Below are 138,523 nucleotides of genomic sequence, written 5' to 3' on the forward strand. Positions count from 1 at the left end.
CGGTCCACGAGAAGTGTACAAGGGTTCAGGCACAAGTCCTGAACTAAAGAAATGGAAATGGAAGGAGGAAAGGGCGGCTAAAGAGGGACTCATCCTTATAGGATCGCTTGATTATTGTGTATAAAGTTAGAGAAACTGGCGAGGCACCCACCCCAGGTGGTGCGCTGGCGCTCTGCCTCGGCGTCCTCGTTGCCCGTGGCAACCGGCAGTCCATACCTCTGGCCCAGTAGGCGCTGCGCAGGGGCAGCAAGATGGCTGTGAGCTCCTGGTCCTCAAAGCTGGGGTTCGGCTGCGAGAAGGTGCTGCAGGCCGCCGCTGTCTCCACTGGCCCCTCTCTGGAATTATGCACCTTCCCCTCCACCCTGGGCTCCTCGGTCGCGGCTGCCGCCCTGGAGCAGCTCTTTGTTGTCGGTGAGAGGCCCGTGGGCTCCCGGAGGGACGTCATCTCGGAGGTGGCGCCTAGGCGGCATTAAGCGGGAACCTTCGTGGGGACGCTCCTCCCAAAACTCAGGGCATCCCTGGTAGGGCAGAACCTTCTTCAGCTCCTTGGGGGAGAGGGGGGCGAAAGAGTGGGACCCAGGGCTCAGCTCTGTGGCTTGGCCCAACTCACACTAGTAGCTGGTGACAAATTGCGGACAAATCCCTGGACTCCCAGGCCACTGCTATTTGCCTGTGATTGGAGTGCCCACCTGCATTTAGATTATGTATTTAATTTCATCTTGTCCCTTCTTGCCTTTTCTTTGCAAGTTAATTTCCTCCAACACTTTGGCATGGCAAACTGGAGGATTTAACAGGTAAATAAGAAAGGAAGAAACACCTGTTGCATTCGGCAAGGAATTGTGCATTAGGCACAAATACCTTTTCTGCTAATAATTTCTTGACGCTCAGAAGGTTTGTCATAGGAAAAAAATTCATTATGCTTTCTTGCCCTGAGCGTGAGTTATAAAGTGTGTAGCTCTCCAGCCCATTTGCAAGTGGGAGTACACGTGTGCTTATTCATTCCATAGAAAAAAGGAAAAGAGACAGCAGGCAATACCTGTCCCTCCCTAACACACACTTGCTTGGAAACTCAGTAACTGCTTTTTCACTTGGTTTGAGAGCTTAGTTCATTAAGAGAATCCAAGTTTTCAGGAACTGAGGGCAGAAATTGCTATTTACTCTTCTGAGCGTCGAGGATGGCCACTCAGGGCATGGACTCTGGGGTCACACCATTTGTGTCTGAATCCAGACCTCTTATAAGTGATGGGCTCTGTGACCTTGCGCACATGACATGACCTCAAAAGTCTTAGATTTCTCACCTCTGAGATGGGAATCATCGTGAAGTTATAAGAATCAACTTAGATTATACATACATGTGAAACATTAAACACATCAAACTCATCCCACACATGTGGATACGGGCCTAGACAGACTCTGTATAATGGAATGGTGACAGAGCCAAGGTGAGTAGAGCTTCCTCTGTTCTCTCTCCTCTTCCTTTTATATTTTATTTTTCCTTCCTTCTTCCCATTCTGCATGTATCTTGTCTTCCTTTGCCTGCCAACATTTTCCAAGCCTCTCTTCCCATGTGATTTCAACTTACAGTGTGTGAGAGAAAAGGCACTTTCATATGTCAATGAATGAAAAGGGTTAGAAACTCTATCTACCTCACACCTACCAGTTTTACAAATACTCTCATCCCATGATTAAAATATTGGCATGGAAGTGAAAATGACATAATGAATTTTTAAAGAATTAAGTAAGTGTTGTTTTGTAAAATATTACGTTTAGGATATACGTATACAAATTTATATGAAGACATTCTTAAACCTACACTATGGGCGTGTTATATTTATCCCTTCTATAAATATATATGGAATTTTTTGGTCTTGTCCTATACAGATTCCTTCTTTCTACCATGAGTGATACAAAAATAGAATCTTAAGAGGAGTTTGTCCTCAAGAAACATAAAGTATATACCTAAATTAGTACACTGTAAAATAAGAAATAACAAGTACAAAAGAGATTCATATGATGTACTATAGAAACTCAAAGATAGAAGATGTAATTTTCAGCTGAGTAAGCATTTGAGTTGGATCTTAAAGGTTAAACAGGATTTGGATAGATAAATAAGAGATCTTAATTTTCTACTTTTTTTTTAGAACAATCACTGCAGAGTGACTACTTTAAATGCAATGAAGAAGCTAAGACCTTTCTTAAGGACGTTGCTATTGCTGTTAAGAAATTGGTATTGTATTATCTATAAGAGCTACTTTTTCAATCTTTCACTTATTTCTTCATCAAACTTTAATTTAGCACCAGCTCTGTTCAACATACTTCAATAGATGAATAGGGAAAATATTTGCCCTGAATGAAAATTTCTCTCAGTTTCCTAAGCATTTGCACCAGTATGGATCAGTAGTGGATTGGTGCCCGATTTCCCATGCAGAGCACTGAATTAAGGACCAGTGCTATGGATGAGGGCAAGACAGCTCAAAAGAAGAGACCCTGCTGATAACAGAGCTCAGTTAAGGGGTGGACCACATGGGCAAATGCTTGTGACATCAATATGTGAGCATTGCTTAAAACCAGCAAACAACCTCTGGGATAGACTGCATGCATAGTGCCAATTTTCTCAGGTCTCTATAAGCAATTCCTCACAAAACTGGTGAAAGATTATTTGGCACCTACTCCACTGACACACAGTGATTTTCAGTGAAAATAAATAGGTTCTCTTTCAGTTATACTAACTTGGCCCCATCAAAGAAATATTTAAAGAATTGCCTCTTGAAGTGTCACAAGTGTCTCTGTTTGGCCCTGGTCCTGAGTGATGTTTCAGAATGGCAATGTCTCCTCATTTGATTTAAAAATATTGAATAAGAATCTACTACCTATCAAATATCTAAAAATGTAGAAATATGGCTATAAAGTTAATGAGCTTGAGTCTACAGACTGCTGAGAAAAGTTAATCTTATTACTTTATAATTATATTTTTATGTAATTATATATATTTCTGTAGGTATACTACAGAATTATAGTTTATAATCCCAGTTAAGTACATATATGTAAACACTGAGAGTTTGTGTGTGTTGTACTGCACTGTGGCCCTGTGGAAACCCTTTCCTCTATTTCGTTCTTTTAGTTATGTCTTTCTCCAGGATTTGAAGTGTTCAAAATAATTATTGTGGCTTATTAAAGTATCTAGTATGTCTCCATTTAATATCTGAGCTGTGAAATCTCTTAAATAGAGATAAATCCTCCCATTTTTTAAAGTAACACATTTTCACTATTATAGAAGCATTGCGTGTTTATTCTGGAAAATTTAGAAAAAAATAGACAAGCAAAAGGAAGAATGTAAAAACCAACGTGATCCCACCCTAAAACAATCACGATTGACTCTTTGTTGAATGTCCTGACTACTTTCAGGATATAGATGATTCCTGTATTGAATTTTATTTTTTACAGAAAAGTGGTCTTACTAAATATACAATTATGCAACCTGCTTTTTTATTATTCATAAAATACAATGGCAGTTTCTCAGGTCATAAAGTAACTATAGCCATTATGACCGTTTATTTAAGAGGTGATTTATCTGTTCTTTCCACTAGCAGATTTTTGAATGTTTTTCCCTTTTTGAAACTAGCCCCATATATATATATATATATATATATATATATATATATATATATATATATATATATATATATATCTCCAAACAAATAGGCAGGGAGATATTTTTAGGTAGGTATAAGAAAACCACTGTTCTTTTTATACCTAAACATAGTTTTATAGGCATTTTCCATTTTTAAATTAAGTAGCTTCCTTTCCTTCTCTTTTTTTTTTTTTTTTTTTTTTTTTTTTTGCCTCTTGGCATGTGGGATTTTAGTTCCCTGACCGGGGATCAAACCCGCACCCCTGCAGTGGAAGCACAGTATCTTAACCACTGGATCACCAGGGAAGTCCCAAGAAGCTTCCTTTCTCAATGTCACCCTTTTGTTGGAGTCTTTCCTTTTAAATTTATTGAAACTGCATACAAGGGACACACATATAGCGAAAGATAATTTCTGAGTAGAAGAAAATCAGCAGAAATTAAAAGATAAATTAACAATGACACATTAAAAACTCATTGAAGAACAGTTATTTTTCCCACTTACTATTCCAAATAAAAATAATGGCAAAAGGTACTTACTGAAAAGTAAATTTTGATCTCTGAAAACATTTACAGGGCCTTGTTTAGGAAATCAATCTTATTATTTTAATGTCTTAACTTTTTAACTATGTAATTTACATTTTCAGGAAGAAATGAGAAAATCCACAATTGATCTTCTGGAAATTGAAAGCATGGAACTCAGCAGACTATATTTTCTACTGGAAACTCTTCCCGCTAGTGTTAGCAGAGAATTCGAAGGTACTGTGAGGTTATCAACTATAGAAATTTAGTTTATCTTATAAGAAAATAGAGCCTAGTACTTGTAACAAGATGAGTTTAATAGTTATTTCATATCAAAAAATAGCCAGAAAGAGTATACAACACAAATATAGTGAGATCCATAATAAGTTTCCCTTACTTTTTAAGTGGAAATAATATATATGACTTGAATTTATATAATTATTGTAAATAGACTAAAGACAATATTGGTCCTTTTGTGACTGGCTTATTTCACCTGGCATGTCTTTGGGGTTAATCCATGTTGTAGCATGTGCCAGAATTTCCTTTCCTTTTAAGGCTGAACAATATTCCATTGTATGTATATACCATGTTTTGTTTATCCATTCATCCATCAATGGACCCTTGCATTGTTTCCACCTTTTGGCTGTTGTAAATAATGCTGTTACAAAATAATAATAGTAACAATGAAATAGTAAATAATAATGCTATTACAAACATGGGTGTGGAAATATCTATTCAAGGCTCTGCTTCCAATTCTTTTGGGTATAAATGCAGAAGAGAATTGCTGGATTGTATGGTAATATAGTAATTTTATGTTTAATTTTTTGAGAAGCTCCCATACTGTTTTCCACAGTGGCTTCACCATTTTACCGTCCCTTGCACAATGCACAAGCATTCCAATTTCTCTACATTCTTGCCAGCACTTGATATTTTCTGTTTTTGTTTTGTTTTAAATAACAGCCATCCTAATGGATAAGAATTGGTATCTCATTGTGGTTTGCACTTCCCTAATAATTAGTGATGTTGAGCGTTTTTCATGTGCTTATTGGCCATTGGTATATCTTCTTTGGATGAATGTCTGTTCAGACCATTTGCCCATCTTTTAATCAGGTTGTTTGTTTCATTGTGGGAATTCTTTATATATTCTGGATGTTAACCCCTTATCAGATATATGATTTGCAAGTATTTTTTCCCATTCCATGGGTTACCTTATCACTCTTGTTAATAATGACTTTTGTTGCACAGAAGTTTTTAATTTTGACATAGTCCAGTTTATCTATATTTTCATTTGTTGTCTGTGCTTTTTGTGTCATATCCAAGAAATTATGGCTAAATCCAACATTATGAAGGTTTCCCGTATGTTTTCTTCTAAGAGTTTTATAGTTTTAGCTCTGACATTTAGGTCTTTGATCCATTTTGAGTTAAATTTTGTATTTGGTGTAAGGTCAGGCTCCAACTTTATTTTTCCAGCTGCCAGGAGTGTTGGCTGAGGCTCACAGCTCAGTTCCTCTACAGGAATTGCCCTAGACAAAAGAGAAAAGCTTCACTTCAAGTTAGACTCCCTCCCCAACTGCTGCTCACATTCAGTGATTGGTCACCAAGAGAGTACAAGGGTCTGCCTCCCTCGTTCCATGTGGAATAACTCTGAAGTGTCATCACAGCTCCAGCTCATCATCATTTAAACGCTCCACCCTTGCCCAACCCTTATGTCCTCAGAGGAGATGTTCCTCAGAGCTTTACACACAAATTTTAAGATTTGTTTTCCAGGGAGCCCAACCTAAAACAGTTGTCTAAATTTAAAAAAAAAAAAAAAAAAGATTTTTAAAGTAGATGTTCCCTTGCAGCCCCAAGTCTACGTTCATTGTCTGCTCTGTCATAAGGGAGCTGGGGCGCTGTAAATTTCCCCTTTTGCCAGCTGGCGCAATGTTAAGCTTTGTCAGTACAGAGCACTGAAGGGTTACTGGAGGAAAAAGGGGTTGTCTTCCTGTTCTAGTGTGCTCAGCTTGGCCGACTCTTGCAGTGCAGATGGCTTCTGCCAGTGGCGTGCAACAGCCCTTGGTGCCCAGAAGCTCCCTCCAGTATCCCCTGAGTGGCTTCATGGTAGATTGCTCCCTGTGAGGCAGGTACCCTGGCACCGTTTAGGTGGTTTTGCAGTGAGTTCTGAAGTACAGCAATTCCCTGTGGACCAGTCCCCCCAGTGCCCCCAGAAGCCATATTTCTAGTAAGTTCTGCCAGCGGAACATTTCACGAACTTCTTTGCCATCCAATGAGCCACAGACCTCTTCAATGAGGTCTAGATCTCAGGTCTGGAGGTGCTGCTTCCTACAGCCCCTGTAGGGCTGCTCCTTGTACCTAGTATTCCTAAAGTCTTCAGAGTTCTCTTTACTTTCTTAGTATTCGTTCCCTCATTACTCTACTTCTCTGCTACAGTTAATAATTCTTTATATTAAAATTTCCCTATTCAATATAAGATTTCTATCTCCCGATTAGACCCTGAGTGACATAGTTAGTTATAAAAGAATTTGCACAGTGTTAGTCTAGTTTGGCAGGGAAAATACAACAAACTCCTACATGCAGATAAACAATAAGACTTAATCTGTGCTCAAGGCAGAATTAAGAATGTTTTCGTTTTATTTTCTTTGGTTGCCTTTTTTTTTTTTTTTTTTACTGTCCAGATTGGGTTACTTTTATAAGCAGGAAAAATATTTTAGAAGGAAAAAGAAATACCATGCTAGCTTGTAAGCTCCTTGATACACACTGAATACTTAGCCAAGTAAATTTAATTGACCTTGTGTTTTAAAGCTTCTCAGCTTGAAGTATGGTCCTTGGGTCAGTAGCATCAGCATCACCTGGGAGCTTGTTACAAAATGCAGAATCTCTAGGTCCACCTCTGACCTGCTACATCAAAATCTGTATTTCAACAGTATCCCCAGGTGATACACATGCATATTCATGACATAAAGTTTGAAAAGCCCTGCTGCAATGAGCAATTTAACTGTAGCCTCCAAAAAAAGGATCCAACTCTCTCAGGGGAGCTACCAGCCAGTTTCTAGGGAATTCGTTGCATAGAAATGGATGGCCCAGTATCCATTTCTAAACAGCAGTGTTCAAAAATTCATGCATTTTAACCATATATCTATCAAGCGCTGAGGTAATCCTTTGAAGTCTTATGTGATTACACTGATTTGTTATTTATTAATGAGTAATTAGTTCTTTAACACACTGGGTTCCCTTGAAAGCACAGCCAGAAGCAATGGCTTTTGCACTATTATTTTATTAGGACATACAATCCAAAGAGGAGGAGGGTGGGATAAGGAACCAAAGCAGGGAGAATGGAGAGCTAATATGGCGTGCAGTATGATGTTGACTGCCGCTGACGGCAGGTAGTTGAGTATGAGAATACACCCTCAAGACACAGTGTTACCTCTTCTCAGGAACACCTAAGCAGTGACTCCTGTCTGCGACTGGTCCAATGCTTGCCACACCTCCCAAACTTTCAGTTACACATGCATGGGGGGTGTGAGTGTCTAAAGAAGTCCCATGGTAGAGGTGACAAGGACGTCCTAGACAGGTAAGAAGTGGATAGGACAGGCAGGAATCAGGTGCTATCAGACTGTACCGCCTGAAATTGTGCAGAGCTCATAGAAAGCTGGTCACCGACCATAGCAGCAGCTGAAATAAGGGAAATAATTGACAGGTAAGATTGAGAGGGTCCAAAGGGATGATTAAGAGGTGTCTGATCCAGGAACATAATTAGAAGAATATTTCAAAGAAAGACATAATTTGTTTATTATTTGAAAAGTCAGTATCTACAATTGTGCAGTTTCTCAAGTAACTGAATAACATTTCTTCCACTTACTTTTAAGAATGTGTCAGGGATGCCCGAAGATTAAATCTTGTTGAGATAAATCAATTACACATGAAAATTACGAAGATAAATGATGAAATAGAGTTTCTGAAGAAGAAAATACTTGATCTGAAAAAAATTAATAAAGCTCTGGGGTAGGTTTTTTCAGGGGTTTTTTTGTTGGGTTTTTTTTTTTTTTTTAGTATTTGAGGGAGTCAGGGGCTGGGGCTAAAGTGGGAAATCTTTCCTAAGGGATTGTCTTCTGGTCCGAACTGGTGCAGGGCAAGTTAAGAGGTGGAGATCACTTATAGAAGATGACTGGGCTGATGAGGGGTGTGCGGTGGCTGCAGAGAGCTGGGAAGAGAGCAGAAACTCTTCTACCACCACAGCCAGGAGACCTGTAAAATTTAAGAGGGAGCTCAGCTTCCCAGCAGCAACTACTCTGTGTCAATCACACAGTGCCTCGCACCCCACCTCCAAAGGTAGAAACACACAGTGGTTTTCATTTCATTTTTAGTAAAATTAAGTTTACAAACCTCAACCACCAAAGCAAGAAATTTTTCTGGGTATTGTGTTGCAAATATAATATCAAACCTGATATATTGTAGCTAGCTTAGTTCCTTAAAGACATTCAGTTATAATCTACTGGAGGGTTGAAAATGGGATTGGCCCTAGATTTTATCTTCAATTAAATGAGAGCTGACACCTGTTAGTTTCTTTTCTTTATTCCTCAGCTGTGTTGTTAGCACTTCCCCCTCTGTGGAAGAAGTGCTTTTCTCCATCTATAAAATGGAGATTACAAATCTTGTCTTAGCCCACGGAAGAAGAGATACTCTGAAAGAAAAAAAACAATAAAACCCTGAAGAATAACTCAGCACTACAAGTAAATTCTCAAAAGTAATGTATAAATGTCAGACTTTCAGTTTGTTGGAGTAAGAAATACTCAAAGAGCCCTCATCATAGTGAAAAAATCTTCTTGGGAAGCTAAAAGAATCAGAAGGTTGCTTGGTGTACAAGGTATCAAAGCATCAGGAGTTAGGTGGGGACCTCAAGGCCCAGGGACAGGTTCCCAAAGTAGGTCCTCAGAACACCTATTCTGGGAGATGCTCCATGAAAAAGAAAGTTCATGACCACGTAAGTTTGAGAAAGACTGCGTACTCTAACTCCTCTTAGGGATTCACGTGCAGATTTGTGCATGGTGCATGCTAGCCACGATCACAACTAGACTATCAATTTCTAAACTAATAACAAGGAAGATAACATCCAGGCTGGAATACTCATATCAACTGACCAGCACCATCACACCCCTGTAGACCAGTGATTCTTAAACTTGAGTGTACATCAGAATCACCTGGAACTCTTGTTAAATTACTGGGACCTCCACCCCAGATTTCTGATTTAGTAGGTCTGGGGAATGGGGGTAAGAATTTGAATTTCTAACAAGTTCCTAGATGCTGCTGTTGCTGCTGGTCCTGACCACACTTTGAGAATCACTGCTCTAGAGAAATCTTTATGGAAAGTCAAATTACAAATGAACATAATGTGGGTTGCCTGATGAGCTAGTATCATCAAGCTACAATCACTTATTGCATCCATTTTTCAAAGAAAGATGTATATCAAGGTGCCCACACTCTCTGACAAGTGATCCTCTCCTGGACACTCTTCAAAAACTGGACACAGTCCTTAGAAACTGGGGATGGGGATTTCCTTGGGTCCTACATTCCGTTTCTGAGAGCTTTCCCAACCCAGCACAATACACCTAGTCAGGTGTATTGATTTGACTTGTTTTGTTTTGCTTTGCTTCATTAAGGCCACTCAATCCTTAGTTTGCTTCATTCTTAGAAGCCTTCCTCTACTAAACCTACAAGGCACCCATTATCTGGCCCCATGTAGCCTGAGCTTCTCTTAATTGCCTTTCTGTGGTAGAGTTGACTTCTGGAAAATAAACTTACCAACAACCTGTTTCCACTTTCCTGAGCCTTTCACACAGTCCGCCTGAACTGTGTTTAGCCTTGGAGATTAGAAAAAGAAAAAAGTCATTACATTGCAGGAGCTTTGAAAAAAGGAAAATAGAGAAATGTCACCAATTGTCCTTCCTCCAAATCTTTTATTGTTAGCCCTGGGGTAGATGTTTCTCACAGTCTTAAGGTGGGTGTGGCCAGCAATGGATATGTGAGGTTAATGTCTCCTCTTGAACTCAGATTTGGCTACAGCTATGAGAAGATAAGTGGGTTCAAATTAGATTTCAAACACCCTCTGAGCAGTGAAGACAGACTCAGATCCCTCCTCGCCAACTCCTTTCCATCAGAGGAGGGTTAGCTTTCTTCTCCTGGGCCTTCTCTGCAGGGCAATGGCATCAGAAGGTGGCTAGAAGAGTGGTGGGATGTTTAGCTTTCCTTGGCTTAAACTGCATATCTCAGGATGATAAGGTAGCTATGGCAATGCTACGTATCAAACCAGTTGTCCGGCCAGATTCCATTCACCTGTTCAAAACTGGTTTTGAATCATTGTATGTTTTCAACTAAAATATCCCATAGTTACTACCTGGTGTGTGAGAATGGGTGGGGTGAGGCAGGACCACAAGACACTTTTGCAGTGATAAAGAGTTACAAGGTTGACACTTGTGTTTCCTTCTGTCCTTCATCGCAACCAACTTTAGACAATCACAAATTCAACTCTAAAATAAGTATTCGTTAAATTTCCCTCTTTATGGTGGTTCATCTCATCAAGCCGACTTTAAATTTCTTCCTGGAAAGCCATCCTTTTCATGCCAAGAACGATTCTTTTTCTCCTAGTGAACAGCAAGAGGAACTAGCGAGGCGTTATGAAAATTTTGTCCTGTCACTCAACCATGCGATGAAAGAAAAAGCCACTATCACTGTTTACATCAATGAGATTTATACCAAAGTTAACTCAGAGAAGAAAGAACTAGAATTGCAAAAACGATATATTCAAGAAGTAGAGGAGCAAATGGAAAGAGAAAAAGCAGAATATTTGGGAAAAAAACAAAAATTGAGTCAAGAGGTAAGTGGCATGATTTATTTTTTAAAAAAATACAGAATTGAGGGCAGGAAATGAGAAATAACTTATTTGTCCTTGAAGCTAGCAAGCATTCCCGTGGTATCTTCTGCAGGAATAGAGCAGAGGCTCAAGGACACTGGAGCCCGTGGGGAAGATGTTTGATTGTGTAGCGGCATCTGAGTTCATGGGAAAGAATATGAATGACAGGAGTGGTAACACTGGGGTGGCCCCTTGCTTATATGCAGCACTGTAGGTACTAGGAATTTGCTTCTGTGTCACTTGGTTGTCTCTGCAGACAGGATGAGCCAGTTCAGCTCTGCCGGAACTGATGCCAAAATCCGAACTCTGTGCACCGTCACCACATTGAGTCTCAGAGTTTTGGGTGAAGTAGAAAAGAATAGCTTTATTGCTTTGCCGAGAAAGGGGGGCCACAGCGGGTTAATGCTCTCAAAACTGTGTGTCCCCAGCCTGGGTGGGTGGGTGGGTTGGTTGTGAGGGGAAGGGTTGCTGATAAGGATCAGGGCGCGTGTGGGGCCTGCATCCCTTCAACCCAGAGATCATCTGGAGTCTGGTGGTCTGGTGATGGCTTCTGCGGTTCTCAAGGTTATCGAACTGTGACCTTCTCTCTGGAATGAAGAGCGCTTCGACAGGTAGTTAGCATCTTCCGTTTGGTGTGGGTTTTAATGCTGTAGAAGAGCTCAGAGATATGTTATGTGTGTCCCTTGAGGAGGAACCAGGACCCTGCCCCTAGGCTACACTATTGTTTCCTCACTGCTCCTCCCTTGTCTCTGGATCCCCTCCCTTCCCTGATTAGCAACTGTTTAAACCTGCTCTTTGGAACTCAGGGAAGGTCATGGAGGCTGACTAAAGTGTATTTCCTACAAACAAGAAACAGGGGACAGGGAAAGACTTTTGTGCCCGGGAGCCCCAGAGTGTACTGCTTGGTTTCAGAACTTGTGCCTCTTACTGAATGAATCCAAGAGGAGAGGCCTGCAGAGGGTCTAGGCAGAGCCAAGGGCCCTGTCGACTGAAAAAAAAAAAAAGTGCAACCTAGAAGTTGTGAATTATGTTGTATTTTAGGACCTTACTGAGGACTGTAGCCTGGGAAGGCAGCCTCTCAGATAGTTCTGAGGAATTGTTCCAAAGAGGTAATGGAGGAGCCAGGATATGTAGAAGTTTTTGCCGGGGGGAAAAAACAGATAGTCCAACATCAAAAGATTATTGCTAATCACAAAAAGACAGGCATCTCAAGGTAATGATTTTAGTGCTTTTCTCTGTATGGGAAGATGCAAGAGTCTGGGCTCATTGAAATCATTCCTTTGATACCATCTTAACTACCTAGGGTCAGTATCCTGTTTTTCTCCATCCTGAAGCCCCTCAGGGCACACCATCAGGCTGAGGCTGCGCAGTGGCTGATGGCTTGATGGTGAGTAACATTCGTTGTTTACTGAAATGGCAGGCCACATTTTTTTGTCCACAGCCCCAACAGAGAAGGGTATTTTGAGACCAGCAATTTTGTGAGGGTCAGTGGAGATAGCTACTGCATCCTGAATTCTAAATAATTCACCCTCAGAATGGCTTCTGATTGATTCCTCTTTGTTCTGCTTCCGGTTGCCCCAGGGGAAGCAGGGCTATCTCCGTGCTAGGTGTTCCTAGCAGCAGCCTTCTTTTCCTCCATGCAGTGAGGGCCTAGCCCAGGATGGAAATTGCTGTTGAGCTCCTGGTGCTGCCCTCTGCATCATGGGAACTGGCATAACTATAATGCAGGAAATTGGACCTGGGCTTGCAACCCTGCCATATTAAATATGCATAAAGATATATATATATGTATAAAGAAAGAAAGAAAAGAACATTTATTAAATTGCACTTCTTGAGTCTTAAGTAAAATTTAGTAGAATACAATCTGGCAGTGATCAACATTTTGATGCAAGAGAGAGAAATATCACTCCCTGGGAAGTGCAGGCCCCTGGGACAGACTGCCAAGTGAGGGTGCTTGGCTTCGCAAAGAAAAGAATTCAAGAGTGAGACAAAGTAAAGGGAAAGCACGTTTATTTAGCGAGATACACATTCCTTAGGCAGAATGCGACCTGTCTCAGAAAGCGAGAGTGGCCTCAGGGTGTGCGGGTGGTTAGTTTTTATGGGCTGAGTAATTTTATACGATCACACGTGGGAGGAATATTCTATTGCAATATTTTGGGGAAGGGGGTGAGGATTTCCAGGAATTGGGCCACTTCCCTCTTTCTGGCCTTTTATGGTCAGCCTGGGAACTGTCACGGTGCCTGTGGGTATCTCATTTAGCATATGCTAATGTATTACAATGAGTGTATAATGAGGCTTAAGGTCTACTGGAAGTCTTCCACCATCCTGGGCCTATTGATTCTAACAAGTTTTTTTTTTTTTTTTTTTTTTGGCTGCACTGGGTCTTCGTTGCTACGCTCGGGGCTTTCTCTAGTTGTGGTGAGCAGGGGCTACTCTTCATTGCAGCGTGTGTGCTTCTCATTGCCGTGGTTTCTCTTGTTGTGGAGCACGGGCTCTAAGCGCTCGGGTTTCAGTAGTTGTGGCATGTGGGCTCAGTAGTTCTGGTGCACGGATTTAGTTGCTCCGCGGCATGTGGGATCTTCCCGGACCAGGGCTCGAACCGGTGTCCCCTGCGTTGGCAGGGGAAGCCCCTAACCAGTTTTTAGAGTATCCTGTTTTTCTCCAACAGCTTTGTCCCCTTCCTCATTCTTTTAATGGTTTTGCCCTGCCCTCTCCCTTCGTCTCAATTTGGTTCTTGGGATGATTGGTTTCATGATAAGACTATTCATAAGTTCCAGTCAGGTCTGAGAGTCTCTATCCTTTAAAGTGCCCCTGGCTTCAGAAACAGTTTTACACTAAAACCATGGATTATTTTTCTTAAGTATAGACAGTTCAGCCCTAGTCATCCTCAGAACAGGCACTTTGTGAAGCCGCTGGCAAAGAGTCCCTTGGGCAGTCTGCAGCCACTAAACAGAATTTGTAAAAGTTGAGTTCCCTGGACCTTTTCCGGGGATGAAGGCAGCTGTTAGCCTGCATTGCAGTAGTGGAGTCAACTGAAATTCCTGACTCTTATCATTGGACTAGACCTTGCTTGGATTTTTTGTTATTGCAATGAAATAGAGTCAGGACAACAAGGACCTAAAGGGGTTTTCCTGTTTTCATTCTCTACCCACAACAATGATGAGAGGACTTCATTTCACCCACTGTTTCCAGCCCTCTGCTGGACTTTCTCTATGAGCAGTCTGGAAGCCCCACACTGGAGGGGTTCACTGAAGTTATCGGGGCAGAAAGTGGGATGTGTCTGCATGGACACAGGGGAGGGACGATGTGCAGGGCAGTATAGGTTAGGAGTGGGGAGAGCCTTGTCCCTTTTCTTTACTTCCCCAGGGGCTGAAACAATGGTCAGTAGTGGCATGGGATCTGAGCTTTGCCCACCAAAAGGAAGGCTCCACCAGGCAGGGATTTTGTCTGGCTTTTTTCATTGCTAAATTCTAGCATCAGGATCAGTGCCTCTCGCATGTTGTAGGCACTCTATAATATCACTGTATTGAATGATTGAGTTTCTAACTTCATTTTAAGCTCTAAAGGGAAGTTTCTACCCTCCCCAGCCCCTTCCTATTCTTTAATATAAATGTTAAAAGGAAGGAAGCCCAGAGGGGCTTCAAATTGAGAATTTGAGAACATGATATGTTCTCCTTCCTTTTGTGAATAGTGTTTCTCAGGGATCCAGAAACTTTTTCTGAAAGGGGCCAGAGAGTAATAGGGCTTTGTGGACCATATACAGTCTCTGTCACAACTACTCAACTCTGCCGTTTTAGCACAGAGAAGCCAAGAGCACTACCTAAATCAATGAATGTGGCTCCACAAAAACAGGTGGAGGCTGGATTTGGCCTACAGGTAGTAGTTTGCCTACCCCTGGTCTATCTCCCTGGAAAAGGGTTAGGATACTTTCAGATGCAAATAGCAGAAGCCCTGACTCAAACTGACTTAAATAGTAAGGACGTTTATTATCTTACACAGTAGGAATTCCCAAGGTTGGGCAGACTGCAGGACTAGCTAATTCAGTAGCTCATCCCTCCTCCATCTTTCATCTTAAGGCTGGTTTCCCTCTTCATCACAAGACGGCTGCCAGTGACAACTGGACTATGTTTCCTTTCTCAAGTAGAAAGAAGAAAACCTTTCCCAACCAAGGACATAAGTTTCTTGCTATGTCTGATCCGGCCAGGTTAAGACAGTGCCCACCCCAGAACAATAGTGGATCCTAAGGGAAAACGTGTACTAGTGGGCTAGACCAACTGGGAGTGGATATTAAGGACTCAACCACTAATGCTCACTAAATGCACATCCTATGCCATAGTAACAGCCTGTTAATTCCCTTTGTTTCCAATGAGAAAGGAAAAGCTGTTTACAGCTGTCAGAGTCTTCAAACCGTAAGTTCTCTTCTAACACAAAAGAGTTTTTGCTAATATTCTATAATTGCAAGACCCAAGACCTTGGGAGAAGGCTTAGGCCAAAGTATGAGCACAGAATTTCAATTTTCAACAAAATTTATTATCACCAAGTTTCATTTTAATGCACCTGTGCCCTAGTGCAGAGATAACTGATAATGATCACATTCATTCAGAGTAACCACTTTGGGTGAATTGGCTGGTGGCTTTGATGGAAAGCCACACAAACATGTTTTCATAACTCTTTAATACAGAGTTAAATATACTTTCTGTGGCCTTACTATTCAGTTACCTTTTTCTTCATAATTCATTTTGCCAGACAAATCCATGATGTGTCTGATTTTGATAAGGTGACTCATTTCAATAGGATCTGACAGGTAATCACAATATGTTTAATCATAGGAAAACTGTTATTTAATCTGTTAGTGAAAATAATCAATAATCAATCTGTAACAAGAATAGAAGAGTTTTTTATTTGAGCCAAACTAAGGACTAGCTCAGAAGCCATCTTCCCAGATTACTCTGAGAAGCTGCTCCAGAGAAGCATGGTTTTCAGTATAGTTTTTTTTTTTTTTGCGGTACACGGGCCTCTCACTGTTGTGGCCTCTCCCGTTGCAGAGCACAGGCTCTGGACACAAAGGCTCAGCGGCCATGGCTCACGGGCCTAGTCGCTCCGCGTTCCTATATCTCAATATGTGAAAATTTCTTTTATCAATCCCCAACAGATCAGTGACCCCCTCAATGGGTCCTTTGCCCAGTGTTGCAAATGCCAATCAAACGAGACCGGGTTCAAGATCAGAAACTCGAATCATTGATCAAGGAGTGGAGAAGGGAGAGCTTGTGCTCTAAAAGCACCATCTCCCTGAAGGGAGGGGAATAAGGGAATTTTAAGGATTAGGAGGCGGTGGTCATCAGGGCTCTAGGAAGGGGGCAGAGATTTACAGAGGCAGCCAGAGCAGCTAGGGCATGCACAGTCTTCCATGCTTCCTCGCACAGGGCATGAACTGTGCCTAACAGAGTATAAATGCCCCCTTTGGGCAGAGATCTTAACATGGTAATGAAGCAAAGGTAACTTTCTGACACCTCTAGGCCTCATCTGTGCAGGCAGAGCACTCCTGTGGTCAAGTCACAGTCAGTTCAGGGCATTTGACCACTGAATATCTCTTAAGACACAGCTGCAAAACATTTCTACCAAATACTGGGCGCTTTTGAAACAAGCCCAGGTAAATGGAGATAAGGATCCTTTAGCTCTCAGGGGCTGGTATGGATGACAAAATGGTAAGTTGTTTAGGATTGTGAGCTGCCCTATCTTCAGTGATTTTGTTTTTGGTCTGTTTTACTTCTCATGAAATAACGTGAATTTAGATTTCCAAACAATTCTTAATTCCTTCCTTTGACTCTTCTGATGTGCTTAGCCCACAGTAAATCTGGTAACAATTGCTATGATGTTTTACTAGTAAATTTTACAATGGCAGTTGCCTTTATAATTTGCTGTTAATGATCATTGTTTCATTGTTCCTCTAAATTTACTAGTTCAACATTTTATAATTACAGTTTGATCCTTGTGATTTATTATTTTTCCTCTGATGCTTCAAACTAAGCAAACCTGTTTTTTTTAATTTGATAATATACTTAGATTGAATATGGTATACTTAAATATGAATTAGGTTGACAAAATTTAAAAAAAGATTTCCTAAACTGTGTTGTCCTCTTAAGCTTTTTGATTTGTTTATTATGTTTGTCACTACAGATTGATGAATATAAAAAACTCTGTGAACTAAAGAGAAAGGAGACTTACAAAAAGAAGAAAGAATTGGATACATTAAGGCTTAAAATGACAAAAATGAGAGAAACCCTTGCTGCCAGCAGAGTGGTAAGAAAGAATAAACTGTGTTTCTTCAAGCCCAACCCCAAGCACCTCAATATACACTGCCTTGAATACAACTAATAGCAGGTGGTTTAAAAAAGGAGCTGATATTAATTAATCTTCATGCCATTCGGGGGAGAATGTTTTCGGCATGTTAATCTTTTCTGACATTTAAAGTGTTATAGGGCAATTGTGTTTTCTTCTTTAGGAATATGATGGAAAGAAGGAAGTTTGGAATGCTTAGGTACACATTGCATTTGATGGGCCAAAATACTGTAAAAATGTTTTTTAAAAAATACATACAGAACCGACCAAATGGATATAGAATCATATATAATGTTTGTGTGAGATTGCTTTATTTTACATAACAAAGTGAATAAACATGGGCAGATTCCTTAATTCTGAATGTGTGATAATAAAACAGAATTTAGGCTCTCCATTTATATTGAGTACACTAATATGGAAAGGAGACTATTTGTCTCTTTGAGTTAGAAAATACTTCAGAGCTCTGTACTTCTATTTTTCTTTTGTTGTTGTTGTTGCTAATTTTTATTTTATTTTCTTTTTCTTTTTCTCCCTCCCTCCCACCCTCCCTATCGCACCCCTCCAGGCGGTCACAAAGCACCGAGCTGATCTCCCTGTGCTATGCGGCTGCTTCCCACTAGCTATCTACCTTACGTTTGGTAGTGTATATATGTCCATGCCTCTCTCTCGCTTTGTCACAGTTTACCCTTCCCCCTCCCCATATCCTCAAGTCCATTCTCTAGTAAGTCTGTGTCTTTATTCCTGTTTCACCCCTAGGTTTTTCATGACATTTTTTTTTCTTAAATTCCATATATATGTGTTAGCATACGGTATTTGTCTCTCTCTTTCTGATTTACTTCACTCTGTATGACAGACTCTAGGTCTATCCATCTCATTACAAATAGCTCAATTTCGTTTTGTTTTATGGCTGAGTAATATTCCATTGTATATATGTGCCACATCTTCTTTATCCATTCCTACGATGATGGACACTTAGGTTGTTTCCATCTCCGGGCTATTGTAAATAGTGCTGCAATGAACATTTTGGTACATGACTCTTTTTGAATTATGGTTTTCTCAGGGTATATGCCCAGTAGTGGGATTGCTGGGTCATATGGTAGTTCTATTTGTAGTTTTTTAAGGAACCTCCATACTGTTCTCCACAGTGGCTGTATCAATTTACATTCCCACCAACAGTGTAAGAGGGTTCCCTTTTCTCCACACCCTCTCCAGCATTTATTGTTTCTAGATTTTTTGATGATGGCCATTCTGACTGGTGTGAGATGATATCTCATTGTAGTTTTGATTTGCATTTCTCTAATGATTAGTGATGTTGAGCATTCTTTCATGTGTTTGTTGGCAGTCTGTATATCTTCTTTGGAGAAATGTCTACTTAGGTCTTCTGCCCATTTTTGGATTGGGTTGTTTGTTTTTTTGTTATTAAGCTGCATGAGCTGCTTATAAATTTTGGAGATTAATCCTTTGTCAGTTGCTTCATTTGCAAATATTTTCTCCCATTCTGAGGGTTGTCTTTTGATCTTGTTTATGGTTTCCTTTGCTGCGCAAAAGCTTTTAAGTTTCATGAGGTCCCATTTGTTTATGTTTGTTTTTATTTCCATTTCTCTAGGAGGTGGGTCAAAAAGGACCTTGCTGTGTATTATGTCATAGAGTGTCCTGCCTGCCTATGTTTTTCTCTAAGAGTTTGATAGTTTCTGGCCTTACATTTAGGTCTTTAATCCATTTTGAGCTTATTTTTGTGTATGGTGTTAGGGAGTGATCTAATCTCATACTTTTACATGTAGCTGTCCAGTTTTCCCAGCACCACTTATTGAAGAGGCTGTCCTTTCTCCACTGTACATTCCTGCCACCTTTATCAAAGATAAGGTGACCATATGTGCGTGGGTTTATCTCTGGGCTTTCTATCCTGTTCCATTGATCTATATTTCTGTTTTAGTGCCAGTACCATACTGTCTTTATTACTGTAGCTTTGTAGTATAGTCTGAAGTCAGGAAGCCTGATTCCTCCAGCTCCGTTTTTCGTTCTCAAGACTGCTTTGGCTATTCGGGCTCTTTTGTGTTTCCATAAAAATTGTGAAATTTTTTGTTCTAGTTCTGTGAAAAATGCCAGTGGTAGTTTGATAGGGATTGCATTGAATCTATAGATTGCTTTGGGTAGTAGAATCATTTTCACAATGCTGATTCTCCCAATCCAAGAACATGGTATATCTCTCCATCTATGTATCATCTTTAATTTCTTTCATCAGTGTTTTATAATTTTCTGCATACAGGTCTTTTGTCTCCTTAGGTAGGTTTATTTCTAGATATTTTATTCTTTTTGTTGCAATGGTTAATGGGAGTGTTTTCTTGATTTCACTTTCAGATTTTTCATCCTTAGTGTATAGGAATGCCAGAGATTTCTGTGCATTAATTTTGTATCCTGCTACTTTACCAAATTCATTGATTAGCTCTAGTAGTTTTCTGGTAGCATCTTTAGGATTCTCTATGTATAGTATCATGTCATCCGCAAATAGTGACAGCTTTACTTCTTCTTTTCCGATTCGGATTCCTTTTATTTCCTTTTCTTCTCTGATTGCTGTGGCTAAAACTTCCAGAACTATGTTGAATAAGAGTGGTGAGAGTGGGCAACCTTGTCTTGTTCCTGATCTTAGTGGAAATGCTTTCAGTTTTTCACCATTGAGGACGATGTTGGCTGTGGGTTTGTCATATATGGCCTTTGTTATGTTGAGGAAAGTTCCCTCTATGCCTACTTTCTGCAGGGTTTTTATCATAAATGGGTGTTGAATTTTGTCAGAAGCTTTCTCTGCATCTATTGAGATGATCATACGGTTTTTCTCCTTCAGTTTGTTAATATGGTGTATCACGTTGATTGATTTACGTATATTGAAGAATCCTTGCATTCCTGGAATAAACCCCACTTGATCATGGTGTATGATCCTTTTACTGTGCTGTTGGATTCTGTTTGCTAGTATTTTGTTGAGGATTTTTGCATCTGTGTTCATCAGTGATATTGGCCTGTAGTTTTCTTTCTTTGTGACATCCTTGTCTGGTTTTGGTATCAGGGTGATGGTGGCCTCGCAGAATGAGTTTGGGAGTGTTCCTCCCTCTGCTGTATTTTGGAAGAGTTTGGGAAGGATAGGTGATAGCTCTTCTGTAAATATTTGATAGAATTCGCCTGTGAAGCCATCTGGTCCTGGGCTTTTGCTTGTTGGAAGATTTTTAATCACAGTTTCAATTTCAGTGCTTGTGATTGGTCTGTTCATATTTTCTATTTCTTCCTGATTCAGTCTTGGCAGGTTGTGCCTTTCTAAGAATTTGTCCATTTCTTCCACGTTGTCCATTTTATTGGCATAGAGTTGCTTGTAGTAATCTCTCATGATCTTTTGTATTTCTGCAGTGTCAGTTGTTACTTCTCCTTTTTCATTTCTAATTCTATTGATTTCAGTCTTCTCCCTTTTTTTCTTGATGAGTCTGGCTAATGGTTTATCAATTTTGTTTATCCTTTCAAAGAACCAGCTTTTAGTTTTACTGATCTTTTTTTTTTTTTTTTTTTTGCTGTACGCGGGCCTCTCACTGTTGTGGCCTCTCCCGTTGCGGAGCACAGGCTCCAGATGAGCAGGCTCAGCAGCCATGGCTCACGGGCCCAGCCACTCCGCGGCATGTGGGATCTTCCCGGACCGGGGCACAAACCCGTGTCCCCTGTATCGGCAGGCGGACTCTCAACCACTGCGCCACCAGGGAAGCCCTAGTTTTACTGATCTTTGCTATTGTTTCCTTCATTTCTTTTTCATTTATTTCTGATCTGATTTTTATGATTTCTTTCCTTTTGCTAACTTTGGGGTTTTTTTGTTCTTCTTTCTCTAATTGCTTTAGGTGCAAGGTTAGGTTCTTTATTTGAGATGTTTCCTGTTTCTTAAGGTAGGATTGTATTGCTATAAACTTCCCTCTTAGAACTGCTTTTGCTGCACCCCATTTATTTTGAGGTGTCATGTCTCCATTGTCATTTGTCTCTAGGTATTTTTTGATTTTCTCTTTGATTTCTTCAGTGATCACTTCATTATTAAGTAGTGTATTGTTTAGCCTCCATGTGTTTGTATTTTTTACAGATCTTTTCATGTAATTGACATCTAGTCTCATAGCGTTGTGGTCGGAAAAGATACTTGATACAATTTCAATTTTCTTAAATATACCAAGGCTTGATTTGTGACCGGAGGTATGATCTATTGTGGAGAATGTTCCATGAGCACTTGAGAAAAATGTGTATTCTGTTGTTTTTGGATGGAATGTCCTATAAATATCAATTAAGTCCATCTTGTTTAATGTATCATTTAAAGCTTGTGTTTCCTTATTTATTTTCATTTTGGATGATCTGTCCGTTGGTGAAAGTGGGGTGTTAAAGTCCCCTACTATGAATGTGTTACTGTCTATTTCCCCTTTTATGGCTGTTAGTATTTGCCTTATGTATTGAGGTGCTCCTATGTTGGGTGCATAAATATTTACAATTGTTATATCTTCTTCTTGGATCGATCCCTTGATCATTATGTAGTGTCCTTCTTTGTCTCTTCTAATAGTCTTTATTTTAAAGTCTATTTTGTCTGATATGAGAATTGCTACTCCAGCTTTCTTTTGGTTTCCATTTGCATGAAATACCTTTTTCTATCCCCTTACTTTCAGTCTGTATGTGTCTCTAGGTCTGAAGTGGGTCTCTTGTAGACAGCAACTATATGCGTCTTGTTTTTGTATCCATTCAGCCAATCTGTGTCTTTTGGTGGGAGCATTTAGTCCATTTTCATTTAAGGTAATTATCGATATATATGTTTCCATTCCCATTTTCTTAATTGTTTTGGGTTCGTTATTGTAGGTCTTTTCCTTCTCTTGTGTTTCTTGCCTAGAGAAGTTCCTTTAGCAGTTGTTGTAGAGCTGGTTTGGTGGTGCTGAACTCTCTCAGCTTTTGCTTTTCTGTAAAGGTTTTCATTTCTCCATCAAATCTGAATGAGATCCTTGCTGGGTAGAGTAATCTTGGTTGCAGGTTTTTCTCCTTCAACACTTTCAATATGTCCTGCCACTCCCTTCTGGCTTGCAGAGTTTCTGCTGAAAGATCAGCTGTTAACCTTATGGGGATTCCCTTGTGTGTTATTTGTTGTTTTTCCCTTGCTGCTTTTAATATGCTTTGTTTGTATTTATTTTTTGACAGTTTGATTAATATGTGTCTTGGCATATTTCTCCTTGGATTTATCCTGTATGGGACTCTCTGTGCTTCCTGGACTTGATTAACTATTTCCTTTCCCATATTAGGGAAGTTTTCTACTATAATCTCTTCAAATATTTTCTCAGTCCCTTTCTTTTTCTCTTCTTCTTCTGGAACCCCTATAATTCGAATGTTGGTGCATTTAATGTTGTTCCAGAGGTCTCTGAGACTGCCCTCAGTTCTTTTCATTCTTTTTTCTTTATTCTGCTCTGCATTAGTTATTTCCCCTATTTTATCTTCCAGGTCACTTATCCGTTCTTCTGCCTCAGTTATTCTGCTATTGATCCCATCTAGAGTATTTTTCATTTCATTTATTGTGTTGTTCATCATTGTTTGTTTCATCTTTAGTTCTTCTAGGTCCTTGTTAAATGTTTCTTGCATTTTGTCTATTCTGTTTCCAAGATTTTGGATCATCTTTACTATCATTATTCTGAATTCTTTTTCAGGTAGACTGCTTATTTCCTCTTCATTTGTTAGGTCTGGTGGGTTTTTATCTTGCTCCTTCATCTGCTGTGTGTTTTTCTGTCTTTTCATTTTGCTTATCTTACTGTGTTTGGGGTCTCCTTTTTGCAGGCTGAAGGTTCGTAGTTCCTGTTGTTTTTAGTGTCTGTCCCCAGTGGCTAAGGTTGGTTCAGTGGGTTGTGTAGGCTTCCTGGTGGATGGTACTAGTGCCTGTGTTTTGGTGGATGAGGCTGGATCTTATCTTTCTGGTGGGCAGGTCCACGTCTGGTGGTGTGTTTTGGGGTGTCTGTAGACTTATTATTATTTTGGGCAGCCTCCCTGCTAATGGGTGGGGTCGTGTTCCTGTCTTGCTAGTTGTTTGGCATAGGATGTCCAGCACTGTAGCTTGCTGGTCGTTGAGTGAAGCTGGGTGCTGGCGTTGAGATGGAGATCTCTGGGAGATTTTAGCCGTTTGCTATTATGTGCAGCTGGGAGGCCTCTTGTGGACCAGTGTCCTGAAGTTGGCTCTCCCACCTCAGAGGCACAGCACTAAGTCCTGGCTGCAGCACCAAGAGCCTTTCATCCACACGGCTCCTTAATTTGGGATGATTCGTTGTCTATTCATGTATTCCACAGATGCAGGGTACATCAAGTTGATTGTGGAGCTTTAATCCGCTGCTTCTGAGGCTGCCGGGAGAGATTTCCCTTTCTCTTCTTTGTTCTCACAGCTTCCAGGGGCTTAGCTTTGGATTTGGCCCCGCCTGTGCGTGTAGGTCGCCGGAGTGCGTCTGTTCTTTGCTCAGACAGGACGGGGTTAAAGGAGCCGCTGATTCGGAGGCTCTGGCTCACTCAGGCCGGGGGGGTAGGGAGGGTCACGGAGTGCAGGACGTTGCACCAGCCTGAGGCGCGCCGTGCGTTCTCCCCGGGGGAGTTGTCCCTGGATCCCGGGACCCTGGCAGTGGCGGGCTGCACAGGCTCCCCGGAAGGGGGGTGTGGATAGTGACCTGTCTTCGCACACAGGCTTCTTGCTGGCGGCAGCAGCGGCCTTAGCGTCTCATGTCTGTCTCTGGGGTCCGCACTTTTAGCCGCGGCTCCCGCCCGTCTCTGGAGCTCCTTTAAGCAGCGTTCTTAATCCCCTCTCCTCGTGCACCAGGAAATAAAGAGGGAAGAAAAAGTCTCTTGCCTCTTCGGCAGGTCCAGACTTTTCCCCGGACTCCCTCCCGGCTAGCCGCGCGGTGCACTAACGCCCTGCAGGCTATGTTCACGCTGCCAACCCCAGTCCTCTCCCTGCGCTCCGACTGAAGTCGGAGCCTCAGCTGCCAGCCCCGCCCGCCCCGGCGGGTGAGCAGACAAGCCTCTTGGCTGGTGAGTGGCGGTTGGCCCTGATCCTCTGTGCTGGAATCTCACCGCTTTGCCCTCTGCACCCCTGTTGCTGTGCTCTCCTCCGCGGCCCTGAAGCTCCCCGCCTCCGCGGCCCTGAAGCTCCCCGCCTCCGCCACACGCTGTCTTCGTCCGCGAAGGGGCTTCCTAGTGTGTGGACACTTTTCTTCCTTCACAGCTCCCTCCCACTGGTGCAGGACCCGTCCCTATCCTTTTGTCTCTATTTTTTTCTTTTGCCCTACCCAGGTACGTGGGGGGTTTCTTGCCTTTTGGGAGGTCTGAGGTCTTCTGCCAGAGTTCAGTAGGTGTTCTGTAGGAGTTGTTCCACGTGTAGATGTGTGTACTTCTATTTTTAAAAATTAACAACATCGAGTGAAAGCCAGTATTGTGATAAATATTTTGTGAGGATTACCCTGATTTTAAAGATAAGAAAACTGAAGCTTATGCAGTGACTATAATTGAAGAGGTTAATGTTAATACTACTTCTACGTTAATTAAAACAGAAACACCTGTTAATCTCTCACAGTTGAATTAATGAGTCTAGCGTATTTCTTCTATTTGTGTTGAGAATTACATGTAAAACTATGTGGGGCAACAGTAATACTAAAACATCGCATTGCTTATCAGAGTCTTCAGTTAATTCCATTATATCAATACTATTTATAGTGTGATTTTGACCATTATAGTTACAATATATCTATTATGACATCCAATTACAAAACATTAGTAAAATCAAAAACTTCCCCCAGATATGTGCGTTTAAAAAGGTGATTATCTGTTTCTTCATATATCAACATAGTAAGGAAGCATGAGTCAGGCTAGGCTCAAAGGAGAACACGGGGATTGTATAAAACAGATCTTATCGGCACGCCTAAGCTCATATCCCCAGTTGGGGCCTCATAAATTATGCCAAGCACACCACCTGGTTTGGAAAAATGAAGTATATGTTCCTTAACCTGTTCTTCAAAGATCTCTAAAGACAAATAAGTCAAGGCTTGAGGTGGCAGGGGTAAACTCAGCTCCAGTGTCATTCTCTTCCTCCCCCCAATCCAGCGCCCCACCCCACCTTACCAGTGGAGAATTGTGTTTAAAGCACGAACTTCAGTATCACAGAGACCTGGGTTCAAGTCTTGGCTTTACCAACCCGAAGTTTCCTCACCTATAATATGGTGGTAATAATATTACCTATTTCAAAGGGCTTTTGTGGAGATAGAATGAGGTCATGCCTATAAGGCTTTTAGCTGAGTGTTTTGTATTTAGTAAAGTTTGTTGTTGTTATTGCCTGAGATTAGAAAACAACATTTTGGCTATGGACTTGAGACTACAGGGAATTTCAGGTTCATCTTCATGTGGTGCTTTTAGTTTAGAAAAACTCTGCAGCCAGGTCAAACTGGTGTGATGCTGGCAGAAAAGAATAATGATGTGTGATTCTCAAGGTGCCCTACATGTCCAGGGCGGGGAGGATCGAGGGCTAGAGGTTATGGATGTCAGGCAGGACGGGCCTTCAGTGTATAGTCACTAATCCTGATTATTGGTCAGAGTTCTTTGGACATTCTGCTAATTTTTGATGGCATATCTAGGATTTCAGACTCCTGTTAACTCTGGAACTACTTATAGCCCACAAGTTCAGTCATATGAGTGCTTTAGAGGAAAAAAAAATAGTTTGGGGAGCTTTCACCCACCTGTCTCACCTGGCATGACTGAAAGAACCTCTATACCCCCAACAGGTGTTTTTCTGACCCCACACTGATGTGCAGGGTTAGGTGGCTCTAAATAATCTGTCCATGGTAGCTCTATGCCAGAGAGCAAAGGAATTTGTTTGATCAGCTTTTCTCTCAGCTCCACTTTCCCTCACAAGCTGAAATGCAGACCCAAGCTCTGATAAGTTTGCTTTCCCTTTTCTTTATTCCAAAACTGTGTTGTAAAAATATGTTCACTATGAATTTTCTCCATCCGTATTTCCTTTTTAATCATGCTAACATTTTTTCATAGTACCCAATTTTTCCATTTCTAAATTACTGATTAAATATTAAGAAAAAAATCTTTGCAACATGGACATAGCTATCAACTAAGGTGAAAGACCCAATTTGTTTTGACTTTTCTTTTTATAATACTCATTCTAGTATCCTGGAATAACATGTTGAAAATAATTATGAAAATGTATATTTAATTTTTTTAAATGTTAGTCAAGATGAATTCATGTCTTGAAAACTGTTTTTATAGTTTTCACATTGCTATAATTGGTTTCTCTCCCTCCCAAATTTTGTTTTCTTTTCTGATGAATTCAGGATTATTTCTGTCTCAGTTTGTTTTATAAAGAAACAAGCAGTATAATGATTGCTTTATATATATATTTTTTTTAATTAATTAATTTACTTTTGGCTGCGTTGGGTCCTCGTTTCTGTGCGAGGGCTTTCTCCAGTTGCGGTGAGCGGGGGCCACTCTTCATCGTGGTGCACGGGCCTCTGACTATCGCGGCCTCTTGTTGCGGAACACAGGCTCCAGACGCGCAGGCTCAGTAGTTGTGGCTCACGGGCCCAGCCGCTCCGCGGCACGTGGGATCTTCCCAGACCAGGGCTCAAACCCATGTCCCTTGCATCAGCAGGCAGATTCTCAACCACTGCGCCACCAGTGAAGCCCCTGATTGCTTTTTATTTTAACTAAAGGACACCCCCAGTGTAAAAGTTGAATGGATGATACATGAATATTTAGTGAATTGGACTTCTGTCATGAATCATTTGATGATGATTGAATGCCCCAATTTTACTGAATTTTCAACAGGTTCTTAGTGATCACAATTTAGAGATATCAAAACTACAAGAATCAATAAGACATTGGGAACAACAGGTTGAAGACATGAAGAAATCCTGTAAGATCCTGGAGGATAAAATGTAAGTATAATACTTTATCTTTACAGAAGCACTTCTAGATGTTATGTTCCTTTCATTAAAAAAAAATTTATTTAATAGTAGATGAAAATTATTCTCTTATTTTACTAAAAGTTGTGTGATTGTCAGCTTTATAGAATCACCTCTTCATTTTGAAATTAAACAGTCTTTCAGATGATCAAGAGAAAAAAATTGAGGATGATGTGGTTAGTTTAGGAAAAGGGAGGGAATTTGGGGTGTGTACTATCCTTATTTCAGTTCCTTACTCCCTACAAATACGCGCCTGGAGGAAGGCACTGCCATAGGGCTACAACTCACCTAACCATGCTGCTACAGTTGTTGTTCTTAGTCAAGGGGGACTTGCAGCACTTATTGAGAAAATACAGGGAAGCCTCAAGGCAAAAACTTTTACCATGGAACTGAAACCAGAAACATAAGGAAATATTCCATCTGTCTCAAGGCCTAGTGTTTGCTTCCTTCTGCGATTCTCTCTTTATCTACATGCTGTGTTCTCTTCCTGGTGAGTCCGTGGCTAAGCATGGCCATTCCAAACCCTCTGAGTTTACCTGTCACAGATCCATCTATCTTTAGAGACTGACCAACAGATTCTCTCCCAGGAGAATTCCCAGATTTCCCATCAAAAGCTGTTTGGCTCAGCTCTGGATAGGAAGGTGGGGTCTTTTAATATAAACATGGCTTCTGGGCTTACCCCCAGGGTTTACTGACAGTTTAAAAGACAAATTATGGTCTGAGCAGATTCCGCAAAAGATAAGTAATTCCACATGTGGGATCCTGTTACAATATGGCTCATTTCTACATAGATTTGAATGTATTGGGATTAAAATTATGTCTTCTAAAATAACAACTGCACAGTACTATTCTACTCTATCATCAACAGTCCATAAAATATGCAATAATCCTTACACTCAGTACCAGATTTAAAATTGGAAAGCTCAAGTAATACAACAATTAAAAATCAGAATAAAAAATCTTTTTCTTTGAAAGTGATTCGATAATTTTAGTTGATATCTATTTCTTAAAAACTAGGCAAAGAATCATAGTGGAAAATATAGATTAGCTCTTAACTTATTTCTAGGAATTATGATTAAAAGCCTTGAAACACTGATAAAGTTTTATTTATAAGCAGACTTCATGTTAGCTAACTGGTTTTAAATGTATGTTCAAGATAAAAATGGGGATTCATTGATCTTTCATTTTGAATGGCTCATCTTTTTGTTTTCAGTCCCAGCCTTTCAAGGGTTTTCATGTGGAATCTCACTGAGGAAAAGTGCTTTTGATTAATTTGGTGATTGAGGATATAAGTTTCCCCCCCTTTTATTAATAAAACTTTACTTTTTCTTCTTTATAACTTGGCAAATTAAAAGAAAATTCTCTGTATTTTTATTTTCTCACTTAGTTCCTTTTCTCTATCTTTGGAGGTAGGGAGAGGCAGCTCAGTTCTTGTTTGGTGGATTTGAAGAATCAAACAGTGTTGTTTTATAATATTCTATAAGATTCTTTAAGAATAAATTATACAAGAAACAAATAATTTATATAACTCAACTTCCTATTAATCTATTAGTCTTAATTTCCCCCATCCCACCCACCATGAAATCGTTAACTTGCAAGCTCATTATCTATTTTGAGGTCAAAATATTGAGGGAAAGCAAAAATTACTCAACTCCAAGTTTAAATTCTATATGTGGACAGTTAAGGGTACCTCAAATTCTTCACAGATCCACAGGAGGCATTGCTAGTTTAATCCTTCTTCTTTGCTATTATTGATATCCAGCATGATGTATTTGCATAATAAAGGCAAATCAGTGCCTATCTTTCTAAATTGCTATGACATTTTTCGTCATTCAGCTGGTTATCAACATGTGGGAAGTGGGGAATTGGAAGCTAAATATTGTGTATAAATGACATCCAATTTGTGACCCAAAGTATATACTTACCATTATAGTGCAAGAGGCTATAAAAATTATAGATGCTTTTTAAAAAGGACTGACATGGTTTCAAAATTGTCAAGGTTACCAAAGATTTTCATCCTGCCAAATTTTAGTAATCTGATCTATTCCTCAAAGTTTTAAAATTCTTTATAGAATTTGACACAGATGTTCACTTCCATCTTCTTGATATACTTTCTTCACTTGGCTTCCCAAACTGCACATTCTCTTATTTCATTTACTACACTGCTTCTTCTCAGGACCCTTTACTTGTTCCAGTTCTTCTTTTTGTCTCTAAATTTAGGAGTTATCAGCCCTTCACTGTTCTCTATTCTCTACTCATACTCTCCATATGTGATTTCATTCAGTCTCATACTTTCTGTACCCCAGTGACTTCCATATCTATATATCCAACCCTGACCTCTAACTGCATATAGTCTACAGCTTATTTGACCTTTCCACTTGGAGGATATCTCAAATATACATGTCCTAAACAGAATTCTTAATTTCCCATCTCCTTGAAATAGCTCTTTCTTTAGTCTTCCATATCACTATTTACCTAGTTACTCCAGCCAAAAAACTAGGAGTCATCCACCATTCCTGTTTTCCTTGCTACCTAACCCTAACCCAGCTAACCAACTAACCTAACCCTAACCCAACTCTAACTCCAGCCAAATCCAAAGCATGTCCTGTTGCCTTCATCTTTAAAATATATCCTGAGTCCAGCTGTTTCTCACCAGCTTCACCACTACAACCTTAATCTGAGCCACCATTATCTCTTCTGGACCACTGCCATAGACTTCTACGTAGTCTATCTTCCTATACTACTGTCTTTCTCTACTAAGTAGCCAGAGTCATTTTTACAAGATGTGAATCAGTTCATGTCACTCCTTTCCTTAAAAAATCCTCCCCTGGTTCCCTTCAAAATAAAATCTGAACTTCTACCTTGTCCTCAAGACCCTATATGATCTGGGCTGTGTCTAACTCTCCAGCCTTCTCACACTCCTGTCTTCATCAAATATTCAATACACCAAGCTTGTTCCTATCTCAGGATATTATCACCTGCTGTTCCTTCTATATGAAAAGCTGTTCCTTAAGATCTTCAAATATCTGGCTCCTTCTCATCCTTCAGGTCTTTCACAAGTTATCCCAAGAGATGTTCCCTAATCACCTGTCTACAGTACCATCCTCACTCTCAGGATTTCTCTATCCTTTACCCTACTTTGTGATCTTTGGAGCATTTAACACTATCTGAAATATATATATATATTTTGATAACTTTCTTATAGTCTGTCTACTCCACTAGAGTGTAATTTCCATGAGGGTAGAGACTTTGTGCTGTATCTCCCAGAGTGTAGGTGTTCAAAAATTGCTTCTTAAATTAATATATAAATAAATGAAATATTAATACATCAATTCAAAAGAGTAAAAATTTTGTTTATTTTAATGAATTGTAAATAAATATATTGTATAGGGAGATGGAGACTGGAAGTTTCTGATGTCATAAGTAAATGTGGCTTTGCTGGAAAACATGTCCTAATAGGAATTTATTTGGCTTCCTTTGTTCATAGGCTTTTCTTTAGGAATAACAAGGAAAAACTGGATGATGAATCTAATTTTGAAAAAAAAGAATTATTGCTGAAGATAAAACAGGTAGGAAGACAGAAATGATGGCTTTAAGATTATAATTAATTTTTAGTTAACATTTTAAGTATATGTGAAAAATGTGAAATTTTCCAAAAGTAGCATTTTCATTAACTAATAATAATCATGATCATTCACAGTAATTGATTTAAAGATTTGATCAGAAAACTGGAAGAGAATAGTGAAAATCACCTAAGCTGAGCAGAAAAAAGAATTTTTAAAAAATGAGGATAGTTTAAGAGACCTCTGGGACAACATCAGTGTATTAATATTCACATTATAGGGGTCCCAGAAAGAAGAGAGAGAGAAAGGGGCAGAGAACATAATTGAAGAAATAGTAGCTGAAAACTTCCCTAACCTGAGAAAGAAAACAGATCTAAGTCCAAGAAGCATAGAGATTCCCAAACAAGATGAACCCAAAGAGGACCACACCAAGACACATTGTAATTAAAATGGAAAAAATTAAAGATAAAGAATCTTAAAAGCAGCAAAGGAAAGGTGACTGGCTGTGTACAAGGGAACTCCAATAAAACTATCAGCTGACTTTTTAGCAGAAACTTTTTAGGTCAGAAAAAAGTGGCATGATATATTTAAAGTGATGAAAAGAAAAAAACCTACAACAAATACTCTACCTGGCAAGGCTATCATTCAGATTTCAATGAGAGATAAAGAGTTTTACAGACAAACAAAAGCTAAAAGAGTTCAGTAGTACTAAACCTACTTTACAAGAAACATAAAAGGGACTTCTCTAAATGGAAAAGAAAAGACCACAGCTAGAAATATGAAAATTATGAAAGGAAAAATCTCATTGGTAAAGGCAAACATAGAGTAAAGGTCAACTACTTATAAAAGCTAGTGGGAATGTCAAAAGACAAAAGTAGTAAAATCATCTATATCCACAATAAGTAGTTAAGGGATACAAAAAACAAAAAGATGGACAATGTGATATCAAAAACATTAAATGTGGTGGGGGCGCATAAAAATGCAGGGTTGTTAGAATGTGTTCAAACTTAAGATCATCAACTTAATCACATATAAAAAAAAGTTGTTATATATATACTTCATGGTAACTACAAACCAAAAATTTATAATAGGTGCACACAAATAAGAGAGAAATGAATCCAAACATAACAGTAAAGACAGTAATCAAATCACAAAGGAAGAGAACAAAAGAAGAAGAAATGAACAAAAAAGAACTACCAAAACAACCAGAAAACAGCCAACAAAATGTTAATAAGTACATATCTATTAATAATTGCTTTAAATGTAAATGGACTAAATACTCCAATCAAAAGACATAGAGTGGCTGACAGATTTAAAAAAAGAAAAACTCTCTATATTTGCTGTCTATAAGGGACTAGCTTCAGGTCTAAGACACACACAGACTGAAAGGGCATGAAACAGGTGTTCAGTGCAAATGGAAACAAAAAGAAAGCTGGGATAGCAATGCTTATATCAGACAAATAGACTTTAGAGCAAAGACTGTAATGAGAGACAAAGAAGGATATTATAGACTGAGAAATGGATCAATCCAACAAGAAATAACAATTGTAAACATATATGCACCCAACATAGAAGCACCTAAATACATAAAGCAAATATTAACAAATATAAAGGGTGAAATTGATGGTAACATAATAATAGTAGAGGATTTTAACACCTCACTTACATCAATGGACAGATCATCCAGACAGAATACCGATAAGGAAACAATGGCTTTAAGTGACACATTAGACCAATGGAATCAACAGATATATATAGAGAGAGCTTTCCTTTCAAAAGCAGCAGAATACACATTATTTTCAAGTGCACATGGAACATTCTGTAAGGTAGATCATATGCTAGGACACAAACAAGAGTCTACAAGTTTAAGAAATTGAAATCATATCAAGCATCTTTTCTGACCACAGTGTATAAGACTAGAAATCAACTACCAAAATCAAACCAAAACAAAACCCTGCAAAAAACACAAACACATGGAAGCTAAACAATATGCTACTAAACAACCAATGGGTCACTGAAGAAATCAGAGAGGAAATTTAAAAATACCTGGAGACAAATGAAAATGGAAACACAATGATTCAAAATATATGGGACACAGCAAAAACAGTTCTAAGAGGGAAGTTTATAGTGATACAGGCCTACTTCAGAAAGAAGGAAGATCTCAAACAAACAACCTAACCTTACATCTAAAGGAACTAGAAAAATAAGAACAAACAAAACAAAGTAAGAGGAAAAAAATAATAAGGACCAGAGCAGAAATAAATGAAATAGAGACTTAAAAATAAAACAATAGAAAAGATCAATGAAACTAAGAGATTGTTCTTTGAAAAGATAAGCAAAATTGATAAACTTTTATTTAGACTAATCAAGAAGAAAAGAGAGAGGGCCCAAATCAATAAAATCAGAAGTGAAATTCCAACCTACACCACAGGAATACAAAGGATCATAAAAGATTACTACAAACAATAATATGTCAATAAAATGGAAAACCTAGAAGAAATGAATAAATTCCTAGAAATGTACAATTTCCCAAGACTGAATCAGGAAGAAATATAAAATATGAACAGACCAATTACCAGTAATGAAAATGAATCAGAAAAAAAAAAAAAACTCAATGAAGAAAGTCCAGGATTGGACAGGTTCACAGGTAAATTCTACCAAACATTTAAAGAAGAGTTAATGCCTATCCTTCTTAAACTCTTCCCCCAAAATTTAAGAACCCGTTTTATGAGTCCAGCATCACCCTGATACCAAAACCGGACAAAGACACCACAAAAAAGAGAATATTACAGGCCAAAATTACTGATGAGCATAGTTGCAAAAATCCTCAACAAATATTAACATACTGGGGCTTCCCTGGTAGCACAGTGGTTGAGAGTCTGCCTGCCGATGCAGGGGGCAGGGGTTCGTGCCCTGGTCCGGGAGGATCCAACATGCCGCGGAGCGGCTGGGCCCATGCGCCATGGCCACTGAGCCTGCGCATCCGGAGCCTGTGCTTCATAACGGGAGAGGCCGCCACAGTGAGAGGCCCACGTACCGCAAAAAATATATATATATATTAGCACACTGAATTCAATAATACACTAACAGGATCATACACTATGCTCAAGCAAGATTTATCCCAGGGATGCAAGGATAGTTCAGTATCTGCAAATCAATCAGTGTGATATACCACTTTAATAAATTGAAAATAAAAATCATATGATTGGGACTTCCCGGGTGGTGCAGTGGTTAAGAATCCGCCTGCCAGTGCAGGGGACATGGGTGCAAGGCCTGGTCTGGGAAAATCCCACATGGCATAGAGCAACTAAGCCAATGTGCCACAATTACTGAGCCTGCGCTCTAGAGCCCACGAGCCACAACTACTGAGGCCATGTGCCACAACTACTGAAGCCTGAGTGCCTAGAGCCTGTGCTCCACAACAAGAGAAGCCAGTGCAGTGAGAAGCCTGTGCACTGCAATGAAGAGTAGCCCCTGCTTGCCACAACCAGAGAAAGTTGCTGTGCTCCACACACAGCAACCCAGTGCAGCCAAAAATAAATAAACAATAAATAAATAAATAAAAATTTTAAAAAATCATATGATTATTTTGATAGATCAGAAAAAGCTTTTGACAAAATTCAGCACCCATTTATGAAAAAAAACTCAATAAAGTGGGTGTAGAGGGAACATACCTCAACATAATAGAGGCCATATACAATAAGCTTATAGCTAAAATCATACTCAAAGGTCAAAAGTTGAAAGTATTTCTTCTACAATCAAGAACAGGATAAGGCTGCCCACTGTCACCCCTTTTATTCAACATAGTATTAGAAATCCTAGCCACAGTCTTTTTCAGACAAGAAAAAGAATCCAAGTGGAAAAGGAAGAAGTAAAACTGTCAATGTTTACAGATGACATGATACTATACATAGAAAATCCCAGAGCCACCACCAAAACAAAAAACCACTAGAGCTCAGCAGTGAATTCAGTAAAGTTGCAGCATACAAAATTAATATACAGAAATCTGTTGCATTTCTATACACTAATGACAAACTATCAGAAAGAGGAATTAAGGAAACAATTCCATTTATAATTGATTCAAAAGAATAAAATATCTAAGAGTAAATCTAACTAAGGAGGTAAAAGACCTGTACTTGGAAAACTATAAGACAGTAATGAAAAAATTGAATATGACACAAATGGAAAGATATATATTTTACCATCGGGAGAATTAAAATTGTTAAAATAACCATATTCCCCAAGACAATCTACAGATTCAATCCAATCCCTATTAAAATTCCAGTGATATTTTTCACAAAATTGGAACAAATAATTCTAAAATTTTTACCAAAACACAAAATACCCTGAATAGCCAAAACAATCTTGAGGAAGAAGAACAAAGCTGGAGGTATTACACGTTCTGATTTCAAACTATACTACAAAGCTACAGTAATGAAAATGGTATGGTACTGGCACAGAAACAGACAAATAGATCATGAAACAGAATAGAGAGCACAGAACTAAACCTGCATATATAGTTTATTAATCTATGACAAAGAAGGCAAGAATATACAATGGGGAAAAGATAGCCTTTCTAATAAATAATGTTGGGAAAACTGGATAGCAACATGCAAAAGAATCAAATTGGACTACTTCCTCACATCATATACAAAAACCAACTCAAAATGGGTTAAAGACTTAGATGTAAAACCTGAAATCATAAAACTCATAGAAGAAAACATAGGCAGTACACTCTTTGACAACAGTCTTAGTTATTTTTATTGAGTATGTCTCCTCAGGCAATAGCAACAAAAGCAAAAATAAACAAATGGGACTACATCAAACTAAAAGGCTTTTGCACAGGAAAGAAAACTATTAACAAAACGAAAAGACAGCCTACTGAATGGGAGAAAATATTGGCAAACAATATATCTGACATGGGGTTAATATTCAAAATATACAAAGAACTCATACAACTCAACATCTAAAAAACAACCTGATTAAACAATGGGCAGAGGATCTGAATACACATATTTCCAAAGACATACAGATGGCAAACAAGCACATGAAAAGATTCTCAACATCACCAATCATCAAGGAAATGCAAATCAAATCCACAATGAGATATCACCTCACACCTGTCAGAATGGCTATCGTCAAAAAGACCACAAATAAGTGTTGGATAAAAACTGAACTCTTCCTGACATCCAATCTTAATTCTCGTGAGTTATAGGAGGCAAGTTCAATAATGACACAAAATTCTATTCTAACTTTAACTTTTATTATGAAATATTACACATATACAGAACAGAATATTTACTGTAAGTGTACAGTCTTCGTGTACATATCTATCTTTTGATAAATGTAGTTTATTAATTTTAATGAAGTATAGTTTATCAATCTTTTCCTTTTTGGCTTATGCTTTTCATGTCCTGTGTCTTGAGGATATTCTCCTACGTGATCTTGTAGAAGCTTTAGTGTTTGCTTTTTCACGTTAAGTACTGCAAGCTGTCTGGAATGTGTGTGTGTGTGTGTGTGTGTGTGTGTGTGTGTGTGTGTGTGTGTTCTGTGAAACGGTAGTCCAGATTCATACTTTCACATAAGATTGTCCAATTAACTAGCACTGTTAAATGGAAAGATAGTACTTTCCTCCACTATATTTTAGTGGCACTTTTGTCATAAATCAACTGTGGATCATAAATATATTATAAGTATATGTGTGAATCTGTAGCATCTATTTTATTCATTTGGACTTAATCTCTTCTCACATTAAAACCATGCACTCTTAATTAGTAGCTTTACTTTATAGTTAGTAGTAAAAATCCTTTAACTTTGTTCTTCTACAAGATTGCTTCCATTATTCTTGGCCCTTTGAATTTCAGTCTGTCAAGTCCTGCCCAAAAGCCTGTTTGGATTTTGATTGGGGTTGAATTAAATCTATAGATCAATTTGGGGAGGATTTTATGTTTTAACAATATTGAAGTTTCCAATCCATGAACACAGCATGTCTTTCATTTATCTTAGGTCTTTTTTGTTCCCTTTGACCTAGTTATTCAATTTCACTATGATATGTCCAAGTTTTTCTTTTTATTTATCCTGCTTGGGATTTATTGGGCATCTTAAATCCGTGAGTTGCTGTATTTTGTAAGTTCTGCAAAATTCTTAGCCATTATCTGTTCACATATTTCTTTTGTCCCATGCTTTTTCTTGTTTTTCTGAGACTCCAGTTATATGAACACACTTATTTGTACTAATAAAATATCCTGTCTGTATCTTACTCGCTCTTCTCTATTTTCTACTTTTTGTCTACCCCTGCTGCATTCTGGGCAGAATGGTCTTATTTCAATTCTTAATTTTGGTTGTTGTATTTTTCAACTGGTAATTTTCAAATCTGCTTTGTTGCTCTTTATTTTTTTCAATTCCTTGCCATATTTTTCAAGCATGTCTAGTATTCTTTGATCATAATAAATACAGTATTTTTATATTTCAGTGTCTATTTCCAATACCTGGTATTTTTGTAGGACTGGTTCTGTCATCTATTGTTTCTGCCAATTTTTGTTCATGCTGTCTTGTTTCCTTCTGTTGGAAAACTGTACACTGGACATTGTATTTCAAAAAAGGTGTTTGTAGAAACAATTTGAGGTCTAGGATGACAGTGTATTTCTCAGGAACAGATTTCATTCACTTCTGTCAGATACCTGGGATGTTAACAGTCCCAAACCTCCTTAATCCACCTTTAGGTTCCCTGGTGATCTAAGTCAGGCTGGACCATAGCTTGTTAGCTTCTAATTCACTCTTCTTCAGAGGGTGAAGCTCTCTGGAATCCCAGACTAATGTGGCAGGAGGTTTATCAGGCGTAACACCTGGATAAGCTCTAAGTGTTGACTTTTGTCCCCCTTGTCATGTAAGAGAACCAAATCTCAGATTCCAAGTGGCTTCTTCTATATCAGTAAATGTCCTCAGAGTAAAAGGAGTTTTCAGTGCTAGGTTTACCAGTCTGGATTCTTACTTTCTTGTAGAATTAGGCTTACTAATTCCTCATTATCTTGTTAGTTCTGCAACAATTTTTTTTAAATAAATTTATTTATTTTATTTATTTTTGGCTATGTTGGGTCTTTGTTGCTATGCGCGGGCTTTCTCTAGTTGTGGCGAGTGAGGGCTACTCTTCATTGTGGTGCGCAGGCTTCTCATTGCAGTGGCTTCTCTTGTTGCGGAGCACGGGCTTTAGGCGCACGGGCTTCAGTAGTTGTAGAAGTTGTGGAAGTAGTTGTGGAAGTAGTTGTGGCTTGTGGGCTCTAGAGTGCAGGCTCAGTAGTTGTGGCGCAAGGGCTTGGTTGCTCTGCGGCGTGTGGGATCTTCCCGGACCAGGGCTCAAACCCATGTTCCCTGCATTGGCAAGCAGATTCTTAACCATTGCGCCACCAGGGAAGCCCCTCTGCAACACTTTTAAGAACTCTTTTCATCCATCTATTTTAGTGATCCTTAGCCCACCATTCCTACCTAACCTAATTTTCTTACCTCATTTGAAGCAATTCAGTAGAGACATCCAAGCACAAAGTTCTCACCTCATTCAGAACACTAATGGGTACTATCTTTTGTCCTTGAATAGAAATATTTAACAAAAGTTAAGCATGATATCCAGTCAAAGAGGTTTTGAACAAGAGTTCCTATGGATGTTACATTTTCTTTTCCCTGGTGTAGTTTATTTTCTGGGAAAAGGACATGCAGATCTTGTTGAATGATCCCAGTTTATTAATCCCAATTCTTATTTTAATATCAATTATTACTTTATGGTTTACTACTTTACTATGGTTTATTACTTTACTTTATGGCATCAGTGTTTACTACCTTTCTACACATTTGTCATAATTTATAGAAGAGGCCCCAAAATGTACAGTTACATATTTGATATAGAATTAGATCACTCAACATTTAAGGCATAGTCATTGTATGTTAAATAATATACCCAGTGCTCTAGAGAGTTGCCCACCGAAAGAGCTGTGAAACAAATCCTCTACTTCAATTCCTTTTTTTTCTAGATGGCTGAAAAGCTACACAAATGTCATTTCAAGAACAAAGATCTACGAGAGAAACTGCATACTGTTTCGAGACAATATAAGATTGTCCTAAATGAGGAGGATAAAGTTTTTATGCAGAAACAGAAAATTTATTCTGAGTATGTTTCTATCCATAATCCATACATGACTCAACATGCTTTAGTTATGGGTTACTTCTCCACTTAAGCTTATCCTAGTTTAAAATCTATTGATAACAATGAAATGTTCTTTACCCAATTGTAAATACACTCCTAATGCGCCTCTATATATACTGAATAATGCTTTCCTCATATGGGTCAGATCAAATCCATAAACGCCAAATCTATTATTTTTACTTCTAAATCAGACTCTTGAAAGAATAATCATGCTTTTACCCCATGAGACTGCCTAGAGACACTATGAGATCTACCTTCATCAGAAACTGGCTTTGCACCTACATTTCCTTTCTCAGAAAAAGGTTTTGTCATTGACACAATCCCCTAACCCAGAGACTGGGAAATTATTCAAGGAAACCCCTATCTTTTACTAGGACTCCATTCAAGCACCAAGGCTTGTCAATTTCACCTCCCAAATATTTCTCAAAAATATCCTATCCTCCTCTCCAACTCCACTCTTTTCACCCCTTTTAGCTTCTTTGGTTTGGCTTGCCTCTCATAAGTTCTTCCCACTTTCTGTTTTACCACTCCTAACTTATCCACCTCCCTCTCACCACAATGATCCTCTAGAACGTCCCTCTGAGGTCATTCCTTTTTATCAGTCACTGCATTGTTGTCAGCTGGGTACAAATCCCTTTGTCCCACTGAACTATGAACAGATCAGAGCAGTTGCTCTGTCTTACTCAGCACTGTATCTTCAGGATCTTGTCCATTGCTTAGCAGGTAGTGGGCTTTCACCAGTGTTTTCCTGATGAGTATTACAGAATAACATCTTGCAAGTATGAGTTATGTAAGTAGTAATACATTACTACACTCAAAGTTAAATCACATGGAAGTGTAATTATGGTGTCCAGGCCCACTTATGTGAAGCTGAATTTATGGTCACTGTTGCAGCATTTAGGATGCAGAGAGTTATTGCAATCATTTTGTATCATCCAATTGAATAGCCTACTAATAGTATTCTTCAGGCAAAAACTTTCCTCAGATCCATACTAAGTTATCAGTTTGAATCACAAAATGTGCTGATGACAAATAATTGTAACAATAAAACATTTACTACTGTTGTTGGTTTGTGTCTTCTTCAGCTTGGGCTACCATAACAAATTACCATAGACCAGGAGGCTTAAACAACAGAAATTGATTTCTCATAGTTCTGGAGGCTGGACATCTGAAATCAGGGTGCCAGCATGGTCAGGTTCTGGTGAGAGCTCTCTTCCTGACTTGCAGATGGCCAACCACCTTCTTGCTATGTCCTCATAGAGGGGAAAGAGAGAGAGAGAGAGCGAGAGAGAGCGCAAAAGAGAGAGAGCTGTCTGGTGTCTCTGCTTATGAGGGCACTAATCTCACCATGAGGACTCCATCCTCATGACCTCATATAAATCTAATCACCTCCCAAAGGCCCCATCTTCAAATACTATCTTACTGGGGCCTAGGGCTTCAGCATATGAATTTGTGGGGGGACACAATTCAGTCCATAGCAGTTTTGAAGAAGATGAGACACTTAGATAAAGTACTTCCTGTTACAAGCACATTCCTATCAATGTCTAGAAATTTGAACAAAATCATAAACTTCCCATTATTTTCTCTGTAAGTTAGAGATGAAAAATAACCACTCTTTACAAAATGCCTCATGAGTGCCACCCACTGGCGTTGTCACTTCACATCTCGGTTAATCCTTAAAACCAGTGAGATAGGTATTGTGATCCCCACTTTATGGATGGGGAAACTGAGACTCATCCATAGGTGAAGTCTCTTTTCAAGGTCACACTACTAGGAAGAGGTAGACCACTATCCAAAGTCGGTCTGATTGATTCCTTCACCTTTTACAAAATAACATAACAGAACTGATAAATTCATTAAAAGAGACACACCCACTCAGCATGATAAAATACTATAGAATTGTTCTTGTGCTTTTATGGTTACTATTGCAGTTAATGTTCCTTTCATGGCTTAGAGATTTTCATAAATTTAGCCACCACTAGCAAAAAGACTTTGTTTCTATTTTTACTAATTTATTTGATAAACAGTTCATGAACTAAACTTTCCAAACTACTTTTTAAATTCTTGTTTGTGGTTGCATATTTTCTTATGCTGAGGAGTTAAAAATGATTATTTCAACCTTAAATATATGATTACTCTGTTTTTTCATGGTAGAAATCAGAAACAACTGGCATTTATATCTCAGAAAGAAAACTTCCTATCAAAAAGAAAAGTAGACATCAGAAATATGGAAGAAGGACTTATCAGACTCAATGAGCTTCATCGGTATGTTTGTTGCCTTTGAAAATTTTAATCTTCATTCCTCTACATTTATCTTTTTAATAAATGGTAGCAACAAATCTATGCCAATTTCTAATATACTATAGAAAAGGAGGTTCATAATTGACTCTCTTTTACAGTCCAGAAAAGTCATTATCATCGAATCTTTCACTGAAAGGATAGACAGGCACTGAGTTGTACATAAGCTGTGTCTAATACCTCTGTTACAGCCTTCACATTCCCCTTCATCCCAGATTCACAAGCACATCTTCTATCCTTAGTTACCACTTATCCCTAATTCAAGAATATTTATTGGCTTTCTAAATTATACATGGCAGTAAATCAGAACTCAGTCTAGAACCCAGAGTTCCTCACCAATTTGTTGACCTTAACCCTTCCTATGTCAGTGTTATTTCCCTTCATGTCCTCTGTATGCAGCAAGTTTGCCTTAGTCACAAGAGTCCTGACTTGCTGCTCCTTTCCTCTGTTTCTTTGCATAGGATGATGTCCTTTCCTTGGTGAGATTGCACCTCCATTCTGGCAATCCATGTTCCTCCCTCTATTAAACATTATCCTCTAATAACCTTTCCTCAACTGCCTCGCCAAAATCCGTTCTTCTCTATCCTTGGCTGGAATACTTGCAAAATCAGTTTACACTTGCAAAAATTGTAATTGTCTTTCCATTAGTCTGCCAATAAAATCTGTTGTTTCACAAGGTTTGTTTTATCTCCCAATTAGATGGTAGCCTTATTGTGCATGTGAATTATACATACAGTCTACTATACATTTTAACAGCTCCCACAAATGCAAAATCCAATATATTTTTCTTGTTTTTAGAGCAACAAAGGAAGCATATCGGAAACAAATAAAAGTCCTGAACGATAACCTGGAAAGAAAACTTCAGAGATGGTAAAAAAAGAAAACTCATTTATATTATAAGTAGTATATGTTATCTTTTTAAAATTTAATTTTATTTATTTATATTTTTATACAGCAGGTCCTTATTAGTTATGTATTTTATACATATTACTGTATTTATTTCAATCCCAATCTCCAAATTCATCCCACCCCCCGCACACCCCCTCAGCTTTCCCCCCTTGGTGTCCATACGTTTATTCTTTACATTTGTGTCTCTATTTCTGCCTTGCAAACCAGTTCATCTGTACTGTTTTTCTAGATTTCACATATATATGTTAATATTCAATATTTGTTTTTCTCTTTCTGACTTACTTCACTCTGTATGACAGTCTCTAGGTCCATCCACATCTCTACAAATGACCCAGTTTCATTCCTTTTTATGACTAAGTAATATTCCACTGTGTATATGTTCCATATCTTCTTTATCCATTTGTCTGTCCATTGTACATATGTACCACATCTTCTTTATCCATTCGTCTGTTGATGGGCATTTAGGTTGCTTCCATGACCTGGCTATTGTAAATAGTGCTGCAATGAACATTGGGGTGCATGTGTCTTTTTGAATTATGGTTTTCTGTCGGTATATGCCCAGTAGTGGGATTACTGGGTCATATGGTAATTCTATTTTCAGTTTTTTAAGGAACCTCCATACTGTTCTCCATAGTGGCTGTATCAATTTACATTCCCACCAACAGACCAAGAGGGTTCCCTTTTCTCCACACCCTCTCCAGCATTTGTTGTTTGTAGATTTTCTGATGATGCCCATTCTAACTGGTGTGAGGTGATACCTCATTGTAGTTTTGATTTGCATTTCTCTAATAAATAGTGACGTTGAGCAGCTTTTCATGTGCTTCTTGGCCATCTGTATGTCTTCTTGGGAGAAATGTCTATTTAGGTCTTCTGCCCATTTTTGGATTGGGTTGTGTGTTTCTTTAATATTGAGCTGCATGAGCTGTTTATATAGTTTGGAGATTAATCTTTTGTCCATTGATTCATTTGCAAATATTTTCTCCCATTCTGAGAGTTGCCTTCTTTTCTTGTTTATAGTTTCCTTTGCTGTGCAAAAGCTTTGAAGTTTCATTAGGTCCCATTTGTTTATTCTTGTTTTTATTTCCATTACTCTAGGAGGTGGATCAAAAAAGATCTTGCTGTGATTTATGTCAAAGAGTGTTCTTCCTGGGGCTTCCCTGGTGGTGCAGTGGTTGAGAGTCTGCCTGCCGATGCAGGGGACACGGGTTCGTGCCCCGGTCCGGGAAGATCCCACATGCCATGGAGCGGCTAGGCCCGTGAGCCATGGCCGCTGAACCTGCGCGCCTGGAGCCTGTGCTCTACAACGGGAGAGGCTGCAACAGTGAGAGGCCCGCGTACCGCAAAAAAAAAAAAAAGAGTGTTCTTCCTGTTTTCCTCTAAGAGTTTTATAGTGTCCAGTCTTCCATTTAGGTCTTTAAGCCATTTTGAGTTTATTATTGTGTATGGTGTTAGGGAGTGTTATAATTTCATTCTTTCACATGTAGCTGTCCAGTTTTCCCAGCACCACTTATTTAAGAGACTGTCTTTTCTCCATTGTATATCCTTGCCTCCTTTGTCATAGATTAGCTGACCAGGTATTTGGATTTATCTCTGGGTTTTCTATCCGGTTCCATTGATCTGTATTTCTGTTTTTGTGCCAGTACAATATTGTCTTGATTACTGTAGCTTTGTAGTATAGTCTGAAGACAGGGAGTCTGGTTCCTCCAGCTCCGTTTTTTTCCCTCAGGATCGCTTTGGCTATTCAGGGTCTTTTGTGTCGCCATACAAATTTTAAGATTTTTTATTCTAGTTCTGTAAAAAAATGCCATTGCTAGTTTGCTAGGGATTGCATTGAATCTGTAGATTGCTTTGGGTAGTATAGTCATTTTCACAATATTGATTCTTCCAATCCAAGAACATGGTATATCTCTCCATCTGTTTGTGTCATCTTTGATTTCTTTCATCAGTATCTTATAGTTTTCTGAGTACAGGTATTTTACTTCCTTAGGTAGGTTCATTCCTAAGTATTTTATTCTTTTTGTTGCAATGGTGAATGGTATTGTTTCCTTACTTTCTCTTTCTGATACCTTGTTGTTAGCATATAGGAATGCAAGAGATTTCTGTGCATTAATTCTGCGTCCTGCAACTTTACCAAATCCATTGATTAGCTCTAGTAGTTTTCTCGTGACATCTTTAGGATTCTCTATGTATAGTACCATGGCATCTGCAAACAGTGACAATTTTACTTCTTCTTTTCCAATTTGTATTCCTTTTATTTCTTTTTCTTCTCTGATTGCTGTGGCTAGGACTTCCAAAACTATGTTGAATAATAGTGATGACAGTGGACATCCTTGTCTTGTCCCTGATCTTAGAGGAAATGCTTTCAGTTTTTCACCAATGAGAATGATGTTTGCTGTGGGTTTGTTGTATATGGCCTTTATTATGTTGAGGTAGGTTCCCTCTATGCCCACTCTCTGGGGAGTTCTTATCATAAATGGGTGATGCATTTTGTCAAAAGCTTTTTCTGCATCTTTTGAGATGGTCATATGGTTTTTCTTCAATTTGCTAATATGGTGTATCACATTGATTGATTTGCCTATATTGAAGAATCCTTGCATCCCTGGGATAATTCCCACTTGATCATGGTGTATGATCCTTTTAATGTGTTGTTGGATTCTGTTTGCTAGTATTTTCTTGAGGATTTTTGCATCTATATTCATCAGTGATACTGGTCTGTAATTTTCTCTTTTTGTAGTATCTTTGTCTGGTTTTGGTATCAGGGTGATAGTGGCCTTGTAGAATGAATTTGAGAGTGTTCCTTCCTCTGCAGTTTTTTGGAAGAGTTTGAGACAGATGGGTGTTAGCTCTTGTCTAAATGCTTTATAGAATTCACCTGTGAAGCCATCTGGTCCTGGGCTTTTGTTTGTTGTAAGATTTTTAATCACAGTTTCAATTTCATTACTTGGTCTGTTCATATTTTCTATCTCTTCCTGGTTCAGTCTTGGAAGGTTATACCTTTCTAAGAATTTCTTCCAGGTCATCCATTTTATTGGCATAGAGTTGCTTGTAGTAGTCTCTTAGGATGCTTTGTATTTCTGCGATATCCATTGTAACTTCTCCTTTTTCATTTCTAATTTTATTGATTTGAGTCCTCTCCTTCTTTTTCTTGATGAGTCTGGCTAAAGGTTTATCAATTTTGTGTATCTTCTCAAAGAACCAGCTTTTAGTTTTATTGATCTTTGCTATTGTTTTCTTTGTCTCTATTTCATTTATTTCTGCTCTCATCTTTATGATTTCTTTCCTTCTACTAACTTTGGGTTTTGTTTGTTCTGCGTTCTCTAGTTCCTTTAGGTGTAAGGTTAGTTTGTTTATTTGAGATGTTTCTTGTTTCTTGAGGTAGGATTGTGTTGCTATAAACTTCCCTCTTAGAACTGATTTTTCTGCATCCCATAGGTTTTGGATCATTGTGTTTTTGTTGTCATTTATCTCTAGGTATTTTTTGATTTCCTCTTTGATTTCTTCAGTGATCCCTTGGTTATTTAGTAACATATTATTTAGCCTCCATGTGTTTGTGTTCTTTATGTTTTTTTCCCTGTAATTGATTTTAATCTCATAACATTGTGGTCAGAAAAGATGCTTGATATGATTTCAATTTTCTTATGTTTACTGAGGCTTGATTTGTGATCCAAGATGTGATCTATCCTGGAGAATGTTCTTTGTGCACTTGAAAAGAAAGTGTAATCTGCTGTTTTTGGATGGAATGTCCTATAAATATCAATGAAATCTCTCTGGTCTGTTGTGTCATTTAAAGCTTCTGTTTCCTTATTAATTTTCTGTCTGGATGATGTGTCCATGTTGTGTCCATTGGTGTAAGTGAGGTGTTAAAGTCCCCCACTATTACTGTGTTATTGTCAATTTCCTCTTTTATAGCTCTTAGCATGGCCTTATGTATTGAGGTGCTTCTGTGTTGGTGCATATATATTTATAATGATTATGTTTTCTTGGATGGATCACTTGATCATTATGTAGTGTCCTTCCTTGTCTCTTGTAACATTCTTTATTTTAAAGTCTGTTTTATCTGATATGAGTATTGTTTCTCCAGCTTTCTTTTGATTTCCATTTGCATGGAATATCTTTTTCTATCCCCTCACTTTCAGTCTGTATGTGTCCCTAGGTCTGAAGTGGGCCTCTTGTAGACAGCATATATATGGGTCTTGTTTTTGTGTCCATTCAGTGAGCCTGTGTCTTTTGATTGGAGCATTTAATCCATTCACATTTAAGGTAATTATTGATATGTATGTTCCTATTACCATTTTCTTAATTGTTTTGGGTTTATTTTTGTAGGTCTTTTTCTTCTCCCACTTAGAGAAGTTCCTTTAGCATTTGTTGTAGAGCTGGTTTGGTGGTGCTGAATTCTCTTAGCTTTTGCTTGTCTGTAAAGCTTTTGATATCTCTATTGAATCTGAATGTGATCCTTGCCAGGTAGATTAATCTTGGTTGTACGTTCTTCCCTTTCATCACTTTAAGTATATCATGCCACTCCCTTCTGGCTTGTAGTTTCTTCTGAGAAATCAGCTGTTAACCTTATGGGACTTCCCTTATATGTTATTTGTCCTTTTTCCCTTGTTGCTTTTAATAGTTTTTCTTTGTCTTTAATTTCTGTCAATTTGATTACTATGTGTCTCAGTGTGTTTCACTTGGGTTTATCCTGCCTGGGACTCTGTGCTTCCTGTACTTGGGTGGCTATTTCCTTTCCCATGTTAGGGAAGTTTTCAACTATAATCTCTTCAAATATTTTCTCAGGTCCTTTCTCTCTCTCTTCTCGTTCTGGGACCCCTGTAATGTGAATGTTGCATTTAATGTTGTCCCAGAGGTCTCTTAGGCTGTCTTTATTTCTTTTCATTCTTCTTTCTCTATTCTGTTCCGTGGCAGTGAATTCCACCATTCTGTCGTCCAGGTCACTTGTCTGTTCTTCTGTCTCAGTTATTCTGCTATTGATTCCTTTTAGTGTATTTTTCATTTCAGTTATTGTATTGTTCATCTCTGTTTGTTTGTTCTTTAATTCTTCTAGGTGTTTTTTGTTTAATTCTTCTAAGTCTTTGTTAAACATTTCTTGCATCTTCTCGATCTTTGCCTCCATTCTTTTTCCAAGGTTCTGGATCATCTTCACTATCATTATTCTGAATTCTTTTTTGGAAGGTTGCCTATCTCCACTTTGTTTAGTTGTTTTTCTGGGGTTTTATCTTGTTCCTTCATCTGGTGCATAGTCCTCTGCCTTTTCTTTTTTTTTTTTTTTTTGCGGTACGTGGGCCTCTCACTGTTGTGGCCTCTCCCATTGCAGAGCACAGGCTCTGGACGCGCAGGCTCAGTGGCCATGGCTCTCGGGCCCAGCCATTCCGCAGCATATGGGATCCTCCCAGACCGGGGCATGAACCCATGTACCCTGCATCGGCAGGTGGACTCTCAACCACGGCGCCACCAGGGAAGCCCTGCCTTTTCATTTTGTCTGTCTTTCTGTGAATATGGTTTTCTTTCCACAGGCTTCAGGATTGTAGTTCTTCTTGTTTCTGCTGTCTGTCCTCTGGTGGAGAGGCTATCTAAGAGGCTTGTGCAAACTTCCTGATGGGAGGGACTGGTGGTGGGTAGAGCTGGCTGTTGCTCTGGTGGGCAGAGCTCAGTAAAACTTTAATCCCCTTGTCTGCTGATGGTGGGGCTGAGTTCCCTCCCTGTTGGTTGTTTGGCCTGAGGTGACCCAGCACCTGAGCCTGCAGGCTCTTTGGTTGGGCTAATGGTGGACTCTGGGAGGGCTCACACCAAGGAGTACTTCCTAGAACTTCTGCTGCCATTGTCCTTGTCCCTGCAGTGAGCCACATCCCTCCCCCACCTCTGGAGGAGACCCTCCAACACTAGCAGGTGGGTCTGATTCAGTCTCCTATGGGGTCACTGCTTCTTTCCCCTGAGTCCTGATGTGCACACTTGTTTGTGTGTGCCCTTCAACAGTGCAGTCTCTGTTTCCTCCAGTCCTGTTGAAGTCCTGTAATCAAATCCCACTCGCCTTCAAAGTTGGATTCTCTAGGAATTCCTCCTCCCATTGCCATATCCCCAGGTTGGGAAGCCTGACGTGGGGCTCAGAACCTTCACTCCAGTGGGTGGACTTCTGTAGTGTAATTGTTCTCCAGTTTGTGAGTCACCCACCCAATGGTTATGGGATTTGATTTTATTTGATTGTGCCCCTCCTACTGTCTCATTGTGGCTTCTCCTTCATCTTTGATGTGGGGTATCTTTTTTGGTGAGTTCCAGTGTCTTCCTGCTGATGATTGTTCAGCAGTTAATTGTGATTCCGGTGCTCTCACAAGAGGGAGTGAGTGCATGTCCTTCTACTCTGCCATCTTGAACCAATCTCAGTATATGTTATCTTAATTAACAGTGCCCCAAAGTTGGAAGGATGTCAGAGTGCTTGCTAGAGTCCAAGGAAATTATTTTCCCAAATTAAATTGTGAGTTTTCTTGGATCTAGATGTGTTTGTTAGTTTTATTTTTTTGGCATTAAACAGAAACAGAGTTTTTCATTCTAATCATGGCAAGTCACCAAAGAGTAAAATTGCCAAGATGTGCAATGCCTCTTTGCACCAGTAAGGAAGGTGATGTGCAGGGACAGAGGAGAGTGGTTAAGTACACAGGCTCTACAGATGGACTACTTTGTTTGCTCTGCCTCTTATTGGCTCTGTGACCGGGGCTAAGTTATTTAATAATCTCTCTGCTCCCATCCCTATACAGTGAGGAATGATAGTAGCACCCGCCTTGTAAGGTTGTTGTGAATGGTAAATGAGATGATCGATGTACAGTATGTAGCTCAGTGCCTGACACCTAGAAAGCACTTGCAGAAACATAGCTATATTTTATTATTGTTGTCATTATTATAATATTATTTTTAAGACTCCAGTTGCACATTTTTACTCTTCTCTGGTTATATAGCTTTTTTATGTTAGAGTGGAGAGAAAAATTTGAGAACCTAGAAGCTTGAAATTTCTTACTAGCACTTTGAGTAGTTTAGGTAATTCTTTTACTATTTCTGTCTGGGACTCTTCTTTTTCCAACACCCCTGAGCCTTCCCCATTTCTATCCTTTACCTAGAGGAGGCAAGCTCTAGGTAAAGTGTGGTTTGTCCACTGTCCTGTTAGATGTACTGACACAACTTAATGTGAAGCAACTTGCAGAGATGGCATTGAGGCAGTTAATGTTTTGTCTTATTTTTTCAGCTAATATGTCTAGTCTACAACATCAATAGCACGAACAATTTTATATAATCATAGTAGGATTTGTTTTGTTTTGAATTCCTTCATCTTTTCAGTAAACTGTGATGTCAGTCTGATGATAATTCTTTTTGTTCTAATCTCTAGTATTATAACTCAGTGGAAAATAGCTTGTTTGCTAAAAAAACATGCACGTTGGACCAACAAGATATGGGCTGAAATACAAGAAATTTTAGAGAAAATTCAGGATGCTGAACTTAGACGCAGTAAATTATTACAAGAGGTAAAGGAACTTAGTATTTACTCCCTATATTGCATGTCAGTAATTCTTCAATATTTCATTAAACCTTACCTTATTAAAAGGTATTTTGCTTTCTGCTGATTTCATGTTTAGAGTGAATTATGTAACTTCCTTGAGAAATGTAGACAATTGCTCTGTATTAACTATAGGAATTTAGCAAAGTAGCAGTTCTGTCCAGAATATGCTTTTGAAGCATGTAACTGAAACTTGAAGATAGTGTTTAGGGAAACTATCTAAAAATAAGGAGACTAAACATCATTTATTTAGCTCCTATATTCATCCTGTGCCTACCCTCCATCCCCTACTATTCCCATTCCCCATTTCCTCAAGTCATTTATAGCTATTGTTTGGTGAAGAAATTAATCTCTGGAGGGAAAAAAAGATCCTCCTCAGTGGTTACTGAGAAATAATATAACCTGAAATCAGAGCCAAGTCTCATGCACAGAAATATTAATTTACCTGGCTGTTTGAAAATTTAATGCTGACTGCTACAAAACAAATGATAAATCCTCATTTATTTCCCCTAATTAGACCAGTTTTAGAGAAAATGAGGTCAATGAGTTTTTGGCACAGATCGAACAACTTACATTAGAATTAAAACAAGAGGAAGAGGAATTTGTTGCCAAAGAAAAAGAGTTAATTCAAGAGTTGAGTGAGTATGAGGTAAATTTTATTTTACTTCTAAGAATAATTTTAGATGGTGATATGCAGGGGAGGGTGTATTTCATGCTATTTTAATCAGTTAGAAGTAAAGTAAATCTTCTAGTATAAACAAGGCTACAATTAAATTATGAATCTTTCTTCTTTTTCTAAAAAAGAAATAGAACAACAAGAAATATGTTTTCAGTTAAAAAAAATCACACACTCCAAGTTTTGTGGAAGTGCTGGCAAAATCCATGGAGACAGGTAGAGTGTTGGATAAAACCATGAAGAGCTGGAACAGGAGAGGCTGGAGAGAGTAATGAAGGGTGAGGGAGACCAAGGAGGCCAATCTCAGAAGTCCTCCTTAAAGACAGGGCATGGCACTGACCTGGGAACTGCCAAGGGCTGACCTGAGGTAGAATAGAGCATGGATGATGGGGGAAGTGGAGAGAAAAGTCACTGCAAGGACCCAAGGGGCCCAGAGTGGCTAGGTCTCTGGAAACACAGCAGAAAACAAACCTTTTCAAGGTGATGGTGTTACCTTGATAGACAAGGCCATGTTTCTTGGAGACCACCATTGGAAGAGTAGCTGAGGAGAAAAGAGATGGTAGCAGAAGACTTCCTCAACTTGATTCAGTTTGAAGAGGGAAAAGAAGGCCTGACTACCCCGAAGAGAAGCTTTATTTGAAGGCAAGGGAGTAGGGAGTCCTTACACTTCAAAGTTTAGATCTTACCCTGGTCCAAGCCCACTCTTCCTCCCACCACACACACACCCTGCCACATCCTGCAGAAACCCTCTGCAGATAACTGGTCCCAGAAAAAGCCAATTCTTTCTGATGTAACTAGCAAAAAAGAAGCAGATATGTCTTCCACACAAAAATACTATGAGAAAAACAAGTGAAGGGGCAATGAAACTTTCCATCAAATGAAGAGCACTCAGAAAAATGGTGCTGGAAATGGTGTTGAAAACTGTGACTCAACATCCCTCCATGAGTTCAGAAAAAAATAATTTCATAGAAGTGCCAAGGAAGATTAGCAATATGGAAATACAGGAACTCAGGGAAGAGACGTCAGAAAGGGATGGCCAGAAATAGGAAGAGGGGAAATGGGAACTGGCACAACTCAGGGAACAAACCAGGGAAAGAAAGCATTGCACAAACCTATACAAAATTAGAAGGAACAGAAGGAAGAAGCAAGGCGGAAAGCATTTCTCCATTGGTTGTAGCATGTGTGGGTACCCAGTATTTTTCTAGATGCTGAAAAACAGAAATTTTTAAAAAGGGGGAAAGAAGCAGAAGCCTTATGAAGCTTACATTCTAGTGGGGTGGGGGAGATTGAAAATAACAAGATAAACAGTAGAACATGTAATATATTCAGTGGTGATGAATGCTCTAGAGAAAATAAAACAGGGAAGTGGGATAGGGTGAGTGTGTGTGATGCGGTCTGTGCACCATTTTAAACAGGGAATCAGGGAAGGGTATAGCCCCAAAGGCTATGAGGAAGTGTGATGTGCAGATATCTGGCGAAGGTGGCTGCAAGCAGAGGACATGCTGAGCATGCAGGTTCTGACACAGGACTGTCCTATTTGCGGACTGACAAGGAGGCAGTGTGGCCGCAGCAGAGATGGGGGAGAGTGCTGGAGGTTCTAGGGACTCATCTTCCAGAAGCAGATGCTGACATGGAATTAGGAGTGCAAAGGTTTATTAGGGTGTAATGCCTATGAAAGGACTGGGCAGGGACCATTATGTAAACTGCAAACTCTCTGGGGAACTCCAGAGCAAGGATCGTCCATTAGAAGAGGCCTGCCTTGGGCAGAAATGGCTATACCCTTGTACCATCTCTTCGCTCACACAGTTAGTTGGAAGCCACCCCTCAAAGAACATGGTCTTGGCTAGATAGCCAAGGCCACTCTGAAGGAGCCAACCACACTGGAGGCTGTCAGCTAACCACACTCCTTGCCACAGGACAGTGAATTCTTCCTTGAGGGTAGATCTAAAAGGGGCATCCCCAGGCTTGCCACACCTTGTGAGAACTTTGTCTTTCACTCTGCATGGGCTGGGAAGCCAGTAGTAGGTTCTGAGTGAAGATTATTTATTCTGAAATAATCTGATTTTCATTTAAATAGGATCACTCTAGCTGCTATGTTGAGCAGAATTTAGGAAAGCACTGGTGGATGCAGGAAGACCAATTAGCAAGCTAGAGCAATACACCAGGTGGTTCAAGTAGCTTGAACCAGAATGATAACTGAGGAGGTGGTTGGAAGTAGTCAGCATCTCAGACGTTTTTTGAAATAGAGCTGACGGAGGTTACCAGTCGTACTTAATGGTAAACGAATGAAGGCAATCCTCTTAGAGTCAGGAATAAGACAAGGACACCATTTAACATTGCATTCAAGCTTATACAATGAAATTAGGCAAAATAAGTAAATTAAAAGTATAAGGCTGCAGATGAGAAAATTTCTGCAGACAGTCTGCTTGCCAGGCTGTGTGCTCCCTGCAGGACTCTGTCCACCTCTGCCTCATTTACACAAAGTCATAGACAGATGGCAGCTTGTGCGCCATTATTATAAATCCCTTTTCCCCTTGAAAATCATCATCAGCAACCCTGGGCACATTGGAATCCCATTTCTGCCTTTAGTTCAGTGGCATGAGGAGCCCAAATTGGAGAGGAACCACCCTCAGATTTTGGTTTATGGAACCATTATTGTACCCTTGATAGAATCATTCTTCTCACCAGTAGTAAGATCTCTGGACTGACAGAGCCAAATTCACGGGGAGGGGGAGCAAAATCATTAGGTTTAATAGTGAGAAGGCCCACTGCATTCCCAAGGAAAAGAGCCCTGAATATTAGTCACTGGTTCAGAATGTAAACTTCCAAATCTTGAGAGGTGTTTTCTTCTAGGCGGTGCTGTGACTAATTCTTCTGTAGACTTGGCTCCGATACCCAGGGGCCTCCACTACAATGTTCCTGTCAGAGCTTGCAAAGCCTTCTGCATCACTCTGATCTAGCACTGACACATTGATCACGGTTGGATCTGCTGGGTCCTTCAGCCCTGTGTCTGGCAAGGTTCAGTCAGAGAAACAGAGCTACCAGGAAAGGGGTTTATTAGAGGATTTGACCTTCTGCCATTGTGGGAGCTCCTTATGTAGTCTAGTGAGTCTTTTAGCTTTACATCTGGAGCCGGGGTCCAAAGGCAGCAGGGTAGGCAGTTCGGAAGGAAAGATGGACAGGAAGTGGAGAAAGCAAGGTCAAACTGGAAGTCGCAGGATGAGTGGAACTCATGAGCTTGGACTGGTACCTGCATTGGCCACTCTCCTTTCCAAGGCTTCAACGCCCCAAAATTGCAGCAGAAGCCAGAGCCTTTCATCACTGGGCTACGTATGCACGTGGCTCAGGACTCAGGGAAGCTGAGGGGAGATTTGAATGATCGGAAGAAGCTGTGGGCCTGACAGGTCACCCAACTCCAAGAAGCTGAGCCAGCAAACACCACCTTGCCTGAGCTGCAGCAGCAGCTGATACCCAAACCCTCACTCCTAGCATAAAGAAGAGCGTGGTTTCTTGTCAGGGTGCTGCTGGCAGCTTCAGCCTTGTGCAGGCAATGGGAATGAATTAATGCATTCACATGCCTCCTTATCCCCCCAGGCCATTCTTTTTTTACAGACTATAGTATAGATATGCGTTTCTTAATACTGCAGTCTGGAGAATTTACTCCTGATTCTGCATAGTAATATTTTTATATTACGGTGTTTTATGTATGTTTTTGTCTTTCTGTATTATTCATAAGGATTCTAATGGTAATTTGGAATGGGACAGCATATCACTGTATTAATTAGGGTGCGAGCAAGGTGCTCTATCAAAGAGATGCCAGAATGCGGTGAACATAAGCAAGATGTGTACTAAAGGGTTAACAATCCTTTACCTTTACTAGGAAATCGACCTTGGCTTAACTTTCTGGCTCTTCCCCTCGTAGCCTGATAAAGGTGGATTATCAGTTGTATTATCAGGCAACATTGCTTATATAGAACAACCCCTTATTAGTATGCTGCATCTTGACCAGGAGAATAACTAGCGGGAAACCAGAGCATTGGGCTTTCCTGGATTTGGTGCCTCTTTTAAATGGGCATGTCCCTTGTATAGACCTAGAAGGTATGCCCAAGAGATGTTGGTTCCAATTTAAACATGGGGCTTCTAGGCCAGGAGTCCTTCACATCTACCCCTGTGGATCTCCTTCTCTTGCACTAACTTACCACTTTGGTGGGGTCAATGGAAACTAGCCTCTGGTAGGCTATGTTGTGAGGGCATCTCCCACTGGGGAAGCATGTCTGGCATTGCTCTGCTGGTCCTCAGGGTTTCCTTTAAATTATGTGTGTATGCAACTTAGATAAAAATAAAAATAAAAAAAGTTTTTAAGAGTAAACTGGGTCAATTATGGCCAGTTTAAATCTTTGAGTCTGAGTATCTATTTAAGACAGATACTCAGATACTTCTGACATGGTCATTACAGAAGAGAGATATTTATTTCTCTTTCCCGGTATAGGCTGAAGGGAAGGGGTGGCGGGCTGGAAGGGTAGCTCTGCCACCCTCGGCATGAGACTAACATCTGTGGGTCCAAGTGGCAGCTTCCATTCTCATCCTCTTCCAGCCAGGGGAAGGAGGAAGGACCCAGGGGGCATATACCCCTTCCTGTTGAGGGGCAGGACCCAGAAATGGCACACTCCACTTCCGCTCACAAACTCATTGGTCACACCCACCTGCAAGGGAAGCTGAGAACTCACTCTAGTTGGCAGCCATATGCTCAGCTAAAACTCAAAGAGTCCTGATATCGAAGGGCAGGAGAGTGGATAGTAAATGTCAGTTGGCTGTCTTTGCCTTAGTCGCTATTTTAAATCCACCCTGACTTTCTAAGAGAGATTCAACCATATTCCACTTGAAACTAAATAAAACCTGAGTTTGAATAAATACGCAGGCATTTTCATGTTTTACTTTCGGCACTTTTAACCCATTTATTGTAGTATCATATCCATTTATTTCTACTCCCTTCCCTTTCTTACTAACATCCACATTTCTTAGAGCTGGTATATACTTTGTTTTTCTGCCTGGTTTTGTTTTGTTCTTTTTCATAAAATATGATCAATCAAGAGAAAGTTTCTCAAATACGTTTTTGAGGTACACATTAGGTAGCAGTAATAGAACCATAGCAGTACAGCTATAGAACTGAAAGGATCTTTGGAGAGCCCAGTGAATTTAATCTCCTAACAGTATAGATTGCCAGAGAGTCAGTGAGTCAGCCAACAAATATTTATTAAATATCTAGTATGTGCCAGATACCTTTCTATGCACCTTAGGATAAGAGGAGTCCAGGACAGACAGAACTTTCCCCGCCAAAGAACTTACCTTCTACTCTAGAATACTGTGTGAATTCTCCAAAATCATACTCACAATCAGCTTTACTGTCTTTAAAGCAAAGATTCGCTGAGGAAACACAAATTAACAAAGAAAAGGAAAGTGAACTAGTCGAGTGTCTTCCACAGCTTCAGGTGGCAGAAGAAGAATACATGGACAAAAACAGACAGTTTGAAAATCTCATTGATACTCTTACAGGTACATATGAAGCACTTAGTAATTGAACTCAAGCCCAGGTAAGGATTTCACTGTTGTCTGCTAACACAAAGTGGATCATTCATCACAAGCCAGTGGTGAAATTCTCCCAACTTCTCCCATCACCTTTAACTCTCTGTTCTCTAGTTTTTGCCTCTTCTATTAATTTCCTCTTCTCTGCACCACAATCTTACTGTTAACTCTCGTCAAATTCCTCCTTTTCTCTTTTAAAACTGTTTAAAATTAAGAATTAGTAGCAACTGTATTATATGGTTTCTCTCTGTACTTGCTAAAGGTAGAACCAACTCCTTTATCTCCTGCCATGTGGAAAATTTTTTGTTTCTTAACATGAATTTACAGCTTGACTTTAATCATTTTCTAGCTATGACTTTAATCATTTATAAGGTATGTACTCCTTACACTTTTTTCACTAATCTGCCCCTAAGGCAGAGATAGATAAGAGCTTGTCTCAGATCTGGGGGCTTCATAGAGAAGATGAAATGTGTCTGAAAGTATGCATATTTTGCATTTTATTACATGGCACACCATGTGTGTGTTTAATATAGAAGATAATTATTTTCTCCACAAAAATTGGATGTGGTCAGCTAACCCTGAACCCCAAATTTCACAGATCCAGAACCATCCCTAGAGTCTTGTTTTGAATTTGGGGAGTAAAGGATCATTATCCAAGGATTTAGGTTATTAAGAAGGACAACTTCTAGAACTTCTATCTTCTAGATGATGGAAGGAGTGCCATTGGAATCAGGCCAGGACCAAAATTACAGAAAATTTGCACATTTTTTACTGGAATGGGAGTAAAAAATGTGCATTGTGGTGGGACTGACCAGCTGGCAAAGATGAATATGGGGATAGGAATTAAAGCAGTGTGTCAAAACAGGGTAGTCATGTGGGAACCCAATATGGTCAAGTGTGAAATAAACAGATATTCAAAGTGAATAGTGGTAATTTTCAAGGAAGGTGGATTTTTAAGAATATAAGAATATTATAAGAAAAAGTACCTGGGTCTGGTTCCCATTCCTCAGTTGATTTTCCACTTTTGCCACATTTTCATTTAGTCAACTCAGTTAGGTTTTCTTGTTTTTTTACCACTTTTACCAAGACTTGCATCATATATGTACTCCGTTCCCAATTTTCTACTCCCCCACCCTTCCTTCATCCCTTCTTGCACTGGCTGGAGGATATAAGAAACACAATGAGTATAAAAATAGGCAATATATTGCAGTATATTGCAAGAACTGATTCTCTTAATTCAAAGAAAAGGGATAAAATACTGAAGAAAGTAGAGAAAAGAGAGGAAGGCAGGAGAAAAGAAGGAAAGGGGACATAAGAGCAATGTGCTTCAGAGAGTAGGAAAGTATACTTCACCTGCCAGGAGTGAGACTTATAGAGGGTAGAATATAAAGGCTCAGTACACATAAAGAATAATGTTGTGACTTGTGATTAAATATGATGGATAAAACACATGCATCTATCTTTGCTCCCTAATAAAACTTCATAAAATATGTGCAAAAGATTTATTTAAAGACATAAACCCACAAGTACAAAGAGACTGGCAGAGAAGACATCAACAGATAATAACTAACAGCAAATTGTTGGAAGGTGTAATTGGATAGAGGTATTAGCAGAAAAAGAAGTTTAACTAGCAAATGCTCACAGAGAAGCATATCATGAGGACAAGAAGTTCTCTCCTCAGGACCAGGGAAGTCTTGGACATTGGAGGACAGGGATACTGTGAAGCCTGAGATGAGTCATGGGGCTGAAGATTTGCTGGAAGTCTTTATAGCAAGCAGTTAGACCCCCAGGTCAAGTGTCCTCTTCTGTGCCACTGACTGACTATTCCTCCACAATGCCAGCAGAGAAATTGGGCAAGAGTGTTCTAAACTTCAGGATATCAGATATGGCTGAGCGCAGAAAACAGGTGCTGTTCTGAGACCCCCTTCCACTGCTCAGCTTGATGAAGGCTGCCAGCCAGTTGTGTTATAACTCTTCTGTGATCCCTTCCCCACCCTGAAGATGGTTGGATTCTTCCCCAAGGACACTGAACAGTTTCAAAGAGCTCCACAGAATCTAACATTAGAGAGCCCCCCAACAAAATGGGTGATCACTTCCTGATCACTGTACAGTGAAGTCCACCCAGGAACCAAACCTTTTAGTCCCTCACCCTTAAGTAGGATTAGATAGTCAAAGATCACCAGACATCTCAGGAAAAACTCCAGCATGAATGACATAAACTAAAGCAGATAGAAAAACAGAACTTGGTGGAAACATAAACACAAATAACATAAGAATACTTTTAAAGATAAATTCTCAGTATATATTCTCTGTATATTATTATATATAATACATATATATTCTCTGTATATTGCTCAGAATATATGTTCTCTCTAGTATAGAGAATATATCTTAAAGTATATTCTTAGAGAAATAAGATATTGCATTTATGAAAAAGAACAAGATGCTTAAAAGAAAGAACAAAGAACAAAAAAGAGCTCTTAAAAATAAAGCAACTAAAATTTTAGAATTCAATAGGATTATAAGAAAAGTTAAGGAAATCTCTCCAAAAATAGAACAAAAAATAAGGAGATAACAGGATAAAATGGTAAGGAAATTATAAAACTGTTCTGAGGTGTCAAATATCTGACTAACAGGAAGGCCAGAAAAAGAGGCCAGAAAAAAAGTGGGAAGTATAAAGTTATCAATGAAATATTACAAACATATTTCTCAGAACTGGAGAATATGAACTTCCTATTTTAAAGGGCCTGTCAATCCCCAGTACAATATATGAAAGAAAAGACATTAAGCTACATCACTGTTGGATTTCAGGAGAAAAAAAAAAAGAGAAGATCCTAAAAGCTTCTAGAGAGAAAAAGCAGATCTCACACAAGTCTGAGAATGGTCTCAGACTTCTTTACATCAATATCATAATAGAATTTAGAAGACATCGCCTCAAAATTTTGAGAGAAAATAATTTCCAACATTAGATATCCATCCAAACTACCAGTCAAGTATAGATTTAGAATAGAGATATATTTAGATATACAAGATCTCATTTACTCTGTCTCAGGAAGCTACATAAAATTTGCTTCAATAAACTGAGGAAATAAATCAAGAGAAAAAAAAAGGCATGAGATTCAGAAAGCAGGAGGTCCAACATGAGAGAGATGCAGAGGGAAGTCCCAGGAGGTCACCTTTGCGGCAGGACTAAAGAAAAATGTACAGAAGGTAGTGGGAGAGGGTAGAGAAAGGGAACTGATGGATTACGTAACGTGTTTGACCACGCGGGAAGTAATGTTCAGAAAGATTTTACAATTCTGTTATAGATTTTGATATGAATTAATGACATGTACATGGAAAACTAAGCAATTCTTTTAAAAAGTGAGGTAATTTTTACCTCCAGGAAAAACAAGAAACTATATAAGAAAGGAAGTGTAATCATACTACACTGTCTCATCAGTGAATAATATTTACATTGTCATAATGATCCAAACAGTTAAAATTCATTTAAACAAAATCCACAAGTTCACGAGGAGGTTGAGGGAGGGAACATGGAGCTGCGGGTGTGGGCGGGAGGTGTAGGGATGGGGGTAAGTGGGCTGTGTCCTCTACTATGTTAGGAAGCGAGCAGAAGAAGTTAAGAAAGAAAAAAGTTTCTTAAAGAAAAAATTTTAAGAAAAAGATTTTTAAGAAAATGTAAGAGGAAAAAGTTAAAATGAGTTTAAAATGGTTGATTCTGAGGAGTCAAACACAGGGGTGGATGCAGCATTGGGGAGTGCCTGACTTCCAGTGTTTGTTATAAGCCTTATCATAGTGTATGGCTTCTAAAACCAGGCATATATGTCTTGTTTTGATTATTGTCTTTTAATCAAAGAACATTGTAGGTGGTTATTTTTTCCTCTCTCTCTTTTTTATAGCACAAAAGCAGGAGCAGAATTTACTGAATTATGACATTTCTCAATTGTCAAGAGACTTTTTAAGATACCTTAACAAGACGGTAAAGAGTCAATGTATTCATTCTTTTTTCTTTTATTAGAATATTGGTATATACAGACAGTGATACTTACCTAGCACATTAGAGTTTTCAAGAAATTCACATTTTTTAAACTTACTCTGTTAATATCAATGTTTTGAAATTTTTAGTCACAACATACACATATGTATATAGATATATACATATACACACATATATATACGTGTGTGTGTTTGTATGTAGAGAGAGAGCAACTTCAGAAGCAATGAACATGTAACCTGGGACTTCCCCAGTGGTCCAGTGGTTAAGAATCCACCTTCCAATGCCAGGGGCACAGGTTCGATCCCTGGTCAGGGAATAAGATCCCAAGTGCCGTGCCGCGTGGCCAAAATTTCAAAAAACAAAACAAAACAAAAAACTGGAAAATCACTGGGGAGGATTCAGTTTCCTTATTTAAAAGGTAGAGATCAGAGTATGCTTCCTAAGGTTCTTTTCAGATCTGTTATTCTGGTAAATTCCTATGAAGACAAGGATAAGTGGGCCAAAGTTGTGGGTGTGGAGGGGGTGAATGAGATGGGAGCAGGTGAAGAGATGCTTACTACCTTTTCAAATTTTATAATCAATACTTAATGATAAACATATGTATGTGGAGTTGGCTAATTAAAAATAAAATGTATTCTTTGAGAGTCACTGATCTCAAAAGTAACTTTCAGTGCATTATGGAAATAGAAACATATGAAGGGGAAAATTACAAGTAAGTATACTATATATATAATTCTATATTCTTTATAAGATGCTGCTAGGGATGATTATACAATGTACAAAGATTATGTGATTTATAGCAGTATAATAATAGAAAACTGCTTAGAGAATTCAGTAGAGAAAACTGTAGAGAACTCTGAAAAATCCATAAAGTAATATTCTTCTTCTTTTGAGAAATATTAAGTCCTCACTGAAAGAGCCTCAATAAATTCCACTCCCTGCTTCCCCACTTTTGCCAGGTAATTGTTCATATGTCAAAGTATATTCTATTTTGTGAAATTGTCTCAACAACTTAACTTTGGCTCTTAACTTGGGATCCATAGACTCGTTTCCCAGAGTCCATTCGCTTTGGAGTTTATATAAAGTTTTTCAAGGGAAGGTGTCCATAACCTCTGATGATGGTCAAGGAGTTACAGTTGACCCTTTAACAACATAGGTTTGAATTCTGTGGGTCCATTTATATGCAGATTTTTTTCAGTGAATGAGTACTACAGTACTACGCGGTCTGTGGTTGGTTCAATCAGCGGATGTGAAACTGGGGATACAGAGGACCAACTGTAAAGTTACACGCAGATTTTTGAGTGGAGGGGGTTTGTGCCCCTCACCCCTGCATTGTTCAAGGGTCAGTTGTAATTAGAACCTCTCTCTGAATGTGGTCCAGGCGAACTAATACACTGGGGCCCTGCTAGTTGAACTCTATGCAATAACTGTGGGTTTTATGTTTGAGCAGAATAAAGTGAAGCAAGAATTAAAACAATTAAGAGATCACGAAAGCCATAAAATCAAAGCTCATTTTGAAGTTCTAAAGCACTTAGAAAATGAAATCTATGTACATGACCTAAAAACAGATGATTTGCTTCTGGCAAATAAAAGATTAAAAGAGGTAAGTTCAAGTGCACTTCACTTTGCACAATGGTCTTGGTTGATTGTCTACACCTGCACTAGTTACAAGAGAAGAGAGAATAACTCTTAAAACTTTTTAAGTGAAACTTAAAGTACACACAGAAAAGTGCCCAAATCATAAGTGCACAGCTTAATGAATACACTGGGTAACCAACACTTAGATCAAGAAACAAAGCATCAACAGAATCCAGATATCTTCCATTGTGCCTTCCTGTCACTAACCTCCTAACAAGGGTAATGCTATACTGACTTCTAATACCATAGGCGAGTTTTGCCTGTTTTTGAACATTATATGTATGAAATGATACAATATGCACTCTGTTGCCCAACATTATGTTTTTGAGGTTCATTCTTATTACTGAGTGAAGGTATGATTCATTCATTCCTTAGTTCTGTATTGTATTGTATTGTATGTATGTATTGTATTCCATTGTATAACTAATACTACAGTTTATTTATACAGCCTACTGTTGATGGGGGTTTAGAGAGTTTCTAATTTGGACTATTACAAAGAGTGTTGCTATGAACATTCTACTACCTGTTTTTTAGTGAATAAAATTACATATTTCTTTTGGGTAAACATCTCAAGTGTAATTCTCGAGCCATAGGGAGGCATATGGTCCACTTTAGTGCTCAGTGCCAGTCTCCCAAAGACGTTGCGCTCACTGCCACTGCCAGGAGTAGTGTATGAGAGCACAGTTGTTCCTCATTCTCTATGAAACTCGGCCTTTGTCAATTTAATCATTCTGGAGGGTGTATAGAGGTGTCCCTTGGTGGTTTTAATTTGCATTTTCCTGATGATTAATGAAGCATCTATTCATAGGTTGTTGGCCACTTGGATGCCCTCTTTGTGAAGTAGCTGTCCAGATCTTGTGCCTATTTAAAAAGTTAGGTTGTCTGTTTCATATTGATTGCAGCTTTTTTTAAAGCAAAGGAATTTGTTCATCCAACCCCTAAAGTTAAGGTCTCAATCTCAAATGATTAAATTTTACTTATTTATACTTGAGTTACTTATTTGAATCCGTCACTCACTGGTAACCCTGTGTGACTTTGGGCAGATCACTTAACTTGTGAGCTTCATTTTTCTCCCCTTAAAATGGGAATAACTCCTAAATTCATAGTGTGAAGGTGACTTCTTTGTAAACTGAAAGTGCAAAAGGAATGCAATTTAAAAAATATTTTTTTCTGGTAAACCTTATTGACCTCAAAGATCAGGATCTGTATCAATGTATTTCAAGAGTTTTGCACAATGCCACACATGTAAAAGGAATTCAGTCCCATTTGATGCTCACAATAACCTGGATAATGTATGTGGATATTACATTATGTCCCTTTTATAGATTAGGAAACTGAGTCTCTTTGGGGTTTTTTTTGAATTTTTAATAACTGGAAAAATGAAAACAGTCCTACAGTGGTAAGACTCTAAGTAAGGGGATAATCTCTTTACCTCTTTGAGCAATATTTTTTTCCATTGGTTAAATGGCAACAATTTTCCCACTAATATCATGTGTTTTTTGGTAGAATTAAAATGGCATAAGAGGTACTAATGTACTTTGAAAAGGTAGATGTGCTCTGCAGAGCCCAGGTACCATCAGCAAGAACCTGCACACATCTGACACATCTTCATTCTAGCCCTTGAAACAACCTTGTAAGAAATTTCATCCACCTGTGAAATATTCCACCAGGCTGTCTTCTATTAAGATGATGTAGATTATTTATTAATCTAACTGGAATTTTCATTGCTGTTTTGGCAATGGGTGAGCAAATGGATGACTGACTATGTTAAAGACTGATTCTAAAAGTTCTGTTTTTGGATTCAAGGTCCACCTACTAGTCCCTGGATGACCCTATTCGTTTATCTTATTCACTTACCACTCTGTTTTAATGATCGCATCCCTTCATTCAACAAACATTTTAAGCATCAGTGAGTCCCAAACTCTAGGGAAGGCACAGTGAATACAAATATGAGTAAGACACGGTCCCAAGCCCTTAGAAAGCTCGCAGTCTAACTGGGGAGATGGGTATACAAATGGAATTACAATTTGATTGTTAAGTGTGACAGTCTACACAGGGTGCATATACAGAGTCACCCAGAGCAAGAGCACCTAATCACACCACGGGAGGAGCTCCAGGGAAAAGTCTGACAGGGTGTCATTAGCATAGAGGTAGGCTTTACACCTGGGAGATGGTGAAATTCCTCAGGGATAGTGAATGAGAACAGTGAGGTGTGAACAGAGTTCTGGAGAAAGACAGCTTTTAAAGAGTCAACAGAAGAGGAGACCAAAAAGGGGGACTAAGAGAGGAAAGTTGGAGAGTTACGAGAGGCCTGCTGAGCTAGGCAAGTCTACGAATAGTGATCCATATTCAAAGAGAGCGAGAATGATGACTTGGACTTGGCGTAAGGTGACTTGCACTTTGGTTTACTACAAAACCTTCCAGCAAGCCATGCAAAGACTGCCACAAGATCAAGGCTGCATGAGAGACCCTCTGAAACATGCTTATAAACACAGTCCTCTGGAACAGTTCCATGTCTACTTCTCCAACGGTACCAGACACTATTTCTAAGATTTTTATCAGTAGTTTCTAGTATTTGACTAATTCTCGCTTGAAACTGGGCCAGTGCCAACATTATATCCCAAAACCCATACTTTCAGAGTTCCCAGAGACTTTAGAGGTCCTGAGCATTGGGTGGTCAGAACAGAAAGCCATGACTTTAACACTCAAACCACTGCTACCACTGCCACCCAATGCAATGAAACATCCAACTAGAGTGAGCAATTCCATAGGCTCTCCTGACTTGATCTCTGTGAGGTCTTATGAACGCCTCCAGTGAGGCATCAGTGCTGCCTTGTAACATGTACTGAACACACATTTTGCAAAAAAAAAAATCATTTTTTTTTCCTGTGAAGACAGTGTGTTTAGGCAGAATACCTTTTAATTCGTTTTTGTGGCAAATTCAGAATACCATGTTTACTTGGCTGTTGAAATGCTTACCAGGAAGTAATGTCCTTTACCTCCCTCACCAGAATGTAAGCTTAACAAGGGCTATGTTCACCACTGTTACCCTTGTACCTAGAATGGTAGGTCGCACAGAGGAGGAATCAATAAATGTTTGCTAAGTGACTGCATGGATAATTAACTAAACGACTTAAAGCAAACACATGCCTTTAATTTCCAGTATATTGCATACATAAAGAACAGCACAGAGCAACACAGAAAGGGAGCAGAAGACCTCATGTGCACCTCAAGTGACCTGTCGTCTCAGCTGACAGCTCTTCAGAGTAAGTAATGTGTCATGAATGACCTTTACATATAAAAAATAAAGTTTTGTTTAAATCAGTTTTACTGGTTTGCATATAATAAAATGCACCCATCTTAAGTTCAATGTGTTTTGACAAATGTACATACCACTAGAACGACTAGTACCACAAGAGAGATATAGAACATTTTCATCATTGAAAAACGTCCCTTGTGTCCCTTTGTGGTTGATTTCCCACCCTACCTCCAGTCCCTAGAAACCATTGAGGTGCCTTCTGTCCCTAAGGATTAGATATAAATGGAATGATAGAGCATGCACTCTTTTGTACCTGGCTCCTTTCACTCAGCAAAGTGTTTTTTAAGATCCATCCATGTTGTTGCATATATCATCATTGGCTCTTTTTTACAGCTGTATAGTAGTGTTCCATTAAATGGATATACCATATTTTGTTTATCCATTCTCTAGATGAAGGACATTTGGATTGTTTCCAGTTTGGGGTTGCTATTTGTTTATAAGTGTTTTTGAGAATATTTGTTTTCATTTCTCTTGGGTATATACAAAGTAGGGGAATCGCTGGGTTACACCGTTAGTGTAACAGGTTTAACTTTATAAGAAATGGCCAGTTTGCCAAAGTAGTTGTACAAATTTATCATCCCACTATCAATGGGATACTCCACATCCTCACCAACAATTAAAATTGTCAAAACACTTAAAATTGTTAACATTTTAGCCATTTACTAGGCATGTAATGATATTTCCTCTTTTTTTTTTTTTTTTTTTTTGTGGTACGCGGGCCTCTCACTGCTGTGGCCTCGCCCATTGCGGAGCACAGGCTCCGGACGCGCAGGCTCAGCGGCCATGGCTCACGGGCCCAGCCACTCCGCGGCATGTGGGATCCTCCTGGACCGGGGCACGAACCCATATCCCCTGCATCGGCAGGCAGACCCTCAACCACTGCGCCACCAGGGAAGCCCCATGATATTTCCTCTTGACTAAGTTTTCCTGTTGACTAAGGTTGTTAAGTATCTTTTCATATGCTTTTTGGCCACTTATATATCATTTTTTGTGAAGTGTCGTGAACAAATTATCTATTACAGCATGACGTTACAAATTACTTTGCTCACAAATTGTCAATTTGGTTAGAACTTAGTGGAGGCAACTCCTGTCTGTTCTACATGACATCGGTTGGGGCCACCTGATGGCTGGGGGGTAATTCAGCAGCTGGGGACTGGAATCATCTGAAGACCCACTCACTCACAATTCTGGTGTCGATGCTGGCTCTCAGATGAATTCAGGGGAGACTGTTAACCAGAACACCTCCATGTGGCCACTCCATGCATGTAGCTGCTTGGCCTGCTGTGTTCCAAAAGTTAGCATCCCAAGAAAACAAAGTGGAAGTTCATGGCATTGTTGTGACTTGACCTTGGTAGTCAGAGTACCACTTCCACAATGTCCTAATGGTTGAGGCAGTCACCAGGCAAAAGGGGAGGGGACAGAGACATCACTACTAATGGGAAGAGTGTCAGCATCATGTTGGGGGAAGAGCATTTGAGATGAAATATATCGTGGAGCCATCTCTGGAAAATACAATCTGCCACATGTCTGTCCAAATCTTTTGCGTATTGCTTTGTGTTCTTTGTGTTTCTTATTGAGTTAAAATCGTTATATAGTCTGGAAATGAGTCCTTTTTCAGTCTGAGGCTTGACTTTTCATTTTCTTAATGGTGTCTTAGAAAAGAAGTTAAAAATTTTCTTTTGAACAAAGACTGCTTTATCTAGTTTGTCTTTTAGGGTTAGTATTTTCTGTGTCCTGTCTAATACATTTTTTTTCAACTTTTTATTAAGAAAAATTTAAAACTTACTGAAAAGTAGCGCATAGAATAATGAATCACATGTGCTCATGTCTAATACATTTTTGCCTAAGCCAAGTTCTCAAAGATTTTTTCCTACGTTATCTCTGAGTTTTTAGTTTAGCTTTTATGTCTAGATCCCTGATTCATTTCAAGTTAACTTTTTCATATGATACGAGGTAAGGGTTAAAATGTCATGGTTTTCTCTTATGCATATTCAATTTTGCCAGCACAATTTTTGAAGACGCTCCTTTTAGCACTGTATTACTCAAACGATGTTTTTAAAAAATCAGTTTTATGAGTCTGTTCCTTTATTCTAAATATGTAACTTTACACCAGTGTCACACTGTCCTGGTTACTATAGCTTCATATTCAGTCTGGAAATCATGTAATGCAAGTTCTCCACATTTGTGCTTCTCTGTTAGAATTATTTTGGCTATTTTAGATCTTTTGATTTCCATATAAGTTTTAGAATCAGCTTATTAATCTATACGCACCACACACACATACCCCTGCTGGGATCTTAATTGGGTTTGTGTTGAATCTGTAAATCAATTTGGGGAGAATTGACATCTTAACAAAATGAAGATTTCCAATCCAAGAACACAGTATATATCTCCATTTATTTAGAACTTCTTTAATTTTTCTCAGCAAGATTTTACAGCTCTTCATATTGTTTTAGAGGTCCTCAAGACAGTCCCCATTCTTGGTGATTATCTGGAAGGATTCACAGGACTCAGAAGTTGTTATACTTTATAGTTATTGTCTATTACAGTGAAGGGTACTGAGTAAAATCAGCAAAGGGCAAAAGGGCTTGGAGGAAACCAGGTGCAAGCTTGCAGGCATCCTCTCCCAGTGGAGTTGCAAAGATGCACTTAATTCCCCCAGCAATGACGTGTGACACATGCAAAGTGGTGCTAGGCAGGGGAGCTCACAGGGGCTTGGATGTCCAGGGTATTTATTGGAGGGGGTCAGTCACATAGACATGCAGTGCCTGTGTGAATGACCTCAGTGACTCAAGCAGCTACCGAGATGCTCAGGTGGTATTTCTCCTTTACGACGTTAGTATGGGAAATTGCATTGATTGATTTTGGAATGTCAAACCAATCTTCCACTCCAGGGATAAAACCCACTTGTTCAAAACCTAGTATTGTTTTCATATATTGCTGGATTTGATTTGCTAATCTTTGAGCAGATTTCTCTATCTGTGTGGGACTGCCTTGCTCTGCTCACACCCCCAGCAGAGAGCCCAGTGGTCATAGCGCTCACATTTCTCCCCCTTCTTTCAGGTGTCACAATTCTGTACTGCGCACTCTCCAGTATCTGAAAACTGGATATTGAAACAAATATACTTGTTTTATACATTTAGTCCCATTTTCTCCTTGTTTAAAGTGGGAGGGCAAGTGTTGTTCTGACATTTTGGAAGTAGGAATTTTTATTTTTTTAATTAATTAATTAATTAATTTTTTTTTTGCGGTACGCGGGCCTCTCACTGTTGTGGCCTCTCCTGTTGCGGAGCAACAAGCTCCGGACGCGCAGGCTCAGCGGCCATGGCTCACGGGCCCAGCCGCTCCGCGGCATGTGGGTTCTTCCCGAACCCGGGCACGAACCCGTGTCCCCTGCATCGGCAGGCGGACTCTCAACCACTGCGCCACCAGGGAAGCCCTGGAAGTAGGAATTTTTGGATAAAAATAATTTTTGAAAAACGAATAGTGTTACTTGAATAAAAATGTTCAAATTATTTCACTAACTTTTGCATTTTAAAAATCTTTAATTTAGCACAATATTCGGATTTGTGGACTGAATTTTGGACTACACTTAAGGTGAGCTTTTTTGTGTTGCCTCCGTAAGTATCATACTTCTAAGATATTCACCTACCTAATAAGTGTGTGTGTAAGGAAAGAGGTCAGGATTTGTGGGGAGTGACAGAGCTGGTGTGATCATCATATCCTAAAATGTATCCTTTGTGCTGTTAGAAAACAAATTTCAACTGAGTAAAATTTAAAGATCTTATTGGCTTTATTCAACACTTCATGAATCAGGCATCATTCAAGCTAGCAGACAGGAAGGAGTCCTGAGGAGCTGTACAAATGAAAGATTTTATAGTCAGAAGGGATCAGGAACAAGGAAGTTATTCCAGGCAAAAAAGGCAGGTTGGCTGGCTGTTGCAAGGTCACTTTCATCTCAGGGATGGCAGGGGTCTACTAGGCAAATTACCTGACTAGTACTGATCAGGTAGATTCCTGATTGACTGGTTTAATATTCCATTTCTGAGAGAACTGAAACTGTAATTAAGTCTCGCAGTTTGGTGACATGGGGTTTAGAGTAAGTGACTCCATTTTGGGCCTGTTGTCTTATTTTTAAGAGTACCAAATATCACTATGAAATCTTAATCCTTTGGGAAGCTGTCTTCCCACTCTACCACTTCAGTTAAAGTGGGAATGGGGGAATTACAATTTTTTTTTCAAGCACAAACTGAACACAGATCATTTTAGGACAAAGTTGTCAATTCTGAGCTCCATCTCTCCTCCATGTTTTACCAGCCATTCACCGTCTCCAACCCTCCCCCCTTTAGAGGGAGGTAGGCTGTAGTTCAAATCCTGGTTCTGCTACTTTCTAAGTATTTAAAGTTTACATGTGATCCTTGTTTAACCCTTAAAACAGTGGCTAAGGGAAGTGTTAGTAGTGCCTTTTTTAGATGAAGCTACAGAGGCTCAGAGAGTTTAAGTGACTTGCCGAAGACCAAACAGTTGATGAACTTATGGGGATTTAAAGCTCAGATCCAGCCTGATTCCAAAGTTCTTAAGCTTTAAGCCATGCTGAATCTCCTCTGCAATTCTGTGCTGCTCTTAAGATGGGCTGGCTTTTTTATACCACCACCACTACCCTACCCAGTTAAAATTTGGAGTTCAGTGAGTACTCTGTTAAATCTTCTCATTTGCTAATCCACTTTTCTGAGATCCTTTACAGAACCTTGTGAATTTGCTGTCTACAGACACTTATTTTACATGACTAGTACCAATTTTGCCTATGTATTTTTGTCTTGTGCATGACTCACTTATACAAAATATGTTTTTATTTATTTTGTTGCAATTTATATTCACATACCCCCAAATGCTGCTTTTTAAAGGAATTGGTAGAGAGTGGTAATGAGACCTTGCAAGAAATAAAAAATCTGATAGGGAAGCTGCATGAAAGAGATGAAAAAATTGAGCAAATCAGTATTTGGCTTCAAGAGGAAATTGAAGAGATGCGTTTTCTTATGGAACAGGAATCGCAGACAGACCTTCTCAGTAAGTAACACCTCAAGAGCTTTGGGTAACAAAGACCTTTCTGCTATTCTACTGTAGCTGGTGACATCTAAAATAGCAAAAAAAAAAGAGAATGCCTATCAAAAATTTAGTTATCCCCAGTAATCCATTCTCAATAATGTCACATATGTTCAATGAATGTTGATTCTCATTTGTGGGGTTGAATATGGTAATGCAGCAGTGTTGGGCAAGTCTCCCTTCCATCTGAGTGAATCTCCTAAATAACTGAATCTCAACTTCTTTCTGATTTTTTAAAACATTTTCCTCCCAAAATCTTTTTAAACTCTTTTACATACTTCCTTGTCTTCTTAAACAGAAGATATTGAACATCATTTTCCCTTTTCTTCCTGAGCTGAGTTTAGCATTAAAAACAGCAGCAGCATTAAAGACAGCAATAGTTGCTGTTTTCTAGTGATGCCTTCTGGGGCTTCTGAGATGATAACACATCCTATGCAACACGATTGACTCATGAGCAAGCAACCCGGGCTCTCCAGAGGAATATCATCCTCAATCCCTACTCTAGTGTCATGTTAGACACAAGGGCTACAGAACTCCTTCCAGATCAGGGCTGCAGCTAGAAGTGAAGGTGAATCCTCGCACAGTACAGCCCAGAGGTCCCAGGGCTGGAATCCCTTGGGAAGGTGGGATGGTGGAGGTAGAAGGGGCTGGTGAGAAGGAAGGAGAATAGAGCGTAGGGGAGAGATGAAGTGGTGAAATGAAAATAATGTCATCTGGCAAGTGTACAGATCTGTTAGAGGTTATTAAGGTTTAAAAGCATCATCATTAGATAAGCAATATTAAAGGTGGGTTGTAGAAAATTTACAAATAAGATGAAATAAAAGTAAAATGAGAGAAAGTGGTACAACTAAAAACATCTCAATATTTGGTAAAAACCAATATTCTGAGGGTATTGCTTGACAAAAGAAATAATGTTTTAGCAGCCAATAAGGAACTTTGTGGGTGAACCTTCTTATCAACCTCAAAGCTGTCTTGGTGGTCCTGCTCCAGGTTGGTGATACCTATTATGTCTTAGTGCACAAGGGTCCCTGGTGAATCTTGCTTAACTCTGCATTTTCTTTGCTAGGTCAGGCCATCCCTAGCAACTGTAGAGCAAGCAGAATTTTAAGAGCCAAATCATCTCTAGGTGTCAATTGCACTGTTTTCACACGAGCAAATCTTCCATTTTTGTCTGAAACTTGATGGAATCTTTGCATTGGAGCAAAAAAATAGACTATATTGAAAAGCTAAATCCATGGAATAACTAATACCATATTCCCTTTTTCATTTATTTTGAGTACTGTCTTATTGATAACCTATGGAAAGTGGAGGATTGCAGCATGGAAAAAATTGCAGGCCACCCAAACGAGAACAAGCTGAGGCATAAAGCTTGGTAGAACAAGGGAGTCAGAGTCACCATCGCTTGTTTTTGCCAGAGATTCAGAGGCAGGTGCGGGAGTGAGAGAGGTTTAGTGTGGGGAAAAAAAGGAAGGTTTCAGGTGTGTTCCGATTGGAGGTTGTTTGCATGGGGAGGCTGGTAACAGGCTGACTAGAAGGAGGACAGCCTATGTGATTGATTAGTAAGCATACTTGGCTTTTCTCTGGTTGGTGCCAAGTTAGAAGAAGGGTCATAAAAGAGGGAAGTTGGTGGTCATTGATCAAGTTATGACTGTTCTGGGCTCATTACATATATGGTCATTGCATGGGTCTATTGTCATGTATGGTGTGGCCATTGTTGGTTTGTATATTCAGTCTCAGCATGGATCTTAATTTTTACTTCCATTTTCAACTTAAAGTATCATGTTCAGAATAGAGTAATAGTTGCTTTGAGTGAAAACCAACCCAAATAAAATATAAATAATAGGCCAGTTCAGCATGTGCCATTCATTTTTATTTCATCCAAATGGTACAATCATTTAATTAAAATTTAAGTTCATTTGATAGGCAGTCCGTATATACGACTCTTAATTAAACCGTTCTTATTCTAGACAACTGGAACAAGTTCCAGTTAATATTTATTATGAAGTATTGCAAGTATGGAAAGTATTGGCTTGGCCAAAAATTTTGTTTGGGGTTTTCTGTAAAGCTGCCCCCTCCTGTTTTTATAGGGCTCAGAGCTAAGAATGGTTGTTATATTTTCAAATAGTTGGGAAAAAATCAAAAGGATAATATTTCCTGGTGCCAGAAAATTATATGAAATTCAAATTCCTATATTTGTAGATAAAGTTTTATTGAACCCCAGCCATGCTTATACAGTCACACATTACATATGGCTGCTTTTGTGCTACAGTGGCAGACACTGACAGGGACCATGTGGCTCGCCACACCTAAATTATCTATTACGGAAAAGGTTTGCCAAACCCTGAGCTAGAGTATTGCATCTTCTCCTTTGATCACTCATGGAGTGGGTGAGATTTTTTTTGGCAACATGGCAAACCCTAAGGATCCTAGGCCATGCAATGATGAACATGCTCTGTTACACAGTGACCAATTCCGGAAAAAATTAAAATATTCTTTTTGTTGTTGGAAATGAAAAGAATATCACTTAATTTTATAAGAAAAAACACATATTTCTACTGAAAATATTTTCAGTCAATAGATTACTGATTGGAGGAATTTCAATTCAAAAAGTCAGTACTGTTTGCAGCCACTGAAATGTTCCTAACTGGGCATATTGATACTTGAAATTCCTCCTGTTTTTAAGGTTTCATCCATGTTTCACTATTAACAGTAAACTGAATTCCACAAGTATTTACTGAATGCCTATTCTGTGCCAAGTACCATGTTAGGCTCTGGGGTTACAGTGGTGAATGAAAACAGGTATAATCCCTGCCCAAATGGAATTCACAGTCTAGTACAGAAGCCGGCAAATGTTAAAGGGCCATAATATTTTTTGGCTTTGTCACCCATAAGGTCTCTGTAGCAACTACTCAGGTCTGCCATTGTAGCAGAATTGCCCCTGTAGTTTGCCCACCCCTGACACAGTGGGAGAACCAAGTATTATGCAAATGTATGTAAAACCTATTGTCATAGGAATTTTACAGGTGGGGTATGAGACCTATGAGAGAACCTTAGAGGGAGAGAGACTTGACCTAGTTAAGGAATCGGGAGAGGTCTCTGGAGAACTGGAAATGGAGCTGAGATGTAAAGGAGGATTTCTGGATTCCCTTACTCCACTTGTTTCTGCTCCTGGAGCACTACCACCACATGGGCTTTGGAGGAAGGTGGACCTGGGATCGAATCTCAGCTCTGCTTCTTACGTGTTATTTAACTTCCACTCTTCAGTTGCCCTGGTTAAATATGAATGCTAACTAACAGGAATAATAAATAATGCCTCAGACACAAATTAGGCACTGAGATCCCTGAAATCTTCTGCCCTCCTGAGGAGATAATAGTCACCCTGGCTCCTTGAATTACTTGAACATCTCTGAGGCACCTCTCAGCTCTTGGATATTTCGCGTTGAAAGTATTCTGTCACTGATGGACTTCTAGAGAAGCCCTTGATCTCTTCCAGCTTAACAGCCCTCTCCTGCCCTCTTCTGGCCACAATGTGTCACTGTGGCCCTGCAGGTCCTGGTGCTCTCCTTCAGGGTCACTGCACTATCTGTATTAGCATATTGAATACCTGTGAGCCCTGTACTAGAGCACATGCCCAGTTACTGAGTCGAACAAGACCAGTCCCTGAAACTGGTCATACACTGTGAGAAGCAGACAAGTGAAGAGATGATTAGAATATGGTGGATTCCTTCTAGTGAGTGGCTATGGAGGGTAAAGAGGCACCTCTCAATCTTTTGGGGCGTTGGGAATATACAGGGATGTCTTCCTGAAGGAGCAGCTGACGTAAGCTGGCCAGGAACAGTAATAGCGTGGCTGAGTGGAGATCTGCTGGGGGTACCAGTTGGCAAGAGTGGGGGATAGGCTTGGCCGAATGTGAAATGCCAGACTTCACCCTGAAAACTAAAATCGTTACTTTTTGCTTTAACGTTCTTTCTTGTAAATTAAAGGTAAATAAGTTAATTCTTGGTGTATACCTAAACCAAATAGTAGCTGTGTACAGATTATTTGTAAAGAAGTATTAAAAATAATTTTGTTTAAAAATTCCAAAAATCCCTGAGTATTATACCATGTACTATAACTTAGGTTACAGATAAACACTTTGTGTGCTAATCAAATATTTTAACTTGATATGTGCTCTACAGAAGACTTTTTTAGGCCAAGAGATATTTTTAGAGAAAGATCAAAAAATTCGTGTAACTCTCTGTTAAAGTTATCTTTTTGTTATTGTGATGAAAAGGACTTGATATAATTTATTTTGATCATTTAATTCTGGAAAAGAGCCTAATTATTGAAGCAGAATCAAAATTTCAGTAAGAAATACTTAAAAAAATCATTTGCTCAGAAATTTTCAAAAGATCTCTTCGAAAAATTAAGATCTGAACTAGGAAGAGAGTTTAGACCATGGTTTTCAAACATTAGAGTCACCTGGAGGAAGTTTTAAAAATCCCTCTGCTCAGCCAGACCAATTCACCCTGAATCTCCGGGGGTGAGACCCCGGCGTGTTTTTAGAACTCTCTCCAGCTGGCTCCATTGGGCAGCCAAGTCTTGAAAACTATCGGTTTGAGACAAATATATAACAATGTAATTGTTATTTTTATCAGTTGACCCAAATTAAGAAAATATTTTAACTTTTATATTACCTATCCAGTACTAGTTAGCAAAGTAATTACTATACACTGTAGCAGCCAGAGTAGTAATACAGTACAAGGATCTAAGACAAAACAAAGCCGAGCTAGAAAAAGGGTTGTTTTTTGTGTATTTTTTTTTTTTTTTTTTTTTGGCGGTACACGGGCCTCTCACTGCCGTGGCCTCTCCCATTGAGGAGCACAGGCTCCCGACGCGCAGGCTCAGCGGCCACGGCTCACGGGCCCAGCCGCTCCGCAGCATGTGGGATCCTCCCGGACCGGGGCACGAACCCGTGTCCCCTGCATCGGCAGGCGGACTCTCAACCACTGCGCCACCAGGGAAGCCCTTTGTGTATTTTTAATGACCATTTTAACAAATTATTTAGTAACATTAGCAACCACAGTTGCTATGAATTGTTCTAGTCTTGTTCTTAAGGAAGCAAATTAAAAATGCAAATATGTATTATTTCCGAAATTCTTTGCATTTGAGGACTTGTAATCATATTACTTGCACAATTTCTCCTTTTGCATACGCACTTTTCTGCTAGAAGAGGACATTGGAGGGGAAAATAATTATTAAAATGACTCCAAATGTACTGCGACAAAAAGATAGTCCTGGTAATCAGATGCATGATCCCTCAGCACCATCCCCCACCCCACCCCCGCCCATTATACAATCGTCCAGTTGAGGATTCTTGGGGCAATTTAAAATTGTAACTACATAAACCTATATAAGATACATATAGACTTTTTACATTTTATTTATTCCTACAGAAAATAAGAAGAAACAGAGTCCTATCAAAAGAATCCGTCTCCCAGTGGTTGAATGTACTATGAAAAAAAATCAACAAAGAAAAACTAACAAAATAACTTAAAGGATACACCTGTTGTGAATTTAAAAGGTACAAAACTACAGAAAAAGTGAGTGCATTTTCTTTTATATTTTGCAACTGTCAACGGAAGTCTTAAAAGTTTGAGATTTAACAAACTCACGCAACCCTCGCCAAGGAGCAGAAAAAGGAAATAACCTTCTAAAAATACAAATGGATAAACATGGTCAGATTATTAAGTGCAAAAATCTTATTTTGCTCCCAATAATGAGTCTCCTGAAGACTTCAGAGCATAAAAATCACAGCACACGTATTACCAACCAACCACAGGAAAACTTTATGTACTGTAGATATTCTGTATTTTGTTAAATCTAGGAAGCCACCAACTGAGATATCACAATGTGACAAAAATTGTGTCTCAGGATTCATAAAATATGGCACGTGCATATATCCTTCAAAAATGAGATATGGGGGAAGGAAGTATATTTATTCATTTGGGAAAGAGACACTAATCTTACTACTTAACATTTTGAATTATTTCCACAATTAGTGTGGCAAATACAATTAAATGCCAGATATTTGAGATTTTTTTGTAGTTAAGCGTTTTATTATCATTTTTCTTTACAGGAACAGGAATAACCTGAAGATGTCTTCAACCAAACTATCTAAAACAAAAGACCTGTTATATAAATTATGCTCTATTTTTGTAATAGATCAAAATACTGTATTGGTGAAAATAAATAGATAACAAAAAACAACATACTTGATATCCATGTTTGCTATCAGACCCCACAAGTACGTCTGACTTTATAATTCAGTATACTTGAAACATTGAAACACAACAGGCATGCACAATTATGCCAATGCTAAGGATTCCAGATTATACTTGTTACAGTTTTTCTTAATAAAAGCGGGAACAACACATTGCTAGGTACACAGAAACATGATTTTGCACAAAAGAATAGCTAAATTATTGCGAGAGGCAAGTGCTTCCTAATAGGTTTCTAGGGTAATATAACCGTGTGCTCTAAGTGTATGGTGTGTTATACTACATAATGGAGAATGATGGGATTTTGTATTTTCCATCAAACCACAAAATCTGTTAAGTCAAAAAAAGAAAACAAACAACAACCCCCCCCATAACATTAGGTGTACTGACAATCATATTCCCATGTATGACAGAAGAGTACTAATACATTTTTTTCTTTACTTCCTTTTATTAAGAACACTTCTTAGGGTTTTTTGGCATTTTACATTCAGTGTCCATTGGCTCCTTCTGAGAGTATCCGTGAAGGTTCGGTAAATTTTGCGGTGAACAAGTAAAAAAGGGCTGGTGTGGGTACCAGTGCCAAAAGGGGTAAATCTTGCTCGAGTTTATCCACTCTGGAAATGGAGATTATTCCATAGGCATGAAGTAACCAGTGGCTGAAGAGAACAATGAGTCTTTTCTTTCTGACCAGAAGATCATAGCAGTTCTACATAATTTTATAAAAGAAAGAAAAGAAGAGAAATACAGATTATTGGGCTGAATTGGCTAGATAATTTATTACATTTTACTTTAAAACATATTATTGTCACACAAAATCATAACCTCAGAATCACAGGGACCTAAGAAATCACCCAGTCTTGCTACTACACTTCACAGATGAGGAAACTGAGGCTTCCTACATTCAGCACTCAGCGGCAGCACCAAGATGGGAGCCCACGTCTCTAAGTTCTGGTCTGCACCACCATTCGACCCTGAAACACTACCGCTTCTTCTGAAAGAGCTGAACTGGAAGGGGAACGCCACATTATGTGCCTTCTTCCTGCCCTGATCCACAGCAGCTGAGTCTACCACTGCGAAGGAGGAGGTACATACACCCAACTTCCTTAACTCCAGCATTCCTAGAGTCTGCTGCCTGGATACTTAGAAGGGAGCAGAAATGACATGTGACTACTCTGATTTCCCTTGTATCTTTAATACTGCTCTACAATATACAGAAATTGGAAGGAACAAATTATTATAAAAGTAATATCTAAATGTGCTAATGAACACACTAAAATGTAATTTGCAACTGGTTACTTAGCAACTATCCATCATTAAATGGCTCATCAGCTCACCTAGAGCTTGACTGTCTTTTCCTGACTTGAATCCCTATTTCTGATTCATGTATAGAGTGCTAATTGAAGCACATGAATGTTTTATATATGGGGGAGTCCCAGCAGCAGAGAAACAAATATGATTCAAGCTAATCGAACTTTCCATAGTAACTATGGATAATAAACAAAAATTCAAAAACTTCATTTTATTCAAATATCCAATCATTTCCCCCCCATTTCCCTAGAGTTGATAAAAGTGCCAAAACTAATTTGCTTATCTTTAATTATACTGCAAAGTTGATTAAAGATTACCAAGGAGAAATGGGAGTAGAATACAAACGGAAGCATCTGAAAAATCACCATAAAAATACTGTCTAGTTCCTCTACTGCTAGTCTACCTAAAAGTCACTATGATTTCTAGGTGGTTTGTTCCCCCCTCTCATCCTTTCACTAATGTAATAGAAACAGGAGTTTCAAGAGCAACCACTCCAAAATAGTTAACAACTTTCTCTGGGGTGAACTTTTTTATGTTAAGAATTATAAGAGAGCACATATCAACTGTAGTGGGCGGCTGAAAACAGTGCATAGGCACTAGATTAGCAAGCATAGAATGGAAGAGTACTAAGACATGTTACACTTTTATTCCTTTAGAGTTTACTCTCTATGAGTTCTAACAGTGGCCTTCCACTGAAATATTAAAAAGTTAGAGGCACAAAAAGGATATCTCAAGATAGGAACAGCATCGGAACTAATGTGAGTGTTAATAATATTTCCAAATCACCAAAGTATTACAGATATTAGAGGGCAAAAGTACACATCCGTAATCAAGAAAATAAAATTAGGGACAAAACATAGAAGGGTATGGAATGTACACTGTAATTATTGATGACTGTTAGTGTTCACTGCAAAAAAAAAGCCTAGAATCAGTTCTATATAAAATAAAGCATTTTTATGTTTCCTTCAAAATAGTGTTAATAGGGTTCAACATTTCAATAATTATACATTTTCTATGTGGATAAATGATGTGAAATGAGTTTTTTCTCTAACATGCTGGAGTTAAGCCTGACTACTTCACTAATTTCCCAAGCAAATATTGTCTAGTATACAACTTTTCATGAACTAATGAGCCAAAAGCCACTGAGTGGCATCGTTTAGCCAAGGATTACTAAAACAATCAGTTGTAACATATCATATCATATGCACTATTCTCCTATTCAGTTATCAAATCTATAAAAAAAAAAAGTCTTTAACAAAGGAAAAAAGATGTCCTACCTCTATTTCGGAAGCCGACATGTACACAGCCAGAGTAACCAAAGATAATACTAATATAATGTATGGGAAGGCATAGTCTGAAAGACAAACATTGGTATTATGCTGAAAATTAAATTTTCTGAATAAACCATCAAAAAATTCAAACAGTATAATTCTTTCCACAGACAAAAACCTTCTCAACCAGTCTTGGGAGAAAGTGAAGCCCTAATGCTCTAAGGCAGGGGTCAGCAAACTTCTTCTGTAAAGGACCAGATAGTGAGTACTTTTGGCTTCGTGGGCCACGCAGTTTATGTCTCAGTCACCTAAGTCCGCAGTTGTAGTGGGAAAGCAGCCAGATCATACAGAAAATGGATGTGTCTGTGTTCCAGTAAAACTTACTTTATAAGTTTGTAAGTTATAACTTATTTATAAGTTATTCAGACAATAAAATTCAAATTTCATATAATTGTCACATGTCAAGAAATACTACTCTTCTTTTGATTTTTTTCCCCAACAGTTAAAAAATGTAAAACTATCATTGGCCCAGCTTTGAAGACCCCTGCCTGAAGGCTTCCACTGCTGTAAAGAATTAACTTCTCTCCTATGCATCTCGCATGATACTAGTTATGTATCAAACTTGGGAGAATTGGCAAAATAATTACTCAATTTTCTGTGTTTTGTGGTCCAGATGGGGAACTTCAGTTGAGAAAGGCTATATATGAGTAATTCAGCTTTAATTAAAAGGTCATATACCAATAAACCTCAAAGGCTAAATGGATCATTCAGTGCTCTTAATGTCAAATTTCTAGACAGTTCTACTTCAAATACAGTACAGTAAAATAATACTTTAAGTGAAATTTTTTCTTAAAAATACCACCTCTTAAAATGTTCTAAATTTATAGCTCACTAAAACAAATGGACAAATTGAGAAAGATACCTTGAATTATTTTTATACAATTATTTTAAAACGATTAACTTCAGTTACTAAAACTATTAATCATTCTACAATACAATGCAGTAGAACCCATCTGGAACATTTTCAAATGTTAGTTAAGGATATGGCAGCCCGAGTCTCTGAATTATCTATGCAGGTCTGATTCCAATTACTAAATAACTGACAATGATTAGGTCCTAACCAGCCATTCAAAAGAATCCCAATTAACTTATAAATAGCTAAACAATGTTGCTAATGATAGTAAGAACTGGTAGAGAAAGAAATGGTAGTAAAAAGGAGAAAGAGGAAATTTCCAACAAGCCCCAAACTTGTGGGGAGTAGAGGGAGGTTCTGGGCTCAAAGCAGGATTTAGAGTGGTTCTTACTCTAGGGTCTGAAACAATGTAATATTTTGAGCAACTAGGTCTGGCTGGGGGTAGTACCTGGAAATCTTCATTTTAGTTCTGCTGGTGGTTCAGAGGAAGATCACACTTAAAAACTGGCTTCAATAATACTTCCAAGCAGGTAAAAGTTTGTCACTGACATCTTCCTAATTACCCCAGTGTCTCTCTCCCTAGACCCTGGTATCTTGAGCTACCAGAAGCCTCTTGGTGCTCTACTTTGCTCAGACTTGCTATATTCCCTTGTCATGGACTAAATGTTTGTGACCCCACTCCCCAAATTCTTATGTTGAAATCCTAACCCTCAATGTGATGCTGTTAGTAGGTGGAGGGGCCTTTGGGGTGGATTAGGTCATGAGGGTGGAGCCCTCATGAATGGGATTTGTGCCCTTATAAAAGAGACCTCAAAGACCTCTTCCCTCTTCTGCTATGTGAGGACACTGAAAGAAGACAGCCATCAATGAACCAAGAAATGAGTCCTCACCAGACTCCAAATCTGCTGGTGCCTTTTTTCAACACCATAAAATTATGAGTTGGTATGATACCCTCTGTGACTAATCTCAGCAGATTGCACAAGTTTATACTTAGTGCAAATAAACAATAACTCCTTGATCCTCCTATGAATGTGCTTTGAGTGGAGGCTTGTTAACAAAATGATCCAAAGACTTTCAGTGTGGGAAAAGGCATTTTCCATATAGGCAGCTACAACATAGGAAGTAACACTGCCTGGCAGTCTCCTTAGGTTAACTTTCCAAACCTTTCCCTGCTTTACCACAGCTTTTCCATTTTCCCCATTTCATAACCAAGAGGTTCTATACAATAGCACCAGTGGTGGTCTAGGACACAGGGATTTGAGGGCTGGCAATTCTTAAATCTTTAAGCCTAGTCAGCTCTCCCAAGCTTGTCTAGGATAAATGACTACCTGTGCTCTTTTGAATATTCCATGAATACCTAAAACTGAATTCACTTCTCACCACCCTATTTGCTTATTCTAACATTCATTATTCATACATTCACTAGTTACTAAGTCAGAAATCTCCTTTATCGTATTCTCCTCCCATTTCCTCAACCCCTATATTTAATTAGTTACCTAGCTTAGTTAATTCTGTCTTTGAAATAGTTCTTCTTTCCCAATGTTTCTCTGCTTTAGGTCAGACAGTCAGGCCTGGCCTATGGCTGTCATCTCTTAACTGATCCCCCAGGTTCTCTTCCCTGCCAATCCATCTTCCACACTGCTACCAAGTTATCTTTCTAAAATGCAAATCTAGTCATGTCACTCTTCCTCCTGAAATCCTTTTAAGAGCAGGTCTCTAGTCCCTAGAGCAAGAATAGCAACCTCAAATGCCTACAGAGGTCATCCAGGAGAATGACTGAAGTGGGCCAAATCTAAGAAAATAGGAAATGGTAGGAGCTAGGAAAAACTATAGATTTTCAAATACTATGCAGGCCAAAAGAAACAATACATCTGTAAAACCAGAATATGAGGGATAACAGACCCCTGACTAGTCTCCAATTTCTTCTTCCCATGGCCTTATCCTCAGCTCCACCCTCCTAACTTTGAATCAAATTCATTACTAAGCTACATTACTTGCACAGTGATGCCATCTTGCCCAGTTCCTTCAGGCCAGAAGTTTGCCCTCTGCACCCAGGCAGGCTCCATATAAAGATGGTATCCAACATCCTTGCAATGTTCAATGTCATACGTTCAAAAAGTCCCTCACTATGTTTTCTCAGCTACTTATAGCTTTCCTAGTAATATATGAGCTCTTTAACACCAACTTTCTCTCATGCTTCTTTCGAGTCACAGATCAGTCTAAATGGTTGCTGAATAAATGAATGGATATATTTAAAAAATATATTGAGGATTTTTTACTATATCTAAGTCTTTCATAAAGGAATTTAGAAAACTAAGACTTAATGGTAAACTATATATTATCACGAGTAATTTCCATCTATTATATGTAAAAACCATCTATTATATCAAGAATAATTTCCATCTATTATATGTTTTTTAATTTATACTCAGGTTTTAAAAATCTTCCTATTGACGTGAGCTTCAAATACAAAGTATTCTCTAAACAGAAATCAGTTTTGATGAAGAATGATGATATGTTTTACCAAAAATATATACTATGGTTTATTTTCAAGAATAAAAAAGAGAAACCAAACTACAGAAAAAGGTCCAAAATTATACTCAGAGAAAATATTGTTTATCACATATAGTAAATATATTTCATTGACTTTACCCAACAAACTTACATAAAAGGCCTCCACCAACTGCCTGAAGCACGGTTAAAATTGGGAAGAAGTAAAGTGCAGCATAAATACTTTTAAATCGATCAGATTTCCCTAACCCACAGGCAATCTTCTTTACCAGAAGAGGTCGGAGCAGCATCATTAATACCAAGCAGAATGCATAATAGATAAATACAATGGTGTATCTGGAAAATAAAATAAATTATAACATCAAAAATATGTTTTAAAATGTATTTTTATCATTGATCATTTTAAAATCAAAGATCCTGAAAAAAGTTTAAAAAGTCTATCCATCGAATATTCAGACTGGTGGAGGGTTCACCAAAAAGACTCTCATAATACCACTGCAAAGTGTATGCTGAGTCATTTCCGGTAGACAGTTTGGAAATGTGTATCAAAAATCCTAAAATGTTTATATCCTTTAATTCAAAAATTTTACTTGTAGAAATTTATCAAAGGGAAACAATCAGGTATACACAAAAACCTGATGAACAAGCATTTTTATTGAATCACACAATAAAGAAAACTCAGGAAGAAAATAAATATTCAACAATAGGAAGTTGGTTAAATTTTAGAGTACATTTATGCTGGAATACTATGCAGACATTAAAAATCCAGTTATGAAAGAAATGTTAACAACAAAAGCAACTGTGCCTCATACATTAAGTGACAAGAACAGGCTACAAAACGGCATGTGCATAGAATAACCTTAATATTCTTTAAAAAACAATAAAAAAAATAAAAATAAAAAGTGCAGCTGGAAAGACATTTTCAGCAGTGATCATCTTAAGAAATGGAATTACGGATTATTTTATTTGGGGTATGCCTTTTCTGTTTTCCAAATATCCTATAATGTAATTTTTACAACCAGAAAAAAAGTTGCAAAAAGATCTCTGTATCAGCAGACTATAGTTTCTAGCTCCTTATTTTGAATATTTATATTTCTATGCACATAGTTTTAACTTCCCTTCCATGAGGATTTTCAAATTATTTTTTTTACTATCTTATATGCAAACCCTCTCCCTTGCAGGGGGGAGTCAAGGGAAGCACGGGGGTTGTTTCAAATAACTGACCACATGCCTCTTCTCCACACAGCTTAATGATACCGGGTCGCTGTGCTCTCATGATGCTTTTAGGTCCAGCCCTGTACCATACTGCATTATTTCAAGCCTCACTTCTTGGATGATGAGTTTTGTCTTCTTAGGCTACCTCTTACCAATATCAAAACAAAATAAAATCTGTCTATTCCTTCAGCTTGTAGTTCCTTAAGAGCTCCAAAAAGACTATTATTTTAATCAGAAGGAAACCATCATGTGCTACCTGTCCTAAAGAACTAGGAAACTAGCTTTTGGAAGCAGATACCTGTTTCCTGCCCCTGCTCTCCACCAGAAGACCTCATCCTCTACCTCCCCCCCCACATCCATGCCCCTCATATGCACATAGGATAAATCTGACAAGCTAAAGCTAAGTTTTGTTACAACAGTAATTACTGCTCATTGTCAATAACTCAAAGTTTTAGTAAACATTACCTTTTGCAGTAAGTTTCTAATGATAGAAGCTTGCATATTTTTCCATATCTTATCTAATTAATTTCCCCTCAAAACTATAAGTATCAGTAAAAGCATTCTGATATTTTTCAATTTGTAAGGAATTTATATATACCAATGGAGAAGATATCCTCCACTAGTCAATGTAATAGTGTTCCAAAGGTTTCTGTTAATATTGCGCCACTACATTTTGTTGACTTACAAAAAAAAAAATTCATTATGACTTTGGTAGTCCTACAGCTTTCAGAAATGTTTAGCCCCAGTCTAGCCATATATGTAAGTTTAAATGGTTATGTAAAGTAACATGTATGAATTCAAATGCTAGTATTATAAAATCTTCTCATACTTTTAATAAAACATTGTTTTGTATAATTAGTAAAACAAGGCAGACAGTCCATTCCACAGTGACTATTGGTAAAGCTGCTAAGAAAAAAAAAATACCTACTTAATTCAAAGATGGTGAACAGATGGAAAATGTCCTAATCAATGAAGTTGTGTGATGAGTCTGACTGAGTGCTGTGACAAGGCTCTGAGGCTACACCCAACTCAGCAGGACAAGTGCTGTAATAAATTAGAAGTGGCTGTTATGACTGCAGAATGAGGGCTGCGAGTACCTATTTGCCATCTCTGTTCTCATATTTTTTGACTCTCCTACTACAGGATTTACAGATATTATAAAAAACACTATAGATGTGAATAGCAGCAAATAAGTCTGATTTTGTTTTAAATAAGATGTTTTAAATACATCTTATTTAAATATAATATCTGATTCAGTAATTAACTTCTCTGTATAGGACCAGGTTAAGTTCTGCAAGTCCCCAGGACAACTCCCCAGAGCTGAGGGTTATAGCTCTATGAAATCAACAAATAAGATAGTATCAGTCTTTTAGATACAATTTATATATATATAAATATGTCTGGTTGTCTCTGTATATATATAAATAATTTGCAGGACTTAAAAGGTAGGCAGGTGGAAAAGATTTTTATAGCTCTATATCTGGATCTCGTTTTTTGTTTTGTTGTTGCTTTTTTTTTCTACTTTTTTTTTGGATCTTGTTTTTTGCAAAGTATCTTTTTACATACATGCATGTTTGTTTTTGACACTTAGTACTATTAAGAATTGCACAAAAAGTACTATTTTGTTGAGCATATTACATAATGGTAACTTGCTACAACTATGAGAATACAAATACCAGACTCTTCTATTATACATTTACTGAGAAAAACACATCAGAATGAACACTAATTCACAGAAATTCTAAAAATGTAGGCCAGGGTAATATTATACAGAATCTTATGAACTTGATATTTAAAAAAAAAAAAAAGAAAGAACATGAAGCCAAACACTCTAATAATAATGCCAGCTACTTATAAGTGCTTCCTGTATGTAAGGCATTTATTTAAGTCACCTTATAAGGTAACATTATTCCCATTTTTACCAACAGGAAAGCCGAGGTTAAGAGGCTCTTAACATGTTCAAGTTAACAGCTGACAGACCTGGGATTCAAACTCAAGCCTGTTTTTAGCTCCAAAGCCTATACTACTTCCTGTATGTCAGATATTGCTTCTCTGTTGTATAAGAAAAAGGTTTTCCTTATAATTCCCTTTTTAAGAAACAGATATAGCTTATTTTAGAAGTGCTCATACTTCAACATCAACACAAAAATACTTTCACTTCTATTGTACTAAGATGTATTTCTATTTCCTCTTCTCAGACTGTATCACGTAAAAGAAGAAAATCATTTCTGTATATCTCCCCCAGTGTCTAGGAGCCATTTCGCAAGGCTCAATCTGCTTAAATGAATGAAATCTATAATCATCATTTTAAAAAAAATGATCTTACGTCTAAATAAATACTTACAGTGGGTAGACAGCTTCATGAGTACAGTGCACTGTGGTAACATAATCTGGACTTGGATTGTAAAGCATGGTGTACCAATCAGAAAGCATCAATACTCGACATGAATGGATATAAAGCACACCGACTGGATCGCTCACAAGTAAGGTGATGATAGCTGCCATAGTGCATTCAAATAATGCAGTGATGTGTTGGAAAAGGGCACTGGAACTAGTAAAACAAAGGAAGCACAGTCACCAGAAAATTCTCAACATGTTACGTGGCTTTTAATAAAACCTGTGTATGCTTCAAAATATGTATTCTAAAAAGAAGTTTTAACTGATAAATCCTGAAACAAAAAAATCTTCTAAATAGGTAAGTAAAGCCAAGCACATATGAAAACTACTTGAGAAGGATTTAACCTTTACTAAAGGTTTACTAAAGGTTTACTAAAAAGGGATAAATACTCATCCCAGATAACACTGTGCCAATATTGTCTAAATGTGTAGAAGAGCAGAAATTAGATCTACCTTTATCTTCAGTAACTTGCCAAATTATTAAAAATGTCTTAAAGTTATCTATGCATCATTTTAAATTATCTTAAACATTAAAAGTACATAAAAGATTATATGTAATACATATTAGTTATAAAATATAATAAACATCGTAAGCTCACCACCTAACCCAACAAATAAAACATTAACAATTTATATCTACCTGTTCCTCCCCATTCCATATTCCTGTCTCTCCCCTAGAAATAACCATTATACTAAATGTTCTTTATCAGTTTTTCTAAACAGTTTTTATTCCAACTGTATTTATACTTCAAAACCACTATTTAGTTTTGCTTATTTTTCAACATGATAAAGTGAGGTAAGCTTTCGGAGATTTTTCTTTCCACTCAAAATTACATTTCCAAGATTCATTCATGGTTTTGCTTATATCTGAAGTTCAGTCGTTTTCATTGCTGTATAATAATCCATTGTGTGATCTTTCCATTATTTATCCATTCTGCTTTGTTAGTAAAACGTGTTGCAAATGTCTTCCTCTCAGTTTGCGGGTTGAATTTGCATTTTCTTTGTGATGTCTTTTTATGAATAGATGTTCTAAATTTTAATATAGTTGCCTTTATCAATTTTTAAATTTCTGGTTAGCAGATTCTCACTCTAAGAAAAATATTATCCTACATTTTCTTCTAAAAGTTTTAAGGTTTTGCTTTTCATGTTTCAATCTTTAACTCAGAAGAGATTTCTGTGTCTAAGTTAGTATATAACTTTAGCTTTTCCCATTTGGATATCCAATTGTCCCAGCAGCAGCATTTTCTTGAATAGTTACTGTTCTTCCCACTAAGCTGCCATGCCACTTCTGCCATATCAAGTCTCCTATATAACCGGCCTGTTTCTAGGTTCTCTGTTTTGTTCCTGGGGTCCATTTATCTATCCCTGAGACAACAGAATATGACAATAATTCTTGATATTACATACATTCTTTTACTTTTTCAGTGGTCTTGGTCATTCTTGGGCCTTTGAACTTCCATATAAATTAGAGAATTAGCTTGTCAAGTTCCACAGTATAAATCCAATGTAGCTTAGCTACCTTGGTCTTGGCTACCTCACAGTACTGTGATTCTGTAAATGAAATATAGGGAGGTAATTGATTTTATATACTTAGCTTACAGCCAGCCTCTTCACTAAACTCTCATTATTTATGATTGCTTCTCTATAGATGCTTTTGAGTTTTCTATTTGCACAATGTTTCAGTTACCTATCAATGGCCTGAAACAACCACCAGTGATTATTTCTCACTGTTCTGTGGTTTGACTGGGCTCATCTGAAAGAATGAAAAACAAATTCACAGAATTGCTTCCTAGGAAGCAAAACACATCCCAAGCAGAATAAATAAAAAGAAATTCACATTATAATTAAGCTGCAGAATACCAAAGATAAAAGAGCAGCTGGTCAGCAGCCCCCATGTGCTCACAGCTGACAGCCAGCACCTACTCCAGCATATGAGTTACTCATTTTGAACACCACAGCCCAGTCCAGCCTCTAGATGGGTGCATCCCAACTCAACATCACGTGGAACAGAAAGGACTACCCAGTTGCTATCGGCAGTTAACCTCTGGCCACCCTCCCAACGCTACTGCCTGGTTTGTCACTCTGGCCCCAGCTCAGGGTGGGTTTGCTTGTTTTCTGAAAAAGAAGAGTTCTCGGAGATCCCCCCTTATTCCTGTGAGACCAGCAATGTCTTAAACAGTATGTCTCTTCCAGACTTTAGTTATTTCATGCAGGAGGGTGACCTGGAGCTCCTAATTAGCCCATGGTGTTGGAAGCAGAACTCCTGTGCCATTTTACACAGATGAAGACACAAAATATGTAAGTAAACGTGTACACTTTCATATTACATAATCCAATCTTTTGCTTCCCTACAGAATTCATATTTTTAGAGGCCAAATCCCAACCTCATTATTTCTTGCCATGACTTTGGCAACCTTCTTACTGGCTTCCTCTTCTCATCATGCTCCCTTTCAATCCATCTGCAGTCAACTACGTAATCTTTACAAAATGGAATCTGCTTTGAAAACTCCCCTTATTAAACTACCTCAGTGGATCCCATCTGCCTTTCAGGAAAAATACTTCCTACCAGCCTTACCTCCCACACCTCCTGCCCTTACGAAATTACTTTGTTTCCTCACTGCTCCATTCATCCCAGCATGCTTCATGCTCCACCTGAAAACATGTCACCTATCTGGCAAATGGTGTATCCTTCAAGATCAGCTCTGGGGTTGTCCCCAGGTCTTAGGAGTATTTCCTAAGACTCCCCCAGCCCCAAACCTCTTTATATCTTGGTCTCATTTAGTCCCTATTTCTCATAGCACCCTCAGCTCTCATTTCTTGGTTATGCTGTGCTCTTTCTTGGCTCTAGACTTTTGCACATCTTTTTCCTACTATCTGACTCTTTCTTCAATTCCTCTCTCAAAAACTATTCATTTTTCAAAGTTCAACTTAAAGTCAGTTTCTTCTCCTGTGACACCACCCTATTTTGAGAGGACAGAATTGACTGCTTCCTTCTTTAAGCTAGCCTTAAACCTCTGTACACACCTCTCCTATAGACCCTCACATACACTGTGATGGTCTGTCTACCTCATCCGCTGGACTGTGAGCACCCACATCTTCATCATCTCTGAATCCCACAACCTAGCACAGCACCTGGCACATTGCAAACATCCCTAAAGACTGTTGCATGAATACATCTGGAAAGCTATAAATTACATAAAAACAAATTACAGAAGAAGCACAGCTTCTGGCTTCATTATATAAAAAAACATGCAATTTCTGCCTATCTCTGCCCTGGCCTCAAAAGAAAAACAAATTTAATACTAAACTTTGGGGAAAGCAAGCAGGCCAGAAAGGGAAGTTTTGATTAGTGTCTAGCCCATGCATTCTCAATGGGCACTAGCACTCCCAAGGGGACAAGAATGGATCCTTGGGTATAAAATAATATTACACTTTTTATATATAAAGCACATGTATACATACACTATATAAACCAATAAACAATATATCTGCGATATTAAAATTTTATGGGGTAGGTGGAATTGAGGGAAGAAAGGTATCTAAAAAGCTTCTTTAAGGAGGAAAGAATGAAAAAAATGTCGAGAAACATGAGTCTAGCCTCAGTCAGCTAGGCCACTGCTTCCTTGATTTTAAGTGCAATGTCTCAGGAAAATGCAAGAGATAGTCCTTGTCTTCCTTGCTACCAATTTCCTAGGCAAAGCATGGATATGCAACCTCCTTTTTAAACCCACCTCCTTTCCTGCCTAAGCACTGATCACACCTCTGCTTTACCCCCAAACCAAGGCTCTACCCTCTGCTCTGAAATTCTCTCTCAAAACATATCTGATGTTTTAGTTCAAATGCATTTGGTGAGGTACATCCATTAAACCCACCTCTTCTCCACTCTGGGCTGAGAAGTTCCAATGAGCAATTATTCTATTTTAGCTCTGTTAATCACATCTCTTTTCTAGCCCTCATCTCTCATCATTCTATAACAGAAATTAAAAGCAGGATGAAAGCTGCTTTAAAAAAATTTTTTAATAGAGTCTTCTGAAAAAGTAATGAATGCTCTTCCAACGTAAATAATCACTGTGGACTTATTAGGTAGATCCAGAAAAGTACTGATTCTACTTCCACCTGACCTTCTCTTCACTTCCGTTCCTACCACTGGCCATCACTATTTCTTGGACAACAGCTTTCTAATATGTCTCACCACTAATCTGCCCTCCACAGAAGTTATCTTCCTAAAACATACATCCAAGATGCTGTTTCTCTAAACCAAAACCTTCACCAATAAATCATTCACTTGGCAAATACTAAGTGAGTATCTACCGTGTGCCAGCAGCTGTGCTGGTCTCTGGAGATTTCACAGGCAACAACAGCGATGGCCACTGCCCGCATGGAGCCTATGGTCAGGGGTGGGAAACAACATTAAATGAGGAGACAAACGTAACTACAAATTGTGTTGACTGCTAAATACACAGCAAAAACAACAACAAAATGAGAGTGCTATTAAAAAAGAAAAATAATGGGGACAAGCCTACATTAGATTGGGTCAGGGGAGGCCTCTCCGAGTAGGTGTAGTTTAACCTGAGATCTGAAGGAAGAAAAGGCAGCTAGGTAAAAAGTTGCAGGGAGAAGAGAGTATTTCAGGTAGAGAGGAGTTTGGGGAAAGGGACAGGACTTAAAGCAGGAAAGATGCTGAGATGTCAGAGGAACCAACAGCCAGGATGGCTGAAATGTACTACAGTAGAATATGGTTCCTCATTCCCAGGGGGATGAGGTTCACAACATCACCAAGAACTTTCACATTCTGGCCTCAACCCCCTTTCCCACCTTCCTTTTTATTACCTTTCTCTCATATGCAATCCACACTTTGAACACCCAACTACTTCCATTCCCACTCACAAGAGATCACCTTTCATACCTCCCCGCCAGTGTTCATGCTGTTGCTTCTGCCTAAAATGTTCCTTTTTTGAAGTGTTTCGGGTGCCTCCAGGCACAATTTATCTCTTCCATTCTTAGTGATTCCAGAGCATTTTGTTTATAAAGCTTTTATATACTTTTTGTTATATACTTTTAAGACTGATTTGTATTATAATTAGTTATGTATACATTTGTCTTCTCTACAAGAGTATGACTATAAACCACATCAGTTATTTTTGTATCTCCTTCCCTGATCTTTTCAACATAAAACACAATGCTCAGTAAATTTTTTGGATTTGTTTTAGTATGAGTTTTCATAATTAGGTTGCAGCTATAACGTTTTAACTACATTATACTAGATTACTAGTATTAAGTTGCAAAGTATTTGTTTTAGAACAATAAACAGTTTGTAATCATAGCCAAGTCTTTGTAGAAAACCAATGAAATTAAGAAATAAAAATATAACTAAAATACTCCCTCAGCATCACTCAGAGTAAAACAGACAAAGGATATTTCCCTTAATATTTACTGAGGCATGCCCTAGCATTAAGTTTCCTTGCCACAGTCAAAAGTAATCAGAAGATGAAGGAAAAACAGGTTTGCCACTTTTACAAAAACAGAAGTATAATTACTTGATAAGGTCTTCTAAATGATAGCTATTCCAACATCAGTCCACCCAGTTACATTCATAGAAAGTGCTAACCTCTTTTTCCCTGAGTACCATTCAATGAAGAACCAATGTAAAACAAGAGGAAGCATAGCCATAAATCCAAGATAGAGCCAATCATAAAGTTCTGGAGACTCTGTGCAAGGCTGACAATACTTCTGTGCATTTGTTCTCTGTCCTCTTGGACACACCTATGATATATAAGAACAGTATTTTATGTAGAGATATTATCCTAGAACGTTAACACCTCCAAAAAATCATTCACTAAGACATCACATTTCAGTTTAAACATCTGTTTACATGTGCATCTTTTAAAAATAAAAGAGAAAGCATAAGTAAAATAAAAACCAATCTACATTGCATTTGCTATACCTGTATAAGGTTATTAAAGGACTCTTTATTAAGTTACTAAAATAGTTGACTAATAGTACATGAAAAACCTAGCTATTAACACCATATAAAAACTGCAGAGAAATGCTCTGGAGTTGTAATGCTAAATTATTGTCCAAATCACTTTTCTATATTAATAAAAAGTAATTAGAAATTATTATAAAACTATCAAATTAGAAAACTTAGTAACTGTGACCGTCAAGATGTATTATAGATATAAAATCAATATGACAACACAAATAAGGATTTTATTAATGCCTCCATATTCTTTTACAAGTTGAATACATCGAAGAAAAAAGTTATTCTACATGTGATTTCAGAAGCAAAAAGATTTTACAAATGAAATAACATACAAATGTTAAGACTTACCCCACATTCTCCATATATTTCAGTTGAGCCATTTTTAAATAACAGGGTCTTCCCACAATACAGTCCAAGGCATGCTGGTTGAATATCGACAGCTTTTTAAAAACAAATGCCAGTATAGTAACATCTTTTGTGATTATAAAAAATAAGGTAATAAGAGCTGAAACATTTGGCAGAAATATCTCAACACACTTTCAATTAAAAAATATGTATTAGACAAAAGTCTTGATGCATTTATTTAAAGGTTTCCTTTTACACTGTGACACTATTGAAGGTTACATGGAACCTTATTGCTAACACTGTTCCTTAAGATTAAGGTCCTCAACCAGCAGAGCGGACTTTATGCCCACAACTCAAAGCCTAACCTGGTACGTCTCCAGTGGCTCCAACCAGCCATTCCCCTTGATTAGATGGCCTAGCCTTTTGAATTTCCTTTTTTTTTTTTTTTTTTTAACTAGAGGACTAAGAGAGGATGGATACTTTTTATTTTGCCCAGTCAGGTCATTAAGTGCGAGCATACACACGAAATCTATTATCACCTTCCTTCATGACAGAACACCCTTTAATACCAGAGAAGCAGAAAGGACATAAGTTCAGAATAAAGGGAAGGCCTTTAAAGTAAATACATTCACCTTACAAGAAGCTTGTAAATTATCCTAACTTTGGTCATTTTTGTAGAGGACAAGTGAAGATTTCATCAAGGCTGTCACTGGGCCTCTGACCAATACTTAGGAACCACTGCATTAGAATCAACTCTCTGATCTCATGGCTTGGACAACATAAAAAGCGGCTCTTTTTAACCAAAAAACTCAGGGCCTACAGATTGTCTTTGACCTCATCTACAGGGAGAAACTATCGAACGAGTTTGTTTCATCAGTGACATCTGATTCCCTTCAATCATTGACTCATTCCTTCAGTAAACATGCATTAAGTGTCTGATACCACTGGTGAAGGGCCCCTAAAGATTCACGGAGGAACATGACAGAGTCCCGACCCTCAAAGAACCTACAGCCTCATGTGGAATAAATCCAAAACAACTGTGGCCAAATGTGAATTAACTTGGGAAATTATGCATTCTATGGCTATTCTTGAACAATCATTTCCCAAATTCTTCATGAATTCACAATCTAGAGACTGCCTGATCCACCATACTCTTTCTTCTTTCAAACTCAAGTAGACTTTTTTCTTTCTCCTTGTGCTTAAGAGAAAAATAGAAATGGCGCTGACTAAAATGTCTCAAGTTTAATATTTTCCCTTTTATCAAATTTCTGACTTTTTAAAAAACCCATGGGCTTCTTTACCTTACTTGACACTTATTTTTAAACCAGTTGTAATCACAATGTTCTAAACTAATAGACGGAAACGAGTTGTTTCAGATTTTTTGAGAAGGCAGAAGGTAAAGAACTGGAAACCTTCTATACCGGTTTTGCACCTAGCAGATGCATAATAAATACATTTGAGTGTAAATATTCTAAAATTTCTCAAAATCCAAGGCCTGAAAACCGGTATGATAAACTGAACGCAACAGCTTACCGTCGACCAAAAAAACCCTAGCTCCCACTGCACGCTCACTTTCCCCTTTGATTTCCTTTAGTAAAGGAGGTCTAGATTTTTTGTTTTTCAACCGTCATGCCCCTTTGTGAAAGGCCCCCCAAACTTAACGTTTGATGCTGAAGCAGGACACAACCGTTAAGCAGCAATTAGCTTCTGCTTCCTTTCCTGTTTTCCTGCACTTACGCCCGCGCTTTAAATTGTCAAGTCAACTCTCAGGAATGTTAAACAAAGGGACCGAAACAAAGGGACTGAGGTGACATTTTGAACAAACAACAAAGGCCTGGCCTCTTCCCCCAGTACGCAGCCGGCGTCCCCTCTGCAGTCGGTCTCCTCGCTGCAGCCTGTCTGGAGCAGAGACTACCCCTATCCCACCTCGGCCCGGCCAAGAGTTGCTGGGAGCAAGGGACAACGATTCGCCGCTATCCGGAGGCCACCCGCTGTGGCCGAGCCCAGAGCTGGGAGTGTAGGGAAGAAGCAGAGACTAGGATAAATGCTTCCCGGGACCTCGGCAATCACTCACCCATCGGCAGCTTGTAGGTTTCCTTGGAGAGTTTCGTGGATCAGCCGACCCGGCCGCAGCGCCCGGACATCCGGGCCAAAGCCGCCTCGACGGCTCCGCCTCCTGGTAACCCGGGCGACCGCTCCGAAGCCCCGCCCCGCCTCGGGCTTCCGGGTCTCTGCTCGAAGGCCCCGCCCTTCAGGTGGCGCTGCGGCCTGGACCTCTGGCGGGGAGGAGGCGGGTTGGAAACACGAGCGGCTGTGCGGTTGTCGATTCCCCATCTGGACGCAGACGATGGCGAGCCCGCCGGCTGTGCCCCGGTTGCCTCCGCACGACACGAGGACGCCGGCTCTGTCGGTGGTGGACATGCACACGGGCGGCGAGCCTCTGCGCATCGTGCTGGCTGGGTGTCCGGAGGTGGTCGGCCCCACGCTGCTGGCCAAGCAGCGCTACATGCGCCAGCACCTCGACCACGTGCGGCGACGGCTGATGTTCGAGCCCCGGGGGCACCGGGACATGTACGGGGCTGTGCTGGTGCCGAGCGAGCTGCCTGACGCGCACCTGGGCGTCCTGTTCCTGCACAACGAGGGCTACAGTTCCATGTGCGGCCACGCGGTGCTGGCTCTGGGCCGGTTCGCGCTCGACTTCGGGCTGGTGCCAGCGCCCCCCGCCGGCGCCCGCGAGGCCCTGGTCAACATCCACTGCCCGTGCGGGCTGGTAGCCGCCTTCGTGGAGTGCGAGGGCGGCCGCAGTGGCGGCCCGGTGCGCTTCCACAGCGTCCCGGCCTTCGCGCTGGCCACAGGTAACCGGCGGGACCCTTCCGGCCCTGCAGCCCAGGACCCAACTAATTACACTGTCTCTCTGGGCTGGAACCCACGCACCGCAACTAACCCACCCCACAAAGCCTTTACAATCAGTAAAAAGGTAATTCTAAATAACTGCAAGTGTGTGTCAGCACCTTGCCCTTGCGAATTTGTGTGGTGCATGCAATTTGATTACCCCGCAGATCTATCCGTCTGTGGTTTGGGGAGAGTCTTGAGGGGTACAGAATTCCGTGCTTCCCATACTCAGCGACTCATTCTCCACTCGTCAGGCATTCCTAGAGATTTCACAGTTGGGTAAGGCAAGGTCCACTAGGGTCAAGGAAAGTGCAAAGAACCGGAGCTCCAGGCTGGCTAGAATATGATTGCTAGACACATTATTACACCCTGACAAGTTAGTAAACACGTTACTAAAAGTCATCTGTAAAAATTGCCTTCCCCACTTATTGGGGGAAGAATTAAATATTTTCGAGAAGATACAGATGTTGCTGGTCTAATTCTTTAAGAACAGGTACAGACATTGCCTGGGTCCAAATCCTGACACACCCTTAAAGCTATGCGAACTTAGTCAAATTACTGACGCCCTCCGTGTCCATTGTATCTTCATTGGTTATCTCATTGAGGTTTTTTTGAGGATTTAATGAGTATACAAGGTACTTAGAATTTTAAAAAAACATCTTCCTAGACATAGAAAGACTGCAGAATATATAGGGTTGCTAGTTACAGTTCTCTAGGTGTGCAGGGCCTTTAAAAGGCTTTGGTGGGTTCTCTAGTACAGAGCCTGTATGTCATGTAAAACAGAGTGTAACTATTCATCCTTACAAAGAGGGAGATTGCTACAAATTCCATCAGCAAAGGCTGAATTCTATCAAGATGCTTTAGTAGTCTGACTGGAAGTGAACTGGGAGCTAATTTAGTCAATCCAGCAATAGGGTTATCATTCCTTTTCTTCAAAGTCTTCCAGCTGTGCAAATCATTCTGTTAATTTGATCTTGATCCTCCTCGTGGATTTGGGTTCAAGTTTAGCCTGATTATAAATGTTATGAATGATGCAGTAATAGCCCAGGTGTTTGAGAGTCTTAGAATACCTCAGGCAGCTGAAACACACAAGTTGATAAAGAATGCCACTGGGCAAACTGATGCCAGTTTCCCAGAAAGAATGGTGTCACGTCCGGATTGGGAGGGAACTTGAGGGAGACAGGAATTTATGTTAGGATTGCATCTTTAAAAATCTCAGCAGTTAACTAGCTTGGCTACCTGATTTCCCCTTACGCCACCCCAGCAGCAGATTAGAAGCACTCTAGATTTTGTGGGAAATGACAGCTGGCAGCAGGATCACCAACTACATACATCATAGTTTGGGGTAGGTTAGGGCAGGGGCAGTCAACCCCACAAGCACAGTAGTTCCTGAAAGCATCACTGTGTGACCATACTATAACCAGTGGGCATTAATGGTCACTTTGAGCCATTAAGAAAACGAAATCCTTAAATTCTCTACTTTGAAAATTGCATAAAAGGCAGATGGGTAGTGTCCAAGATCACGGCTCTGCCCCTCCCCATCTCTGTGACCTTGTGGAAGGGATTCCATGCCTCAATGTCATCTATAAAATGAGGATGACAACAGTCCCTACCTCAGGATTGCTGAGTTCATCTCCACCCAGCTAACATGAAGACTCTTTAGTTTTATTCACTGTATTTAAGTGCTAGAACAGTACACAGTCAGTGACTATTTGTTGTGTAAATAAATGAAATTCAGAGAAGAATATGCTGATTGGCAAATGTAAATATCTGTCCTCTTAAGAGCCCTGTTCCAGTTGGAAGTTAAACTTTTGGCTTTAATATTAACATTTATTGTATTCCTAAGCTGTGCCCACTATTCCCCACACATTATCACATGGAATTCTCAAAACAATCCCTTTAGGACGGAAACAGCAATTCCATTTTACGCATGAGGACTTCAAAGCCACACTTAGCTTTCCCCATTCTGGCAGTCCCACATTTCCATCTATTTCCTGAGTCTCCTTTCATTAAACCTGCTTTTCATGTTGCATCAGCATCAAGATAAAGACATTTTTGATTCACTTTTGCTCTTAAGTTCCACAGGTGTGTTTTACTCCTTTGATTATAAACTTGCTCTGTTTTGACACATCATGTGTTAAAAGGGTCCTGTGGTTCTACTCTAACTGGTAGCCCCCTGGTATCTTTGTATGACTCACTGTGCAAACTCAGGAATACAAGAACTATTTTATTTTTCACAACTTAATTTCTGAATTTGAGACCCCTCTCTGCCCTGTTGGTTGACTTAGCTTCATCCTTCCACAGGCTGGCCCCTTTTTCGATAATCTGCATGAGAGGCACCTACATTTTCCTTCATAGTTTTCACACATTCATGTCCCAGAATTTCCTCTCTCTCTGCCTCTATGATGTTTTCTAGAAAAGATCTTCAGAATAGTTAACAAAATATGTATGTATGATTTAGGAAAAACATGGTATTCATGTTCTAAAACTTATACAAACCTCATTAACTTAAAAATAGAAAGATGTACTGAGCTAAAGGTCTGTTATTAATTACGTGATGCATACTCATTTTGAAAATGGATTTTTGCTCCATTCCTTTGTACAATAGGAAAAAATACCCCCACCCCAACCCCCAGAAATACACATATATTTAAAATGCTGTGAATTTTATTGCTGAAATACTAAAACAAACTTATTTTCAAACACATCTTTTTTAGATCTCCTAGTGGATGTTCCCGGTCATGGAAAGGTGGTGGTGGACATTGCATATGGTGGCGCGTTTTATGCGTTTGTTAGTGCTGAAAAGTTAGGACTTGATGTTTGTTCCACAAAGACAAGGGACCTCATGGATGCAGCAAGTGCAGTGACAGAAGCAGTGAAATCTCAGGTCAGTACAGATGCTGCTATCATAGCAGATACCCTCCTCTGTGACATGGAGGGGATAAAAATGACATGTCTATACAGAAAATTAAATATCTCTGAGTTCAAATTATCAGTAGTACTAAGAATAGGGTACTGGTTATAATCTTAGACTCTAGAGCAAGACTACCTGGTAGTTGTAGTTTTGCTACTTGTAGCTTTTATAACCTTGAACAAGTTACATAACTTCCATGTGCCTCAGTTTTCCTAGCTGTAAATGGAAATTATGAAATACCTGCTTCATAGGGAGTTGTAAGAATAAGTCAATATGTGTAAAGGACTTAGAATAGTGCCTAGCCATAGTAAATGTTCAATAAATGGTAACTATTATTAACTTTAATAATACATAATAATAATATAATTTGTGGTTACTTAAACATAGAAAATGTATTATATAATATTCCACTAATTTGAAATGCTTTGATATATGTGGTCATTCTGCAAACCTTGAAAATAATGAATGTAAAATATAGCTTACAAAATAGATTTCATTAAATTTGATCAGACTTTCTCTTATTTCACAGAGAACATTAATTCCTAGTTAGTGAATTTTTCCTATATTGCTAAGAAGTTACTTAAATAACCACTCAAGTAACTCTAGTTTGGCTTGGGAAAACTATTGTTATAAAATCAGTTTAGATAATAAATAATTCTAGAATATTCTTTCCTTTCTAGCACAAGTGTGCCTTTTTACCTAATTGGGACCTATATATAAAACTCAATTTTACCTAACTGGGATCTATATATAAAACTCATATACATATTTTAGCATATGAGAATTTATCATTCTAAGTAAAAAATAACTTAGGAAAGATAGAATCTAATATACTTCTACTAATTATTTATGGGCCTATTTAACATATCTGAGGCTTTATTTTTAACATAATAACTTAAATAACAAAATGAATATATACCATATCCCTGTTCTAAATTATCATCTTTCCAGGACTGTCAATACCAATAGGTAGAATTATTTTATCATAGTAACTTCTGAAACTCTGAATTTACATCCATTTTCTGTTCTAGTAAGCAGACAGCTAATAGTTTAACAGTTTGACACAAAATAATTTGACCTTATTTTTAATAAAATCAAGAGAAAAAGGCATTGTTTTCTTAATAAAAGGAGTAATTTTGAAGTTCTCAAAGCTAGAACTTCTCACCAAGGTGGCAAGGGGTGGACTTTGAGGAAGGAAGGATTCTGAAAAAAATATGAGTAGTTCTGTCAGTGGTGAAGCAGGCAGTAGGACTACTTTGTGAATTGCTGATTATTCATACTGCTAATGCAGATTTAGGCAAAGGCCATTTGGTGGGGGGAGGGAGCTAAAGTAAATATAAAATAAATTCATCTTTGTCCTTTTAGCAAACATTTACCAAGGACTTATTGTATGTCGGACACCATGTTAGATGCTGGAGACCCAGAGGAAGACCAAACCCCACGACCTTCAAGGAGCTCAGTCTAGTGGGGGAAGCATCCCTGTGGGCAGTGTGATGTACTGGTGCTATTGTGGAGGTGGGGCATAGGGGCTTTAAGAGGTCAGAGAACAAAGATCCAATATACGGGCCTCTTTAACTGGGTTATAGATGGACTCTTTGGATTTTAAGAATCCAAATCTCTTCAACTGCTTTAAATGACAGGTAAGTGATAGTGGAATATACTAACTGTAAGGATACAATGGAAGTAAGGTTATAGTAATCTCAGCCAAGCTACCAGGCATTATAGGAATCCAGAAGTTAAACAACCAGACCTCCCAAGTTCAGGAAGCATCGCACATTTGGACCTGACCAAGCTTTACCACTGACGTGCCCTAGCTCCCCTGCCAGTGCCTGCTTCTCTCTGTGTGTACCTGCTGCTTTTTATGATACTGACTTCATCCTTTCTAAGTCTTTTTTGACCCATCCAATTGTTTCTCTTACCTAAAAGCTTCTACATCCTTATACTTTTTGCTTGCTCATGGCCTCTGACAGTTCTTGTATCTATCAGTGGTATTAATTTCAGCTCTAGATACTCATTGCTTGATTTTTCTACATTATCCCCTTCAAGTTCCTGAGGGTGAGAGTAGGATTGCCTTAGCTCCTCCTGCTTGAGCAGCCATGGGTGGCCTGTGAATTGACCATCCTGGGGTCAGTGCTGGGGTCAGCGGTTAAAAGAGTATGTGTTTTGGGAGGTATGTGTATAAAATAGGACTGTTCCTTTAGTAGAGGCTATGTGCAGGCCGACTTCCTTAGAAAGGGCTCAAAGTTATGATAAAAATCACAACTTCCAACAAAACTATCTTTATTCATCTAGAGAAAGACATAATTTCTAGTATTTAGTGCTGTGACCCAAAAAATATTTTTTAAATGATAAAGATGGAAAAATTATGTCTGAGTACCCCATATATGTTATTTAAAAGATAAGTTTGAATGAAAATATTTATTTTATGTGTGGTTGATAATTATTTTATTTACAGTTTAAAATTAATCATCCTGACAGCGAAGACCTTGCCTTTCTATATGGAACTATATTAACAGATGGAAAAGACGCTTATAGTGAGGAACCAACCACCAACATCTGTGTGTTTGCAGATGAACAGGTATTAAAACTGGAATTTTTAGGCACACAGCCAGGTAATATGGAACTAGAACACTGTGAACACTCTCATCTTCATTTATTCTGCGGCAGGTTGACAGAAGTCCTACCGGCTCAGGAGTGACAGCCCGAATTGCCCTACAGTATTACAAAGGGCTTCTAGAACTGAACCAGACCAGAGCCTTTAAAAGCAGTGCAACCGGCTCAGTATTCACAGGGAAGGCTGTGAGGGTGAGTGGCACCCTTAGCTTCTCATTTGTAAGTATGTTACTTTTGAGACTGTGGAGAACTAAGGTGGGTGTTACATAAGTTTTTCACTTAGCTCTTAGAAGAGAATTTTAAGACAGGCCTGAAAAAACTTCTGTTCAGCTAGGATATTGGTTTTCAAAGTGTGGAAAGGACCTTGAGGTCCTATCCATGGGTCCACAAAATCAAAGATATATTCATAATAATACTGAGGCGTTGCTTCCTTTTCACTTTCATTCTCTCACAAATGTACAGTGGAGTTCTCCAGGAGCTACATGATGGGTGGTATACCAACTGATTGAATGCAGAAACAAATACAAGAAACTAGCTGCCTTTTGTTATGCCGGACATTAAAGAGATTTGCAAAAATGTAAAAAATGCCATATTTCTCATTAATTTTTTTTTGTTTTGGCAGATGTAGTTATTTTCACAAAAATTTGCTTATGACAAAATGTAATCAGTTTATTATTTTTAAATGCATTAATGAACAAATATCTTTTTTTTGAATTTTATTTACTGTTTTTATACAGCAGGTTCTTAACAAATATCTTTAATTCCCAATATAGAAAATATTAATTGATATAACTGAAATAAACAAAAACTCTCTGAGGTCCTAAAATCTTTTTAAATTGAAGTATAGTTGATTTACAGTATTTTGTTAGTTTCAGGTATACAACATAGTGATTCAGTATTTTTGCAGATTATATTTCACTGTAGGTTATTATGAGATGTTGGGTATAATTCCCTGTGCTATACAGTATATCCTTGTTGCTTATCTATTTTATAGATAGTAGTTTGTATCTGTTAATCCCATACCCCTAATTTGTCCCTACCCTCTTTCCTTTCCCCTTTGGTAAGCACAAGTTTGTTTTCTATATCTGTGAGTATGTTTCTGTTTCACATATACATTTATTTGTATTATTTTTTAGATTCTACAAATAAGTGATATCATATAGTATTTGTGTTTTTCTGTCTGGCTTTCACTAAGCACAATATTCTCTCCATCCACGTTAATAATAATAATGGCATCCATAATAATGGCATTATTTCACTGTTTTTTGTGGCTGAGTAATATTCCATTGTGTGTGTGTGTGTGTGTGTGTGTGTGTGTGTACACCACATCTTTTTAATCCAATCATCTGTTGATGGACACTTGGGTTGCTTTCCCATCTTGGCTCTTGTAAATAGTGCTGCTATGAACATTGGGGTGCATGCATGTTTTTGCATTAGTGTTTTCATTTTTTCAGATATATACCCAGGAGTAGAATTTTTTGAGGAACCTCTGTATTGTCTTCCATAGTGGCTGCACCAGCTTACATCCCTACCAACAGTATAGGAGGGTTCCCTTTTCTCCACATCCTCACCAACATTTGTTATTTGTAGACTTTTTGATGACAGCCATATTGATTAGTGTGAGGTGGTACCTCATTGTGGTTTTGATTTGCATTTCTCTAACAATTTCATGTGCCTGTTAGCCATTTGTATGTCTTCTTTGGAAAAATGTCTATTCAAGTCTTCTGCCCATTTTTTTTTAAAGATTTTTTGATGTGGATCATTTTTTAAGTCTTTATTGAGTTTGTTACAATATTGCTTCTGTTTCATGTTTTGGTTTATTTGCCCTGAGGCATGTGGGATCTTAGCTCCCCTACCAGGGATCAAGCCCACATCCCCTGCATTGGAAGGCAAAGTCTTAACCACTGGACGACCAGGGAAGTCCCTTCTGCCCATTTTTTCATTGGATTGTTTGGGTTTTTTGATATTGAATTGTATGAGCTATTTGTACATTTTGGAAATTAAGCCCTTGTTGTTCACATCATTTGCAAGTATTTTCTCCCATTCCATAGGTTGTCTATTTGTCTTATTGATGGTTTCCTTTGCTGTGCAAAAGCCTTTAAGTTTAATTAGGCCCCATTTGTTTATTTTTGCTTTTATTTCTTTTGCCTTAGGAGACAGATCCAAGAAAATATTGCTACTACTTATGTCAAAGAGTGCCTATGTTCTCTTCTTCCAGATTTCCCAGCACTACTTATTGAAGAGACTGTCTTTTCTCCATTGTATATTCTTGCCTCCTTTGTCGTGTGTTGACTGTAGGTGTGTGGCTTTGTTTCTGGGCTCTCTATTCTGTTCCATTGATTTATTTGTCTGTTTTTGTGCCAATACCATGCTGTTTTGACTACTATACCTTTGTAGTATAGTCCAAAGTCTGGGAGGGTTATACCTCCAGCTTCATTCTTTTTTCTCAGGATTGGGGGCTTTTATGGTTCCGTATATATTTTAGGATTCTTTGTTCTGGTTCCGTGAAAAGTGGCCTGGGTATTTTGATAGAGGTTGCATTAAATCTGTAGATTGCTTTGGGTAGTATGGCCATTTTAATAATATTATTTCTTCCAATCCAAGAGCATGGGATATCTTTTCATTTGTTTAAATCATCTTCAGTTTTCTTCATCAGTGTTTTATAGTTTTCAGCATATAGGTCTTTCACCTCCTTGGTTAAGTTTATTCCTAGGTATTATTTTTTTGACCTGATTTTAAATGGGATTTTTTTTACTTTCTGATATTTCATTATTGGTGTGTAGAAACGTGACCAATTTTTGTATATTAATCTTGTATCCTGCAACCTTGGTGAATTTATTTATTAGTTCTAATAGTTTTAGAGTGGAGACATTAGGGTTCACTATATAGAGTATCATGTCATCTGCAAATAGTGACAGTTTTACCTCTTCCTTTCCAATATGGATAACTTTTATTTCTTTTTCTTGTCTGATTGCTATGGCTAGGATTTCCAATACTAGGTTAAATAGAAGTGGTGAAAGTGGGCATCCTTGTCTAGTTCCTAAATTTAGTGGGAAGGCTTTCAGCTTTTCACCATTGAGTATTATACTAGCTGTGGGTTTGTCATAAATGGCCCTTATTATGTTGAGATATGTTCTCACTGTACCCACTTTGATGAGAGTTTTTAATCATGAATGGATGTTGAATTTTGTTGAATGCTTTTTCTGCATCTGTTGAGATGATTATGTGGTTTTAGTCTTTCCTTTTGTTAATGTAGTATATATCACAGTGATCGATTTGTATATGTTGAACCATCCTTGTGACCCTGGTATAAATCCAGCTTGATCATGGTGTATGATCCTTTTTATGCATTCCTGGATTTGGTTTGCTAATATTTTATTGAGGATTTTTGCATCTATATTCATCAAAGATATTGGCCTGTAATTTTCTTTTTTAAGTGTCTTTGTCTGGTTTGGTGTCAGGATAATGGTGGGTGAGGTCCTCAAATCTTAGGGTATAAAGGGATCCTGAGACCAAAATGTTTGAGAACCATTAAATTAGGGTTTGGATTTTTTTTGTTTTTATTCTATAGGAATGTTCCATTTTATAAAATAAGATGTGAAAGTCCTGAAAAGTTGTGGAAAGTATTTTTGTAACGGAATCAAATTATAAATGAGCTAACAGCTAATTAATGAATTTACTCATAGTAGTAAGTAAAATCTACTGTAGTGTGATTAAATTGCATCTAATAAATGAATCTACTCACAAAGAGTCCTTTAATATAGCAGATAACTTATCCTAATAAAGAGTTTTATATCCTAATGTAGCTGTTTTTAAAGTTTGTTCTTTTCTGAATATGGAATTTGCTTTAAGTTAGGGATTCATATATAATATGCTGATCTTATGGGATATGAAACCATTTATGTTATATGCAAAAACTTGGAATACGTTATCTTCAAGTCTGAGACTCAAGACAAAATAATAATCGACAACGTTTATTGGGTGCTTGACTATGTGTCAATTTCCAAGCTAAGCACTTCACATATACCGTCTCTTTTAATTCTCCCAAGAATCCTCTGAGGTCAGTAATGTTATCATCCTTTTTTCACAAGTGATAAAATGGAGAATTAGAGTTTAGATAATTTGCCAGAGGTCAAACAGACAGGTAACAGAGCCAGGCTATGCATGTGGGTCCCTCTGAGCAGAGCCTATACTGTTAACCACCATATTTTCTTGCTCTTAGGCAAACGTTTGATGCAGATGGGCAGTTTCACCCACGTGAGAGTGAACTCAACTCTCAACCACCCACTAATGATGACTCCCAAAGCTTCATCCCTACCATGCTTACCTGTGCCTCTCTCCTGAGTCTGACACTGTCCACTAAACTCATCTCAAGATGATTGTCCCAGAGATATCTCAAACTCAACTTGTTTACAAGTTCTTCCTTCCTAAATGTGTTCTTCCTGTCTCATTCCCCATCTCAGCTAATGGTGGCGCCAGCTTCACTTCCAAGCTAGAAACTATGGTCATATTTAACTCATCTCTATTCCTCACCTCCTACGTACATCAGTCCCCAGGTCTATCAATTCTGCCTCCAGAGTATCTCTATATTTTGTTCTCCATTCTCTAAAAACTGCCCTCCTGCCTCTAGATTTAATTGATGAATTAAGGTTCCTCTTAACAGATTGCTGGGTTTCTAGTCTCTCTCCTCTCCAATTTGTTCCCTACTTTACAGCTAAACTAAATAAAAAACACAAATCCAGTCACTTACCTTAAAAACCTCCCATTGCCTATATGATTAACTCTTGGGTTCTCTTTAAAATGATAAAAATTGAGAATACAACTTTTAGGCTAGATAAACTATGAGGGCAGTATCTTGATATTCTCCTTTTACCTTCTTTTTTCAGGAAGTAAAATGTGGTGATTTTAAAGCTGTTATAGTGGAAGTATCTGGACAAGCCCATTACACAGGTACAGCAAACTTTATAGTAGAAGATGATGACCCACTGAGGGATGGATTTCTTCTCAAATGACTTATATGACTTTTAAGGGCTTTCTTTAAATTGTTATCATAAGTAAATTTTCTCTGAATTACGTGGAAAACTGTATCCAAATTGTACATGTAAGCCAACTAACATTCTTCTTAAAATAATACACTGTGGTTAAATATAAAGTCATTATTCCTGTTTATACATGTGTATTGGTATGTTGCTTATAGAATACAAAATGCAGAATACTTTTCTAATTATTAACATATCAGGTAAAATTAAAACCTTAGTTCTTGTTACTTTTAAATATTCCTCTGTGGTAATTACTATAATATTCTGTTTTAAATGCTCTTTGAATAATAGCTTCAATTGTAGCCCTCACAGCAATGAGTCTTACAAGTTCATTATTTTAGTCTTCCAGTTTTTGAGTAAAATAATGCCCTCTCTCTAAGCAGCATGCAAGGGAGACAGCTTATTATAAAGTCCTCAGCACTTAGCAGTCATAAGCTGGGAAGTAATGGGATGGTCAGCTTCTTTGGGTGAGAGTTGTTGTAGCTGCTGCAGGGATGTCCTCTGTGCTGCAGAGCCCAGCTCCTATACCCGTAAACTCGTGAGGGAAGATCAAGAATCAGGCTTTTGATATATCTTTAAGGCTCTTATAAAAGGGGTTGTTTATTGCATTACTGAAGTATAGGTACACAGTAGGAGTCAATCAATAAATCTCTACAGTGGGGCAAGTCAACATACCCTGCCAACTACATGCCAGGTATTTTAAAACATGAAGGACATGTTAACTATTGGCGTTCTTGCTAGTTAATTGTGAACCTGTTAAAAAATAAAATTTGATCATTATCAGTCATTATAAAATGAAGTATTAAAAATTATTCACCATGTGATTTTCTCAATATTCAGTAGACTTTTTTTCTGGTGGGTGGGGGGTATTTTCTCAGTTTATTTTAGATTCATTGTTTTGACCTTAATTTGTGCTCTGAACTCTGTCAGCCTTGAATCAGTAGACTCTTTTTTGAGGTAAGTAATAGTATTTCTTTTTTTGAGCATACAGTGAAATAATCAATTCATTTCAACTGGCTGTATCATCCAGCAAGTCTGTGTAGACCCAGTTATCAGGTCTCTGATTGAATTACCTGACCAAAAGGAAGGCTGTAAAGTTAATGTTCTTGATTTCCCTATTAAATACACAAAAACTAATGTTTTCCATTCATTATCTCTTAAAATCTGTGGTAAAAAATTCACTTACCTCCAAAAAATAACACTAAATATGACCAAGAAATTTTCTACAGATTAGGGAGATTTGCTGTACTTTATTTTAATAGAAATAGAACAACTATTTGCTCTCTAAATTTCACAAGTCACATTAATTTGAAGAAAAAAAGACACATAGATTGTTTAGAAGTTTATAGCATTTTTGTAATGTGCACACACATCTCCCCTGCTCTAACGAGGTACACTGTGAAATTTGATTATTATTCTATGGCTACCGAGGGTGGGGAGTATTTTATCACTGACATTCTTTAGAATTGTTAGCACATGGTGATAACAAAAATGCAGACTGACATTTAGTCAGTTTTATTATTGTCTCAAAATTCTCTACAGACAGTGCACCCCCTGATCAACTGCACCCAGGCCGGCACTCCCTCCGCCCACCCATGGCATGCCACTGCTTTTGTCTCATTCATGAATATGAGAGAAATGCAAGCCAGAAGTGTCAATTAACTCCCTCAGGTCGCATTTAAGGCTGTCAGTCTAGGGCTTCTGACCCCAAGTCCAGTATTTTCCTGCTACACTTCCTCTGCCTCTAAGACAGGACAGCCAGAACTTGTTCTATGATAATACTTTAACAAAAATGTTATGTTTGTTGAACATTGAAAAATAGATACTGCCTAAATCTTCCTAACTTCTAATCCAAACCAGAGCCAAACCCTTGCAATAATATTCATTCCTTCTGTATTTCACCGTGTCTCCCGTGGAGTCAAAACCACTAGGGAAATCACCTGCTGTTCCTCTCACCTCCAAGTGTCTAATCAGTCACTAAGTCCTGTTGATTCTACCTTCTGAATACTGCTCACATCTATCCCTTCCCATCCTTGCTAAGGGTTTTGTCTCATCACTAACCTCTTTCAAGCAACTTCCTTCCCCTCATTGGTTCCTTCCTCTAAGGTCTTACTGAGTATCATCATAAGCAAAATGAAACAAACACCCCTTGTCCACCTTCCCTCTTCAGCCTGCTGTCTGTCACCCCTATTTCCTTCCCTTTGCTGTCAAGCTCCTAGATTCCTTACTCTCTTCTCATTGGGTACATTTTCTCATCTTCCATTTGCTACTCAACTATTGCAATCTGGTTTCGACCTCATTACTCATTGGAAACTATGCTTGATCTAACGGCCAGATTTAATGGTCACCCAAGGGTTTATGCAATCCATGGTGGATGCTGCTCCTTGCTTCTTGCAGGCAAGTGTGGTACATTTTAGAGCGCCAGCCTCTACTCCCTTGGTGCAGAGCTCAGACACAGGGCCATCCACTGAGGTTCTCAAGACCATAGGTTAGTACTCAGGCCCCATTAGTACCCATCGGGTGCTGCAGTTGTGTGGGCCCAGGTCCATCTCCTCTTCACCATGCACTTGCAAATCTTTGCTCCAGGTCCTCTAGACTCTGTAAGAGTTGGGGCACCCTCCTCTTCATCCCTCAAATTCCACAATTTCCATACCATCCCTCCTTAGGACAATGCCTCTCATACTTCAGTGTAGGTGTGAATTACCCAGGGATCTTAGAATGCAGATTCTCATTTCCTAGGCATGGGGTGGGGCATTTCTAACAAGTTCCCAGCTGATGCTGGTACTGCTGGTAGGAGGACTGCAGTTTTAACCAATTGATTTTAATTCCCTATTTGGGCCCAGGCTTTACAGGTGAGTCTCCCCTACCTGGAAACTTCTCCTCTTAGCTCTGAGATACATAAGAAGCCTGCTACCTCCCTACCTGAAGGTAAAGAATAGAGCTGACCTCATCATCACAGCAACTTTTCTGAGAAGAGGCTGGAAACTTACATTCTCCTCTTTTCTGAAAAGCAAAAGTAAAACAAAGCACCCCAAAACACAGGACAGCTGATTTCTCAGTTGGCCAAATATGCCTCATCAAATACATCACTCACCTGCTTAGCTTTTCTCCCTTTACCTGCTTCTTAATTTTTGCTACTCCCTAGCATTCCACCTATGGTTCCTTTCTCTCTTCACTCAATACTCTGTTCCTAAGTCATATTCATGCCCACGTTTTTCTCTCTTGCAGAGAGGCTGACATCTCCCAAGTCTCTAAATCCTAAGCTCCAGAGCCATACTGCAGATTCACTACTTGGTGGGCAAAGCAGACTCATCTGCCCCTAGAATGTGCCCCTCCTCCCATATTCCCTAATTTGATCAATGGTACCACCATCCATCGAGCCAGGAACTTGGGATCTATCCTTGGCTCCTTTTTCATGCTCTTTTGTCCTGTCTGTTGATGCTCTGAGGTGGATGTCTGTGGATTTGGCCGGCATCATTCCTTTCCCCTTCTTTTATCAACAACACTCTCCTTTTCCTTTGGGAAACCATCCATCCCCTGCACATAGCCTTGATGGGGCTGCCAGACAAGGGGTACTCCAATCAGACTGTCTCCTCTAAGACCTGGGATCTTGAGAGAAATGACATAAGGTCTGAAAAATGGTTGAAGCAGACTTATTCCTATAGAGCCCTAAAGAGATCACCCTCAGTTCCTTTCTGCTATCTCTACCTGTAGAGCTGCCCTGACTTTTCTTGTTCTTGGAGTTGGCTGTTAGACTGTCCTTTTGAACTCCCCCTATCCTTCCAGTAAATTCTGCTTTTGCTTAAATGAGACAGTGCCCTCAATGTATTGTTTATATCCAAAGACTCTAATCCATATACTGCCTCCTTCTTCACTGTAAATGCCTTAGTTCAGACTCTTTCAGTTCTCTCCTGGGCTATTATAATGCCTTTTCTTTTTTTTCCCAAATCTATTTATTCATTTATTTTTATTCATCTATTTTTGGCTGTGTTGGGTCTTCACCACTGCACGCGGGCTTTCTCTAGCTGTGAGGAGTGGGGGCCACTCTTCGTTGTGGTGCGCAGGCTTCTCATTGCGGTGGCTTCTCGTTGCAGAGCACAGGCGCTAGGCACGCGGGCCTCAGCAGTTGTGGCATGTGGGCTCAGCAGCTGTGGCTCGTGGGCTCCAGAGCACAGGCTCAGTAGTTGTGGTGCACGGGCTTAGTTGCTCCACAGCATGTGGGATCCTCCCGGACCAGGGCTCGAACCCGTGTCACCTGCAATGGCAGGCGGACTCCCAACCACTGCGCCACCAGGGAAGTCCCACAATGCCTTTTCTTAACTGGTCTCCCAGTTGCCAGATTCTCTTCCTACAGTCCTTATATTTTTAAACATTTATGACACTGTTTGCCTAAAACTAAGGTCTTTGGGCTAGGATCCTTATTTGTTGTTTCTGAAAACCTAAATAAACTAATCTGTTATATATTTTTGGCTTAGTTCAGTGGTTTTCAGCTGAGGTTGGCCTCCCCTGTCCCCCTGAACATTTGGCAATGTCTGAAGACATTTTTAGTTGTCACTACTGCCATCTCGTGGGTAGAGGCTAGGGTTACTGTTAAACATCCTACAGTGCCTAGGATAGCCTCCACAACAGACAATTACCTGGCTCAAAATGTCAATAATGCTGAGACCGAGAAACCCAGTCTTATTTACCACCTTAAATGAACTTATACTGTAAGTTTCCAGTAGGATATTTTTCCTCACTAAAATAAGTGCCCAAAACACTAATATTGTTGATTCTAAGACCTGAAGGTATACTAGTCGTTCCTGAGATCAGCGTTTCTCAAACAAGCATCAGAATCACTTGCAGGGCTCGTGGCTGGGCTCCATCCCCAGAGTTTCAGATTCAGTAGATTTGGGGTGTGGCCTGAGAATCTGCATTTCTAACAAGTTCCCAGGTCATGCGGATGCTGCTGGTCCAGGGTCCACACTTTGCAGACCACTGCTTTAGAGAACCCAAGGGTTTATCACACTTTCCCTCATTAGAGGCCATGCCCAGAAACTTGAGATGCAGCTTCCCTGGGCAGGCAGGCCCTTCCTGTTCCTGTATCTTCCCGCCAGATACCTGGAGCTGCATCTGTGGCGACTGCTTGGCTGGCAGCACCTTAAACTCAAAACATACCACATTCCAGAGAACTGATGAAGGCTGCCAGCAGGGCAAGGAACCAGTGACTCTCCCCTCTTCCCTGACACGTGTGAGAGAGTAATGGTCCTGGGGTCCAGGTCCTTGAAGACAAGGTGACATCCTGCCTCCAGGATGCATATCCTAGCTCCTGTATTAGAATCACCTTTGGCGTTTAGATTCATGGGCCCATCCTCAGTACTCCTGGGAGTCAGCCAGCCAATGTGCATTTTAATAAGCTTACTACATCAGTGGTTCTCAAAGTGTGGTCCTTGGACCAGCAATATCATCACCACCCAGCAACTTGTTAGAAATGCAAATTCTCGGACAAGACCCCAGATCTACTGAATCTGAACATCTGGGGCTGGGCCCAGTCAACTGTGTTTTAACAAGCCCTAGGTGCTTCTGTTGCATGCTCAAGTTTGAGAACACCTGGTTTAAGTTTTTCTGCTCCCTCAGGTTTAAGATCTCCGAATTTAGATTGTTTTCCACTTCAGGTTCTAGATTCCTTTCCTACCTGTAGATGCCAGAAACACCCACAGGAAGCAAAGCAACCCCCCCTCGCCCCTCGCCACCCGCCTCTCTGTAGGACATGTGTATCCAAGAGAGCTTGAGAGTGAACCCTTGTTGAATTTGGCCATCTGTGTGAGGACCAGTCCCGCTTTATCTGATCTGGCTGGGCAGTGGTCCCTGAGGGGGTCGACCTGGCACTCTCTGAAGCCCACCTCCCTGGCCGCATAACCTCGGGGAGAGGTGACATCCTGGACCGGCTTTTCTAGGGGTACTCGGCCGGCGTCCCGCCCCACGCTCTCGCGTAAACACGCGGTTTCCTTGGCAACACCTGGAACGCACGTCAAAAGCTCCGCGGGTCGCGGGCTACGGTCAACCCTTCGGCCGAGCGCAACTCCAGGCAGAGGCCCCTGACCCCGGCCCCGAGCCACCTCGGGCTTGCGGGCGCCTCCCCCGGTGCGGGATGAGCAGACCTGCGGCCGCCGCGGGGCCCCATGGAGAAGCGGCCGCCGGTGCGCCCAACAGTGAGCACAACCCTGTCGGGCAGCCCACACCCCGGCGCCCCATCCGCGGCCGGCACGCCTGGCCGGACTTCCTCTGCGGCGACGGCGACGGCCGTGCTCTCCTTCAGCACCGCGTCGGCCGCGGCGCTGGGGAACCAGAGCGGCGGGAGCGGGAGCGACAAAACTGGCGCCTCGGCTGGCGGCGGCCTCGGCGGGCACGGCGCGGCGGAGAGGCCACCGCTGGGCCCCGCGGCGGCGCCGCTGCTATCTCAGGGGGCGGCGGGGACGGCCCAAGCGCTCGTCCTACTGCTCATCTTCCTGCTGTCTAGCCTGGGCAACTGCGCGGTGATAGGGGTGATCGTGAAGCACCGGTAGCTCCGCACCCTCACCAACGCGTTCACCCTGTCCTGTCTCTGTCGGATCTGCTCACGGCGCTTCTCTGCCTGCCAGCCGCCTTCCTGGACCTCTTCACGCCGCCCGAGGGCCCGGCGCCCGCCGCCGCCGCCGCGGGGCCCTGGCGCCGCCAGCCATTTCTTAGCTCGTGCTTCGGCATCGTGTCCACACTCAGCGTAGCCCTCATCTCGCTGGACCGCTACTGCGCCATCGTGCGGCCGACGCGGGAGAAGATCGGGCGCCGCCGCGCGCTGCAGCTGCTGGCCGGGTCCTGGCTGGCGGCGCTGTGCTTCTCCTTGCCCTGGAAGCTGCTCCGTGCTACCTGGGAGTCCCCGGCGGCGCAGAGCTTCCACGGCTGTCTGTACCGGACGTCCCCGGACCCCGCGCAACTGGGCGCGGCCTACAGTGTTGGGTTGGTGGTGGCTTGCCACCTGCTGCCCTTCCTGCTTCTACCACTACCATGTCTGCAGGACCGTGCGCCTGTCGGACTTGCGCGTGCGGCCCCTGACCACCTACGCGCGCGTGCTGCGCTTCTTCAGCGACGTGCGTGCGGCCACCACAGTGCTCATCATGATTGTCTTCGTCATCTGCTGCTGGGGACCCTACTGGTGCTGCTGTGCTCCTGGTGCTGCTGACCGCGGCCCGGCAGGCCCAAGCCACGCAGGCTCCCTCGCTCCTCAACGTGGTGGCCGTATGGCTGACCTGGGCCAATGGGGCCATCAACCCTGTCATCTATGCCATTCGCAACCCAAACATTTCGATGCTCCCAGGGCGCAACCGGGAAGAGAGCTACCGGACTAGGAACATGGACGTTTTCCTGTCCAACCAGGGCCCGGCTCTGCCGGCTAGAAGCCGCAATCCCCTTCGAAACCGCTATAGCAACCACCTGGGGGCCTGCAGCAGGATGTCCTCTTCCAGCCCGACCAGCGTGGTGGGAGGAGACGTGGCCATGCGGGCTCGCAAAAATCCAGTTGTGCTTTTCTGCCCGGAGGGGCCACCAGATCCTGCGACAGCAGCAGCTAAACAGCCTAAATCCGAAGCGGGGGATACCAGCCTCCAAGAAGGGTTGGGATGCACAGCTTGTGAAGACAAATTTTCACCCGCTTCGATGAACAATACAGGATTCCGGGGAGAATCGTGTGCTTAATAAAGCCAAACATTTACAAAAAGGACAGAGGGGGAGGCTTACCACTTCCCCCAAACAACATACAAAACAGTGTCCTTTCCTTCAGAAGCGCTGAAAGGAATGTAAAGTGCAAAACTTAAAACGATGTTTAACCACACAACCAAGCATTGTGAACTGTAAGTGCCAAAAATAACAAAAATAAAATTCCCAATTACTGAAAAGCTCATATTACAGGAATCACAGTGGGAAACAAACAAAAAAATTCATTGAATCCAACTGGTTCATATACATAGACTTTCAGGAAAGAATGAAGACCTTAAGAATTGCTCGAAGGCCCCTCTAAATCACCAGCATTCAGCAGAACTTCAGATTTCTAGAACTTGCACCTCTGACACATGCCTTGGGTGCTTAGGTTAGGAGTCAAAAATTTTTATCCTTACACACTTTGGTGCATTTCCTCCCCACCCCCACCCCCATAATCTTTGTGATAAATTTTAAATTCATATCCCGTTTAAAACCATTTTAGGATTTTGAAAAAATGGTTTATTACTAAAAGTGGTTTATTACTACAAAATCCAACCATTTGAGGGGCAAAGAGAAGTATGAACGTAAAGAAATGTGGCTATTTTTTAAAGTATTTCAAGATTATACTTCGAAATGAATGTCCCCCATCTAACCCCCAAAATTATCTGCCTTGGAAACTTTGAGACGTAAACCTTACTCTAACCTGCTACTTTTGTTTCTAATGATTTAGGGGTGCCGCTCTCAGAAAGCTTTCACATTCTTAAAAAATAATTTTCATAGTAGAAAATCTTTGCATTTGAGGTAAATTTGATTTTTGGATGCAGCCAAAAATGTAATTTGAAGTCAAGTTGATTGAATTTTGTGAGTAATGCATATATACATGTATGAGAGCTCTATAAAAGTAATAAGCTTGGCTATCCTACGTAGCTTTCATCTAACCGAAGGTGATTCCAAAGAGGAATTCAAAAAATATTTTGAGAAGTGGATGCATTCTTGGAATAAGCATAAAGCTCTCCAGGAAAATCATGTTCTTCTACATTTAGAAGTTTGGGTACATATGTTTTAAAAAAATAGTTGCTTAATAGACATGACATATAAAATAATGTCTTTATTTGAAAGGAGAATGGCTGTGGGATTATTATATATAATAGAGTACTCATAACTTAGGGGTAAAGTCAGAGAGGTAGTTTAATCAAGCCAGAAATACCTTCAGAAAGGTGCAAAACAAAGATGCTGTTTTAAAATATCTGAAAGCACAATTCGGGATTTGTGTAGGTAAAATTGCTCACATTAAATGCCACTGTACGTAGAGTCATTTACTCAGAATATTACAAGATGTTTTTGTGTTTTCTTCCTCTTTCCTTTCTTCCATCTTGCCCCTCTTTTCTTCGGTATTTCACAGCCTTAATTGAATAAGTACTTTAAACTAGATATGAAACCTCTGCTCTCATATAAAGATTTTAATGTGAAATGGCCACCTTTTTTTCTTGTAAAGTATTTAAAGATCTTCATTAGTATTTAATTTTTTTGTGTGACAGAAGGGTGTATGTCATTATTTTGTAATCAAAGATGGAAATATATGATTTTTTTTTATACAGCAGGTTCTTATTAGTCATCCATTTTATCCACAGCAGTGTATACATGTCAATCCCAATCTCCCAATTCATCCCACTACCACCCTCACCCCCACCCCCCTGCCACTTTCCCCCCTTGGTGTCCACACGTTTGTTCTCTACATCTGTGTCTCAATTTCTGCCCTGTAAACTGGTTCATCTCTACCATTTTTATAGGTTCCATACATATGTGTTAACATACGATATTTGTTTTTCTCTTTCTGACTTATTTCACTCTGTATGACAGTCTCTAGATCCATCCACATCTCTACAAATGACCAAATTTCATCCCTTTTTATGGCTGAGTAATATTCCATTGTATATATGTACCACATCTTCTTTATCCATTCATCCGTCGATGGGCATATAGGTTGCTACCATGTCCTGGCTATTGTAAATAGTGCTGCAATGAACATTGGGGTGCATGTGTCTTTTTGAATTATGGTTTTCTGTGGGTATATGCCCAGTAGTGGGATTGCTGGGTCATATGGTAATTCTATTTTTAGTTTTTTAAGGAACCTCCATACTGTTCTCCATGGTGACTGTATCAATTTACATTCCCACCAACAGTGCAAGAGGGTTCCCTTTTCTCCACACCCTCTCCAGCATTTGTTGTTTGTAGATTTTCCGATGATGCCCATTCTAACTGGTGTGAGGTGATACCTCATTGTAGTTTTGATTTGCATTTCTCTAATAATTAGTGAAGTTGAGCAGCTTTTCATGTGCTTCTTGGCCATCTGTATATATATGATTCTTGTCAGAGCTAAAGATGTTTTAATTTTTTTGCTTTCTCAAGGCATCACACAATCAGAAGTTTATGAATTATCTTTATATATCTTCCTACACTGAGTGTAGTACAGAGTAGATGAGATCATGGCTCCTCTTTAGCACTTATTATAAAACATTTACAGACAGTGCAGCTGAACTCACGTTGAACAGATATCCTGTTAAAGGCAAAAAGGTTGTGTATCTTTCACATTTTGAGAAAATGGAAGTCATGTCTGATATTTCGGGGAAAATGATAAAGTCTTCCAATTCTGAAAGGTATCATAGCACAGAAATTCAGCAACTGTGAATAGAGGCAGAAAAAGAGTTAGAGCTCTTAGGGGAAGGAGGCAAGCATGTTGCAAAAGAGGGTATTGTCTGAGAAGAAGAATTGAAGGAAGACATTTAAAAATAAACGTAACATGAAATAAACCTGCTTCGTGAGTGAGGGGGAAATCCATGAGATTGGGAGTGACAAGGTGGTGGCATGAAGGACTGTAGGCAGAAAAATGAATCCCCACCCTGACTCTTGGTAGGCAGGCGTAGGAAGTTTTAGGAAGGGGGTGCCTTGGGAAGGAGATTGTTCTGTTAGTGGTTCTAAGAGTAATGGTGGGTAAGAATGTGAGGGGAGAGAGAGAAAGTAGCTAGTAAGTTACTGAACAATTTACAGTGTTGTGTTTGTCTTTAAATTTGAGGCTATACAACTGGTCAGTGATAGAACTAGGACTTGAACCTCAGAACCCCATATTCCCTTCTCTACCCTCTGTTGCCCCCATAAAGATCAATAGATAGAGAAACTAAGGATGAGAAGTTGTGGTACTATCATCATCATCACCACCACCATCAACATCATCACCATCTACTGGTTTTATTTCGTACTTTATGTAGAACAACTTCCTGGGCACTAAGGCTACTAACGGGTAGAAATCACATTACTTGCCTTAAGAGGGCATACAGACTGATCGAAGACTTTGTGCTTTATAAAAATGGGCCATAATCAGGACTCTTTAGTTTACCTGTAAGGAAGAAAAGGTGCAGCATTTTCAGAAGTGGTTAGCAAAGAAGAGATGGATTTGGAAGCAAAAGACATGCAGATAAAGGCCGGGAACAAATCTGGTCCAGTTGTAAATACTTAGAGACAAAAATTAGCACCTTGAATAAAAGCTGTGAAAGAATGACTCAAATAAATATAAGACTTAGACCTTTCCTCATGGCTTTGTGGGAAAAGGAGAAAGAGAAGCTGTGCAATATTGGGATGTATTAAATATTGTTTAGACATAAAGGCCAGAATGTAATCCTTCATATCTCATTCTGCTCCCAGCTTGAGTATTTCATTTAAATTACAATAACAAGTCATACTCAGCATAGTACATACATTAGCTCATTTAATCCTCAAAGCAACCCTCTAAGTAGTGGGTGGGTGGGGGGATGCTATTACTATCACACCACCCATTTTACAGATGAAAAAACTGAAGCAGGGCTTCCCTGGTGGCGCAGTGGTTGAGAGTCTGCCTGCCGATGCAGGGGACACGGGTTCGTGCCCTGGTCCGGGAAGATCCCACATCCCGCGGAGAGGCTGGGGCCGTGAGCCATGGCCGCTGAGCCTGCGCGTCCGGAGCCTGCGCTCCGCAACGGGAGAGGCCACAACAGTGAGGGGCCCATGTACCGCAAAAAAAAAAAAACCCTGAAGCACACAGGGACTACGTGATTTGTCTAAGATCACACAGGAAGTAAGTTCTAGATGTAAGATTTGTCCCTAGCAGACTGGTGCCAGAAGTGTCATCTTAACCACTGCACGGTACTGCTTCTCTAATTTGTGAAAGCTAATGGGGAAACCTGAAAAAAGCCTGGGAAGATAAAAACAACTATCAAAGGGATGGGAAATAGATATCATAAAACTTAAAAGAAAGGATTTGTTTAATTTGGAGAACAGCTATATAAGATGTGTGTTTTAAAAATATATGAAGAGATTTTGAGCAGTTATTTTCTCATATAAATCCCAGCCCTGGATGACTCCAATCATTGGCCTTCTCCATTCCTGCTCCAGGGTGGCTGAGCACAGCTGGAGAAAATTAGAGTCAGATCAATTAGTACCGTCTACACCTAGAATGCATAGCCTCGCCCTACCCTTCCACCCTGCCCGGCAGTCTGAACCTCTTCTCTTGTCAGCTCACTCTTTCTGCCCATTTTAGTGACCCCTCAAACTTTCAACCAATTCTCCCCTTTTGGAAGATCATTTTGCTCCTACTTCACAAAGAAAATAGAAGCCATCAGATACATAGACCCTCATATTTTAGCCATCAAATGTAACAAACTGAACTGAATTTATACCAGTTCTCAGCTCTGTCTTTCTAATAGTAAAGAAGCTGGTCCCCTCACCAGCCTCAGGACCCTCATGCTATCAGTTATCTCCTTTCTGTGGTATCCTTAGCCTTTCCTGCTGAACCAAATCCTTCCCATGAGCTCTTAAGCATTCTTACTTAAAAGGAGAAAACAAAGCCTCTCCGATTTACTCATCCCTTTTCTCTCCCTGAGCTCCCGCCCTTCCACTAAACTTGTCAAAAGAATTGCCTACACTTTATCAGATCTAGATCCTGGTCCATAATGTTCATGGTGCAAGAAAGTCACTTATGCAACTCAATTTTTCCCCAATCCCCTATTCTGCCAGATGGCAGAAACTTAAGATGGGCTTAAATAAGCCCAGGCTCTATGGGCTTATTTAGCGCCAAGGCCCAGGTGAGCGTCAGTCTTCAGTGCTCATCTGGCTGTGCTGAGGTACCCATCGATCTGTCTCTGGTCACATCCACAGCGGGCTGTATGAGTTATCCCCACTCAGTCTGAGAGGACCCAGGCCTAACTCAGACAGCTTTAGAGCCCTTCTTTGGACACAGAAAGATTATTACCCCATCTCAGCACCGATGGAGGGCTGTGGCAACCCCTATAATGCTGTCTCATTATTTTCTCATATAAATCCCAGCCCTGGATGACCCCAGTCATTGGCCTTCTCCATTCCTGCTCCAGGGTGGCTGAGCACAGCTGGAGAAAATTAGGCACCTCAGGCGGTTTTTTAAATTAGTTTTTAATTTTTTTTTTTTTTTCCGGTTCGCGGGCCTCTCACTGTTGCGGCCTCTCCCGTTGCAGAGCGCAGGCTCAGCGGCCATGGCTCACGGGCCCAGCTGCTCCGCGGCATGTGGGGTCGTCCCGGACCAGGGCACGAACCCGTGTCCCCTGCATCGGCAGGCGGACTCTCAACCACTGCGCCACCAGGGAAGCCCCAGTTTTTAATATTTTGGATTACTTGAAAATTTTTAGTATTGTTGGGTCAGTAAATCAAAATAATACATAAAGTATATGTTGGGAGTTCTACTTATGGAATGGCAATGAGGAGCTCTGTGACCTGCTCCCCAGTGAGACAAGTGTAGCTGGTGAAAATTATTTAAAAAGCAACCATTTGAAGCGTCTGGAAATTGTAAGAGTAAAACCATGCATAATGGTTGGTCAAATTCATTTCATCTGTCTTCACTAATCAAGGTCACTTTAAGACTCCAAGCAGCACATGGCCTAAACAATAAGATGTCTGCCTGAGTTAGTTTCCAAGAACTTGGAGTCAGCTGCATCTAGTTTGAGCTGGGCTGATTAAGACTGGATAGGATTGCCAGCCCTCCAACTGGGCAGGCATGAATGTCCTCTCTGTGACCTTTTGACGTCAGAGGGCTGAAAACTCCACCCTCCGATGGTGCTAAGCGCCTCCACGTTTGAACTGAAGAGGCCTGTAGTTAGTTACACCTGCGCAGAAGGACAGTTACGGCACCTTTTTCCAATCACCTTTCCCTACACTCCCCACGCCTCAGACCGCCCTGCTTCTTTATTCGTTATCCCATAAATACCCGTGACCTTGCCTTTGGGGAGGTGGGTTTGCGATTCGTTCTTCCGCGTCCTTGCGTGACGGCCATGAGAATAAACCCTCTGCTACACAGCTCTGTCTCAGCGTTTCGCTTCCTGTGTGTTGGGCAAGATGAACCTGGTTCAGTAACAAGAGCATACAGCAAATGAAGAAATAGCTATGCAAGAAAGTCTGCTATAACTCAGTAAGAACAGCAAGAGTGGGTAGAATTTGAATTATAACCCGCTCCTTCTCTCAGCTCATTGTGACAGAAACTCCACTTCAGGTGAGTACCGCCAAGAACCCAGGGTTCCCTCTTTCCCCAGTTCCCAGTCCAGCACTGTGGTGCTTCCCGGGAGGAGCAGGTACCGAGAACTTCTCATCTTTCCAGCTACATGTTGCAGAGACTAAATCCCAGGTGATTGCGGCCGTAGAGATTGGGAGTTCTCTTCTTCCGCCTGGTCCGCATTCACAGGGTGGGTGCTTAACCTCAGTACAGCATGCTGGGAATACTGGGACTGTGATTGCCCCCACCCAGCTTGTTGTAGAGCAGAGCCTCCATGCTAGGAAAGACTAAGAAGCTGAGAAGATTAGAGGCTACTGTCCCCACCACTGCCTTGCTCCTAAAGCGGGGTATTACTCCAAAAGAGGCAGGCACCCCAAAGGAGAAGACCACTCTCTTCCCCCAGCCTCAGAGCAGTGGTCAGGTGTTTTGATCAGTGGTGTGGACAGGCCTTTAAACAGAGAGTCCTGAAGGTTCTCCCTAAGGAACTATATTTGAAACAGAGTGTGGGGAATTTCAAATCTAAGGGCATTTTTAGAAACAGTACATTTTTGTGTAAACAAAATTTGGGGGCCTGATATCTTCTTTTTTTTTTTTTTTTTTTTTTGCGGTACGCAGGCCTGTCATTGTCGTGGCCTCTCCCGTTGCGGAGCACAGGCTCCGGACGCGCAGGCTCAGCGGCCATGGCTCACGGGCCCAGCTGCTCCGCGGCCTGTGGGATCTTCCCGGACCGGGGCATGAACCCGTGTCCCCTGCATCGGCAGGCGGACTCCCAACCACTGCACCACCAGGGAAGCCCTTGATAATCTTCTTGAGAGATACAAACTAAACCGTAGGTCAGCTAGTTTACCAGAGAGAATCAGGGAAAAAGACATGTAAAAAATATATCATTTGTTGAGCAATTTCACTTCTTCCAAAGTAGTTTATAGAAATATTCACAAATACGGGCAGAGATTTAGGGATGATTATCACTGTGTTATCACTGAGAATAATCAAAACACCCAATGATAAATGGTTAAGTAAATGAAACATTTATACAAAGAAATTTTATGTTGTCATTGTGAACTGCTTTGTACACATTTTAATAAGTTGGGAAAATCCTCATAATTTTAACTTAAGCAAAATTGTGAACTGAATGTTCAGTGTAACACCTCCTTTTTTAATGAATGCACACACATAGAAAAAGACTAGACATAAATATATCAGTGTTAACAGTGGTGATATCATTGTTCCATAGTTCTGGTTATACTTGTACTAGTTTCATAGGGATGCCATTAAACAAAGTACCACAAGCTAGGTGGCTTAAAACAACAGAGACTTATTGTCTCCTAGTTCCTGGAAGCTAGAAGCCTGAAACCAAGGTGTTGGCAGGGCTGTGTGCCCTCTGACGTCTGTAGAGGGAACACTTCCTTGCCTCCTTCTAGCTGCTGGTGGTTTGCTGGCACTCTGGCATTCTTTGGCTTGCAGCTGCATCCCTCTAATCCTGTTTTCAAACGGCATTCTACTTGTATGTCTGATATAACATTATCTTCCCACCGTGTTAATCTATGTGCTCAAGCTACCCTCTTAAAAGAACACCAATCGTATTGCATTAGTGCCCACCCAAATGACCTAATCTTAACATGATTACATCTGAAAAGACTCTATAAGGTGATGTTTACAGGTACCAAGGGTGAGGTCTTCAACACATCCTTTTAGGGGGACACAATTCAACCCACAACAGTACTGTACTACATTTTCCAAATCTCCTGCAATAATCACATACTCATTATCAGGAGTGACTAAGGGACCCAGCTTAGGGGTCATACTAACCTGATGTAAAGCTAACCTCCACCACTTAACAGCTGTTTGACAGTGAGCAAGTTAACCTCACAATATTTCCATTTCCCCATGTATAAAAGAAGGAGAATAATAATACCTCCTTTAGAGGATAGTATATATGATGCATTTAACATTGTGCCCTATCCTTAGCCAGGCATTTACTGTGAATATTTACTATTATGGCTGAAAGAAAAATAATAGACAAATGCTACACAGAGAAATAGAATGAGGATTGAAAAGAAGCAATTAGAAGGTAAATAGTGGCTGTAATGAGCTGTTTCAGGAGCCATGCTGTAACAGACACCAGGTACCTTAGTGATTAGGAACTGAGAAATTGAAGGTAGCAAATAGAGGCCAGTCTCTTATGGACTCGGGCTATAGAAAGCAGAGGAAGACAACTAGAGGAAACAATGGAATTAAGTATGTTTTATATTACTAGGGATAACTAGCACGTATTTAAAAATAAAGGGAAGTATTGGGGTTGGCCAAAAAGTTCGTTTGTCTTTTTTCCGTAGATGGCTCTAGGAGCACTTAGTTGTCTTTAACTTCATTCGAAACAGTTTTGTTAGATTGTGTTGTGACAGCTGTCATATCCGTGTGCATTAACAAAAACTTACCAAAATTGGTGAATTTTTGTGTAATTGTTTTAATATTGAAGATGGAAGAAAAGCAACATTTTTGGCACATTATGCTTTATTATTTCAAGAGAGGTTAAAAACGCAACTGAAATGCAAAAAAAGATTTGTGCAATGTATGGAGAAGGTGCTGACTGATCGAACGTGTCAAAAGTGGTTTGCCAAATTTCGTGGTGGAGGTTTCTCGCTGGACGATGCTCCACGGTCGGGTAGAGCAGTTGAAGTTGATAGTGATCAAATTGAGACATTAATTTGAGAACAATCAACGTTATACCACGCAAGAGATAGCCGACATACTCAAAATATCCAAATCAAGCGTTGAAAATCATTTGCACCAGCTTGGCTATGTTCATCGCTTTGATGTTTGGGTTCCACATAAGTTAAGTGAAAAAAAAAACCTTGACTGTATTTCCGCATGAGATTCTCTACTGAATCGTAATGAAAATGTTCCGTTTTTAAAACAAATTGCAATGGGCGATGAAAAGTGGATACTGTACAATAATGTGGAACAGAAGAGATCGTGGGGCAAGCGAAATGAACCACCACCAACCACGCCAAAGGTCAGTCTTTATCCAAAGAAAGTGTTTTTGTGTATATGGTGAGATTGGAAGGGAATCCTCTATTATGAGCTCCTTCCAGAAAACCAAACGATTAATTCCAACAAATACTGCTCCCAGTTAGACCAACTGAAAGCAGCACTTGATGAAAAGCGTCTGGAATTAGCCAACAGAAAACGCATAATCTTCCATCAGGATAACGCAAGACCGCATGTTTCTTTGATGACCAGGAAAAAGCTGTTACAACTTGGCTGGGAAGTTCCAATTCATCCACCATATTCACCAGACATTGCACCTTTGGATTTCCATTTATTTCGGTCTTTACAAAATTCTCTTAATGGAAAAAATTTAATTCCCTGGAAGACTGTAAAAGGTACCTAGAACAGTTCCTTTCTCAAAAAGATAAAAAGTTTGGGGAAGATGGAATTATGATGAAGTTGCCTGAAAAATGGCAGAAGGTAGTGGGACAAAATGGTGAATACTTTATTGAACAAAGTTCAAGATGTCTTTTATTTTTACTTAAAAACCGAAGGCACTTTATGGCCAACCCAATATATGGATAAAGAGAAAATGAAGATAAAATAGCAGTGAAAGTTGAAGTCAGGCATTGAGAGGGGTAGGTAGTCAATCTTCTGGATAATATAAGTATTTAATATACTATCCAGAAATTTGAGTATCTATTAAGGATTTTTAAGGCATATTTTTGTCTTATCATTTTTTAAACCCTGAAAGCTTACCACCCTTAAAAAAAGATTTAACTATTTTAGAGCAGTTTTATGTTCACAGTAAAATTGAGAGACAGGTAGAGAGATTTCCTGTATACCCCTTATCGCCACATGTTTGGAGCCTCCTCCATTATCCATCTGTATCCTCCACCAGGTTTGTTAAAATCAGTGAACCTGCATTCATACATCATAGTCATTCAAAGTCCACAGTTTATATTAGGGTTCACTCTTGGTGTTGTACTTTCTGTGGGTTTGGACAAGTATATCTTGACATGTATTCATCATTGTAGTATCCTACAGAGTAGTTTCACTGCCCTAAAAATCCTGTGCTCCACCTATTCATCCCCCAACCACCAGCCTCTGGCAAGCAGTGCCTTTTTACTGTCCCTGTGCTTTTGTCTTTTCAAGAATGTCGTATAGTTGGAATCATACAGTATGTAGCTTTTTCAGATTAACTTCTTTCACTTAGCAATATGCATTTAGGGTTCCTCCACGTCTTTTCATGGCTTTATACGCTCATTTTTTGCACTGAATAATATTCCATTGTCTGGATGTACCATGGTTTATTTTTCCATTCACCTACTGGAAGACATCTTGGTTGCTTCTATATTTTGTAAATAATGAATAAAGCTGCTATAAGCATCCATGAGCAGTTTTTTTATGGGCACATAAGTTTCCAACTCATTTGGGTAAATACCAAGGAGCAAGACTGCTGAATTGTACGTTTAGAGTACAGTTAGTTTAGTGAGAAACTGCCAAACTCTCTTCCAAAAAGGATGTTTCATTTTGTATTCCCACCAGCAATGAATGAGAGTTCCAGTTGCTCCACATCCTCATCAGCGTCAGCATTTGGTGTCGTCAGTGTTTGGGGTTTTGGCCATTCTAACAGGTATGTACTTGTATCTCATTGTTTTAATTTGCTTTTCCCTGATGACCAATGATGTATAGCATCTTTTCATATGCTTATTTGCCATCTGGATATCTCCTTTGTGTCTGTCCAGGTCTTTGGCCCATTTTCTGAAATGGGTTGTTCATTTTCTTATTGACTTTTAAAAGTTCTTTGTATATTTTGGATAACAGCCTTTAATCAGATGTGTCTTTGCAAATATTTTCTCCTAGTTTGTGGTTCGTCTCTTGATCTTTTCAACATTTTAAAAATGCATTAATCTAACAGTTTTAAGGCTATGATGAAAAGACAGAGTTGCTATTATCATTAGGAATATTACCCTTTCCTAAGGGACATTTTAGAAATTGTGTGGGGGGATTTTTGGTGTCATAATGTCACTGGCATTTATTGAGTGGTATCTAAGAATGCTAAATGTCCTATAAAACATATGAGAATACTACCTGAGGCAGAGTTGTCCCACATCCCATACAATTATCAAATATCCCACCAAACATTGAAATAGCTGACATCTATGAATCATTATGTAATTTTAGAACTTAATCCATTCTTCATAGAAATAGTTTTTAAACATGGTTTTATATACCCTGAAAAGTTTATTTAAATACAACTCTTTTATAAATAAAAAAATGTGTATTTGTTTTAGATTTTGATCAAGCAGTATTCACCATTTTTAAAAGTTTCATCACAATTTGCTACATTTCTTGAGATAATGGATCATGAAGAAAGCACTCTTGTATCTGTCTACACTCGTAGCTATTGTAATCACTGATTCTACATTTAGGTGTAAGCATCTAACTACTTCACTGTTTACTTTGCAATAAACTACTTGCCACACAATAATAGATGAATGCTTGATAATTTGCCAAGAGAAGAATCTGGTACAAAAGGGTACATACTATATGACCCCATATGAAGTTCTAAAATAGGAAAAATATATAGTAGAAAAAAATAGAATTTCTAGTTCTGAGAGTTCCCACATGCTCATTCACCATATCCACCTTTTCCTTTAAGCCCTGAATCATATTTATAACAGGTGTTTTTAAAGTTCTTATCTGGTATTTCAAACATCTGGGCTATACAAATTACTGCTTCTCCTGGATTATGGTTGGTATTTCCTTTTTTTTCCTTGTCTAGTTATCTTAGATTATATATTTTACATTGAGACAGTGCATTGTAGACAATGGATTTTGTGTTTTCCTTTAAAGGACATTTTACTTAAATTACCAGTGGGTCCTTTAGATCCTTTCAGACTTGGTTTTTAATCTTTGAGCCACTCTAGTTTTGGCCTTAGTCTCAGGATATGACTCTTGTATGGGGGCATGATTTTCATTGCCAAGTTATAGTCTCTCGATTGTCTTAAATGAATGCCCAATGTTCTCCATGAAGTCTCTCCACTCTGGTCCGACTGTAACTCCATCCAGTCCAGTATGATTTCAGGTATCTGTATTCATACATCTCCCAGTTTTACCCTCTCCTAGTAGTCACCCTCTCCTAGGGCTCATGGTAATTTTTTTTCTATATATTTACACCCCAGTTCTATAACAAAGATCTATGGGAGAACCCCCAGGCAGACTTCTGTCTCCCTCCATCACATAACTCCTTTTTCTCTAGTACTCTGGCCTGCAAATTCCAGTTTGTTCAGCTGCCTTGAACTCTGATCTCTACATTCTCAGCTTGGGAAGACCACCGTTCTCTACCTGGGCTCCATGTCCCAGTGCTAAAGTCTGAAAAATAGCCCTAGGCAGAAAGATTGAATACTTTATATAATACCTATGCATATAGAGCACTTAGCATGATGCCTGCCCAGAGAAAATGGTCAATAAATGCTATTTTTATTATGAAATCTATATTTAGTAAAATATAGCTACAAATTTCATTTTAGAAAAAAACTGTTATTAAAATACTTCGAGGAGTTCCTTGGTGGCGCAGTGGTTGAGAATCCGCCTGCCAGTGCAGGGGCCACGGGTTCGATCCCTGATCTGGGAAGATCCCTCATGCTGCAGAGCAGCTAAGCCCATACGCCACAACTACTGATCCCGTGCTCTAGAGCCCATGAGCCACAACTACTGAGCCTACGAGCCACAACTACGGATCCCATGTGCCACAACTACTGAAGCCCACGCGCCTAGAGCCCATGCTCTGCAACAAGAGAAGCCACCACAATGAGAAGCCCACAAACCGCAATGAAGAGTAGCCCCTGCTAGCCACAACCAGAGAAAAGCCCGCGTGCAGCAACAAAGACCCAATGTAGCCAGAAACGATAAATAAATAAATTAAAAAAAAATACTTCAAGTGATCTCATTTTTGGAAAACGAACTTGCATTGATAGCTGAAAAGATATTTATTAAAAATACTACTAAAATCTTTTACCAAACTATGATTATAGTGGTCTTCAGGTAAAGACATAATGGGATAAATTATTATAATGTATTTTTTAAATAAATGATAAAAAAACACAAAAGAGCACTCTTAGTGGTCTGCGAAGAGAGGGGGCAGGTCCCTCCACTTGGCCTTGGATGGGGTAAAATCATTTACCTATTTTTCATTGCAGTGGACCCTTGGGTTTTTGGGACTATTGGCTGGAAGTACTGTCTTCTCTGCCCAGTAGCCTCTGAGTGAGGCCTGAGTTACTGGCCTGGGCTCCTGAAAATATACCACCATAGGAGTACTTCTAAATTGTGTGTTTGAGTAGTTTAACTGAATTTTTCCCAGTTTTTTTTCTTAAACTGTAAGCCAGTCTTATCTTTTTTTTTTTTTTTTTTGTGGTACTCGGACCTCTCACTGTTGTGGCCTCTCTCGTTGCGGAGCACAGGCTCCGAACGCACAGGCTCAGCGGCCATGGCTCACAGGCCCAGCCGCTCCACGGCATGTGGGATCTTCCCAGACTGGGGCACGAACCCGTGTGCCCTGCATCGGCAGGCGGACTCTCAACCACTGCGCCACCAGGGAATACTGGTTACTGTTAGTACTCATACTGGTTACTGTTAGTACTCATACTGTTAGTACTCACTTGGATTCAGATAATTTTTTTATATCAGTACCCTGTTTTATCCTCTCCACATGAGTAAAGGAATAGAGGATAATCATATATCTTTACACCCTTGTCCCTGGGTGTTCCTCCTTCAGCTGGATCTCCCTGTATCATTGGTCAAGAAAGCACAAGCCACCAGAATCTAACAATTGTTATCCTGTTTATTCAGGAAGTTTAGCTGGCTCATCTAGATGGCTAGCATCTCTCTCCCAAAGCATTGGGCTTTGTTAAATAAGGCTGCCTTTCCTCTCAGAGGAATATGCTGTCTAGTCAAAAGCAGAGAAATATCTCTACTAGATTAAGGCAAAACACACACCTGACTAATCTAATATGTTCTCAAGGATCCCACTATGTGGACTACTTTAAAAGTCAACAATTGTCAGTCACCTTGTTGTTTTCTCTCCAAAGAACCGAACAATCAATTTAACTAAAAAAAATAACTGTTAACCCTGCTTTACCTTGAGCTACAAGGACTATAGACAAACCAAAGGGGAGATGGCAGAGTTCACCATTCCCTAGTAGTCATTCAGTGCCTGCAGATCTCTGCATGTCAGGGGTTCACAGGCAAATACATATTTTCTTGGGAGCACTACTGTATATGCTTCCACTGCGAGTGAGGAAAAAATTAAAATAACATTTTACCTGTGATTTGAAAGACTGAAGTACTATTAACTCACCACAAGGGGGCTCCATTATGAAGTACAACAACTTTCAAAGAGGAAAATACCAACCATTTTAAAAGCGGCACGTCACAGTGCATTTAAATGCTTTAACATTCTTGTTGATTATGGTTTGGCTCTCATAAAAATAATGTATCCTCTTGGTGCTATGCAAATTTAAGGCAAATGTATCATGTGTTAGATCCATAATTTAAATTGAGGTGAGTGCATAGAATGAGACAGTCTTTTTGTGGGACAGAGAAAGTTAAAGGGTGGTAATAAAAAATATAAAAACAATTTGCTTCAGTAATTACATTTCATCCAGCAGTTGACACAAAGATTCAGCTTTCGCTTTCTAAGTCAAATAAGAAAGGTTATTAACCTTTGGCTAAAATTCTTTCCCTTTATATTACCTGTTTGGTAGCACCTCGGGCCATGATGTTATTTGTATTTATTTGTTTGTTTCTAAAAGGTTTTGTTTTTTTAACATCTTTATTGGAGTATAATTGCTTTACATTGTTGTGTTAGTTGCTGCTGTATAACAAAGTGAATCAGCTATATGTATACATATATCCCCATATCTCCTCCCTCTTGCGTCTCCTTCCCACCCTCCCTATCCCACCCCTCTAGGTGGTCACAAAGTACTGAGCTGATCTCCCTGTGCTATGTAGCTGCTTCCCACTAGCTAGCTACCTTACATTTGGTAGTGTATGTATGTCCGTGCCACTCTCACTTCGTCTCAGCTTACACTTCCCTCTCCCTGTGTCCTCAAGTCCATTCTCTACGTCTGCATCTTTATTCCTGTCCTGCCCCTAGGTTCTTCAGAACCATTTTTTTTTTTGGATTCCATATCTATGAGTTAGCATACGGTATTTGTTTTTCTCTTTCCGACTTACTTCACTCTGTATGACAGACTCTAAGTCCATCCACCTCACCACAAGTAACTCAATTTCATTTCATTTTATGGCTGAGTATATTCCATTGTATATATGTGCCACATCTTTATCCACTCATCTGTCGATGGAAACTTAGGTTGCTTCCATGTCCTGGCTATTGTAAATAGAGCTGCAATGAACATTGTGGTACATGACTCTTTTTGAATTATGGTTTTCTCAAGGTATATGCCCAGTAGTGGGATAGCTGGGGCATATGGTAGTTTTAGTTTTTTAAGGAACCTCCATACTGTTCTCCATAGTGGCTGTATCAATTTACATTCCCACCAACAGTGCAAGAGGGTTCCCTTTTCTCCACACCCCCTCCAGCATTTATTGTTTGTAGATTTTTTGATGATGGCCATTCTCACTGGTGTGAGGTGATACCTCATTGTAGTTTTGATTTGCATTTCTCTAATAATTAGTTATGTTGAGCAGCTTTTCATGTGCCTCTTGGCCATCTGTATGTCTTCTTTGGAGAAATGTCTCTTTAGGTCTTCTGCCCATTTTTGGATTGGGTTGTTTGTTTTTTGGATATTGAGCTGCATAAGCTGCTTGTAAATTTTGGAGAATAATCCTTTGTCAGTTGCTTCATTTGCAAATATTTTCTCCCATTCTGAGGGTTATCTTTTGGTCTTGTTTATGGTTTCCTTTGCTGTGCAAAAGCTTTGAAGTTTCATTAGGTCCCATTTGTTTATTTTTGTTTTCATTTCCATTTCTTTAGGAGGTGGATCAAAAAGTATCTTGCTGTGATTTATGTCATAGAGTGTTCTGCCTATGTTTTCCTCTAAGAGTTTTACAGTGTCTAGCCTTACATTTAGGTCTTTAATCCATTTTAAGTTTATTTTTGTGTATGGTGTTAGGGAGTGTTCTAATTTCATTCTTTTACATGTAGCTGTCCAGTTTTCCCAGCACCACTTATAGAAGAGCCTGTCTTTTCTCCATTGTATATTCTTGCCTCCTTAATCAAAGATAAGGTGACCATATGTGTGTGGGTTTATCTCTGGGCTTTCTATCCTGTTCCATTGATCTATATTTCTGTCTTTCTGCCAGAACCATACTGTGTTGATTACTATAGCTTTGTAGTATAGTCTGAAGTCAGGGAGCCTGATTCCCCCAGCTCTGTTTTTCTTTCTCAAGATTGCTTTGGCTATTCGGGGTCTTTTGTGTTTCCATACAAATTGTGAAATTTTTTGTTCTAATTCTGTGAAAAATGCCAGTGGTATTTTGATAGGGATTGCACTGAATCTGTAGATTGCTTTGGGTAGTATAGTCATTTTCACAATGTTGATTCTTCCAATCCAAGAACATGGTATATCTCTCCATCTGTTTGTATCATCTTTAATTCTTTCATCAGTGTCTTATAGTTTTCTGCATACAGGTCTTTTGTCTCCTTAGGTAGGTTTATTCCTAGGTATTTTATTCTTTTTGTTGCAATGGTAAATGGAAGTGTTTCCTTAATTTCTCTCTCAGTTTTTTCATCATTAGTGTATAGGAATGCAAGAGATTTATGTGCATTAATGTTGTATCCTGCTACTCTACCAAATTCATTGATTAGCTCTAGTAGTCTTCTGGTAACATCTTTAGGATTCTCTCTATATAGGATCATGTCATCTGCAAACAGTGACAGCTTTACTTCTTCTTTTCTGATTTGGATTCCTTTTATTTCTTTTTCTTCTCTGATTATTGTGGCTAAAATTTCCAAAACTATGTTGACTAACAGTAGTGAGAGTGGACAACCTTGTCTTGTTCCTGATGTTAGAGGAAATGGTTTCATTTTTTCACCATTAAAAACAATGTCATATATGGGTTTTAGTATGTTGAGGTAAGTTCCCTCTATGCCTACTTTCTAGAGGGTTTTTTTTTTATCATAAATCGTTGTTGAATTTCATCAAAAGCTTTTTCTGCATCTATTGAGATGATCACATGGATTTTATCCTTCAATTTGTTTATTTGGTTTATCACATTGGTTTACGTATATTGAAGAATCCTTGCATTCCTGGGATAAACGCCATTTGATCATGGTGTATGATCCTTTTAATGTGCTGTTGGATTCTGCTTGCTAGTGTTTTGTTGAGGATTTTTGATTCTCTGTTCATCAGTGATATTGACATGTAGTTTTCTTTCTTTGTGACATCTTTGTCTGGTTTTGGTATCAGGGTGATGGTGGCCTCGTAGAATGAGTTTGGGAGTGTTCCTCCCTCTGCTATATTTTGGAAGAATTAGAGAAGGATAGGTGTTAGCTCTACTCTAAATGTTTGATAGAATTCACCTGTGAATCCATCTGGTCCTGCGCTTTTGTTTGTCAAAAGATTTTTAATCACAGTGTCATTTTCAATGCTTGTGATTGGTCTGTTAATATTTTCTATTTCTTCCTGGTTCAGTCTCAGAAGGTTGTGCTTTTCTAAGAATTTGTCCATTTCTTCCAGGCTGTCCATATTATTGGCATAGAGTTGCTTATAGTAATCTCTCATGATCCTTTGTATTTCAGCAGTGTCAGTTGTTACTTCTCCTTTTTCATTTCTAATTCTGTTGATTTGAGTCTTCTCCCTTTTTTTCTTGATGCATCTGGCTAGTGGTTTATCAAGTTTGTTTATCTTCTCAAAGAACCAGCTTTTAGTTTTATTGGTCTTTGCTATTGTTTCCTTCATTTCTTTTTCAATTATTTCTGATCTGGTCTTTATGATATCTTTCCTTCTGCTATGGGCTTCTGCATGGGCTCTAGGTATGCGGGCTTCAGTAATTGTGGCTCATGGGCTCAGTAGTTGTGGCTCACAGGCTCTAGAGCTCAGGCTCAGTAGTTGTGGTGCATGGGCTTAGTTGCTCCACGGCATGTGGGATCTTCCCAGACCAGGGCTCGAACCCGTGTCCCCTGAATTGGCAGGCGGATTCTTAACCACTGCACCACCAGGAAGCCCTCTCTTGCTGCTTTTAATATTTTTTCTTTGTATTTAATTTGTGAAAGTTTGATTAATATGTGTCTTGGCATGTTTCTCCTTGGATTTATCCTGTATGGGACTCTGTGCTTCCTGGAGTTGATTGACTATTTCCTTTCCCATATTAGGGAATTTTTCAACTATAATCTCTTCAAATATTTTCTCAGTCCCTTTCTTTTTCTATTCTTCTTCTGGGACCCCTATAGTTCTAGAATGTTGTTGCATTTAATGTTGTCCCAGAGGTTTCTGAGACTGTCCTCAATTCTTTTCATTCTTTTTTCTTTATTCTGCTCTGCAGTAATTATTTCCACTATTTTATCTTCCAGGTCACTTATCCGTTCTTCTGCCTCAGTTAGTCTACTACTGATTCCTGCTAGAGAATTTTTAATTTCATTTGTTGTGTTGTTCATCATTATTTGTTTGCTCTTTAGTTCTTCTAGGTCCTTGTTAAACGTTTCTTGTATTTTCTCCATTCTAGTTCCAAGATTTTGGATCGTCTTTACTATCATTACTCTGAATTCTTTTTCAGGTGGACTGCCTATTTCCTCTTCATTTGTTTGGTCTGGTGGGTTTTTACCTTGCTTCTTCATCTGCTGCGTATTTCTCTGTCTTCTCATTTTGCTTATCTTACTGTGTTTGGGGTCTCCTTTTCACAGGCTGCAGGTTTGTGGTTCCCATCGTTTTTGGTGTCTGCTCCCAGTGGCTAAGGTTGGTTCAGTGGGTTGTGTAGGCTTCCTGGTGGAGGGGACTGGTGCCTGTGTTCTGGTGGATGATGCTGGATCTTTCTGGTGGGCAGGACTGCATCCAGTGGTGTGTTCTGGGATGTCTGTGACCATATTATGATTTTAGGCAGCCTCTCTGCTAATGGGTGGAGTTGTGTTCCTGTCTTGTTAGTTGTTTGGCATGGGGTGTCCAGCACTGGAGCTTGCTGGAAATTGAGTGGAGCTGGGTCTTAGCATTGAGATGGAGATCTCTGGGAGAGCTCTCATTGATTGATATTACATGGGGCCAGGGGGTGTCTGGTGATCCAATGTCCTGAACTTGGCTCTCCCACCTCAGAGGCTCAGGCCTGACACCCGGCCGGAACCCCAAGACCCTGTCAGCTACATGGCTTTTGGGAAGTCTGAGGTCTTCTGCCAGCGTTCGGTAGGTGTTCTGTAGGAGTTGTTCCACATATAGATGTACTTTTGATGTATTTGTGGGGAGAAAGGTGATCTCCACATCTTACTCCTCTGCCATCTTGAACGTCCTCCCTCTAAAATGTTTTTGTCTAGCTAGGCTGCCCTTTTCCAGACCTTTGGTTAAAGAAAGCAGGCTTTTGTTGGGGCTCATTTTACCTACACCCATTGGTCATTTCGGGTTGCCAGTTTCTTCAGTAGCCAGTCTTTTTAGATTGGAAAAGGCAGTTTCTGCCTAGCTCCAGCTTGAGTTCACCTATGAAGAACATAGTCTGCTATGAGGCAATAGTGGGAAGCCTGATGGGAGAACCAGATCACAGTGCTGCATGGCAGAGGCCTTCAAACCCAGGTCTGACTGCATCTCACGCTCCTTGTAGCTTTCAAGGCTTTCCTTCAAGCCTCTGTCCTGAGAGTGCCGGGCGGGGACTATCCAGGCCTCCTCATTTTCCCATGGATGCTCTTGGAGGTGGTATATGGCTGCCCTAGAATCCCTGAACTTTGTTTTCCTCTCTGATGTGACTAAATTACTGAACACACTTCAGGCATCCATGGCAGGAGTGCCGCCTGGGAAGTCCATGGTGTTATTTCAGTATCACTCTTTAAAACGGAAGCAGTGAATACTTCTTATTGGATGATGTAAGGTCTTAAAATATTGGTAATAACATTTCTAAATAGCCAAAAATTTAGTTGAAATATTTAATAGGAAATACAGACTAAATACATAATTATTTATATAATTAAGACCTTTATCAACATGATGTTAAATGTTTGATTTAACATCATACAGTGTTGCAACTTTCTTTTGCCTCCTAATTCTCTGAAAAAAAGAACTTAGAATAAACATGACTAGTGCTATGAAAGTTCAAATCGTTTATTTAATACATGGTTAAGGCATTTATTTCATAACGTGTTGATAAAATGTCAGGGCAACTGAGAGACAGATTTCTTTAGATGGAAAATAGAACGAGGCTTATAACTTGGGAGTTTTAGTCTTCTAAGACCTTACCCTCTAGAGGGGGGTGTTGGATCTCGCTAGCATCACTGAGTGCCTCCATTAGGTCCTTTGCTTACATCGCTTATTTCATATCTGTGGGCCAGTTATTACTATTCCCATTCCACAGATGAGAAGACTGAGATTCAAAGAAACAATCTATTCAGGATCACATAGGCAGCTAAACAACAACTAGAATTGGAGGTACTGGTATTGGAACCCCAGCAGGGGTCTGGGGTGGGTAGGGATGCAGTTTGGGGGCCTGTGAGTACAGAGGAGGCAGGTTGATGTGAAATGAGCATAGAGTCTAATCACCTGCGTGCTCTCAAATGTGTGATTTATCTCGGTTAGCATATGCCTCCGTTGTCCTCCTCCGGCTCTCTGCTGCCAGATGGAGCTTGAATTTTTTTTTTTTTCAGTTTTAATTTCAGCATCAATATTATATTTGAAATGTAAGAGTAAAATGGACTTCTGTGATAACTTCTGAAATGATGACTGGGTGCCCAGGCAACCAACTGCGGAACGTCAGGTCCCTCTTCCTAAAGGTCTAGACTGTGCCTGGCTGGCTCTGATAATACAGTGAACCTAGTGGCTATGTCTCAGGGCAGCCTGAGCCAAGTGTTCAGGAACTAACAGACTCATGGGTGCCCCCTGTGTACCTGGAGGAACCTGGTTTCCTTGGAGATGCTCAGGCTGCGTGATTAACTCCACCCCTTGCCTCCGCCATCAGGCCACCCAGCCTGCCGCCTACAGTGGTATAAACCTTTGTGGCTGGGGAGGCCCTCTGGTCTTCCCCACAGGAAGGACAGGAGGCTGCAATAAAGCTTGCTTCTATTGCTTTTAACTTATAGGCAAACCCACCTCTTTAGAGGAAAGAGAAGATTCCCCTAGTTCTTTGGAAATGGAAAGTGAGTCTTACAGTCTTATGTTACGGCTAAAACAGATTATCCTCAGATTATCCTCACAAACTGCCTCTGGGAACTGGGATCGGTCAGATTCTCTTAGTGATCATGCACAATCAGACAAGGGCTGGATGGGAATGCTTTTCGATTGTGGATTCTTTCTCTTAATTACATGAGACCCACAACAGGACAACACCTCCCTTAAACATTAAAAAAAAACATTAAATAAAATCATGTCAGTTCAGGCCTTCCTGAATTTGGTGAAAATATAACACAGGAGAGGGAGAATAGAAAATGTGGTCATGTGTAAAGGCTCTGTTCTCTTGTTGTTACTGAACATTGAGTGTCTCCTAAACTTTTTCCTGTGACATACTTTGAAGGGAGAAGAAGCGTAGGGAGGGGAAGAAATCTCTTCCTAAAAGAGAGATAAAGAGAAGAAAGAGAGGCTGAGGAGGGAAGGAAGGGGATAACAAGTTCTTTAAAAAGGAAAGAGGGAAAGAGAAGTTGGCTGCAATTATAGGGTGTCAGATGAGCAACAAAAACATTAGTTTGAAATATTTACTGAGCATCTACTATGTGCCAGGCTCTCAGACCCTGGTTGAAAGCAGGGGAACAGACAGTTGTTTTGTCTTACAGAGTACATAGATTGAAGGAAGCACAAAATCTATTAAAGTAAATTAGGTTGCTAATAAGTTCTTAGTTCGTTCTATTTTACCCTATTTCTTTTCATCCCCCATAAGTTTATCCATAAACCTAAGTAAATAGAAATGAACTACTCTGGACTATTAAAATATAACATTGCCTTAAAATTTTTTCCAAGTTAACTTTTTCTTTTTGCTTTCCTAATTGGGGTAATGTTTTTGTATTACTGCATGTCTACATATTTTAAAGGAGCTGATAAAAATATATTCATTCCCATGTAGTCTACTTGATCAGCCTATTTGCCAAAATTTTCCTGAGGAATGTGTAGGGGGAAAAAAGAGTCAAGAGTAGATTTTGTTTTAAATCAATAATTGGAATAGATGTGAGACAAAAATAATCTGAAATTAAGCACAGTGCTGGATTTAGCTTGAAGTAGATAGCAGTCTATCAAAAAAAGAGAAGAAATCAGGGACTTCCCTGGTGGCACAGTGGTTAAGAATCCGCCTGCCAATGCAGGGAACACGGGTTTGATCCCTGGTCAGGGAAGATCCCACATGCCGTGGAGCAACTAAGCCTGTGCGCCACAACTACTGAGCCTGCGCTCTAGAGCCCGCATACCACAACTACTGAAGCCCACATGCCTAGAACCTGTGCTCCGCAACAAGAGAAGCCACCGCAATGAGAAGCCTGTGCACCGCAACGAAGAGTAGCCCGCACCTGCAGCAACTAGAGAGAAAGCCCGCGCACAGCAACGAGGACTCAATGCAGCCAAAAATAAATTAATAAATTTATTAAAAAAAGAAAAAGAAATCAAATACGCTTGTGTACCACAGCATTTAAGTCAATAACAGAGGTAAACTTGAGCTCAATGCTGTTATAAATTCTATATAGGGTCCAGACTGGTTCTTTGCTTTGGTGCCAAAAAGACTGATCAACTTTGTATCTACAGCTTACCTTTTAAATGATCAAACTGTAGGTGAGATAGACAAATATTTAACAACCAGTATGGCATGGACACAGATACTGGCTATACACCTTAAAATCTACTTTTGGGTGCATCCTGGTGGAATGAATATCCACCCTAATTATGGGGAAACTGATAGGTAGTTCACATGGAATGAAATTCCCTCCTTGGTCCATTTAAAAATTAAGCTACTCCTTTGGAAGAAAGCTACTATGACCGGCTTTGTCCTCAAACAGCATAACATGGGAAAAGAAAAGATGTTCCTCCTGAAGATATTCTCCATTTTTGGAGAACTTCTCAACCTTTCTAAAATAATGTTGGCATTCTGGTTGTCAACACTACGTAGCAAAGATATAGAGGATGCAATTTGAAAGCACATGTCTGTTTAGTATACATTGAAACATCAATAGCCATACTGTGAGACATGTATAGAAAGGAATCAAAGAGTGGAGACTTTTTAAGTGCTGGCTTCCCGGATGGACGAACCTAGCTATGCTTTTCAACTACGTTGTAGGCGCCACAGGTCCAGCAGGAGGCAGCACTGCTGTTACACAACGGGGAAGGAAAGATAAACTTTGTTTTACGTGGTCTCCTGGGTATCATTTAGTATTTTCCTGCCTAACTCGGCAGTAAACAAGTGCCTTGAGGAGAGCATAGTGAGCAAGGGTTTGGATCACACAGTAATGAGGGTCTGGGTCATCTGAGCAGGTAAGCCACCTAGACTAGCAGAAGTTCTAGCCAAGCGTGAGGAGAATTTGGGCTGTGTAGTAGAGAAGGGAGGTGCTGAATATTCATTGCAGCTCTGAGATCAACTGCTGTAGTGGGATCATCCCACTAACGTTTATCCTGTAAGTTTCCCAAGGGAAAGAGACCAACCGGAATCCCAAGGACGCTGTACCCCTATGGAACAAATGCTTTATACAAAGCGACTGAACCCAGGCAGTGGTAGGGGTGAACACTGGTGGATGCTGTGATACCCTGTCCAGATACCCACTTCTGGACCAAGTCGCTCGTTTTCTGAGCTGGCAGATGTATTACCAGTTGATGGCTCATAGCTAATCCCTCCCTAAGATGAAAGGAATTCCTTTACCCAAGGATATATCCACTCCCAGGGGTAGCCCATATCCAATGACTGGTCAATCTCAGGGTACAAAAATCCAGGCCTCTTATCTTTTTTTTGTGTGTGTGCGGTACGCGGGGCTCTCACTGTTGTGGCCTCTCCTGTTGCGGAGCACAGGCTCCGGATGCGCAGGCTCAGCGGCCATGGCTCACGGGCCCAGCCGCTCCGCGGCATGTGGGATCTTCCCGGACCGGGGCATGAGCCCGTGTCCCCTGCATCGGCAGGCGGACTCTCAACCACTGCGCCACCAGGGAAGCCCCAGGCCTCTTGTCTTAACTTGGGATAGCTCTGAAGGACCATGCCAGCTCTCAAGCTCCTATGAGTTCTGCTGAGGACTTTCTTGAAATTTCATCACAGTTCAACTTCTTTCATCCATACTGCTGCCTTAACGCCTCACAAT

At 39.7% G+C, this 138,523-nt stretch overlaps 4 protein-coding genes across 12 annotated transcripts; 3 read left to right on the forward strand and 1 right to left on the reverse strand.

Moving 5' to 3' along the window:
* The first annotated feature begins 251 nt into the window (after positions 1 to 251).
* On the forward strand, positions 252 to 76,358 carry CCDC175 (coiled-coil domain containing 175). The gene is made up of 21 exons (XM_060141931.1): positions 252 to 411; positions 2,142 to 2,227; positions 4,276 to 4,387; positions 8,017 to 8,152; positions 10,793 to 11,021; positions 17,235 to 17,357; positions 27,243 to 27,352; positions 30,867 to 30,948; positions 38,964 to 39,100; positions 41,291 to 41,401; positions 42,233 to 42,304; positions 49,722 to 49,857; positions 50,407 to 50,538; positions 55,980 to 56,118; positions 60,048 to 60,127; positions 61,596 to 61,748; positions 64,947 to 65,049; positions 68,656 to 68,699; positions 70,007 to 70,169; positions 75,641 to 75,787; positions 76,324 to 76,358. Exons 1-20 carry the CDS (start codon positions 252 to 254, stop codon positions 75,739 to 75,741), a joined length of 2,409 nt encoding a protein of 802 aa, XP_059997914.1. The 3' UTR covers positions 75,742 to 75,787; positions 76,324 to 76,358.
* A 535-nt stretch (positions 76,359 to 76,893) lies between these two features.
* Positions 76,894 to 94,651, reverse strand: JKAMP (JNK1/MAPK8 associated membrane protein). Of its 5 annotated transcripts, none has more exons than XM_060141957.1 (7): positions 94,483 to 94,600; positions 92,412 to 92,503; positions 91,689 to 91,843; positions 86,028 to 86,234; positions 82,623 to 82,804; positions 79,051 to 79,127; positions 76,894 to 77,171 (listed from the first exon to the last, which is right to left on the reverse strand). In XM_060141957.1, the coding sequence occupies exons 1-7, from the start codon at positions 94,484 to 94,486 to the stop codon at positions 76,953 to 76,955; spliced, it is 936 nt and encodes a 311-aa protein (XP_059997940.1). In that variant the 5' UTR covers positions 94,487 to 94,600; the 3' UTR covers positions 76,894 to 76,952. The 5 variants fall into 5 exon arrangements, with proteins under 5 accessions (XP_059997940.1, XP_059997951.1, XP_059997945.1 ...); XM_060141968.1 differs by having other exon boundaries at positions 92,412 to 92,535; positions 94,483 to 94,596; XM_060141962.1 differs by having other exon boundaries at positions 92,412 to 92,485; positions 94,483 to 94,559.
* Positions 94,632 to 106,986, forward strand: L3HYPDH (trans-L-3-hydroxyproline dehydratase). 5 transcript variants are annotated; one of them, XR_009539151.1, is made up of 6 exons: positions 94,632 to 95,263; positions 98,018 to 98,187; positions 100,670 to 100,792; positions 100,882 to 101,019; positions 101,290 to 101,404; positions 105,050 to 105,703. XR_009539151.1 is itself a non-coding variant. In XM_060141952.1 (5 exons), exons 1-5 carry the CDS (start codon positions 94,756 to 94,758, stop codon positions 105,059 to 105,061), a joined length of 951 nt encoding a protein of 316 aa, XP_059997935.1. In that variant the 5' UTR covers positions 94,632 to 94,755; the 3' UTR covers positions 105,062 to 105,703. The 5 variants fall into 5 exon arrangements, 4 of the variants coding, with proteins under 4 accessions (XP_059997935.1, XP_059997931.1, XP_059997921.1 ...); XM_060141952.1 differs by lacking the exon at positions 101,290 to 101,404; XM_060141948.1 differs by lacking the exons at positions 101,290 to 101,404; positions 105,050 to 105,703 and adding an exon at positions 102,981 to 104,595.
* A 5,041-nt stretch (positions 106,987 to 112,027) lies between these two features.
* On the forward strand, positions 112,028 to 113,684 carry GPR135 (G protein-coupled receptor 135). The gene is given in 4 exon segments (XM_060167016.1): positions 112,028 to 112,439; positions 112,442 to 112,871; positions 112,873 to 113,035; positions 113,037 to 113,684. Coding segments are annotated over 4 exon segments (1,545 nt in total). The 3' UTR covers positions 113,577 to 113,684.
* The last annotated feature ends 24,839 nt before the right edge of the window (positions 113,685 to 138,523 follow it).

This window comes from Lagenorhynchus albirostris, chromosome 1 (assembly GCF_949774975.1).
Source record: "Lagenorhynchus albirostris chromosome 1, mLagAlb1.1, whole genome shotgun sequence".
NCBI classification, from domain to species: Eukaryota; Metazoa; Chordata; class Mammalia; order Artiodactyla; family Delphinidae; genus Lagenorhynchus; species Lagenorhynchus albirostris.

Bases quoted from the DNA above. Each gene is read 5' to 3' on its own strand.
- L3HYPDH (XM_060141938.1), top strand. From the start codon at position 94,756: ATGGCGAGCCCGCCGGCTGTGCCCCGGTTGCCTCCGCACGACACGAGG. The intron at 100,793-100,881 runs GTATTAAAACTG...ATTCTGCGGCAG, and splicing joins GTGTGTTTGCAGATGAACAG to GTTGACAGAAGTCCTACCGG. The intron at 101,047-105,713 runs GTAAGTATGTTA...TTCTTTTTTCAG, and splicing joins GCACCCTTAGCTTCTCATTT to GAAGTAAAATGTGGTGATTT.
- JKAMP (XM_060141957.1), bottom strand. The intron at 86,235-91,688 runs GTTAGCACTTTC...TTGTTTTACTAG, and splicing joins TGGTACTCAGGGAAAAAGAG to TTCCAGTGCCCTTTTCCAAC. The intron at 82,805-86,027 runs GTAAGTATTTAT...TTTATTTTCCAG, and splicing joins CATGAAGCTGTCTACCCACT to ATACACCATTGTATTTATCT.
- CCDC175 (XM_060141931.1), top strand. From the start codon at position 252: ATGGCTGTGAGCTCCTGGTCCTCAAAGCTGGGGTTCGGCTGCGAGAAG. The intron at 30,949-38,963 runs GTAGGAAGACAG...TTTTTTTTCTAG, and splicing joins TATTGCTGAAGATAAAACAG to ATGGCTGAAAAGCTACACAA. The intron at 60,128-61,595 runs GTAAAGAGTCAA...ATGTTTGAGCAG, and splicing joins TAAGATACCTTAACAAGACG to AATAAAGTGAAGCAAGAATT.